Source organism: Ixodes scapularis, unplaced genomic scaffold (genome assembly GCF_016920785.2).
Source record: "Ixodes scapularis isolate PalLabHiFi unplaced genomic scaffold, ASM1692078v2 PGA_scaffold10__122_contigs__length_95168666, whole genome shotgun sequence".
NCBI lineage: Eukaryota > Metazoa > Arthropoda > Arachnida > Ixodida > Ixodidae > Ixodes > Ixodes scapularis.
This window is the reverse complement of record NW_024609836.1, coordinates 20478523-20622701: the sequence shown is the minus strand read 5'-3', so window position 1 is coordinate 20622701 and position 144179 is coordinate 20478523. Positions and strand designations below refer to the sequence as shown.

Here is a 144179-nt window from a genome sequence, read left to right as displayed (position 1 = left end):
TCATGGTCCCTCCCTTGACTTTTGGAAACGCAGTGCTATGCATGAAATCCGAAGTGCATGCAAGACTGGAAATAAAACAGCGCGGAGTAGGTAGGCTGGCTTTGGGGGCACATTGCAAAACGCCAAACCAGGGAGTACAAGGAGACATGGGATGGGCGTCTTTTGAGAGCAGGGAAGCGGTGAGCAAGATAGAACTTGAGGATCGGTTGAGGCAAATGAATGGGGACCAATGGGCACGAAAGGTCTTCAGCTATTTATACATGAGGAGTATAGACACAAAGTGGAGACAGCGCACTAGGAAATTAAGAGGAAAGTTTTTAGGCTATAGTGGAGATACGGAAGAGCAGGTCTCAGTTAAGAAGAAAGTTAAGGCCACAGAAAGAGATCGGTGGCTAGACGGATAGCAGACAAAGACGGCTCTGGAAAGCTATAGATTAAAAAAAACAGTTATTGCCAAAGAAAGCATTTATGACAATTCTAGGGAAAGCTCATTGTTGTTTGAGGCGAGGACGGGTGTTTTGCGAACCAGAACATACAGAGCGAGATACCAGGAAATGGATACAGTGTGCACTGCTTGTGGAGAGGAGGACGAGGCGTCTGAGCACTTGATACTCTACTGTAAAGGGCTTCCCCCTATGCCTACCGAAGACAACATGGATTTAATAAAATCATTGGGTTTTAGAGACAGCGAAGGGAGAGTGGATTTCAAGACTGTAGAGATCACCAAGCAAAGATTATAGCCCTACTTTCTTTGCAGTGCGGAGTGAATATAGATTTCACATTTAAATATTTTAAGCTTAAATGGTAAAACAAAATGGCTAGGTGGCATAAGCTACCGCCCGATCCAAAGGGGTCAGCCGCATTCATCCATCCATCCATCCATCCAGGTCCACTGGCTAGCTTAATTAATCACGTAGCGTCAAGATAATAAGCTACACCCTTTGTTTGTTACACCGTCAGCGACTGTGCTTGAACCTCCTAAACACCGACCAATACACAATTTGATCTTCTACAACAGCCTGTCAGAGCAAAATGCACAAAAAGCGCCCATGACTTCTTTGCGTCCACTCTACCGCCCAGCGTAGGTCACTTCATGAGAAATAACCGAATTGCTGGTAATCACCTATTGGTGTACAAGTCCTGTAATTGAGCCATTTCTCTTTTTAATATTGCACTTAAGGTAGGGGTGTGTTCAGAAAATTCGAAATTTTTCTTTAACATTGGCAACGATAATCTTAACCTTACTTTTTCAACCTTGTCCTGTCAACTTAGTTCCTAAAAGAGATCTCCGGCGAAATTATCATAGTCACCAATTTGCCGGAAAGTTGAGTCAACAAATTAATTAATAGACGCATCTAAACAAGTAACCGGAATTGAGAGTAACAATAAGGTTTTTGCAAAATAATTAAAGTTTGAAATTCAGTTTGTGAAATTTAGAAGCTCTCCTGGTAACACCGAAAACGGGATGACAAATGTTGTAACAGGGGGGCAGTACATCATGTTTCCTAAAGGCTACAAGAAGTTTGATAGCTTACAGTGAACGCTGGAAAGCTCACACAAGAAAATAAAAAAGAGACACGAAAAACACTGTTTTTTTAGATTGCCTGCTCAACTTGCAAGTTGCACAAATTGCGACGTCACCCCACTGGAGGGTGCGGGAAAATTTGAATGTTGATTTTGGTATAACTTTCATTTGCCCTTTCCTCAATAGCTATTTTGAATTCAGATATTACAAATAGCACGCCGGGAAGAGTAAAACCTGGGCATTCTGCACAGTGTTTAGTTTGCGTTGAAAACCTGCTCCCTCGCTTGCGACGGCGGAGATTTTCCCTTCAATGTAAAAACATGTAAAAGCGATGGCGGTATCACGTTCGTACAGCGCGGGCAATACGGTGTCGAGTACCGTCCTCAGGCACTTGACGACACCGTTTTGTCCGCAAGTGCACGAACGAGCTATTCAGCTATTGCTTTCACTTCTTCCCACATCGTGGACGAAAAAGGCAGTCTTTTTTTTTTTCACGCTAGGATTCTATACTGATTTCGACTCATGTGAAACTTTTTCGGTTACTCTCGCCCCCGATTGCCTAGTAGGCATATCTGGTATGAGCGACGAAAAAATATTAAAACGTTTCAACCTGCAAATAGTAAAAAAATAGAGGGGAGAGAAAATGAGAATGCGCGACGGTTACGCTTATCTCATAAATGCATTCTATTGGCGTTGCGACGGCAAAACAATGTTTTCGCCTATACTCGAAGTGACGATATTTCAAGATGGCGGCGCCCTTGTGAAAAAGGTCTCTAGAAGGGACATACGGAAGGGCATTGATGTCGGTTGATGATGATTGGAGTGAGTGATGAGAGAGAAGCTGTGAATATTTCGTTTCGCTTACCTTCCAGAGTACCCGCCATGGTCAGCAGCACATATGGACGGTTCGAAAGGAGCATGGCGATTATTCCGAGAAAATGTTCGTGTTTCACCTCCATGATCTTGCTTTGCAAATTCTTGTCAACTTCAATTTTTTTAATGGCCCGGACGCTGCGATAGCCTGTGAAGATTTGGTTAGTAGTAGGATTGTTTGTATATTCTCATATTATTATGGCCGAGGCTACATCCACGCGCGGGGACGTAGCCAAGTCGGGAGGAGATAAGGCTCCATCCACGCAAAAGGACACGTGAGTTATAATTTAAGGACATAATTTGTTTTTATTTACATATTATGCTTTCTTACAAGTAAATATAGGATCTAAAAATAAAGAGGTTACATTTTATTGTTGTTTTAAAGTTAATATATCACGTGACCTTACAAATTCTTAGACAATTTATCAATGTTTCACTGTTTTCTAACACTGATAGGAAATATCATGCGTCATAGAAATAGTAGCCGTAGATGTCTTTATATTTATGTTGTCCAGGAGTCACACACACGTGTGGGCAGCGTGCGTGCCATCCGTGCGTGTGGGCGTGCAGCCTGCAGCCATGTGGTGTGGGCTTGGTTGGCTTGGCGCGGCTGCGGCCTCTGGGGCCTTCGCCCATGTGCACATCGCTGCTGAGGCGAGGCGGCGAGGCTTCGCTGTGTATGTGATTGGCTTAATTCGTTTAAGGCGTTATAGTGTGAGCTTATGTGCATCGAAGGGGACAAGTGCGAGCACACGCTTCGTATGTTGTTGACTTGCGCGCACGCTCGCTATCTCCCAAAGATTGTGCGAGAAGGGAAAGCATGCATTAGACTCAGTAATAACAAACCTATTGAGAGCATTCAATCGAGAAAACTGGGTAAAAGATTCCAGAAACAGTTCATTTCATGACAAATAAAACAGTAGCCGATGCACAGATGCCACTCATCCACGAGACCACCGATGAACACGAAGCCCTTCTTGCGGCAGAACTCCTGCAGGAGCCAGTTCACTTCTTTGTGCCGATCATTCTACGCCTGGATCACTGCACTCTGCCTACGCTGACACTCCAACGAAAAGAACCTGTTCTCCCAACTCGGAAGAAAAAGCGATCTGCGTCGTCGGATTGCGTTCCAAGATCTGAGCGGCCAGCCGACGGTACTTGTCAACGTACGCGCAGGCACAAACGCTGGTGTTGTTTGTGCCAAAATCGAGCAGGGCGTGAGACACTTCGAGAAGCAAAGCCTTGATCCTAATGTTACTGAACACCCGCACTTCGACAGCCACCCGGTTATTCGATGTGAAATACTGGGACAAGTATTTCACCATCGAATCCCCGGCAACCAAAACTGGAGGCATATCAGAAGCGCGACTGTGCTAATACACAAAGTTTTCTTGACCAAAAAACAAAAAAAAAAAAAAAAAAAAACTTCAGGTAAACCCGCTTGGGGATTGGGGAAGACCAGGCAAGAACAGCAGTCCCTTTCACGGCAGGAACGCAAGGAGCAATGGCCACCAAGCACAAGGCAAAACAATGGGAGACAAGACGGTAGACCGTAGGTTGATTGCTGCGTGGACGGAGAGGAGACGGAAAAAGAACTGCTTCCGTCCACGCAAAAAAGTGACGCGGGCGCCGGAAGTGACGTAGTGCGTGGATGGAGCCTTATCTCCTCCCGACATGGCTACATCCCCGCGCGTGGATGTAGACACTCCCTATTATTATATACCGGGTATCTTCGAAACAAAGAACCATGTTTTTATTTACCCGCGTAAATAAACTACAAAACTCAGGAAGCTGAAACTCCGCGCGAACATGATGCTAGCAGATAGAACGCGAAGGATTGAGAACATGGCGTTAGCTAAAGAAATAGAGAAAAGAGAATTACATTTTTTTATCAGTTCGACATCAATCTTAGCTTAATATTGTCAAAGCAAAAACTGACGCTGTTGCCGTATGTGGCATTTATATCTGTAAAAAAAAACACGTGGCAGCAATATTGTTTTCCTTCTTGTTGACAAGTTTTTTTAACTGAAATAAGTCTTAAAAATGTGTACAGTGTAATTTATTGTTTGCTACGGCAATATATTTCAAGATTTTGAGCTCACCTAATTCAGCCTAAAGCAAAAGTAAAAAAAAAAAAAAAGTAAATATTTTTAAAAGCATGTCAACAGAGAGCACACAGCCCGCATTCTTATGTTATCTTCTAGTGTGATACCTGGAATCTATACTTTTAGTGTAGAAGTTCTATAGTGCCATATACATACTGTCATCTTAAATTAACGTGATATGAAATGTAATGGCCCACGGCCGGACTGGAAGCGCGCGCTCTCTTTCTTTTCTTACGGCCTTTGCAATTGGGACAATCGCCACCTCCCACCGCAATTCGCGGGGGGCGCTGTCACCTCACCCCTGGGCTACCCTTTGCCGTTTGCACAAAGCGCGTCTGACAGTGCATCTCAGCGCTGTCGCAACTTCCGGCCGAGATTTCTGTAGCATTTGACACCTGATCCTTACGTTTGGAACCTCAGCCACTATCTAATGCGCTTCTGATGAGCCCAAAACGGTGAATATTTGACGCACATCTCCGAAAGATTCGTGAGTAAAAAGTAGTAACTCGAGACAGCGAATGCAATTGCGGAAGAACTATACTCGTCTTTACCTCCAGGACTTCTGTAGCAACTTAAGAACAGGAGGAGACAGACCCCTTCTACGTGGAGGAACTTTAAATGATAAATAATTCGTACACTCTCGTGAAATGTAAGCAGGCCCAATCTATCTATTGCCGTGGTCTGCATCATCTTTTCATAGGCCGCGAATGAAGTCGGTCAGTTGCTCTAGACGAGGGTGTAGTAGTCCGTACAATTTTCGCACCGTGCATATTACAGCCTTAAGTGCTTCCTCGGGGGCTTGTGCACACATCCAGCTGATTTTTCGTTTATGTCCGTGACCGTCTTTGCATGGTTAATCAGAAGTATTCTGAGGAACCGTTGCCAAAACAACAACCTACGAAACTCGAACACCAGCGCAAGGCAGCTCGAAGGGACTCTCTGAGTGGGGTGAAGTGGGGTGAGGTGGTTGCGCCCCTGGCGGTAAACAAGTCAACTACGTACGTAGAAAAAATACCTTTGACTTCCGGGCGATTGCAAAGGCCGTAAGAAAAGAAAGTGAGCGCGCGCTTCCAGTCCGGCCGTGAATGGCGTTAGTTGGGGCGTGGTGGATCTTCGTGAAAATGGCGCATAAAGACATTCTAAAACACAAAGTATGTATTGCAGTGTTTTGTGAATAAACTGTAGAAGCTATCTTCGATAATTGACTACTAATAAATACTAGTGTTTTATGTTTTATAAAAAAAAAAAAAAAAAAAAAAACTTGGCGGAAAAGTTTTTTACTATTACGTTAAAAACAACGGTAATTTACAAGATCACGTAGACAAAATACTATACAGCTCACATGTCTGCGTAGGGGTTTAGGTGGAGTTGTCGGAAAGCACGGTCATTATTCTGAGAAGGCAGTGTAGTTTCCTTTAAAATCTCCATCGATTGGCAAATGGAGGGCTTAAAGCGAAACTTCGCCGCATTTTTTTATAGTCCAATTTCAGAAGATATTACCAGATCGAATCAAAGGGGCAGTGCAACGATATTAAGTTGAAATGTCTTTTTTCACTCTACACGAGCTTATTACGACTAGTGGGACACATGTATGCTCGCACGCAACGCCACTGTCCAAGAAACGTCTTCGTTGCGGTGCAATTTCAAGGATAAAAGCGAGCGTCTCTTCTCGGTTTCAAATTCGTTAAACTTAATGACGTAGCATGTGGATCGCAGTGTTGGTATAGTCCCCCATGAGAGGATATTTAATGCGCCTCATAAATTAGACTCGAGCATTGCTTTGGCACTCCCTTTGACCTCGTGACCATCGATGGCTCAAAAGCATTCGGGTAACAACTCGTCTCCGGTCGCGGCAAGGACGAAAATTGCTGAACCCTAACAATGTCCGTAATGTGGCGAGTGGTAGAAAGAGTCAACGAAGCCAAAGGAGCGTGCTGTCTCGAGCTACGCGCGCGCGTCCTGCTGGCGGAAAGAGGAAACACGCGAGCCGAGCGCCGTCCAGTTGCGAGATTATAGGCTAACATCCGGCTATCCAGGCATGCTTTTTATAGAGCTGACTTATTATTTAAAATAGATGAGCGCTAGGAAACATAGCAAGGCTGGACAATGATGATGATGATAGCCACTCGCGACCGGATGGCGCCCGACTCGCATGGTTCCTCTCCCCGCCAGCAAGACGTTCCTGTGCCTTCGCTGGCTCTTTCCACCTTGTGCTTTGCCAACCCCAGCGTGTTGCTATGATAAGCATTGGCGGCATACTCCAGATCACGGGGACCCCTTGTTCTGAGCGCGAGTTACGGAAGTGAACGCTGCTCGTTTTCTTTTTAAATTTGTTTCCTGCGACTATCAGTGCGTAGAGAGAAAAAGGCAAAAGTTTGGCGCCCTTTTACGTTACCCGAACATTCGGCGTCTCCAGCATTTGCAACAAAGCTGGTTCTGGCTTCCCCGAAGCTCTCAAAAGAACTCACTGCGGCCGCTAGAGAACATACTGGTTCTCCCTCACCAGGGAGCGTGGACGCCAAGTCTTGCCCGGTCACCACTTCAACCAAGGAGGTTAGAAGTACTAGGAGGGGGCACGTTGCGATATTGGTGAAGCCTAGTCATAAAAAGTTTAAACGATTTTGTGCCCAGCGTGACCGCAGATCTCTCTGGCGATTGGTGCGCGTGATATGTCACGTGTGAGATGGATGGTTGATTGTATAGAAGGACTCCTTGCAGGCTTGGGCGCGCTCCGTCCGGTAGGTTTTATCACGTTGAAGTCTAGACTGTGGTGTATTCTAGTACCCCACAGCAAGACGAAGTCTAGCTACGGTCACGTGATGTGATCACGTTGGAATGGTAAGTGAGGAGAGTAAGGAGGAAAATGAGAAAGAGGCGAGGCGTCAAGGGAGCATGGCTTGTGGAGGCTACGCGGCCGACGTCATGCTCTCTCCTACCCTTCTATTCTCCATGACTTCAACACTACCGTCGTTGCTCCCGGACACGGAACCACGCGGGTTACCACACGAGCGCTCAAAATCACTAACCTCATCGCCTGTGGCTTCCACACGGACAGGCTCAGAAATTTTCCAACAGTTGTAATAGTACCCCAAATATAAAACCAAAACTTAAAAAAAAAAAAAAAAATCGCGAAGTTAGCGAATTTACAATTTTGGTCCTCATCGTGTTTTTCAAACTGAAAGTAGCTACTGGCAACAATGAAAAAGTGACGCCAGCGGCAGGCGGTGGTTCACTCGTTGGACTATAGGGTTCGTTTCCAGCTGATTACAAGCGGTTTTATGGTGTCAAATTATTGCTCTGGAAGCTCGCTCCAGCACCCGCGCATAAGCACAAAACAAATGCTCGGCACACTCCATTCTTTAGACTGCCTGCTCGACTGGCAAGCCTTCGTGCCACTTGACGTGACGGCACTGAAAAGTGCGGGTATATTTGAATGTTGATTTTGGCCTCATTTTCTTTTGCCGATTTTATAAAGACTATCCTGAATTTCGCGATACTAAATAGCATACTCTAAATGATAAAGGCCGGGGATTAAAAATAATATAGTTACTTGGGGCAGCTAAAGAAATCACCGTAGTGTTTAAGGAAGCGCCATGACAAGAAGCCTAATTAATTTTAAATTTTGTACCCATGCAGAGCCTATTACTTCCGATTGCAAAAAACTCGAGGAATTGAATGGCTTATTCGTATTTGAATGTACCCGATCCAAAATGAAATAATAGGAAAAATTTACTCCAGCATGGCACTGCGTCCGCGCGGAAGTCTGCGTTCTCCATTGCATGTCGACATTAAAAAATCACCGATTGGCCAAGTTTTTTTTTTTTTTTTTTGTATACATAGCCCTATGGGTCCTTTTTGGTCCTAACAAATAAACACCAGTAAGTGTGCTCTGAGGAGACTCGTGGATTGTACAACGTACCAGGAAGCTCTTTTGGAAGTGCGAAAATTGGAATGGCGGCTAGGAATGCAAGGGCTGCGGCCACTAGAAACCCCATCCACCAGGCACCAACCCAGACTTTGCTAAATCGGTTCAACTTGACCCTGAAAACAGAAAAACAAAGATTTATCATAATGGTCCTACCCAAACACGCGCGTATCATCTGAGCTGTCTGAAGGCTTTCTAAATTTCAGCGCTTACTCCTTAGGGTCTTTGGCGATGTCGGTGTAAAGGGTTAAAAAATAGCCCCCGGAAAGGAAGCCCACAGCTGGCCCCAAGAGAGCCATGGCGAAATAAATGCCTGGAATAGAGGACAATGAAATTAATGGGCTGATCTTTAACAACTTTTCAGCGAACCTCGCAAGCTAAAGTGGTGCGGAACAAAGCAAAACTAAAGTCAAAGCAAAAGTGACTTGTACCCAGATAAACAGGCGACGTCTTGGTAGGCACGTTGTCATCCAGGTAAGCGATGCCCAGTGTGTAGAAAGGCGACGTACCACAGCCGTGCAAAAAATTGCCAAGCATGAAGAAGTAACGGTACTCTGGCAAGTTTGTGGGTGACGTGGCGCAGAATTCGTCTGACTTTAGTAAGTTAGGACAAATGTCCTTGATGTCAGAGCTCTGGTATGGCGGCACCAAGAAGTGGGGTATGGCGAAGATGAGAGAGCCAGTGGCCATGACGATGGTCCCGATGGCCATGTACCTGGGCTTGTGCTGCCTGTTTCCGAAGTAAGCCACAGGAGTGCTGCATAAGAGCGAGCCCACGTTGTACATGCTGACGATGCTGCCGGCCTGGATGCTGCGCATCTGAAAGCGCCTCTCGATGGTGGGCAGCACGACAGGAATGTAGCCGTTGATGGCCAGTCCCTGAAGGAAGCCGGCCGAGCAGAAGGCGGCCAGGGCCCAGGGTGGTGTGCGCAGGCTCTGTAGGCACTCCGGCTCGACGCGGCCCCAGCCGCAGCTCTTCGGGGTTGCCTCATTATCGGAGGCGAGCAGTGCACGCTGGTCAGAGAGAGCCATCGGCTGATGCTCGTCCCGGGTTCCCGATGCCCGTCCGGTGGGCTCTGCCGTTGCCGCCACTGTTTTCATCACTCGCAGGTCTGCGTCTCGCTCTTGAAATAACGCTGAATTCGATCCTGCGTGCGAGAAATTAAAATATTCTGAATGTCTTCTAAGAACTCACAATATTTGGGTGGTATACTAATTCCTAAATTAGTTTCGGCGTGATTTCACCCCTGGAATAAAGGTCTAATACATGGAGCGATCTACGCATATCTGTAGATTTTTAAGAATGTCTTTACCTTTCCACTCGGCAAGTAAACCTGTGGAGGCCACTGGTTGTGAGAAGCCGACTCTTCGCATGCCACTGATGCATGAAAAATCTAATTAGGAATTTTATAATTATGACAGCATCTGCCTCACCGTGATGCCTTCCTAACTGTTTTACCGGCGTTGGAGCTGCCTACTCAACCTTAGAAAACACCCTGTATCTTTTACAATCCGTAGCGTAAAAAAATGAAACACGTTTATAAATCTCTGTAGTGCGAAATTAGAGCACAGCTCTTGAGGTATTTTGATTTTGCGGTATAACGGGACGAGATGATGTCACAAGCCGTAGCGACACCAGGCGGCAGAAGACTGCACGAGCAGAGTAATAAAAGATATCGACAAGCGTGGCTTGAGCGCCTTTCCACTCCCGAACGTGTCTAACGTGTGTACCGTTTTTTCCGGGTCTTGAGCCCGACAGACGACGTTGTACGATCGTCACACTGGTGGTATCAACGACACCGCCATGCAAACGAGGTCTCTTGAACTGTCGGACCCTTTTTCTGACGACGCCGTAAAAGCAGCGTTGGCGTTGGAGGCGGCCATGGTTCCTGCCCTTGCTGCGGCGACGCGCACCAGCCGCACCTCTGCCCGTTCAAACTAGCGTCGTGCCACTTTTGTAGTAAGCAAGGGCACCTTGCCGGTGTATGTAGGGCGAAGAAGCGGCAGTCCAGCGGTCCGACGCACGTTGAAGGGGCGGCCCCAGCTCGCGGCCGAGGCAACCGCCGTCGGACCGGCGCACAGCCACAGCGGGGTCGACATACGGAAAAAAAAACGCCTGGCACCGATACAGCTCAACTTCACATCGTCACCGGAGACACCCAGATTTTTTGCATAAGGTGCCTGGCCCCACCAGCCAGTCGGTCTTGCCTTTCCTGGTCACCCTCGAAGTTTGTGGCCAGCCCCTGTACATGGAACAGGATACAGGGGCCAGCGTTTTGGTCATTCCAAGGAAGTTTTTCAAGAAAACCTCCCCGTCCGTGTCAGTCCAGTCCTCGGACGTCATGCTGCGCAGTTAATCAGGCCAGCTTTCCCCTGCTCAAGGCATGGCCGATGTCAGCGCCTGTTTTGGCAACAAGGATGCATGCCTGCCCCTTTTTGTAACAAGGGGGTCGTCACCCACGCTGCTTGGCCAAGCCTGGATCCAGGCTCTGAGAATTAAGCTGTCGCAGTCCACGGAGGCTGCTGTGTCTGCACTGACCATTGTGCCAAGGCTGATGCACGACTTCGAGACGCGTTTTAAGCCAGGTGTGGGCACCTTTCTGATGACGACAGCAAGACTGCACGTTCCGGTTGATGCCCGTCTCGCATTTTTCAAGCCGAGGCCCCTTCCCTTCACACTCAAAAATAAGGTGACACAAGAGCTGCAGCGCCTGCAGCGAGAGGGCATCCTAACACCGGTAAAGACCTCTGCACGGACTGCACCCATCGTACAGATGCTAAAAGAAGATGGAAGTGTCAGATCTGCGGAGATTTTGAAGTCACCATCAACCCAGTGGCAGAACCTGAGCAGTACCCCCTACCCCCCATTGAGGAATTGCGGACGTCACTCTCCGGTGAAGAAAAGTTTTCCGAAGTGGACCTCAGAGACGCATATCAGCAGGTGGTTCTGGACAATGACTCCCACAAATATGTTGTCATTTCCACGCCGATGGGACTTTTTCAGTACACGCGTCTGTCTTTTGGCGTAGCCTCAGCCCCAGCTCTCTTCCAGCGAGATATGGACAACCACTTCCGGGAATCAATGCACGTGGCAGTGTATTTGGATGATATCCTGGTACTGGGGTCAACGACCAGGACCTCATCCAGAATCTCCACCGGGCCCTGATCAAGCTTCAAGAAGAAGGCCTGAAGCTCAAGGTTGAAAAATGTGTTCTCATCGCTCCCAGGACGGAGCACCTAGGCCACGTCATCACGAAGGACGGCCTACGAGGGGTCGAAAAGTGGACCTGAGAAAAGCAACAAGACTATGCGTTTCGCCTGAGCAAGTCTCTGCTGACACAGGCTTTTGTGCTGGTCTATTTTGATCCGGCCAAACCTGTGGTCCTCGCGGTCGATGCCTCCCGATACGACATTAGGATCGTATTCTCGCATCGAGACAGCGATGAACTTGAACACCTTGTAGCGTGCGCTTCACGCCGGCTGCATTCCGCTGAGCAGAATTACAGCCAGCTAGACGAAGAAGCCCTGGCTTTGGTCTACGGCGTGCAGCTGTTTTATCAATACCTGTGGGGAAGAGAGTTTGAGCCAATCACTGACCACAAGCCATTGTTAGGACTTTCGGGTTCTAGCAAGGCGGTCCCTGTTCAAGCGTCACCACGGATCGTCCGCTGGTCTTTGAAACTGGCGGCATAAACTTACCAGCTGGTCCATCGGCCAGGGAAGACTCTCGGAAATGCGGATGCCCTCGGTAGGCTTCCGCTACTAGTGGTTTCAGCAAGTGAGCAGGTGCCAGCAGACATCTTCTTGCTTAGCAAACTCATCCAGGTGTACTCTCCAGAAACCACTGGCCCAAGCGACCAAAAGAGACAAGGTTCTGTCCGAAGTCGTTAGAGTCGTCGGAAAAGGTCAGGCCTTTTCCCAATTGCAGGAGTACAGCCCCTTTACCCACAAAAGGGCTGAACTGAGCCTGCAGGAAAGCTGTTTACTCTGGGGATCCAGGGTAGTGATACCTCAGGTCCTACGTCCACAGGTTCTTCAACGGCAACATTCAGGCCATCCAGGGGTGTAGAAAATGAAGATGGTGACCGGGTCTCATGTCTGGTGCTCCTGGTTTCATCTAAGACATTGCTCATCACGCGCAGCGACGCCACGTCTGTCAGGAACACCAGCGAGCACCCCGACGCACCGAGATCACCCAGTGGCCTTTTCCTGAGAGGCCATGGTCCTGCATGCCTGCATGTAGACTTCGATAGACCTTTCAAAGGACGATACTTTCTAGTAGTCACTGACGCCTACTCGAAGTGGGTGGAAGTACCCACCGGCACCACCGCATCCGCAGCGGCGACGATCTCTGCATTGCGACGGGTCTTCGCCACCCAGGGATTCCCAGGCTTGATAGTCTCGGGAAATGGCCCAGCTTTTGCCAGTGTCGAGTACCTGGAGTTTCTGACCAGGAACGGAATCAATGGGATGATGGTCCCTCCGTACCATCCCGCTTCCAATGGAGCCGCGGAAGGGGTGGCACGAACTGCCGACTAAGCTCAAGAAGTGACAAGACGGGGATTTCTGCATGCAAGTGGCCCGAGTTCTGTTTCACTACCAAACCACGCCACATGAATGCACTGGCCGTGCCCCATGTGAGCTGCTTATGGGCCGCATGATGAAGACACCGTTGCACGTTATGCGTCCCAACCTGCGGTCCACATCACTGCTGAAGCGGCTCAAGCAAAAGCTTTACGCCGACCGTGACTGTCGTCCCGGCCCTTTGTCGAAAGTTGGAGCACCGGTGTATGCCAGGAGCTTCCGACCGGGTGCTCCTTGGACTGCCGGACATGTAGCCTCTGCGGTAGGCGCCCCGTCCCTGAACGTGCGCCTGCCAAATGGGACCATGTGTCATCGGAATGGGGACCACCCTAGGCCTCGCAACGAGACCTCAGCGGCGCCCATGGACGGCACTTCAGTCCCGCGGCCTGTGATAGCCGAACCGCGACAGCAGGACACTGACGCCCGGATTTCCAAGTGGCAACCGTAGCGTGGACACCCCATCCTCGCCCAGTCTCTCAGCTTCCACTGCGCCTCCCAACGACCCATCGGTGTTAACGAGTTTTGCGGCCGGCGTTTCCCAGTCCATCCCAGGAACCCCGGCCGCCGTCACGATATTACGGAGGAGTTCCAGACCACGACGAGCCCGCCGTTGGTACTCCCCCAGTTGACGTGTGCGCACGTGGTCTGTTATAGTTTTTTTTTTCTTTTTTTACAAAAAAAAATGTAATCTTTTTTGCCGCCTGGTTAGCTGTAGCGATACCAGGCGGCAAAATACTGCAGGAGCAGAATTAAAGGTAAAGACGAGAGTGGCTCGAGCGCTTTTCGACTCCCGAACGTGTCTAACATGTGAACCGTTTCTTACGGGTCTTGAGCCCGACGCACGATGTAGTACGATCGTCACAGATGGTATGCAGGAGGAGGAGGGGAGAGTGCAGAGGACGGGGAGGGCATGGAGGCGGAAGAGGACGAGGAGGGGTGGAGTAGGGGACGGGAGAAAGGGAGGACGACGAGGGGAGGAGGAGGGGAGAGGAGGGTCCTCCGTACCCTCCCCTTCCCTCCTTGTCCTCCGCTTGATAACCTCTCCTCCTCTCACTGTTTTCCCGCGAAATTTAGCTGAAATATTAACGCCACGTGACCTCAACACCAATTCCGTTTCCCCGCTCAATTTAGCGGGGAATATTACGTAACATGATTTACGTGTCATGTCACCTACAAACAAATTCAGTTTTTTAAATATAGCGGAGTTTCTCCGCTATATTTAGCGGGAAAATTGACGTCACGTGACCTCAACACCGATTGAATTCCCCGCTAAATTCAGCGCGGTTACGTCGACGGCGACGCCGCGAAATACGGGAACGAGCGCCAAAGAGCTGCGCTCTACAACGGCCTTGCAGTTCTCGATTTCGCACTCGTGAAACGAAATGCAGGAGTGTCATCTTTCGGCTGCAGCTCGTGTCCCCATTGGAATGCTGACGCAGGCACTCGCATCCTAACTCATTGAGCATGATTCCCTGTCAGATAGATCTGCGTTGCGCTGGCCCGCTAGATGCACTAAAAAAATGCAGCCTTGTTACGAAGATGTCACAGTAATCTCGGATTCAGAATATTTACAAATCTAGATGGCGCCGCTGTTCTGGCATGGCAAAAGTCGCTCTGGAAGCCAAGCCAAGCTGACATGCCTGACTGATTTCACCAACTTGAATAAGGGCCATTTAACTTCCGCTTGCTGTTCTTCTTTTGTGATGCGTCAGTGCAGTATTCTCGGGGACAACGCTGAATGCCAGACTGCGGGCACCTCGGCCAGGATAGCCGGGATTCGAACCCGCCAACTGAGTATCCGTAGGCCGCAGCCGGTGCTTTGCCTCGAAGCCACTAAAGCGGCTTAGCATTTTTTATCTATGACAAAACACGACAACTAGGCTTTCGCGTTTTAGGAGTTGTTTTTCTTCGAATTCAGAGGTGTTCTTTTTTTTTCCACAGATATAGTTTTTTTGTTTTTTTTTTTGGTGGGGGGGGGGGGGGGGGGGGTTGTCGAAAGAAAGGTATTTTAAGGCTTGCGTTGAAGGATACTTGCAGGAATCACCTAGAAGAGAAAGCCTGCGCCCCAAAACGTTATCTCTGTTTTGGAGGCGAGGCTTCGTGGGAGATTTTCCTGCTTTTCGTAAACTGCAGTTTCCAGGCAGCGTCGTCTTCCTTGCGTCAGCGCCGTCTCAGAGCGTCTGACAACGAGCACGACGCTCCCTTTCGTCGAGTTTCTGCGTATTTGCCGCTTGGGGCGAGATCCGCTAACGATCACATCATGCCGACTATTGGTACCCGATTACCCGAGTACCGATAAGAGAAGCAATCGAGCAGTTCGAAACATAGTTCAGTGTGCCCTGGCTATATACACAAAATGAAGGTGTACATAAAGATTTTCAAGATATTTGTTATTTTGTTAATTGAAGGCTCAAATTGTAGGGTTTTCAGCAAGCCCTGATTTTGATAAACAAAAAGGGGAATAATTTTCTGAGAGCCTGAAGACTGGTGTATAGGTCGTGTGACGTCGATTTCCCCACTAAATTTAAAATCAACTGACGGACCGACACAATATTGGAGTACACTAAGAAAAAGGGTGTATTGTTACACCCTTTGTCCCACATAATACACCCCGATACTTCAATTCGACGTGCAACGCCCTATATTCGAACAGACGGCCCCAACTTTCACGAGCGGCTTGACAGCCGTGTGGTACAACTTATTCAAATAGCTAATGTACGTGTTACTGACTAGGAAAAAAAAAATAATCGGGGTTTTCTTGGTCCTACTGTAAAAACTCGGTGTTTTCTTTATGTGGTCTTTGATACGTACCTTAGCCATTTAAAACGTTATATCGCACCGTTACCAAGCCCCTCGTACAATTTGGGGCAGTCTGTTTGACTATACACCAACTCATGTTTACAAACAAACCGGAGCGCCCCTAGCGGACGCCTCCGGCGCCGCGCATGCGCGGTGGATGGTGGGCAAGAAGCCCGCCGTCGCCCATAAACAAACCATTGAATTGCGTTGTTGTCGGCGTCGATGGGTGTCCCCATGCTCTTCTTCGCGTTGGAATTGTTGATTCTACGTCCTCCTAACAATGTCTGACTACTTGAGCGGCTTCAGCAAAACTATCGAGGCAAAACTTTGCGTGAATAATGTGACGTGCGGCGATTCATTTCACGCGGACGCCGCAAAATGGGCGCTGAAGCCTGACTCCCACGATGAGGTTCTGCTCGCTATATTCAGTCGCGACGTCGCTCGGACTGCAAAAGCGTGGACCGTAGCTGAGATGGTGGACATCGATACTGAAAACCGCAAGTAGAATCGGGCATTACAAGTCGGTGATGGCCACTGGTAACAATGATCAACAACTTCTTGTATCTGTTTACACTTAGTCGACTTACCCCAACCAACCTTCAAAAGTGTCTCGAGGCCTGCACTTAGTTCTTATCGCAATTACCGGGTCAACGTTTAGTTTACGGGCCGCTGTCGTTTGAACGAGCTGACGACAAAAAGCAGCCAAGTTTGAAAGAGCAGACGACAGTTCGAACGCACGCGCATAGGAGTACGGGCAAGAAGCACCGCGTCCCGCCTCAACAAACCATTCGAATGTCACGTTGTCGGCGTCTGTGTGAGTCTGCATACTCTTTTTCGCGTTGGAGTTGTCGATTCTACGTCCTCATCGCAATGTCTTACCACTTGAATCGCCTGAGCGAAATAATCAAGGCTCGTTACGCCGCTAAACTTTCCGTAAATAATTTGACGTGCGGCGATTCATTCGCATTTAGGCTGCAGAATGGACGCCAAAACCATGATGAGATTCTAGTAGCTATTTTTGGTCGCGACGTCGCTCGTGCTGCAAAAGTGTAAATGGTAGCGGCGATGATCGACGTCGATACTGAAAATCGGAAGCGGGAACAGACCAAGCGTAACAAGTAGGTGATGGCCACCGGTACCAATAATTAATATCTTGTATCTACTGTTTACACCGAGCCTTTTGAGGCCTGCAATTACTTCTTATCGCAATCACCGGGTCAAAGTTTGGTCAACGGGCCGCTTTTGTTTGAAAGAGCAGACGAAAGTTCCAACGATCAGGCGGCCGTGTGAATTAGAAGACGCACTTAACCTGTGGGTGGTCCGGACGACTTGGGGGTTTTCTCTCCTTCATGTTGGAACAAAGCAAATACATCTGGCGACCACAAATTGTGGCCCGCACACGCAATCGTAGTTCGACAGCGTCTGGTTTGCCGTTTTCACGGCTACTATCCACGCTCTCGGACGAACGGAGGGTGCAAAAACACATGAAAACTGAACTTGAAACCTTTCCAGACTCTCTTGGTAAAGCCCCCGTCGCAGCATTTTGACGAGAAGGCACGTTTTTTGACTCGTTTCTTCCAAAGGAACACAGGAATGCATGTCTGACACGGCGACTCCTGCCCACCGCCCCATACCGGAAGTGCGTCCGGCGCGCCACCACCGCGGCGTGACGTAGGAGAGTTGAGTTGGTGTATAGGGCGCCGTACGTCGAACTGAAATTTGGGGGTGTATTATATGGGACAAAAGGGTGTAATATTACACCCGTTTTTTAGAGTGATATATGGGGGTTCCATAAAAATCATTTAAAATCTTGTCGACCGTGAAGGAACTTGGCCGGTAGTTTTGAGAATGTCGTGTTTTACAAAACCAAATAACGAAACGCAGTCTTTGTACGGGAGCGTCGTTTTTTCTGCCTTTTTTTACGCGAAATATTTTATTTTTTTACGGATTGGAGCTTTTGCCAGGAACAGCCCGAAAGAAATGAATACCTTTGAGTAGAAATATTTGTGTAAAGCTAAGATGGTGGGAGTTATGCCTGTACCCTTCAATAGTACGTTTCCTCGCGCCCCTTTATCTAAAAGAAGTGGAGGTGACCTAAAAAATTACAGACGTCTTTTGTCAACGCGGGTGATCGGAACTTCGAAAATTAGGAAGTTGCTAACCCACTGCAGAGCGCCTCCCAAATGTCCCAAGAAACTTGACGCCGAGATGGTGGCGCTCACAGTTCTACCAGGCCGCCAAGCCACCTATCCTCTTTGGGATAACGACATGTTAAAACAAAATGCGACTGCCTCATCAAGATGCGAATTCGTGCATTCCGCTCCAAAATGTAGCTGGTTTAGTTAACTAGATCTGAAAAATTTGGGCGTCGTTTCTTGGATAAGATTAAAAGAAAATAGCAAGGCGTGGTAAATAGCATGCAGAAAAATAGAACTCATTCTTGGGACGCCATATCTGAGTGCGCTGTTCAGTGGGCATGCTCAGACCAACCTCACATCTGTAGGTTCCCAAGACCGACAATCGCGATGGTGTAAAATGCACGTTGCAAAATATATATATATAAAGCTCGCCATCAGCATGCGCTAAGCAGCTATGACCGCCAGTGGCCGTTACATCTAGCCTCTTACCTTTTGAGAACGCCCTAAGTTCTATAAGCCGGTACTTGTTATAAAAGTACCTTCCATATTGTCTTGTTTTAATGTTCTAAGACATTTCCATGGGTTCGTAGAAAACGCATGGACGCGCTCCCTCGGTTCCATCTACCAATTGCGTTCAAGGCCTCTTCAAAATCAGCAGCTGATTAGAGCCAACTCTAAAGAGACAAGCTTACCTCCGTAGACTTTGACGCAATTATCTCCGAAATGTAGTTCCCCGATTTCGTCGCCGTCGCTTCTTAGCCCTGGGGTTCGCCAACCGCTTTCTTTCTCTTTTACGCTCAAATAGCCAGATTCACGTGTTACTTCAAGTGAGTCGTCCTCTTCTTCGGATGCGCGGCCTGCGATACCGGTGCACTGCCTCCGTTTCGACTGAAACCATTCTATGATTCATAAGGTTTCCAAATACTTTACTAGGGAGAATACATTCCACTCCTTTCAAATACAATAGCCTCGGCGCGGACAGTTTTTCTATCGTCGGGAAGGTCTCGACTACCGGGCGGTAAATGATGATGGTGATGATGATGGTGGTTTAGACAACACTTCTGATGGAGTTCTCACTACTCTACACAAAAAAAGTGAAATCAACTCTTCAGGAAGAGTATGTTTAACTCTTGAATACAGTTTTGGCTACACTTCTAATGGAGTTGTAGTTACTCTACACGATGGAGTGAAGGTAAATCTTCCTGATGAGTTCGCGTAACTCTTGAATACAGAGTTCAGGCAACACACTAATAGAGTTGAAGTTGCTCTACACGAAGGAGTGAAGGTAATTCTGCCTGGAGAGCATCCTTAACTTGTTAACAAGGAGTTTAGGCAATACTTCGATAGAGTTATAGTCACTCTGCAGAAAGGAGTGATATTAATCCTCATCAAAGAGTTTAGGCAACACTTCTTATGGATTATAATTATAATGCAATTAAATGCAAAGGTGGAAGCGAGCTGGACAAGAATGACGAAAATAATCCCTGGAGAAGGGAAACAAGAGGGACAAAGGACAAACATAAATCTCCAAAACACAGCTATGTGACTGGTGAGCGACCGAAAAAATTCGCCTGGTCCGGGTTTCGAACCCGGGACCTCTCCATTACAGGTGGAACGCTGATAAAACTGATATTACAGGTGGAGCGCTGATAAAACCCGTTTGCTCTACTGACGTCTAACCCCTGGTTAGCTCAGTTGGTAGAGCGCTCCACGTGTAATGGAGAGTTCCCGGGTTCGATACCCGGACCAGGCGGATTTTTTCGGTCGCTCACCAGTCACCTAGCTGTGTTTGGAGATTCACGTTTGTCCTTCGTCATTCTTGTTCCCCTTCTCCAGGGATTATTATCGTCGTCACTTCTTATGGAGTTATAGTTACTCTACACAAAGGAGTGCAATTAACTCTCACTTACTCATCAAAAGAGTAGTCCTAACTCTCGCAAAAGTATTGGCGTGCCTCTCTATTGAAGAGTTAAGTGAACACTCGCAAGGGAGAGTTAAACTTACACTCGTCGTTAAAGAGTAACCGTTACTCCCCATCGAGAGTGTTGTTTGCGTCAACCCGGGTACTCTCCAAAAAGAGTCGAGTCTACCCTTGTCGACTCCTTTTTTTTTTTTTTTTAGAGTACGTGCATCGAGTTTGTTTTGTAACGAAACTGGTTTATTGAGCTTTTTACTGCAGGCTGAAACTGAACATTAACACCAGATCTTATACAAAGGCAACCTCGGCACCTCTTTTTGATTTTTCAGTTGACATGCATTCTAATGAAAGACGTTGACCCTAACATCAGCGGTTCGAGACCGCAACTCTTGTAATCATCACACTGAAGAAATATATCCTATATACTTATTCTTCAGTTTTAAAAAGTCCCTGCAATCCTGTTTAGGCGTATACCTTTTTTTTTTGCGGTTTCGACGTCTCTTGTGGTTCGGGCAATCCAGCGGGCGCGGAGAGAGTAATTAAATATCAGTGCGTCATATTTTAACCGGACAACGCGGAAACCTCCTCCTCCTACGGGGGCGCCCCGTGGTGTCGAACGCGCGCGGCATGTGACGAACTCATGACGTTTTTGGTCCTGACGTCAGCCGAGGAGAGAAAGCTGCCCCGTTCCCCGGCAGCTTCTCTCCTCGGCCTCACCTCCTTCCCCCGTCTTCCCCTCCCTCCCCACATTGCTCAGTCACCGGGGTGAGGGGAATCCTCCGGCGCGGGAAAAGGGAGGACAGAGGACCAAGGACGTTATGAAGGAGGTTATTTTTTGCTTGTTTTTTTGTAATTTTAATATGCCTATAACATTTAAAATAAAGCGAATTTCGAGAAAAGAAAAAGTTCACTAAGCTACACTCTAAGAAAAAAAGGGTGCAGTCGTGTGCATCGGGTGCACATGCACCCTTTTCCTGAAAGATGCACCCTGCGTTGCCCAGTCAGTGTACTTGTACACCGACGATGAGCATCCTCCTCTTCCTTAAAAACCTCTAGGTGCATCAGTGCACCCCCACGCTAGCCACGCGCCCCGATCAGCTTATGCTTGGATTCCCCCTTGGGGGTCACTTGTTGGGTTGGGCAGTTTCTTAGGAAGTATGGAGCTATCCTGTTCACTCGGTATTGACAGTAGTGTGGACGTTATGCTTGTTTTAGGCCAATCGGGTCTCCGGGTAGGATCATGTGACCACAGTCTCCAAGCTAGAGATAAAGCAGAGCACGGCACCTGCCTGAAGGCCAAGGCCACGGATAGCATCCACTGCTCTATTAACTTTGGGTCGAACTTTCAAGAGGATATAAGGGACAAATCCTCTTGTTGTGTTCATTGTCGGGTTGCCCCTGAAGATAACCCTTTACGAGGGGGGCCCTTTTCAGCCTTGAAGGAGCCGCTATTCCCCTACTCCACTCTTTTTCTTTCTCTCCCTAAGCTGAAAGCATGAAAGAAGATAAAGGTTTCACGGATGACGTAGTAGCTTTTTTCGATCTCGGTGCTTCCCGGCCTAGTTTCTTGTGTGCTGTGCCGCGACCAGCGGGGCTGCCATAGATTTCGTCCGCGACGACGTATTCGAATGTACCAAGATTTCTTCAAGAAAGCCCAAGGAACTCATGTGATGCGTTTAGTGTTCGGTTCGGCAAACTACTGCTTCTGCTACATGGTGTTGAATCTTCACGGACCCCTTTCTTTTCGTTTCTGTGTTTGTGTTGATCTGCAGTGCCCGTGTGGACATATGTTTCGGATTACATATTTCGAGTCCGGTGTTTTCATCGTAAGTGCTCTGCAACCTACTCCTTTGCAACAATTGACCGTTCCGTTCCGGATTACCTCTAGAATTAGGCAGCGTCTATTTTCAAGCAGCCGGGAGAATAATATCCCACAAATTCTATCGGCAGTCGCCTGCCATTAGCTGACTACAATCATGTGACAACCGCAGGCAGAATACTGACTTTCTTATTCTCCTTTATGAAAACACGTTTTCGTTGATACACGTTTTGTAGACACGTTTCATCGTCAATCGTTACGCGAAATGCACGCTGCAGGGACATTTTGCCGCGCGTGTATCTCTGAGGGCGCGTGCTCACCGACCCAGCCCACCCGTTCACGCCGCTTCGTCGCGACAGTCTGCGGCGGCTCATTACAAAAATGTTAGCCCACCTGTCCTACCCATACATGTCACTTCGCGGATACATTCTGGGGCGGCTCATTACAAGAAAAGAAAAGAGAGAAGCTAAAATAGAAAAGCTAATCCGAGCTGTCGATGAAACGTCGTTCGATGAATGAAGGGCGACTGCCGGTGGAATTTAGTGGAAATAATTCTGCCGGCTGCTCTGAGAACAGACACTAAGACACACCCCCGGTTCTTGTTTGCTTAGTAATCTTCTCAGTTGTGTAACAGCTTCTTTGACCTCTTCACATATCTCGGATTGCTTGTAAGTTTGTACCTGTTTACGAAATAAGCTGTCTAATAAACTTCCATGAGATTTGTAAACAATCCCGTGTGTCCGTTTACCTGCCTTTTTGCAATCACCGGGGCGCATACATTTCTTAAGGGTTTCATTGATGTCTTAAATAGGTTTATGAAGTTAGTTATCAAGCTGGTGCATAAAGTGGTGTGACCATGCACCTTTGAATCGGGTGCATCTATGTTCTCTTCGAACTCAGTGGGTGTAGAAAGAGGTGTAATAATACACTATTGAACGGGGTCCTCCTGTGTTCCTATTGAGAGCAGTAGGTGTAGAAAGGGGAGTAATGGTACACTATTGAGCGGGGTGCATCTGTGTCCCCTTTGAGTGAGGCGGGTTTATAAAGCGGTGTAATGGTACACCTTCAAATGGGGTGCATCTGTGTTCCCTTTCATTTCATTGGGTGTAGAAAGAGGTGTAGCCGTACACCATTGAATGGGGTGCACCTGTGTTCCCTTCGAGTGAGATTTCTGTAGAAAAAGGTGTACATATCCCAGACAACACACAGACATCCGCTGGACATCCAAAGGATGTCCCGACTGGGACATTAGGGACGTCCTGCGGATGTCCGAATAATGTCCAGAAGACATCCGAAGTGAAACACCAAAGGACGTCCTCAGGATGTCCAGGAAAGGATGTTTCCTGGACTTTATTAGGACATATATAGGACATTGTATATTTTCATACTGGTGTACTAATTTACACTACAGTGGGATAAGACCACACAAGTCTCGAAACAAATAAAGCTTTATTATTTCAATGTAAAAAGCAAAGACAGAGAAATAACATATGAGGTGGCATCAATAAGTATCTGGACAGCCACCACTGAACAAAAAGAAAATGCAGCACCACAGTGCGACACACCTGACCCTTCCTAGCAGGCTTGCCAGTCACTGTGTGGTGACAAAATGAATTCCGAGCTATGCTTGTTTGTTTAAAAGGTATTTCACAACTTTCTGACCGCATAAGGCAAATAAAAAGCTCAAACAGCACGTTTACATCAAATTTCCTGTGAGAATTGGGAAGAACATGTCAAAATACCACACACTCCTCACCAAGCATTTGGTGACCATGATTTAGTAAAAACATGTATAAGTGAGTGGCATGGACATTTTAGGCAAGGCCAAGAATTCCTTGGAGACGATGAAGAGAATGCCCTCCGAGAAACATAACATTTCAGAATGCCGAAAAAAAATCTATGTTATTTCACGAAGACCGTCGGAAGCGCATTTCGGATATTGCTGAACCATAAATAATGTCGAGTTGTTCAGCAATGTCCGAAATCGTTCTCAGAAAGTGTTACTGAATTAACGAGGATTTTTTCTGCATTTTTAAATGTTAGGTTTGTTGGAGGGCATCCTCTTGATTCATTGTTTTCAAGCCATTCTCAGCCTCACTTAAAATGTCCATGCCACTCACAGATTTGTGTAACCTAGATCAGTCACCGAATGCTTGCTGACGGAGTTTCTGAGTTTCTAATGTGTTCTTCTCAATTTTCACAGAAAATGATGTATGGACGTGGTTTGAGTTTTTCATTTGTGTTTCACGGTGAGAAAGTTGTAAAATCCCTTCTGAACAAACAAGCACAGCTAGAGATCACTCTCGCCCTGCACAGTAAATTTCGGCACAGACTGCAAGCTTGTCAGGAAGTGTCACACTGCTGTACTTGTTTTGTTTTTGTTCAGGGATGCCAGTTCAGAAACGTTTTGATGCCCCCTCATATTATCACAGTATTTCACTAGAATGCTTACTTCTGCATATCACTCAAACATTTCCTTTGAAGTGCAGAAACATAGAATATGTTATCACAGTATTGCACTAGAGTTGTTAATTATAAAAAAAATAACACATTATCTAAAACTGAAATACAGTTATGGCAAGGCATAGAAGCAGTACATGCCAAGTACTAAAAATGCAAGTTGCAGGACAGTAATGCCAGTAAAAATGACTAACCCCCTTTCAGCTTAGGGGCCAACAGTGTATAATGATTGTATGCAAGTCGTGCAAAAGAATTACTTTGGCAAAATCTAGAAAAAATATTGCCATGTGACCAAGGTCAGCAAGACCAGACATCTACATTAAATAATGCACAAAGTCTACAATAGCAGTCGAGCACTGAATAGCTAAATTTATACTAAAAGCAAGTGACATCAGTGACTCTGAACTTGCTTAATACAGGAAAAAATGCATGAACTGCATAGAAAAGAGTAGTGTAAACAAGTGTGACAAATACATCTTGTATAAAGTATCACAAAACTGAAATGCCAGAATGGCTGTTAGAATATTGAATCGATAGTGAATTGCCAAAAAAATATTGGTGCACATCTTACATACAGGGCACTTCAAAGGAACTGTATAAATTGTTGTCTTAATGTACTGTGCTACAATTTACGACACTGGTATCCGTAGGTGGTGAAATTTTCCATCCAAATTTCAATGAATGGCTTTACCTGAGAAGAAAGTAAAAAATAGGAATGTCTTCTTATCTGCAGCATTCGCCTAACGTCACAAGTCTGACTGGTGAAACAGCCGACATACGGCCCCCTCGGTCAAAGCAGACGGTCTTTTCCAAACCAAAAATGCTATGCGAGTATTTTATTTGTGAACTGCTGCTGCAGTTTATCAGCTGTTGCAACAATCAGATGTGTGCCATAAGCAAGCAAACACCATATGTAGAGAAAAGCATTCAGACTTTTAAACTTTTACTCAATTAAGTTGTTTCTTTGAAAATGTAACTCTCCAGATACATTACCACACTCCCTGCGGGCACCGCCGTTGCAAATTGTAGTGCAAAACGTTAAGAAACAGACTTGCATAGTTCCTTTCAAAGGGCTGCCCTGTTGAAGTGATTTCTTAGTCTAGTGTAAATGGTGTGCCGTCCTTCCTTCCCATGGACTTTTTTTCTGCCGCTGCCCGCTCAGCAGCATGACGGAGCCACGACATGCCTGCTTTTTCTATGTCCTTCTTAGTTGCCTTGGCTTCTTCCAAGTTTTGACGGTAGGTGAGGGTGCCTGCATATAAAAAAGTTGTTGTCAAGTTCAGCAAGATATTTTAGACTGGCAGAAAAAATGTGAGCTGCATTATGCAGTCAAGCTAACTGCCATATCAACAACTTCAGGCGAAGTATGCATAAGCAGGAACCAATTTCATTATTCTTGCAAACAAACCAAATGAGAAACACAACCCTTGAAGCAAATTTGTTTTGATGTGCCTGCGTCACTCTACAGCAGTAGCAATCGGTTCATTGAATGCTATTTCATTGACAGATCCTTCGACAGCCTCTTCTTCGCGACATAGCCTTGCATGTACTTCTTTGGTGGCCTGGATGTTGTTGGCATGTAATAAAGCGGAGCCTCTTTGCCGACATTCTGTTTCCGCCATCCCCATTACTATCCTAGCCGGCTAAGCCTTTGGCGATTCCAAACAGGCTTACCAAAGGCGGGAGCCGGAGGGGATGTTAAACTCCCAAGCGGAGTGAAGCAAGGGATGACAGTGCGCAACGCGGTCTGTTAGAAAGCCTAGCTTGCCGGAATCAGCAAAATAAAGCCAAAAGTCCAATGCAATCCACCTAGCGAAATAGTAAGTGACTAGCTCAAGATGCTAGTAACTGGTACTACTCTCATGAACAGAAACTAGTTGCAAGCACTACTTCTAAATAAAAACTGGTGCTCAAAGTAGCCAGAACAGCTAGATGATGCAGCGGCATGTGCTTTGTGTAAGCAGTGCCAATGAAATGTGTGTCAATAAAAAGTTGTCAGTGAAACGTGCATCTATGAAATGATACAAAACCCTTCTACAGGTAGCCATCACATTCCCGGGCATTATGTGGAAAAGCCGATCCACAGTACCTGAAGGCTACGTCTCATGGATCTAGGACCGTTACTGTGTACCATTTTAAAGAAATAAGAACATGTCTTTTTTTCTTCGGTGGTTGGTGGCGGGACAAGTGCAGGTGCCTGTTATAAACTGCTCTGCTGTATAAGAACATCAATGTAACACTGGGAAAAAAAAGTGACTTACACACTGGAAAATATGCTCTAATTATTTCATTTGTTACACTCTTATATCAAGTTATATACCAAATTTTCCAAAAAGGTTTTGCACTATTCTTTTATATTAGACTTCAGTACATACTAAGAATTGCACTTGTGCAGGTTCAGATATCTAACTTACTGCACAGGAGCTTGCAGATGTTGAGATCAGAAAACTTGTGTTTTCCCTTGGCGCCACACCAGCTGTACTCGGCTGCGACACTTGAAGATAGTATACTTCTCAAAATTCGGGTGGTCCGTTCTTTAGGTGTATCACCTCCTTGAACTAACATGTGTTGTCTCTGGTAAAAAAGAATCAAAACAGCAATCAGATCAGAAATATGGGCTAACATTAAACTACTAACTCATTTAGAATTTTAAGCATATCACAATCTTAGTGTGGTTTCATAAGCATAGTGGTTCTCAAGCGTTTTATCACCACTGGCACATAAAGCATTCACATTGTTAAAACACTGAAAAATTTTCAAAATGTGCCGTAGTTCTAATAGCTATGTTGAGATATCGATTTTGATGGCATAGCAGGAACATCTTCCCTACGGATGCACATAAATCTTAGAAACAAAACCACATGCTTAGAAGTATGGGCACTATGAGATCATTTCCGCCCAATTTTGACTCGCCTTCTCGGTACTGTAAGAGTGACCGACATATACACATGATGCAAATTAAAGTTAGGTATATCTAAACTTAAAAAATAAGATTTTATTGACAACACTGAAGTACCTGTTCAGGAATTCAGTCATGAAATGTGATTACTAACACGAAATTGTGTTCATGCATCTAATGAGGTTCTATTATAAGCTATGCTTGTAACTGAACTCTGGCACCTGGTAAGGAAACCTTTATCACCTGAATATTTACAAGGTGGAGTTCCAAAAATACAGTTGCTCATAACAAAAAAAAAAGTTCAATCATGCATAGATGCAAAATACAGAGCTTAGTTTAGAATAACCATCATTTACCATACGAAGTCTTGCTCTCTTGTCGACCTCCAGCTCTTTGTCAAAGTGCACGAAGTCCTGTACTGTAGAAAAAGGCAAGTCCGGCAGGCCCTCTGGATCAAGTGGGGCATCTTCGGTGTTTCTGAGCAGCAAGCTAAAGTACTCGGAGTGGGTCTGCTGTGTCACCTTGATGGAATTCAGTGCCAACAGGATCCTTTCCATAAACACTGAAATGGACAGAACAGAGCTCCATCTTGCAGCCACAGTAGCATCCTCATTGCAGAACTGTTGACATAACATGAAATAGTAACTCTCCGTGATATAGCAAAGTTAAAGGAGTATGAAAGCAGTTTCTGAGAGTTCTTTAGTGACAATAACTCAATCTAAGTGCTCCAAGCGTTCTGAAAACCCGAAATTACACAATCAGGCGTGGCCCATTTTCCTACTAAAAACACGATTAAAGATTGTTACACGCCCCCTTCTCTGAGATGAATATTATTGAGGCAGCCAACAAGGGGCGCTTGTCAGCCAATTGCTAGCGATGGCTTTTCGTGCAGCCAACGAGTGGCGTGATTTCTGAACGTGTGGATCGGACTTCTTTTCAAAACAAACTATAATAGTACAAACAGTCAAAATCTCCACACATTCAAGTGTTTTCATTGCTCTAGTGTGTATAGTATGCATGTATTTCTGTTGCCTCGAGATACATAGGCAGTTTCGTAATTTGGCACTGGATATATTTATTAACTGGCACCTATAAAATAACATCAAGAACAATCTTATTCGGAAACCACCTTAGTGCCTCTTTAAATAAAAACACTAAGATAAATACTGCTCCTGATATATATTGTATGTTTTAGGAAAGCCATGCCCCTCACGACAACTCACACTCATTAGAAAAAAACGTTTCTAGACACAATACCTTTTCCGAATCGTCTTTGTCATGCACGTAGCATAAGAAGTAGAAGCCCAGAAACCACTATCGCAAAATTTGTTTCGGATTGAAGATCTAAATAGATATTACATACCAGGCACCTGTGCATCTGTGTTTACCCGTCCAGTGCCAGGGTGAGACATGTTCATAGGGGTTACAGGTGCATCTGAAATTTTATAAAATGCTGTTCTTGTTACATCGAGTCGGTTCACAGGAGACCACTGGTCAAATCGGTTTAATCAATTCGGAGCCCGGCGTTCGTCAGCCCGTGCACCCCTAGCCTCGAGCGCTCAGTGCCCACGCTCCTCGAGTGGCCACGAGCTGATAAGCGCCAGTCTGTCAGTCAGTACATAACAGTTCTCAGCTTTGATGTTATTTCGAAGGATATGAAAACTTTAGCATTCACAAAATAAAACTCACCAGGGTGTTGCTGCCACAGTGTTGCCGCCGCTAGAGGGACATCATTGGCACCTGAAATTGACAAGCAATTTTGCACAAAATGCTGAATGCTATAAAAATATTTAAAAAAGGTGAGAAAGAAATGAGTCAAATCTATCGAATGCCACTTAAGCTGCAAGATATACCTGCAGGCCGGATGCTTGAGTGAGGTGTCCTGCTCCTGTATAGAGTGTGCACTGGGGGGACGCTGTGGACACCTGAAACTAAAAAGAGTTTTTTACAAAATGCCGAATGTTAAAAAAAATCCGAGAACATGCGAGAAAAAAATGTGTCAAATCCATCAAATGCAACTTCCGCTGTAAGATCTACCTGTGGGCTGGATACTTGAATGGGGCAAAATGTTCGCATATGGTGTGTGCACTGGTGGACCCAAGTCATCACCTGAAATTGAAAACAGATTCTCTACAAAATGCTGAATGTTAACAGGAAATTCAAGAACATGTGAGAAAGAAAGGAGTCGAATCCATAAAACATAACTTTAGCTGCAAGATCTACCTGTAGGCTGGATGCTCGGGCTGGACATCATCCTGTTCGTGTGGGATGCGTGTACAAGCTGGACATTGTCGAGACCTGGAATCAAAATTAAATTATCTACAGAACACTCACCTTGTGCACAAGCAGTTACCTATGTACTGTGGCTGCATGCGTGAAGACTGGGCACGTGCTTGGGATGTGGCTTGGGACGTGACAGTTTCGTACAGGGCTGCAGAGGAAATAGTCACACTTACTCAATCCATGTACCTGAACATGCACTGAAGAGACATAAGGTATACACACCAGAGTGATGCAGAGGTGACTTAGAGAAGTTGGCACCTGGAAAAGGAGGAATAGTTGGTAGTAAGCCGTTTGAAGTTACACTAGATGTTTTCAAAGAATTATTTTTTTCAACCGTCCTAGAGCATCGCCAACAATGCACGATGCCATACCTGTTTTCTTCCGTGGCTGGGGTGGCGTGGGTGGTTTTGGTGGTTCATATTCATCGTCGGAACCTGTAGTGTCGGTGCTGTCATCATAGTCAAAAGGAAAGGTCGGACGGCGTTTTCGCTTGCCACGACCTAGCTCTTCTTCACTAGTGAAGTCTGACGTATACTCCAGAGCCTGAAGTTTCTCCAGCGCCTTCTCATATGTGTCTGAAAGAAATTTACGCATTGAGAACTGGAAAGAATTTAGAGCAAAAAAGCGCTTACCAGCCCAGTCCTTGATCAGGCATTTGACCTGCATCCAACTGTCTTGTGGTTTGACGCCTTCGATTGTCATTCGACGACGCTTGTTAGGATTTTTTTCCTTAGGCCAAAATGTCGTTTCAGTGCTTTCAACGAGCCATGTTTTGTGAATAATGGCCAAGCTGTGATCTTCTTCAGGAAATGCTACAATAGCAAACTTGTCACCTGAGCGAAGCAGGAAAGGCAAGCATTTGCATGTCCACCGAGTTATTTTTCCCTCTTTAATGCAGCATACTAAAACCGAACTAGCTTGTCCAGTTCATCTACAAACAATATCATAAACTAGATTATTAATAAACAAGCAGCCATAAAAAAATTTCACTGTAGGTGCACCATTGGAATAACGGCAAATTTGTTTGCCAATGGGAGTCTCACACATTTCACTGCAATTTCTGAAAGTGGCCAGAAGTGAATGTCAGACAGTTCAGATGCAAGGAAGATGTTCAGCAATGATGAACTGCAGGGATAGCTGTAAAGGTCTTCTAGACTCTGGTACCTCCTTCCAACCAACACTGGTTGATAGTTCACTGCAGTGCGTGCAATGTTTTCAACTTTGATGATACTCTTGTCTTTTAACATGCAAGTGCAGTCTTTTTTGTTTGTTTTGATGGTGATGCCAGCAGGAAACGTCACGGTCTTGTACTGAGGTCCAATGCATCCGAGCGGCAATGGTCGACCTTCATGCCTTGCTGTCAGCTTGAAACTTTCTCCTCCAAGGGAGACAGAGGAGACGGGTGGAGTCGATGCTGCCGACTCTCCAGTGTTGACAGCAGGAGATGCAACCAAAAATCGTTCTTCTACGATTCGATTGTAGACTTGCTGCAAGGGCCTTTCTGGTTTGCGTACATAGCTTTTGAGTTTACGCATGTAATTTTCGAATGGGAAAGCACTATAGTTGTGAAGAGGTCCATGAACTCTTACGTCGCTTGCCACATGAATCAAGCCATGAACATTGTGAGAGACTGCATGTCTACCATATAGTGTTATGTAGGTCTCAACAAAATGCCTTAAGAGCCTTTCTGCATACCCTAAGTGCTCTCTACAGAGTAATGGGCTGCAAAGTATGGTGACTGCACAGTGAAGTGTCATGAAGTTGTCCATCAGAGGCTTGGGGATCCTTGACCTCAGCACCGCTGGCCCCGTGTAAAGAACAAGCAAGCGAAATTCTGACGCTTTCCACCTATCAATGTCGGACAAGCTGCGTGGCTTCCGAGACATGTCTGATGGCACATAGTGCCTCATTTCAATGTTAGCTCCCGACACAGAATCTCTTGATGCACTTCCAATGCGGTAGGTTTTATCACCTTTCAGCCAAAGGAGTACAAGCTTGCGCACAACACCCAGACAGATGAGGTGCATATAGTCAAGTGGCACCTGGTCAACAATATCTATGGGAAGTTCTTTTAAGATAGTTTCCATGATGTGGTGGTCCTCTTGCTCTGCACGCCTAAAGCTAGCATTTGTTCGTAATGGAGCATCAAGATCAGGGAAGCACATTCGTCCCCGCACAAATTCTCCTTCAGTCGTGCACTTTGAGCAACTGAAGTAGCCGCTGTGCCCTTTGGTGCCAAGAATGTATGACTTGGCAGGCGCGTCGCAGATTATTGCTCCAACTTGCACTCGGAAGACCCTGTTGCCAATAGCAACACCTTCAGAGAGAACACCTTTCAGGTCAGACACAAACGGACTAAGGAAGACATTTGACTGAAGAGCCTTACACTGGCCATGATAGACACCAACTGGAAATGGGTCACTGCCTGCACAGTTAGCAGCTTGGCAGAGAATGGGCCAGAACTGATCCCGCGTGCTTTTCGTCAATGGTAGTCCATCTACATTCACATGAAGGATTATTGGATCTGGTATATTGCGCACAGGTTGCAGCGCTGCCCTGAGCCCCTCACTCAAGCCTAAATGGCAGTAATGGCCGGAATCCATGGGCCTCACATTATCAGTGACTCTTGGTGTAGACAAAAGTGCCCTGGCACATGTTGGGAGGTCTGAGAAACAAGAATGCGAGTGCAGTATCTTCAGGAGCTTTGTAACGGTATCATGAGGAACAGCCCCCTCTACGCTCCACCGCCGCAGCTTTTCCTTGAAACGTGAAACGTCGGATTCCTCTGATTCAGACAATTCATCCAACTCGACATTCCTTCGATTGTCTCTTTCTAAATGGTGTTCACGACTGTAAGGCAAGCCTTCCGAATCTACAGGGACGCCTCGTCTCGAGTGAATGGCGCTTGCACCGAAGACCGGTTCCGGAGTATCAGGCACAGTCTCAGAAAAACAGCACGTTGTCGGGACATCTTGCTGATACGAGAGACGTGATGGTTCTGCAATTAGTTCCGGCGATCCCGCGTGTTTTTGCGGCGCTCCTGCAACTAGTTCCGGCGACCCAGCGGGCCTTTCTACAGAAGCCTCATCCAAAGCTTCAGCTGAGCACATTGCATTTTCTCTACTAACTGACAGTATAAGTTTGAGATCGCTTTCCGCCGCACGACGAACGCGCCGATAAGCTGTTGTTCTGGGTAGAGCAGCCATATTGTCCATATTTACGATCTTCGAGTGGTTCGCCTTGTCTTGCAACAGCCAAGCTCTGCGAACGATGGAAATGTTGTAACACTTTCATTACTCGGCCTAAAGTCATGTCACATAATACGGAGTATTAGCAAAGCGTTACTGTTGGCTATTGCGAGCGCGGTAGCCCTCTGGCCGCGCGCTGCTTCAAAGGGGGAGCGCGAGCCTCAATACCGCTGTGGCGGATCAGGGGACCGGTTTGGTAAAAATCCCGACTGCCGCTTCAAACAAAACGTTAAATCATACTTACTTCCTCCAGCCATGGTGGCTAGTGAGTTGTCAGGTTAGCGCAGTAGCACGGCAGCACGGCAGCACTCCGGACTCCGGGCTGTAGTCGGCTGTAGGGCTGCCAGGGCTGCAGCTTTCCCGCGCGCACGCTATTAATGATGATGATGATTGCACAGCGGTGGCGATTGAAAGCTCTGCCTGAATTACTTAATTTCACTAATGTAATTATCTATGTTTTATTAAAAAAAATAATTTGTAAAAATATATAAATATATGGTATAAAAATGATTGTGAAATTAAAAATAGAAACTAACCGAGTTTTAGGACCGTTTCGGTTTCGCCATAGTTCCGCTTTCGAATGTATTTAAAGCGGTTCATTTTTTAACATAATTTTTGTTCTTGTGTGCCTGAGAATTTAAAAGAGCTGCCTTTAGGCTTTTTACTATCACTCTTGCTCTTGGTGTGTCTGCGAAGCAACGCGAGTGATTCTGTTGGCGACAAGACTCAAGAAATACGATAGGTCGCTTTTTCTGTTTTTGGCTCCCTCCGTTCGCCTAGAGCACTATATAGCTCCTACGGAGCAGAGTAGCGCAATCCTTTGAACCCCGTGTTTTGCCGACAACATGGCCGACAGAGCGGCTCGGCGCGAGTCACGTGGTACTCAGGGTTCCAGGAGGCGGCCCGCCCTATGGGAGAATACATGGAGATCGACATAACACGGCTGATTAAAAAACTAAAGGCGAGTTCACATTTTTCAAAACTAGCCTGTCGTGAAGTTAGTAAAGCGCTAAACACTTTATCAAAGTTTTAATAATATCGGATGCGTGTGCAAATTTTGAGAAGGCAATTTCCAAGGCAATGGCGTTTGAAGCAGACGATTTTTGCTCGCAGCGGAGATGGGCTTTTCGGGTTGGCCGGAGCGGGTCACGTGAATGGTGTGACTTCGCCGTGTCGTCTGCTGCATGATGCCGCTCAGGCAATTTTTTAAAAAAAGTCACGTCCTTGTATGGCACAAAACTTATCGCATATTATTCTAAAATGTTTCATTATTATGTCAAAAATGATTTCCATTCCGCACATCCCCACAAAACGGAAGAAACAACGATTTTCTCACGTTCTCCATGCATTTCTGACCGCAGTTGGAACCTCCGGGCGTTCGCCGCTAGTCGCCGAGAGACGGCGTTCTAGATTGCGCTACTCTGCTCCGAAGGAGCTATATAGTGCTCTACGTTCGCCGTGGTTGCACGCCGGCACATTTATTGCGGAGAAAGGGCGGTGCAATTTGTAGGGGCGCGTACGCCGACTGTACGGCAAGCGCGGATGATCAAAACCCAAAATAACTTGAAACTGATTTTTCTAACGGCTGAACCAAAAGCGACGATTGCAATACGAGCCACGATCTTGTGCGGTGACAGTGCGTGAAGCCGCTGCTGTAATCGTCAAAAAAAAAAAAAAAGAAAAAGCGTGTCCTGATTACAGTCGCGCTGGGACGTGTTCCGGATTATGCCGCCCCGGACATCCGTGGGACGTCCGCAGGACGTCAGCAATGGGACGTGGGACGTTCGCACGTTTTTAGGACGTCCGAGGGACGTTTGGTGTTGTCTGGGTATGCACCACACCGACAAGTGTACACATACTCCCATGTTTGGGGTGTACATGTGTTCCCCCAAAGGGTGTAGTATATGTGACAAGCACTTACACCTTCTATGGGTGTACCCCATGACACCCTTTTTCTGTGTTATGAAGTCTACAGGACGGCTACAAGACGTTTTAGGCTGTCACGTCTTGCCAAGACACATACAAGACCTCTCGCTCGTCTTGCCAAGACATCTTTCGACGTCTGTTAGACGACTTCGTGTTCAGTGGGTTCGCGCGCTCGCGCTCCTCGAGCGTCGATCAAAGCTGTGCACGGGCACTTTTCGCTTCCGAAATTCCCACAGAAAGTCGACTCCGAGAATAGAAGTTCCGTAGATCGTCACCAACCTCATTCGACGCGGTCGCGTACTCCCTCAGAAAGAACCACTGAATCCGCGGAGCCATTCTGTCGTCTGCTAGGCAAAACCGGCGGTGAAACTTTATTGCGGGCTTTTCATCGCTTTATGGCACTGAGACGATAGAAAACAGACTTCGTGATTAGATATTGACAATACACATTACTTACAAAAAAAAAATATATTCCCTTTTTTATCACACAATTTCTGACCTCACATCGAGCCCCTGCGCATATTTGTCCATGTCAATGCCCTAGCAACGATTCGTTTGGAGCGCAGCGCCATATTGTGCAAGCTCGTGGAGGAAAGAAGCATGGCGACGGTCAGTCGCCCTGCTTGCAATCGTCATAGCAGGCGTCTCCAAACCCCGGCCCGCGGTTCTTCCAATGAAGCCCGACTCGTGCCCCGCTTTCAGCAGACCCGCTGCTACCAGCTCAAAAAGAGGTAGCAGCAGACGCGCTGCTAGCGGCCTGCTCCAAATGCGCAAACAAAGATACAAGAAATAACTAAAGAGACTGTGTCGTAACGGGCGTCCTCTAACCATGGTATTGACTTCAGATTGTCATGACCAGCATCCCCGTTCTTAGTCCCCTACATAACGTCTCTGTATTTCGCGTTCTCATGTACATTGTGCTTAGTGCCCTGTCGCAACTATTGCATATTGTCGACATTCGTTTTATTGGTCTCATTAGCCGTTTGCACTGAGCGAGGGTCAAAGTTGATATGTGTTTTCAAATTCAGATTCAGATTTTTTTTTTTTTTCGAATTATTCATTTATTTACGCTACAATTGTTTGGACGCATAGCCACTATGGCTAGAGTCGGGTCCAAACACAAACTACGTATTGCCGTGCGGCACGAAGCAAACGTTACGCCAAATACAATCTTGCGTTCGGGATGGCATGGTTAGGTCATTAACCTTGAATGTTATAAAACAAGTTTTTTTTAAATAAAGGTAAAAGTTAGATTTCTGCTTAGTATCCGTGGGTATATCATTCCAAATTAATGCACCGTTGAATTCATCAAGTCTTCGACCATAAACATTTTTACATGGTGGTAAATTAAATTGATAACAAACAGCAGTCATCGTATTTCTTGGTGGGCATTTAAACACAGATAAAGGCAGTGGTTCATTAGTTCGTATAATGTTGCTATTTGAGCTATTTTTAATTTATATACTCAGCTTACGGGTTGCACTTGTAATGATTGAAATAAGTCGGCTAGCGTCAGTTCTACTAGAAAATGTGATTGTTCTTAGCGCACGTTTCTGTAGACAACTAATTGAATCTAGGTACGTAGGATATGTATTTCCCCATGACTCTAAGCAATATGTTAGCTGACTGTGTACGAATGCGACATAGAGATTGCGTAAAATACTTAATAAGTCGAAACATTCGCGCGCCTTTAGTAAAGTATAACACCCATAAGCAGCCTTCGAACAAATATTATTAATTTGACTTTTCCAATTCATGTCTGAATCCACAAGAACACGCAAATATTTGTAGCAAGAAACATGTTGTAATTTTGTATTGTCCAAGTATATGGCCAATCCATCGTAGTTTATTTTCTTTTTTCTAGAATGAAACACTTTTCATTTTTGTCTGGCGAGTTTTCTTTGTCTCAATTGCTGCGTAATATTATAATTAGCTACATATTACAATTCATTTTAAAGTTTATGTATTCATCAAACCAAGGATGGGCAGTATTTCAAATACAAGTATTTGAAATACGTATTTTAAATACTTTGTGCATTTTGCATTTGTATTTAATTACAAATTGGGTAATGTGTTTGACGTGTGTATTTAAATACTAAAATGCGGGTATTTCAAATACAATTGTAATTAAATACAATTTTGTGGGCGAAAATACATCCCTCAAATTTATTGTCACTCTCCAGAGCAGGAAGAAAACTACGTCCTGCACCGAATGCTGTGTCTCTCAATCAAGCACCAGGGTTTAGTGACTTTGTGATTACAGTGCTAGCCCAGGGCAAGAGTAGTGACGAAATCGACGTGCACAGGCAGACTGGCTAAATAAGTGCCTGCGACAACTTGTGATGCTTTCCAGCCTGATTTCCATCCATATTTTTGCCTGGAATATTCTAAATGCGCGGGTCGTCCAGATTTTCGTAACTGGTGCGAGTTGCAACAATAAAACATTCTCTAGCTAGTGCTGCGCGTCTTGGTCGTCTCGGTTCTTTGTTGGTCTATACCAAAATGTAATCGACAAAAAAAGCTGCTTGAAGCTCCGTACTTTTTCACCTATTACGTCCAAGCTGATTACATTTTTTGTGTGATTATATCTTTATAGCGTTAATAGAGCCTCGCTCACTAACTCCCGAGTGTGCGATGCAAAATTAAAATGAAATACCCAGAAACCCGTTGCAGGTGCCCTGAAGTCGCTGACGCAAATTTTAAGGAATGTATTTGGAAAAGTATTTGGAGGAGACCAAATACATTTGGTTGTATTTAAAATGCTTTTTTGGAAATGTAATTAGATTTGTAACTAAATACATTTTTGAGGAAGTATTTTGTATTTGTATTTTGATACATATTTGCATGTATTTTTCCCATCCCTGCACCAAACTTATGTGTTTTTTTTTTAATACTTGAAGTTTAATTTCTGAGTTTAAGTGCTATGTAGGTGTATTTTTCGTTTTCCTTTTCTTTTTTCCCCCGGCCCTCGACACTGCAACAGATCCCAAAGCTAGGCCCTTTAGCCAAAAGCTTTTGAGACTCCTGGTCCATAGGAAACGCGAAGGGTGAATTTTACCAAGGTGCTTTACTTCGAAGCGCTCGAAAGTATTCAAAGCTCGTTCAGGTTCCACAGGAAAACATCAACACTCTTTCCCATCTAACAGAACCAAGCTGACATTAATGGGCGTCACACGTCACACGGTCATTGCAAAAGCTGGAGGGTTTCACACGAGGTAACATAAAGGCGCCAGCATATCGCTTTTCGGCGGTGCTGTGCGAGGTTCGCCCACCCACAACAATTCTGTTTCCGAAGGCCGGCTTTGCCGCACGGCGCAACCTTCAAAACAAACTTTTTTTTACCTTCGCTCGCTCCAAGGTCGTTCGCATCAGTTCGCGTTTCGACTGCTCGGCGGCCATTATACGCCAGCAGTGCTCGCAGCTCGCTCCCCACACGCTGATCAACGGCGACGCAAAGTTTGAAACGGCATCTGTTCTCTGCCAGAAGTGATGTCACATGACGTCGGGTGAGTTTCTTTTTTAAGAAATCGGCGACATACGCAGTTTCTCTGCTCTGCCGCCAACTTTCAGCGGGATGACCCAAACCAAGCGTGCCGCAGAGAGGGAGAGAAAGAGAGTAGAAGAAAGCCCGAACTTTCGTGGCACCTGTTGTGGTTCGGCCGCTCCGATTTTATCGCGTCGTCTTTTGAGCTGGGACTCGTGCGATGCCTGCCAGATTCCCAGAGAGACGACGGCCCAGAACAAACGACCAGACGACTTCTTTTGAGACGTGGCCGTGCGAGACGGATCCGCCTTGGTGGACAAACCAACGCGTCGCTCGGTCACGACATCGGCTTCGTGACAGACGCATTTTACGCCTTGCTAACGGCGTCCGCAGTGCACCACACGAACGAGATGCCTCTGACTTTCACGTTCTGCTCTCGTAAGCGAACCAAACATCCGATTGCACACCGTTTTTTTGTCACATTTCAGAAACTTGGCGGATTTCGCTAATCGGTGCTGAGCAGTGACAGATTTAAGGGGCGACCTTAATGTTATCACAAAGTACGCTAACCTCTCTGCGCTTGATTATAAGAGCAAGTATTACGAAGAATTCTGACGTAATCAATAGTTTGAAGCACTTCTCAGTCGCGTAGATGAAAATACTTGTCAGTTAGAAAGTATATTTCATAGAACATAGCTTCATAGCACCGGCACTTTTCTACAGGGGATCTGATTAAACTTGTCTGAAGAAATAAACGTTTTTTTTTCTTTATTCTTCTTTTCGACAGCATTTGAAGAGGGTGTTTTTGAGTGTACGGGTGCCTCAGCCAAGCCGCTCAATTGTAAACATCGCCAAAAAAAATAAAATAAAAAATACACGGAAAGGGGGAAAGTCAGCGAAAACACGTGCTTTTCGTGGCCTGCAATGCGATTGTGAGTCACACGCTGGTCGTTACTAGCAGCCTAAAATGTTGCCTGCTCCTTTCTTGTTTTCCTTCGCGTTTTCCGTGCGCCTGCACTGCGACTATTTTTTCGTCAGCCTTTATCTTCGTAGGCTTCGTGCTACACCTGGGTGGAGGCGTGGCAGTTATCAAACAGACTGACCACGTGATTCGCTTCTTATCTCGAGCGCCGGTGACGTGCCGGAGAGCGCGGTCCTTTTGGAAACCGGCATTGTTCGTCCCGTGCAGGAGGTGCGAAGGCGACGCAAGGCCCTACTCATGAGCCAAGATTCCCCCGAATACGGCGAGTGGCTCTTCTGGCGGGTTCCCCCGCACGCCGCCACCGCCGCTCAGGGAATCGAAATCGAGCGTTTCGCGGCCGCAGCCCTCGAGCGACGTCGATTCAAGGCGGCTCCCGTGCATCGCTCCGTGTTCCTCGAGAGGCCTCCTAGCATCGACGATGCGACGTGCCAGCTGGGGATACCGATCGACGGCGACGTCTTCGACGACCGCTACCACGACGAAGACGCTTCGTCGGAACAGCGCCGTTCCGCGGGCGCTTGGAACGCCAGCGCCACCCAGAACTGGCGGGAGGCTGCTAGGCCCAATCGCGTAGGCCGTCTGCTTCGCGATGTTTCTCTGCCGTCGGTGGTCTCTTCTGCGACGTTCGATGGAACTGTCAGCGACGTCGAGCGTCCCGTAGGCGATGCCAGCATGGGAAACAGGGGCAGCAGTCAGCAGGGAGCCGACGGCAAGCGGGCCAAGGGCTCCTCGACAGACGCGCTCGCCTCGGAGACGCCCAGAGGCAGTCCGGGCCTCTTCCGACTCGTCGGCCGGGACGCCAAGGGAAAAGTCAAAAAGACTCCGCAGACCGCCCGTAAAAATGCCCCCGAGAGCGTGGCAGCTGCGCCAGCGGACGCCGGAGAAGCATCGCCGAAGAAGACGCCGGCGCCGGCCCAACCGTCGGCGGAGAAGCGCTCGGAGTCCAGTCCCGAAAGCTCGGGCTCGGTTTACGTGGACACGGTGTCCCACCTGCCCACGCCTGCCGAAGAAGACGCCGGTGCAGCGACAGCCGACCCCGACTCGGTGACCCTCCAGGATTCCCCGAGCAACGTGAGTGACTCGACCGTGTTCGGTGACGAGGACGGCCGTTTCGGAGCGTCGGGCGTTGACGCTCCGGTGGGCCCCTACTCGACGCTACCGTGCCGTGGAGGGTCCGCTCGAGTCCGGTCCTTCAGCGAGGCTGAGTCGACGGCCCAGCGCGCTCCTTCCTGCACGAGCCTGGGTCGCGGAGACGTCGGCTTGCACTCCGGGGCTGCGACGCCCACGTTCACGCTGACGCAGCATCGAAAGGTGGTGCTGCCCAAGTTCCCGGTGCCGTCGTCGGCGGTGCCGCCGGAGACGCCGGCCGCCGTGACGGCCAGCAGTGAGGACGGCGGCGACGCCAAGCCGCTGGGCGCCGGTGGCCGCCGGCACTCTGCGTACGACGACGTGCCGCCGCTGGACGGCAACGTGCTCCGAAAGGTGGCCTCGCTGACGCTGGACAGGGCCACCATCGAGGCCAGGGTGAACCGGCCCAAGGTGGTGCCGGAGAAGCTAGACTTCAGCCTCTACGAGAAGTTCGAAGGTGAGCCTCCTCGCGTCCCAAGCTGTCCCCCGCTTCTTTTATATATCTATTTATTAAATACTGCTGCCTCATTAAGGTTTTAGCAGGGTGGACACAGTGGTACAGCAAAATACACCGATTATCACGCCAAAAGTACATGACAATATAAAGGCATGCTGCAAGCTATGTCCCGATCACCAAGCCAGTTCGCACAAGTGATGGTGATACACGTATAGAAAAACATTTCAAAACACCGTTCAGTAATTAAAAAAAAAAAAAAAAAACTTTTATCACACAAACGAAGAAAAGGGGAAAAGGCTCAAGGTACACCTAAGCACTTCTTATGAGTTGTGAATTTGAAAGCCTGTACATCATTCTTCTGCTCCCTTATTTCGTCTGCAGCATATTTGTTGTCGGCAGAGCGGGGGGCGCTCTGCCGCCGAGGAGAGGGCTCCTCTCCTCACCATGGGGTGGCCGGTCGTTGAAACTGATGTGCAGCGTCTGTTTCAGCGACCGGCCACCCCATGGCGCTGCGTGTCCGGCCAACAGGAGCCTCGTCGACGCGCGCCAGCCAATGGGACCGAAACCGAAAGTCCATCATTCGCTCATTCGGGATCGGGGAATTTCGGTGCCGTTGGCTAGCATTGTGCGTGGTTTCGTAGCTGGGAGCTGGCTTCACTTGGAGAAAGGATTTAAGGTGCCATTTGGTGCAGTTTCAAAGTGTTGACGATTGGGCTAGTTGGTCATTCATATTAGCGGAAAACAAACAGCGCAAGGACAAGGACAGAGCAGAAGGCGGTACACACACAGCGCTGACTTACAACTAAGCTTTATTGGCACTGACAACCTGTATAAATACACAATTTGCTGGCCCAAAGGCCAAGAAACTGCGCTATTGAATGTGCATATACGAAGCGTATGCGTGCTTGACGTTCTGGAAATCGCTATGGGGCAGCACTCATCGGTGCTCCTAAGTGATAAAATCTGTGGGAGAAGTATCTTTTGCTCCTTTTATTATCGGATAGCTTTTCACTTGCTGGCGCAGATCGAGTAGACATACTGGGATTTAGTTGATCGCAGCCGTTTTCACCGGCGCATGGAGGGGATGGGCCCTGAATTTGTAGGACTTGCGTAAAAAAAGTTAGCGCCGACTGTGGCTCCAAACGTTTTGTATCGATCTGTGCTCAGGTATGCCGACATTGATTAGAAGTTAAAGCCAGCTGCTGCGCGCCATGTCTATGCTAAATACTTCTGCGAGGAGCCTCGCCATGACGCCACTGTCTCGTCGTACGCTTCCAAAAGAATTGTATGCGCTACAGTTGATATATGTTCGCTCGCATGCTTCATAGCTGCTAGGACCATTTAACTTCATTTCCGAAGAATTAATTTACTACGTTTGGGTAACATAAACACCTTGCCAAAAGATGCACTCGGCCGTAACGGACAGTGGGTGTTGCCAGCCTTGTCGGCTCTGTGGGAGCTGGTCTTTTTCGATCTTTAAACTTCGAATGCCTCGTTTCACCATTCAAGTTTGGAATTTGATGCTCCTCCTGCAGTCACATCGAATTGGAACCCTACGGTAAACCACTTGTAAGCAAGGTCAAGAGGCTTTGGGTCTCGAGTTTCAACATCATTGCTGCATGTCCTTGACGCTGACACAAACTGCAAGGCCTCTAGAGGTAAAGAATGAGGCGCTCTTTTGGGTTCAAATTATCACACAATAGCCTCTTTTTCTTGGGTAGCCTCCAAAATGACAATCGGACGTAATTTTCTCTCGAGCTACCACTTGAGAATTGCCCCGCTGTGAAATGTTGCAATAGGTTTTCTTCTGCTGTTTGAAGAATGTTTTTTTTTCTTTGTATAGATAAATTTATTGAGTAGGATGGGGGAAGATGTAAAACAAAGTTGAGTGTTTTTCATTGAGCAATTTCTATGCATACATTTTTGTGCTTAACCGCAGTAGTGTAATCCCTGAGCTCTCTGTGCCGTGAAACCTTTCCTACGAATACTCGGTACAAAAGGCTTGGTGCCTCGCTTAGGATTGCGGTGAGTTGCCTTGGCAGCGGCGCAGCCCAGGGGGGGGGTGTTCCCGGGGTGTCGGTCGAGGATTGTGGTGGGGCGTTCGTGCCATAACTGGCTGTTTGGGGAAGAGAGAACCAAATTTTTTTCACCGTAAAAATGAAATATGTTTTACCGAAAAATCGTTCTTCCACCCCAAATGTAGTACTGGCGGTTTTGACCAGATCTACAGATTTCAGAGCTAGCTTTTCAGTGTCGGACCTCTAATCTCCAAGTTTCAGACCTTTCAGCTTCAGACCTATCTAATTAAAAAGTCACGAACGATTTTGGGAAATTTTTAATGAAAAAATGGTGGCCAAGGTGATACATGAAGATGATTGGCATACGGTGCTGGGACTCGATTTTCTCATTATAAATGTTTGGAAATCACAACCTCTGAATGAGATAACCGTCAGTCCTGAAACTTTGAGGACCCTGTTAGAGCACTGCACGGCTGCTTTTATAAACCCGGGCCCGGCAAAGGTTGAGGGACCAAATGAACTAAACAGCCAATATCTTGCGCCATTAGGCACCAAATTGCGAAACGTGCGCCAAAAAAATTGGATTTGGTCTTGGTTTCGGTTTTTATCTACTCGATTGGCTACAATGAGTGCGTCTGGCTTGGTCGGCCTTGCAATCCTTTGTTCTGTTTATTCTCCCTGTGTATCCCGAGTTGGAAGCGCACGAAAAACTCGGGGGTCGGATTCCAAGCGCTACACCACCTGCGACTGGATTGTTATTCTTCAACCACAAGCGGTTAAGCGAGTCGGCCGAGGTGAGGTGGAGTCGTTAAGCGTCAGATTGCCCGAGGCTCTGCGGCCCAGGATTCGGACGTCAGCCAGTTGAAAACAAATGAGCAAAAATGCCTTTTCGTACCTCATCATTAGAGGTTGGAACCGCATTCCCGCAAGATAAATCGTGATTTGATAGAACTGAAACGCGGTCCAATCCAAAACCTTGCTGATCAGCACCTCTCACACAAGCGGTAGATCTGCTTATTGCTTCGAATCTGGTAACTCCATTAATCATAGTCTGCTGCTTCGATATTGAGTTGCACAACAGGATAAGCTGGAAATTTGTTGTCCTGTTCCTCTATGCAACTGCACGTCCGCTGCTTACGCGCGTCACGTGGTGCGCACATATAATTACTATGTCGAGCACGGGTGGGTTGTGCGACAAGCAGTGCTGGTTTGCATTATGAACAGCTGAAAGCTCTCAGAAAATATCAAGGACACTATCTCCAGGAACATATCGTACTTGCTTTTTGGTTCTCATTAAGGCTCACAAAGTTCCAAGTTTTCGCTTCTGTTACATTGTTATCCCATCTACCTAGATCCCTAACCACTCATGTTCACCTGTGCTGCTGAGCACAATTGAAATTGCTCCCGTGCTAGTCTAAGACACAAGCTGTAGTGCAATGAAAACTGGTCCGAGCTGCTCCTAGCCTGCTCCAGGATGTAAATTTAGCTGCTCCCAACCTGCTCCAAAACAGCTGTTTCAGCTGCTCCCGTGGCTGCTCCCAAAAACATTTTACGAGTTCCATCCCTGAATGTGTCATACCAACTAGCCCAAGCTTCAACTTTTTCTTTCTACCTTCCACTCTATATATCAGTTATGTAATCTCCTGTTGCGAGCGAATTGAAATGCAAAAGGAAAAGCAAATAAAGCATTTTCATTCATTTAAAAGATAGAGTGGCTTTTGTTTTAGTATGGCGGGGTTTTGCGTGAATTAAAAAGTTAATTTTAAGTGAGCTGTACCCTAAATTTACGACAATTCTTCCGCACTCATTTTAGTGATCTAATAAATTCATAGATCAATTGGCTATGTTTAAACATGCATCTAGAAATAATAAATTGCCTCTTTTAATTAAATCTAAATCAAATGAATTGATTTATTTTTAAAAGCCTGTAACACATTTTTTTGGAAACCCCCCTTCCCTCCCCCAATTCCAAAGTTTTGCCTTTCCGTTCGTCCATGCATTTCCCGTTAAATTTAGCGGCGAAATTAATGTCTCGTGACCCGACGTCACGTGACCTACACACCAATTCAGTCTCCACGGTAAATTTAGCGCAGATATTGACGTCGCACGACCCGACATCACGGAACATATAGATTAATTCAACTTCACAGCAAGATTTGGCGGGGAAATCTGTCACGTGACCTATGCGCCGAGTCGACGAAATTGTAGTTACCAATGGATCGAGTCAGTTTCCCCGTTTAGCAGGAAATGATAAAAGGTTCTTCACTCCCTGAAACGACCGTGCAATGTCTCATAAAAACATTTAATGGGTCGCTTCCTAAATACTGTGTTGTATAGAACTTGGAAAGTGGCTGCCCCTGCTCGTGGGTGCTTGAAAAGCGTCTTGGACCGGCGCGTTTAGCACATCCTCCGCGATGCATCCCAAACGGTCCCCAAGTGGCAGCAAACGACCCGAGAAAAGCCGCACGCCGTAGGAGGCCGCAACCCTGGCGGTCGGGCGTTGGGGCAAACGCACGAGCGAGTCTTGGCTGCCGAAGCTTTTATGGACTGTCGAGCACGCGGCAGAACAGGCCGCTGCTGCGACGCCGTGGAACGGAAATGGAGGGACTCGCTTTTGGGGCGCGGCAAACTCGCCCGTTGGAGATGCGTTCCAAGCGCTGTACCGACTCGAGGCTCTCGGAAAGAGGGCGCCGCTTGAGCTTTGGCCCTCCGCCTGTGCCCAGGGCAGATGCTGCTGAACTGGTTCTGCGTGAGCTTCCCGGACGACCACTACCTGCGTTTCCTGCTCACCCGGCAGGACATCAAGTTGCTGGCGGCCCAATTCTGCACCCACCTGCTGGCTGCGGGGGTCCTCTGCCAGATTGAGGACGGCAACGCGCCCCTCGAGTCTCTCTTCAGGGTGAGGCCGGCCGCCCGAGGGGCCTAACCGATACCACCTAAAAAGGCCCCCCCCCCCCACCCCCCCCCCCAAACATCTTTGCTAGAAGCCGCCTAGCTTGCCGGGGACGGCGAGACGTCCGTCGCTTTGCGGCAGCTCTTGTTGAGCGTGCTCGGGGCAGGATCCACTAATGATGACGTCATGCGCAGTCCTTGTCTTCTTCTGGGTGGTCCTTTGAGTGCCGGGTCTCTTCCCCGCATTTTAAGCGACAATTTTGGTTTTATGCAGAGTAGCGTTCTCTGTGAAGTATGTTTCTTCACACACTCCCCTTTGGGCTTGCAGTTAATTGATGTCTGTGAGCCTCCTACTTAAGCCATTTTTCTCAAAATACATGCAAATATGCATAGAAATACAAATACAAAATACTTTCTCTAAAATTTATTTAATTACAAATCTAATTACATTTCTAAAAAAGCATTTAAGTACAAGATACCAATACAACTAAATGTATTTGGTCTCCTCCAAATACTTTTCCAAGTACATTCCTCAAAATTTGCGTCGGCGACTTCAGGGCACCTGAAACGGGTTTCTGGGTATCTCATTTTAATTTTGCATCGCACACTCGAGAGTTAGTGTGCGAGGCTCTAGTAACGTAATAGGTATATAATCACAAAAAAAAATGTAACCAGCTTGGACGTAATAGGTGAAAAAAAGTACAAAGCTTCATGCAGCTTTTTTTGTCGATTACATTTTGGTATAGACCAACAAAGAACCGAGACGACCAAGACACGCAGTACTAGCTAGAGAATTTTTTATTGTTGCAACTCGCACCAGTTACAAAAATAGACGACCCGCGCATTTAGAATGTTCCAGGCAAAAATATGGATGGAAATCAGGCTGGAAAGCATCACAAGTTGTCACAGGCACTTATTTAGCCAGTCTGCCTGTGAATGTCGATTTCGTCACTATTCTTTCCCTGGACTAGCACCGTAATCACAAAGTCGCTAAATGCTTGTGCTTGATTGAGAGAGACTTCATTCGGTGCAGAACGTAGTTTTCTTCCTGCTCTGGACAGCGCCTTTAAAATAAAGCCGGTGGAGAAAAAGAAAAAAGCTCCATGGCCGAATAAAGGATGGAGACTATATCTTACAGCCACATGCATAAAAACAAGGTGTATTTTCGCCCACAAAATTGTATTTAATTACAATTGTATTTGAAATACCCATGTTTTAGTATTTAAATACACACGTCAAATGCATTACCCTATTTGTAATTAAATACAAATGCAAAATACACAAAGTACTTGAAATATGTATTTCAAATACTTATATTTGAAATACTGCCCATCCCTGATTTCTAGATTTCAGTGTTAGCCATAAAGTGTGAGGTATAACGACATAGATACCCGAGAGAAGAGTAAAAGTGCAGGCAAGCTGGTGAATTGCAGACAACAAAGCCTGAGACACCGGAAGAAGGAAAAGGACACGAAGGAGGACGACACACACGTTTCGAACACAGCTGAAGGTTTTTTTCTAAGGCCACACACTTTTATAGGTGTACACCGCTGTCAATGCCAAGAACCCTTACACCAAGTCATACCCTCAGATCGTCAGCAAGAGCGAACAAAAGAGCTGCACTTGACGCTTCCGCACGTGCCGAAATCAACCAACTAACGAGAAGAAAAAAATTTACATTTGTACAAAAGTTTGTACCCGCTTGTCAATCACCATCGCCTGGACACTTACTACACAATTTCCAGCAGAACCAGAACTGAGTTTTTTTTACTACGCATTTAAACTAATCACACTCTCAGCTTATCGCCGTGGTGGCCGTCCAATCTGGATGACAATTGTTGCGAAGTTGTAAATGTTTTACAATTTCTGAATTTGGGGACTGCAGAAGAACAAGCCTTTTGTGCTTCACAAGTCTGTCATTAACACAACGTCCAGTTTGACCTGTATATGAAAGCCTTCATGCCAAAGGAATATTATAAACACCTTCTTGACATTCAATGGCAGGATTCCTATGCTTTTTCCCGCAACCTTTTTTTACCTTTCGTGAAAGAAGTCGAGCTACATAATCTGAAGTCATTCTTGAGTACTACCCTAACGCCAAAACGGGCGGCTTGTGCTTTGAGGCTATGGGATATTGCGTGATAAAAAGGCACGCACACTCATTTGTCAGCTTTTTGCTTTTCACATCTTGTTCCAAAATCAACCGAGAGTTTTCTTGCAGCACTCAAAAGCACATCTAAAGGATACCCCGAGTTGACCAAGCGTGAGAAGTGGCGATGATCTCAAGGCGATGATCTCAAGACTTCTGTAATGCATTTCTAAAAAGAGAGGAAACTATTCCCCTCTTCAGTTTTCGGATGACAGCTCTGGTAATTAGAACCGGTCTAGGAGCCTCCTTCGTGTAGCTCCAGCATAAACCAGCTGAAGAAAAAACCTTCAGGTCGAGAAACGTGAGGCAGCCGCTGACAGAATCCTCAAGAGTAAAAGAAAGTTCCTTAGCCTGTTCTTTGGTTAATGCTACCCACCAATCAACAGAAGGCCCCCCCAGCACGCAGATAAAAAAGTCGACAATGCATTGCCTAATTATAGCACAACCTGCGGTAATGACTGCAACTTCGCGTGCGTGGCCTGATCGAGAGTACTAAGGTGGGTGCTAAGGAAGAACGTATGCAGACACCTTGCTTCTGCGCATAGGTGAACATCTCAACCTCAACCGCTGTCGACCTAAGATAAAGCACGAGGAAGGACACACAGCTGCCCACACGAATCCCCGACACAGATTGGAACCTTACCAAATTGCTTTCTAACGAATCACTAACCCTGCGGAGAAGGAGAGTCTTATCCAGCGAATAATATACTAGATCTTTGATATCAAGTGAAGCCCCCACACAGGGTTTTGAATGAAAAAGACCCAACGACGTGATCAATTCTTCCGAGTTCTGGAGCGACGAAGTGTTATCAATCTTCAGGACATTCAGTCACGATTGAGGAAAGTTTGACAAGGCACGCTGCCATGTGCCATTTTCATTGATGATAATCCTCGGAGCTAGCTGCGGTTTATGGTCTTTTAGAGGGAACTTTACTGTCAAGGCCATCCCTGTTGCTTAGGTCACTTTCCTAATGAGACGCAAGGTCCCGGAACAAAACTTGCCGCATGCCGTCAACAGGTATCAATACGAGACAAAACATTGCTCTACAAGTAAAAATGAAATGACAGCCCATTTAAGAGGGAGCAAACTAAAACCTGCATGGGAAAGCTGCCGAGTATACTTGGGCGAGGCATTCAAAAGGTTAAAGCCACCTTTGCCAGTTACTCTAAACAACCCAAAATATAAATTACGCATGGTGACGAACACATAGCGTGCCCCACTCAGTCGCAAAATTCTTTGTTCGCGGAATGTACTTGAAATGTGCACGTTGCAAATTTCGCAAAATATATAGCTTGTGAAAATAGTCATTTACAGTATCTGAAGTTTTGTCTGAAAGGGTGGGAAATGCTTTTCCGAGCTCCCTGAAACGGCATCTAACAATAAGAGCACCTCCACCAATCGGAAGCCAACACGTCACTTTGGAGCACCTTTGAACCCTAACTATCCTTAATTGCAGTCGCTCTGCTCTAGGCGGCATAATGGTGGCACACATGGTCTGGGAATCGAGGGCCAATACTTAAGCATAGCTTATTCGGTCGCTTTAGTACGCATCTTTCTCCAAACCCTAGCCCATAACAGCTTCGCTGTAAAAGCTCTAGCATGTTTTTATTGCTTCACGAAGATACAGCCCTAAAACATATAGGGCCTGCAGATGACTATGTTTTCTTAACACTGTGATTGCGAGTTGCCAGGACCAGTGCGAGCTTGAAATTTAATTTCTGTACTTTCTATGTGCGGGCTCGAAAGCTTGTGCACGTCCGTAAAATAGCCGCTGCTGACGAACTCATTAAAAAGCTTGTGCACGTTTTCATTGTTTCATGAAGATACACAGCCCCAAAACATATAGGGCCTGCAGATGACTGTTTTCTTAACATTACGTTGGACCGTGAGTTGCCAACACGTCCATGCTTGGTATGTCGCCTGCAAAGCTACTCCTTTAATTGGCTGCTCGAAGCACAGATGTCTTGCGATTGTAACTGACTGAATCCGTCTTAACCTTGAATGAAAATATTGATGCATTACTGGTAGGACCGTCGCTCTTGCCCAAATTAGTGATGCATAGTCAAATTAGAGCACTGCACGGGCTGGAATTTCTAGGCCCGGCCCGACCCGGCCCGGTAGAGACACGGCCCGGGCCCGGCCCGAGCCCGACAGAATTTTTAATTTCTAGGCCCGGCCCGGAGGAGACACGGCCCGGGCCCGGCCCGAGCCCGACAGAATTTTTAATTTCTAGGCCCCGCCCGACCCGGCCCGATGGCTGTAGCCCGAAACAACCCATTCCCGTTTGAACCCGTCCCGTTTCGACCCGTTCCCGAAACGAGCTCCCCATTTGAACCCGTCCTGTTTCCACCCATTCTTTAAACGCCCTTCCCATATGAACCCGTCCCGTTTCGACCAGTTCCCTAAACGCCCTTCTCGTTTGAATTTGTCCTGTTTCGACCCATTCCCTAAACGCCCTTCTTATTTGAACCAGTTTCCGAAACACCCTCTGCGTTTGAACCCGTCCCGTTTCAACCTACTTTTATAAGGCCCTGCACATCGCAACCTCTTCGCAAAAAGTCTCCATCGTTCTAAGCCTGGACGGCGCACCTTTTCTGTTTAAGAATATGTTCTGAAGTAGCTTTACATGTCAACGCGTTCTTAAAATATACAACCCTTTCAGGCAAGCTTAAGTTTAATATATTCCTACTTAACCCCTTAAAACGTTTTTTTCAAAATGGTTCCCAAAACGTGCAAGCGCGGAACGGACTATGTACACTGCGCGACACTGATACTGCGAACACGACGTTGGCTCTTTTTTCAAACTTCGAAATGGTGTTAGTAGGCACCAAGGTATACCACTTAGGTCTGTGGCCCAGATGAGTACTTCTAAAGACACTAATTATTTTGAAAACAGCGTTTTGATTCTATGAGATAAACATAAAAACACGACGATCGCTTGTTCGCGCTAATATAGTGTCGCGCTCTGTGCAATAAGGGAGTCTTAGAATAACGTACTCAAGCACTTTGGGCAGGTTAAATTAGCATCGCCATAGGTTTTACATCGCAACGCTATTTTTACGGTACCCAAAGCGCTTGCGTACGTTTTTCTAAAACTTCCTAATAGTGAACTAGATATTTTTGAGAGCGATGAATCAGACAGGTTGACAAGCATATGACTGGGACTTTATTTTGTTTACAATATATAACACTGAACCCTCGCTCACATGGAAAAAGCTTGAAGGCTTTTTCCATGTGAGCGTCAAGACATTTTGAGTTATTATTTTTAACGACGCTGTAGTGAATTTGCACTTCGCTTTTTTTTGTATTCAATGAACCTAAAAGATTAATGAGCAAACTTCTTGCTATCAACAACAATTTATGATTTACGGCACAAGATTGCCCAGCCACGGCCCGGGCCGGCGCGGCCCAAGAACGTTTTTGTTCAAGCCCGAGCCCGGCCCGGGCCCGAGAAAATACGTGCTACCCGGCCCGAGCCCGGCCCGCGGGCCGGGCTCGGGCTTTTGGGCTAGCCCGGGCCCGTGCAGTGCTCTAAGTCAAATAGTGCTGTGTGGATGGGCCTTGAGCGAAAATGTGAATTCATTTCTTTGGCATATTTGGCTCATATAGTGTCAAAGATGAAATATTACCGCATAAGCCAAGTTTTAAATGTCTCGCATCACAAGGTCCAGGTCCTTCCCAGGAAATTGACAAGACGGTGGCACAAGGTGCTGGCAGTGAGGCGCGACACTACTTGCCCAACAACCCGTCGTGCTGCGGGTTGAGACACGTTTATCTGCTCGCCGATTATCGTCCACCCGAATGTCCCAGCGCTGTAGCATTGCAGCGCAGCCAAGAGCTAGACCATTGCAGGGACCGGCGGACCACGACTGTTGTTCCACTCCTCCAGCGACGGAGAGCTCAGGAGGCTGGCCACCAACTCTTTCGTAAAGCAGTAGTGCGCAAGAAATTAGCAGCCGTTGAGCACCTACATTGCATCCAGTTGGTTCCTGAAATGATACCGTGGCTCTGGAAGATTCTCGTCTTCGTTGTGGTGCAAAAGTTTGTCGGTTCAGAGGACAAAATCCTCGAACTCGGCGAACGATGTGTTGGCTGCCACGACATCTAGAAACCAGCTTGAGTCTCGAGGTAGCTCCGACGCTACCTTGAGATTTCGGAGGAAATTGGTGAGTACTTCCGTCGAGTGGAGTTTCGAGTCAAGTTCAGGCTATGATGTGCAAAACCGTCCTGAAGTGGAGTTTAAGTGGAGTTTCAAGTCAAGAAGCGTTTAGGAGTTGTGCAGTCAGCGTTGCTTGCTTGGAGTTGAAGTAAGGAGCCACATCAGCTGACTATGTTGACGTCACCACTGACTAAAAGTGTGCAATGCTGAGCGTTTCATGGGACAAAGGCTGCTCCCTGTGTTCTCCGTGCATTTCAAGCATGGAATATATAAAGCTTGAAGTTTGAAATGAGCGACAATCTCTTCAAAATGCCCAACTTTTACCCCCAGATTTTGATTTTTTTACTCAAAAACATTTGGCAACCTTTTGCCAACACGTTAAAGGTACATGGAAAATAAAATGATTCTTGTATACACAATGATGTGGTAATAATCTCGCCTGTTGAGGAACAATGTTCGCTTGCTGGCCTCTCTTGCTGTTAGCTTTTTTTTTGGCCAGGGCCCCACTGCTCGTTTTGTGTCTGCCATTAATTGGTTTTCATTACAAATGTTGGCAGCGCTCGATGCGTCCACTCTAAGGCGAACAAATGGAAGAAAGACATTAGGTTTGCCTCAGATCTCTCCCAAAAGTATGCGTTTACGGCACATACTTGCACCTCAGTGTGACGCAAAAAAAGCGGTTACTCTTGCAGAACGTAATATCTGCCACTCCGCAGCTGCTGTCATTCTCTTCTCTCTCGAAGAAACAGGATGGAGGCTGGCGGCCCAGAGCGTGGGATCCTTAATGTCGGCGAAGACGCGTCTCTGGGACTCTGTACACTCCCGTCGTTTACACTTTCTGCGTTGGATTTATGTGCACTTGCTGCACACTGCCTTAGTTGATTTCCAAGTGCAGCATATCTAAAACACAATCAGTAGTTCATTGTTCCGCACTTCTCTGCACCGGCCCAGGCTGGTGGAGGTAAATGGAATGAGCCCACTGTAGTTTGTTGCGGGAGAGACCTCTCCATTAAGCCCTCTGCTCTTTCCACTCTCGTGGAGCCAGTCATGGTGAGCTTTGTGAGAGAGGCAGATTCTTTAACCTGTAACCGAGTATAGTATGCAGTTTGCTAACCCCTGGCACCATTTGGACGTGAGGTACACGCTGGAGGCAAGACAACCAAACTACTCCCCGTCGTTCTCACCTTTTCAGTGGCTGTAGTTGCTCTTTATTTTGCTCGAGAACACCGACGTTAAGCGCTGTATTGAAAGGAATAAAGGTGACGAGTGCTCAAACGAGCTCGACTTGTTGCAGCAAAATAAACACTCGGGCCCATCGTCGGCATAGAGTTAATATAATAATCTAGAGGGAAAGGTCCCATGCATTGCAACCTCTGTGGAATGACGGGACATAAGCATCGATGGTCCCATCGGTGGTCCATCGATGCCTATGTCCAGAACCAGACCGCTGGCAACCCAGATCGGGCCCAGATCACTGACGATGCCCAGATTGCTGGCGACGCTTTAATACGCGCAAAGAAGCAAAAAACATCACTCGCGAGGCCTATTATTTTTACAGCGGAGCTGTTAAGGGCAAGTTTCTCCAGGATTGTGTCCCCCGCAAAGGAATGTTGACACAAAACTCTGGACAGCTACCGCCATCTGTGTGCGATGGCGGCAACCAGACAATCGGCGTGCCATCCTTGCTCATAGATGGCGACAACCTTTCCAGCCTTACTGCGGGTAGAAGCCATAATCGTCGTCCTAGAAGTCATTCTTGAGGCCGTCCTAGACGTCGTCCTTGAGGTCGTCCTAGACATTGTTTTCGAAATCGTCCTAGAAGTCGTCCTTGAGGTCATCCTAGACATCGTCCCTGAGGTCGTCCTAGGCATCGTCCTCTGGGCGTCATTCTCGAGGTCGTCCTAGACATCGTCCTTGAGGTCGTCCTAGAAGTTGTCCTTAGACGTCGTCCTTGAGGTCGTCCAAGAAGTCGTCCTTGAGGTCGTCTGACCATAGTACAGCTTCGCTGGTCTTCCTTCTTCACCAAAGTAAAAAGGCTGAAGGTTTTCTAGCTTTATTTTGTACTTAATGGAAAGCGTCGAATAAAAAAAAAAAAGTTGACAAGCCCTGCAACAACTTGGAGTCTTTGCTGTAAAACACGCAGCTCGTCGACTGCTTTCTTTCTTTTTCTGGGGACGCGGTACGACACGACCCGTGCTCACCCCTTGCGGACCTTGCTTGCAGCCGGACCTGATGTACTACTGGACGCACTCGGAGGCGCCTGCGTGTGCGTCCAGCCTGCCGCTGCCAGGGAAGCTGACCACGGACTACTGGCCGCCCCCGGGGGAGGATCTTCGGCCAGGGCTCCGCTACACGGAGGCCGGTGAGGCTAGTTCCCAAGCTTCCACAATCTTTTTTCAAAGCGCTGTCTGACGCCTCAAATACCGATTTATCTTCTCCTTTTGTCATACTAATGGCGATCGAGAAACTGTGTGTCATCGGGAGCTTTCGCATGTCGGCAGAGTGCAAGAACGGGTTCTTTCTCCATTTTTTCAGTTTTGAAACAATTGTTACAGTTTCAGTTGCCCAGGGGCTTTAGTGCTGACTTTGTCCAGAGAGGTTGATTGGACTCTAGTGCCGAGTAAACGCCGACTGTCTTATTTAATCTGTGCGTCGCATCTCCTCCGCTCGAAAGAACCTCAAAGCTCTTTTTTGGTCGACCATTAAAAGGCTGCCCTTATTGCAGCAGCACACTCGGCCGCCTACCAAGGCGGGTGGAGTTTTTTGTGACTGTAAGAGTATACGCCTTGAACAAGCCCTGTAGCTGTTGCCATTTCGCCGTCAGCAAAGCCGCAGGTGCGACTCGAGCTAGCAGCTGGAAGTCTTCTGCCATTGCGGTAGACCGTGAAAACCTGCTGAGTGCGAATCTTTGACCCGTTTCGTGCATGAGGAGTTTTCCGGCCCTTCGGACCACTTTTTTCCTCACTTGTTCACATACCTTGGTTACGTTACCTTCCAATGTGAGATTTGGGTCTCGTAGCCTCGGCTCTTAATCAGTAGCGTATTTTCGCATGTTTCACCCGTCCATGCAAATAACCTGCACCCCAAACTAACTACAGTCAAACCCGTTTATAACGAACAGCAGGAAACGCTACGACCAGTTCGATATAGCAAGTAGTTTGATATGGCAACAACTATTTACAACAAACTTTCACAATGCCTTCGTTGTAAGGCGAGAGCTTCTCTTTCTTTCTCATCTCTTGTAACAATGCCTTGTAACAACGCGCTGTAATGTTTTTTTTTTTTTTTTGCTTGTGTGGAAAGTGCTTTTTTTCTTTAGCTTATCTCCTTTTCTGAATCGCTTTTCTTCGCGAGCAAACGCTTTGGGATGAAACGTTTTTTTTTTTTCTGTGCGTGCGTGCAGAGTGTATTTTTTAGCTTTTTCCCCTTCTGAATCTCTTCTCTTCGCTCAATTTTGTTCAGAACTTGAGCTTTTAGAATTTTCTTGTTCTTTTTTTGGGGAAAGGACAGGCTAAAAAATTATTGTTTTCGCGTTCGCGTTTTTGGAAGCCTTCCCAGGGGAAAAAGTTCGATATAGCTAATGGGCTGTTCGTTATAAAAAGTACTTCTTACGTGCATTTTTATTTAAATTTTTTGTGAGTTTAATATTGACGATAATTCGCTGTACGTGGGTTCCGTCTAAACGGGTTTCACTGTACTCTAAGAAAAAACCAAAAATTACCTCGCACATTGCCCGCACTGACCGCTCGAGACAATCTCCAGATCTCACCAGAAGCCATACCTTTATTCTAAATACACTCCTCAATGCAGCTATAGTCCAAGGTACCGTCTGTCGCAGATAGCATCGTCACCCACGCTGTCGAGGCGATTGCTGATGCGGCAATTTTTGAAACTTGTGCACCATCTCGTCCGTAAAAGTTGCTGTCGTGCCGCATCTGTCGATATGACGGGACTGCGACCTCTTCCTTTCTCAAGGAACTTTGCAAGCGTGTGGAATAATCTCGAGACGTGGCGGTTTGCAAGCTGTCCTCCTCCTTCCATTCTTGCACCCTCGTCGTAGCGGTCGTAGTTCTGGCCTACCGTTCGGTTTCCGATCTCTCGATCAACGAATCTGACGACAGTCTGGTCACGATGCAACATTTTATGTTCTACTTTTTGGTGGGTAGCACAGAGTAGTGGAGTTTGAAAAGCATCGCCATAGTGTTTTTTTGGAGGGACGAACTGGAAGCTCACGAACGTGTTCAAATGATCGGGGCTTTGAGCATTTACCGGCCATTATTCCCGTAAGGTTTCTTATTATATGGATTTTACCGAACAAGTCGGAATGGGCCGTTGTTCCCGCCTCTTTGAAATCGAATGTTTCTACAAAAGCACGGAGTAATAACTACTGAGAGTAAGCATCTTTACTCCTTGGTGTCAGCCAGTGGGGCTAACACCCTGCAGCCATTGTAGAAGCCCACATGAAAACGAGTTTTGTGCAACTGCGAGTGCTCGCGATAATGCAGTTACTACGAAGGTGCAAGCGAGTTGGCCAAGAATAACAATAATCCGCGGAGAAGGGGTACGAGGAGGACGAAGGGCAGCTCGTTTAGCCGCGAGTGCCGCTTACTAATGCCCCGTTCGGTGTTTTTCGCACAGAAGCCCAGCAGCTGGTCATGGGACTCAAGAAGCAACACAGAGATGACCTGGAGCGCACGCAGGTACGTGGGGGTTCTCCGGCCATTCCGCGACGAGGCTCAGCAGGCACGCACGGAACGCTCGGTTATTTTGAATGCCGCCCACCGAGGTGGATCGCTGGGTCTCTTTTGCAAACATACGTTGCGAGAAAGTGGCGTGCAGAATCTACGTAGGAAATGGAGGCCACTTGAATGTAGAAAGAAGGGACGCCCAACAAACGTCTGTTCGTAGTACTGCCTGCCTCGCTTTACAACGGTGTCTTTGACTTGAGTGTCCGCAATACATCTAAAGTGTTCTCAAAGCGGCAGCAAATGACGCCACAAAAGCCGGAGTGTCAGGCTGTCGGGTGTTCCCAGCAGTTGGTTGTACCGGAAGAATGCGCGAGAGAATGCGAGTGTCGCCGATGTTGCGGCATCCCAACTCCCTGACTGTCTAGCTGTAGAGTGACCTGCAGCAGAACTGCCACTACCGCTGTTGCGACATCACCGGAAACATTGACATTGTTAGGCGGAAATGGAGGGACCACTTTTGAGGAGGACGTGGCAAAAGTGTTAGAAGGAATTTCATTCCAGGCACGGACGGCAAACAGTAGTGATCTGTGGTAGTCTTTTGACGGCCGGGTGGAAGACACAGTTCTCTGGTTTCCCAGAAAGAGTATGAGGTGGCCCTGTTCTCGCTGCGGGGGGAGCAAGCGGCCCGGCTGACGGACTACGAGGGCCAAGTGGTGCGGCTGGAGCGGCAGGTGGACCGCTACCAGACGCTGGCCGGCATCGAGGAGCTCACCCGCAGGGCCAGGGACGTCTGCTCGGCACCCGCTGCGGACGGCCCCGCCCCGAGGACCTCCTGCAGCTCTCAGACTCTGGCCGCACCCACCCGAGAGTCTGGCTGCCAGGTCGGTGGTTATGTTTTATGACCTCGAGACAAGCATTCTGGGGGGAGATTTGCGAATACTTATCTAAATAATGATTAGTATGTGGGCTCAAACCGAGAATGTCATATTTACTCACATAATGAACACACTTTTTGCCCCAAAAGATTATGCGTATTTGGGAGTGCCTTTATTATGCGGGGTAAAATTTTGGGCACTTACAGATTTTGCGTAAATGTAATTTTGGGTGCCCATCTCACGGGGGCATTACTGTGGTGTGTCTCCACTGAAAGAGGTGCATCCACATCTGGTCGTGGACGCACCACTATAGCCGTGCTCTATGAATTGATAACCTTCCCTTAGGTAAGTGGTTCTCAACCTTGGATGTTTCGCGCACCCCTTGTGGATCGGCGGAGATGATGGAGGACCCCATTCATGGTGAAGGGAAGGAAAAGGTATAGGTTAATTACAATAAGGATCTAATAAATGTGTGTACCTAAGAGCTAGTGTGGAGTAGACTTCTCTCGTTGACATACACGCGAGAAAACTTGCCCGAAAATTGTGACTTTGCTTCTCAGTCTGAAAAACAAAACTTTTATTGCTAGGCTTGACTAATGAGGCGGGGCTTCGCGGACCCCTAGAATGCTTTTGCAGACCCCCTTTCGAGAACCACCACTTTAAAGGATCTTCGCTTTTTTTTTTTCGTCAAAAAGAAAAAGCGTTTACGAAGCTTTCTCAGCACAGAGAGCGTCGTGAGCGTTCCTAGGCCCACCCACTTTTACGACTTCACTGTTTGAAAGCGGACTGCAGACGATGGAGTGTCTGTTGGTACCAATGCAACCGATGGACGAAACATTTCCGAGGGCAGTTTCTCCTTGCTGGCTGTGCGCATTGCTCGGTTATGGTGTTAATCACTTGCAGTCATAACGCACGCATGTGCTCCCCTGCTTGGCTTGGCTTGGCCTGGTCTGGCCACTTGGCGGCTCACTCAACTTGGTGGCTGGCTGGGTTCGAACACTGTTCGAGACTCGCAAAATCCAAAAGTGGGCAGGGGGTGGGGGGGAGAAAAATTAAAGCCGCTTACAACTCCCTGTAACGCCGAATTAGAGCGCAGCTTTTGAGGAGGAGGAGGAGGGAAGGGCACTGGGGGGGGGGGGGGGTTAAACTAACCAGGGAGGGGGTCATGGACCTTGGGGGTCACGTGACCCCCAATGCAGATGAGGTCATCACTGACGTCACTGATGACGTCATCAGTGACGATGGCGATGCGGGTACCGATGACGTCATTAGTGACGTCACTGATGACTTCACCAGTGATGATGACGATGCGAATGTCGGTGACGTCATCAGTGACGTCGCTGATGACGTCATCAGTGATGATGACGATGCGGATGCCGGTCACGACATCAGTGACGTCACTGATGACGTCATCAGTGATGATGACGATGCGGATGTCGGTAACGTCATCAGTGATGATGACGATGACGATGCGGATGCCGGTGACGTCATCAGTGATGATGACGATGACGATGTGGATGCCGTTGACTTCATCAGTGATGATGACGATGACGATGTGGATGCCGGTGACGTCATCAGTGATGATGACGATGACGATGTGGAGGCCGGTGACGTCATCAGTGATGATGACGATGACGATGCGGATGCCGGCGACGTCATCAGTGATGATGACGATGACGATGTGGATGCCGGTGACGTCATCAGTGATGATGACGATGACGATGTGGATGCCGGTGACGTCATCAGTGATGATGACGATGACGATGTGGATGCCGGTGACGTCATCAGTGATGATGACGATGTGGATGCTGGTGACGTCATCAGTGATGATGACGATGACGATGCAGATGCCGGTGACGTCATCAGTGACGATGACGATGTCGATGCCGGTGACGTCATCAGTGACGATGACGATGTCGATGCCGGTGACGTCATCAGTGATGATGCCGATGACGATGTGGATGCCGGTGACGTCATCAGTGACGATGACGTCATCGGGGGGTCACGCGACATCGGCGGGGGTCACGTGACCTCGAGGAGGGGGTCACGTGACCTCGAGGAGGGGGTCACGTGACCTCAGGGGAGTCACGTGACTTCGGGGGGTCACGTGACCTCGGGGGGGGGGGGGGATCACGTGACCCCCCACAAGGTCACGTGACCCCGGTGGGGGACTCGCGCGGTGCATTATGGGACATTTCCCATGATGCACCGCGCGGTTACGCCGACGGCGACGGCGACGCCGCTCAAGCCGGAAACGGGCCCCTAAGAGCTGCGCTCTAAAAGAATTGTATGTCGACTTCTGTGGGGGGTTCGTTACTTATGCGAGTAAATATGGTAATAATTAGTTAGTGGAGTCTTAAACCTATTCAAATTTCTCTTGCTATAGGAGAGAGAAGGCGGTTCTACTCAGGAAAGGGTTTCGGGGATTAAATAACTGTAAAGAGAGGTAGCGTTACGTGTGGGTACGCCATATTGCAGTTGTGGTCGAGGCGTGAAGGTATGTAGATGAGATCATTAACCCCCTAGCCTTTTAGGACGAGCCTACCTCGTCAATTTGGAGTCGTCACCAAGCCGTTTGGTACGAGTATAGTTTGTGCGCTTTTTTCAATTTATGCATTTGGCCGTTTTGGACGACCCGGCTTCGCCCGAGGCTTAGTTTGTGGCTTGGCCTAAACAAGGCAGCTTTGAATGTTTTAAAAATTTTACCCCGATTCCATTTTGGGCCAGAAATTTGATTTTGAAGGCAGCAAATTTTATTTTGAACCTGACAAGTAAGTGGATGAGCGTAAAAAAAAACCACCAAAATTGAGAACGGTTAGGTCCGAGCGTGCTCAAGTGCGTCCCTCATAATCTTTAGAGTGCTTAGGTTTAGCCCTTTGATGCCCAGCACTACCCGGGAGCAACAACTCGGCAATTGGTTATTTTCTCCGTGCCATGCGTGCCTCAAAAAATTTAGCATCCTCCATCGCAAGGGAGAGGATACCTGCGCTTAGCAGTGGAGGATCGAAAAGCATCTTTAAAACGGATCACTCGTCCTTCAAAACCAAAGCCGACATAATAGAAGGCTCGCGATAATTCAAACTTGGATATTTCATACTTCCAGTTAATTCAAACAAATTTTATAAGATTATTTGTCCCACTGTGTTTTTAATGTATTCATAAGCAACTTAATTCTAACCACTTTTTTGTGTAATTCATACTTTTTGTTCTCGCGGCCCCATTGAGTGTGCTGTGTGCTTCTTTCCGAGCACCGGTGCACTGCAGAGAGGCGACACCCGCAGAGCTTGCTTCTGCGGGTGTTGCTTCTGGGCTGTGCACCGGTGCTCGGTGAGAACCGCGCTTAACGGGGCTTAAAGGGATACTTCAACGAAATTTGAAATATTCCCGTCGTGTTCAAAAATAGGTTGAATATAATCCACAATATCCGTAAATGACAATCGCACGTTTGTATTTTGAGCCTGGTGGCTGTATTTTTCGTTATAAACGGCCCACTCTGGCAAGCGCTCGGAGAAGGCCCAGCTTAGAGCATGTGACATCCAACGCAATCGTGACGTAGGTCGTCTCAAGACGAGCAAAGCTACGGCGAGGCTGACGTAGAGAGGATGGCCTAGTCCTTCCAGCCACCGAAGCGGCTGCTTTTGTACGAATTTTGAGTGACGGGTTAATCTTCTATAATCTTCTAGGGGGACAATAGCGACTTCTGCAACACACAAAAGGGATTCTCGGGAAGAGGGGAGTTCCTCCTTTCTCCCTTCTCTCGTCGTGGCCGAAGACGAGACAACCTCCGTCACTAGCTGTCAAGGTTCCTAGACGAGCATTACAAACGAGGTGTTAGCGATATCCACCAGGTGCTCTTTGCTAATCGTTTAATTTGTTTTAAAATTCCTTTTCGAGACTTTTTTAACAAGTTATTGGTATGTTCCTTGTGATACTGCTCTTTTGAACACATATAGACCAAAAAAATGAGCGCCGAAATTTCGTTGTAGTATCTCTTTAAGGGGTTTGGTGCCATATATGGAGAGTTTGGTCATTGGGAGGAGCGAGCAGAGCCAGGGCGTGCACTAGACGCAGATAGAAGGGCTTGACATGCTCTCTTGGCCAACCAGAAGCCCAAAATTGTCTCCTAGCGGTGGTAGCGAGAAACACTTTTAATGAGTGCTTAAGAGTAAAATAGGGTAACTCTTCGTGGTTGAAAATGTAGCGCGGGAGATGTTTCGATGATAGTCGTGCAAAAAGGTGTAAGATGTGGCTCGAACGGCAGATTGCCGGCCCTCAACGCCTGGCATACGGATCACGTCACTCGTTGTCCTAGATTTTGATTTTGCACGGCCGTGATCGAAAAATCCTGTGCACCATATTTTCAGTCACCGACAGCTACTCCGACGCACTTGTTTTGTTTCTTGCGACCACTGCCAGGGTATTTGCGGCTTCTGGCGGGCCACATTTGAATCTGTGAAGACTCCCAGGAACATGCCCAGCCCACTTTTGGGCAATGATGCCTCCTCGTTTGCCTCCTATACTTCCCAATGAATGGTCAAACTCTTTCTATATGCAGCTCTCAAGGGGCACAATTAAGCTATGAAAACGGGCACCACGCAGAAATTTCCATAGCAACATGCGCGGACGCTGCGACTTGGTGGCGTTGCAGAAGTCCATGTCACAGCGTCCGTGCAAGTTGCTATGAAAACTTCCACGCGGCGCCCATGTTCATAGCTCATGTGACCCTTGCTCAATAGTCCACATTGAAGGACTCCTTGGCCCGATGAACAAAGTTAATTTTGTTTTTTGAGTTGTCATATGCTGTCTAAACAGTCGACGATAGACAGCATCTTTAAGGGATAAATACAGGTATGTCATACATTTCGAAATCGTTTCATATGTGGCATACCTGATTAGGATTAGTAGGCCATAGGCCCATGCAGAGGAAATCATCAGATAGTATTTGCTTTGTATGTGTAGCCACTCATGTGGCAAATCATAATTTTACCTTGCGTCATATTTAGATGAATTTCTGATAATTCAAACAAAATTGCTTCCTGGAGTTTGAATCAGAGAGTCTACTGTAGATGTGAGGTATGATTGTGTGCACCCCTGGCCTCAAAACTGAGAATGACCGGCAGAAATATTACAAATTCGGTTATATCTGTCTCTATGCGTGAAATTCAAACTTTGGCTGGACCTTTTCCCATGTCGTAAATGCTTTCGTTCGTGCGACGTGAAGTAGTGTGGCAAATGCCCAATGTTGCTCATTAGCGACATTTCGAAAACATGCTTACGAAAAGAGGCAAGTTTTTTTTTTTCTGAGACCAAATTTCTGATATTCTGTGCGTTGTAAAACCAAGTCAAGGTTCGTAGGTCTCTAGTACTTCGAGTAAAGTTTTCGGCACAAAAGGGTTAAGGCAGGGAGCAACTCGAACCGCAGGAGTTAGCAATTGAATGGCGGGACGCTTCTCGTGGAGTTTCATTTCATTTCATTTCATTTATTATACCCTTAAAGCGCCCGTAGGGCTTTACATAAGGGGGGGCAAGTACAACATTATTCAAAACACAAACATAAAAGAAATAGAACAAGAAAACAGGTGCTACGGTTGCTATGCGTATAAGTAAGTATTAAGAGAATCTCTGAAAGCAGAGGATTCTTGGATGATTACAATATTATCAGGAAGAGAGTTCCATTCGTATGAAGCCAACTGTAATGGTGAAAATTTAAAGAGGTTTGTTCGTGGAGTGACCAAATGGAGTTTTTGCGAATTGTCAGTACGCGCGGAAATATGCGGTGCAGCCCGGCAATACAGTTCTCTCTTCGATGGGCAGTGGTAATACAAAGTATGTAATGATGCAAGTCTTGAGATTTTCCTTCTGTCTGCAAGAGGTGGTAGCCGAAGTTTTTCCTTTAGTCAGCTGATGCTTGTACGCGTGTAGTTTTTAAGGATGAAGCGTGTGGCTCTGTTTTGCACTAATTCGAGTTTTTGTGTAAAAAAAAGTTGATGTGGATTCCATATTATCGAAGCGTATTCGAGTTGAGGTCTAATCAGGGTAGTATATGCTACAAGCTTTGTTTCCCAGTTCGCCATGTGAAGATTTCGTCTTAGAAAACCAAGGCTTTGATTTGCTTTTGCACTTATATGATTGATGTGGGCTTCCCAAGATATGTTTGATGTGAAATAAACCCCGATATTTATATGTATGCACATGTTCAAGAACTCCATCGAAGAGAGTGTAGTTAAAGTCAGCTGGACTTCGCTTAGTACTAAAATTTAGAAATTTTGTTTTTGAAATATTTATGTTCATTTGCCACTTTAGACACCATGTTTCAATTTTAATTAAGTCGTTCTGAAGTTCAATACAATCGTGAACGCTAGATATTTTTCTATAAATCACACAATCATCGGCATACAAACGGATGGTAGACTGGATAGTTTTGGACAAGTCGTTTATGTATAAAAGGAAAAGTAATGGGCCCAGCACGGTTCCCTGTGGTACAGTCGAACCTCGATATAACGAACTTCAATGTAACGAAATCCTCGATTTAACGAAGTATTTTATTTTTCATAATTTCTTGCCCATAGACCCCATGTATTTTTAGTCTCTATATAACGAAGTCGATTTTGCTGCTATTTCAATATAACGAAGCGCCATTGCCATAGAAGGCAATAAATAAATCAACTCTAAAAAACAACTTCGCAAAAAAATTGTGGTTAAAAAAAAAAAAAATTATGCGCAAACGCGAGCGCTTGTTAGGTTACTTCACGGGGACAGGCCTTCCAACGCTCCTAGGCTGCCCGAGGATGCGGCGCCGGTAGCGCCGGCGAGGCATGCGGCAGAGCGGATTCCGCGGGGCTGGCCAGAAAATGCCGAGCAAAAAGTTAACACGGCATAACAGCATCATTACTGACATTCACTGATCATCATAGTCCACTGTACCGCGGGTAGCGCGGGGGCCAACCTCAGCGGGGAAGCGACGTGATGGCGCGACCGCGCGATACCGCGCGACCGCACGGGCAGTGCCATCTAGGAGAAGACCGAGAAGACCGATTATCGTTGTTATCGTCTTGCGAGCGTGATGTAAAGCAAAGGCGCTAGCACACTGTGGGCGCAAGGGGGCAAGTAAACTGTGCGGTCAAGAGTGCTGTGTAGGTTGGAAACATTGGCACCGCCTAAACTAAACAGCTTTGTTTTTTGACCGGGCGGTTCACTCACGTGCTTGCTGCCATAAGGAAACGTAAAGTTCTTTCTTTGGATGAGAAAGCAAACGTTTTGGACGCCATCCTGAAGAAACTGCCGAGATCACGAGCACTCGGGAAGTGCTCGACGCAATGGACGTACTGAGGAGGTACACGGCGTCACATGGGCAGCAAGATGCCGTACACGGCGTTCGAGCGCTCTGGGCGCTCGAACGCCGTATGACGCCGCTGCTACTGTCGGACAAGGCGCAAGCAAAACTCGCGGACTACTTTGCCCCTAAATAAATGTCATTTTCGGTGAGTTTTCATACCCGTAAAATGTTTCGGAATTTTTTTTTTTTCGCATGCCAAATTTCGATTTAGCGAAATTTCAATGTAACGAAGTAAATTGCGAATTTTACCGGCTTCGTTACATCGAGGTTTAACTGTACTCCTGATATTACTTTCCCTTGACATGAAGATTCGCATTCATAGCATACACTTTGCGAGCGGTCGACGAGAAAGTTCGATATCCACTGTATAACAGATGGTTCTATTTGCAAAGCGCGTAATTTAAGAAGTCGTTGATGTGGTACCTTGTCAAATGCTTTTTGAAAGTCGATAAAAATTGCATGGGTTTCAGTTTTAGAGTGAAGGTTTTGATGGAGGTCTGTGACAAATTCAAAAAGCTGGGTTTCACAAGAATGATACCGCCGGAAACCGTGCTGATTTACAAAGAGCAAGTTGTTGACCGACAAGTGATCAATAATATTTGAGAAAATTATATGCTCCCTCAGTTTACTAGGTACACTTGTCAGAGAGATTGGTCTATAATTCGTCAACTCATTCCTTTGACCGCTTTTAAAAATTGGGGTGACGTTTGCCTCTTTCCAAATGGCAGGAATTATACCAGTTTGTAAGGATTGTTGGAAGAGTAAACATAGGAGAGTGGAAGCTTTATATTTGCAGAGCTTAAGCAGTTTTGTTGAAATATTATCAGGGCCTGGAGCTGAATTGGTTGGAAGATTTTCTATTAGTTTCTGAATACCAGTCGCACACATGGTAATTGGAGCCATTTGAGTTAGTATACTATCTTCAGGTGAGAGTATTGGTAAGGGAAAGGTCTCATCAGAAAACATTCCACTGAAGAAATTGCCAAATCGTTCACACACGTCAGCAGCATCCAGCTCGTCTCCCGAAGAATCAGTAAAGTGGAATTGATTGGAAGTGTACTTAGGGTTAACTGCATTCCAAAATGTTTTCGGGTTAGTTTTTATAAGGCCGCGTAAATCTTCATTAAAGAACTTATTTTTCGCTTTCTTTATTTCATTTACACACATTTGGTGGATTTCGTCGTACTTTGCAAATGCAATCAAAGAACGCAATATTTTAGCCTGTCGAAAATATCTTTGCTTTTTGTTGAGGAGTTTTTTAATATGGTGTGAAAACCATGGTTTTTCAGCAGATGACCGAATATTTACTTTTGGAATGAATTGATTGCATAACTCTAGCATCTTATCTTTAAATAATTTCCAATTTTCTTCCACTGTTCTAGAGTCGAAGTCTACCCTGTATGCCCTTGAAAATCCTTCTAGGCTTTGACTCATGTCCTGTACATTCGCCCTAGAGTAATTGTAGATACATTTGACCAGTGGACTGTGTTTTTGGATTGGGATACCTACTTCAACGTTTACAGATACGTGATCACTAAGCGGTTCCATAATATTAATTGAAACTACAGAATCAGGTTTAGAAGTAAAGAAAAGATCCAAGCAAGCTGAGTTCCGGGTTGGCTGGTCTACCATTTGAGAAAGGGAAAATGCGCTTATCACGTCGACGAAGTCGCGGCTTTGTTTGGAAAGGTTATACCACGTGTCAAAGGGTATGAGATTCGGAAAAACAGGCCATGCTATCTGAGGATAGTTAAAGTCTCCCGTAATCACATAGATATCATTTGGATAAGAATGTGCAAGGTTTTCTAAACACTCATGAAGTAAAAGCGAAAAATCAGACAGGTCAGGGGGCTTATAACACGCAATGACGAGCATGTGAACAGTAGGCATTTTAATCCTGACCCAAACGCCTTCAAAACTTGATATTATATCATAATCCAGGACACGTAGACCATTTATGACACCGATCAACACTCCCCCTCCGCGACGTTCTATCCTATCATTCCGGGCAATAAAATATGAGCTGCTTAAGATTATTTCGGTATCTGGAATTTCTGGGGTTAGCCAGGTTTCTCTGATTACAACGATGTCTGCAGAGCATGAGTGGACAGCAGATAACAGCTCTTCCTGCTTTGAAAGAATGCTTCTTGCATTCGCTATGAAATAATTCAAAGTAGTCACGGGCGAAGATTGCTTTTGCGGGGAGGATGACTTGTCTTGCTTGAGCTACACAGGAACCTGCTTTACACATCCAGCCTCTGAGTCGAAGACATACCGTGAGGTTCCAATATTCAGTTTGTCGTGACGTAATTTAAACTCGCGGCCTTGTGCTTTCGCAAACGATAAAAGTTCCCTCCGTGCCTTCCGAGTTTCTTCGCAAACGTCCTCACTCAACCGAAAGTTGGTGCCTTTCAGTTTGAATGCTTGTGACAGCAATAGTTCCTCATCTTTAAACGAATTAAATTTTATGATAATGGGCCTGGGCGATGGACTAAGTTCTTTGAAAAGGCCGATTCGGTGCGCCCGTTCGATCGAAGGGGGGCGGATCTTTACACCAAGCCTATCTTCACAAAAGCTTATCACTTTTTCTTCGGACTGTTTCCACGTCTCATCCCGAATATCGGGCATGTTAAATAAAAGCAGGTTGTTTCGTCGGGATTGATTCTCAAGTGCGGTACATTTTCGGGCGATTTCTTCGATCATAGAAGAATTTGTGGCTGTAATTTTGGAGACTGCAGCAACATCTTCTTTTATTGTCCTCAGGCTTGCAATTTCGCGATCGATAGTGTTAATTTTGGTCTCAAGGGATGCCAAAATTGAATCTGTGTTTTTTTGTTTGTCTTGTATGGCTCTTATTTCGGTTATAATTTCCGTTTGGCCGACCGATAGCTGGCCAAACGGATAGTTTGATTGCAAGTGCGCATGCTCCGCGTCGTCGCATGGCGAGGAGCAAAGCGGGCAGAAAGGCGAAGGCATCTCGGACGCTTTAGCCACCTCTTGGCAGCTCGTGTTGCAAACACAAAACGTAAACCAAGCGACTCCAATCAATTCGTTCGCTGGAGGCACGCCAGAACTTACCCATTCGGTTTCGACAAAGCAAAAACGAAATGGCGAGCCTAATCCTAGGCTTCCAGGGAGGCTGCGCCATGTTGGGCAAAATGTAATATAGGCCTCAAGCCCGAGCTTCTAGCCTTAATCTAGATTATTGTCTGGATGCCGCCGGCTGGGGCGATGTGGACGAAAGACTTTTTTGGCAAAACGTAGCATTTGTTTCGTCAACACACCGTCAATGAAGCGAACGTGTGAAGCCTTTTGGAGGAAATTAACTGTTGACGAAACAATCTGTTCATTAGACGTCTTTAGTCGAACGGATTGCCACTGCCATATCCCCCGGAACTTGGGGCCACGCTTGGCTGAACGGCCGCCATACTGCGCGTTGTTCGCTGCATTCTTCACGTTTCATGCCGATATGCGAATCTCGATACCCATTTGTACAGAACAAGAACAACTGGTAAAACGAGCGCCCAAAATGGCACAATGCTGCAGTCGGTCGGCTGAACCCCGTAGCAAATTGGGGTGTTCTCGGAGGTGAGGTGCTTCAGTTTCGATTAGAAGTTGACCCACTAAATTCAGACTTCGGAAAATTGAAAGATGGGTCGACCTACAATCGCATCGAAACAATATCACTCCGAAGCAGTCTTCCTTTTAACTATGCTTGGTAGAAGAGCGTGTTGGTTTAAGCCATGGATGAAGAAAGATTAAAACAATTAAAACAGAGACAACACAACCACATCTTTCAACTAGCAACAGACGAGTAAACTTTCAACAGCGAGCAGCCGTTTTCGCATTTTCTTATCTTCCCTTCTTCCCCTTCTCCTCCTGGGTATAGTCGGATGCTCGCTGTTGAAAGTTTACTGGTCTGTTGCTAGTTGAAGGCTGTGGTTGTGTTGTCCCTGTTTTAATTGCTTTATTCTTTCTTCATGCATTTCTTTTAACGTTGTGGGGCCTTGGTCTTTGTGGTATGTCTGGTACTGTTGTAGATGCCAATGAGTATTTCTGCAGCTTCTGCGCTGCTCCACCAATGAGCGCGTGCGTGTCTCTTGGCCCTCTGCTCCTGCAGGTGCAGTGGTGTCTCTCCGTGGCCGGCGTTCAGACTGAGGAGGCCCAACGCGTAGCCAAGGAGTCGCAGACAGCGGCGCCGGTCGAGCGGATCGACACAGTTTCTCAGACCGAGGACGTCCTTCGACCGGTGGGTGGCACCTCATTTTTCTCGTCGACGATCGGTCATTTTATCGGCTCATTTATTTCCGGAATGATTGGTTCTTTTATAAGTGTTTGATCATTCATTTTTCATCGCTCGTGCATTAACTTATTGAATGATTTATTTACCGTAATATTCCGGGGGGGTCGCCCACCACTAAGGGTACCCCAACTGCGGATCCCGCAATCCGCGAATGCCCGTCGTCCCCAAGTGTCGCAACCGTGGACCGTAAGGTTATGGGGAGACGAAGAAAAAAAACAAAAAACTAAGGAGTCGAGGAAACTTTGTTTACGCATTTTTCTCGTTACACATGATCCCGAAGTCCGAGGACGTTAGTGGGAAAAGAACAAAAAAACGATTGAGATAACGTAATTAAGCCTCGTTTTGTTGACAAGCAAAAGCAATTTCGTGTTTACAAAAAAGAAAATGAGAAGGAAAATGGAAAGATTGTAAATAACCCATCCGTGGACAGTGAGGCAGGGCGACGTCTGTGAATATTACAATCATGTGTTCGTGGACGAATATTTGATGCAGTGATACGAACGACTGAACAATGTGTGCCTTTTACCTGGAGGTCCCGAAAGAACTTTGTCCTCCTTTTGACGAGCTTGCGGTAATGCTCGGGCATCTTGGGAGCCTCGTGCGTGTGGCCATAGTGGGGTGGGGGGCAAAGAGCTCCTGCTGGAGGCATCCAAAAGAGATGCCGTCCGGTCAGTGACGCGGGCTCTTTATGAGGGGCCGTAACTTTTACGGCGACGGCTCTCGGTGGGAGCCTCCCCGGGGGATTGCACGGTCTCTCTCCGCAGGAACTCCCGGCAATGTCGTCGGCTACGTCGTCGATAGCCACCGTTGCCGCCACAGAGTTTACGACTCAAAAGTTTCTGTTCGTCGAGCCGGATTCGAATTTCCAGCAGTATAGGGATGGTGGCAATTTGTTTCTGTACAGTCGATTGCTGTACTAACCGCGCTATCGAGGGAACAAATTTGAGTAAATGAGAGGTTACTACCTCGGAAACACCAGGGCGTTTCATGAGCCTCCGGAGCGGGCGAAAGGCTACAAGCGCCTGCAGGGATGGGGATGCTCTGCCATTGAACGTTGCTTCCCACCTTGACTACGAGGGTGTTGGCTGTAGTAAAAATCTGTTGCACACATACGGCACGCGGATGAATTTGCACGCTGTGCCTCGGAAAGTTCTAAAGTTTGAAAGCAAAAGAAAGTCTTGAGAATCATGCTCAAGAGGCAGTGCAGAAACGACGACACCACAATGATGGTGAATTACAGGAGCGTCGAGCTGTCGTCGCCGTGATGTGCATGTCACAGCAGGGGAACTTGCATTAGGGCGCTCTGGGTCTTCCAGTGGAACTCCATTTATACGTCTTTCGGGAACTGTGCAAAAGAATTGTATAATCTGCTAGCCATAGATAATCCGCCTAACTCGAAAAAACAGAGACAAGGATTGGTTTATTTGCATGCACGAAGGGGTCAACGACCTGAAGACCAGCAATTGCCACTTCAGCCCCGTGGAACAAAAATATGCGGAGCACCCTAAAAAAAGTTAATCTACCGGTCTAGAAAAAAAAGAAAAACCTCTTATAAATAAAAATGAAATCAAAATGGGGTCCAGTAATGGCACCAATAAGATTTTATTTTCACCTTGCCTCATTTTCAAAAAGGGATCAATAATTTCCTCGCGGGGGTTGCAACCTCTCGAAGCAGGTAAGCCACCATGACCTCCCCATTAACCAATCGGCATCGAGAACCTCACTCGTCTTCTAGCAATCAGTGCCGAGCCTCGCGGACACGCTTTTATCTAGGCTTCAGTTTTGGGCTTCACAAAATGCCGAACACCTAGCCAAAGAAAGTTTCACGTTAATATGACAATTCTGCATATGTTGACACAGGTATGCCTTGTCAGAAGTACCGCCATCGGGTTGTTCCCTTTTCATCAACTTGATGGAGTGGCACGACATAGTACTAGGAGGAGGACAAACATAGCTCGGCGGAGTGGCACTGCGTCACGGACAGCAACCTTGTTGCTTGCACAGAAGCAACAAATTTTGTGGTATTTTAAAGAAAATACATTCGAAATTACCCCTTTTTGCACATGTCGTTTTCTGGGAATGCTTGATTAAATTGGGACTGACAATTAAATTTATTTTGCTATTTCATTTTCATAAAAGCATTGAGCACTATGGGAACTTCTGGGGTAATTAAATTTGTTTGCAATTAAATCTGAAGATCGTTAAAATAGTGTTTAATAAAATTGAATTTGAACTGTATGCAGAATGTCTGGTTTTCCTCAGGTTTCCACAACGGCAACAACGAAGAACAAGGATGACATTGTTCCGGTGCATGCCCCTCCCCCTCCACCACCCCCTCCCCCTCCACCACCCCCCTCCTCCTCCTCCTCCTCCTCCTTTTCCTCCTCCCCCACCCCCGCCGTGCCCTTCCGTGGGCAGCGTCCCTCCTCCTCCACCGCCTCCACCTCCACCTCCAACAGGTGTCCCGTGTGTGGCCCCCCCAGCCCCACCCCCTCCGCCCGTGGCCCCTCCCACTGGGTCGCTCCAGGCTCCGCCCCCACCGCCACCTCCTCCAGGACAAGGCCCCGTTCCGATGCCCACTCCACCGGCGGGAGGCTGGTACAACGCATACCTGAGCGGTAAGGACAGGCCCCGCTTGGAAGGAGGCCAATTAACCGGTTAACGAAGACTACTAGACCGTTTTCAAAGGTGCACGTCTTTTAGTCATCAGTCTGCCATTGTTTGGGCACACACTCTGAGCGTGTGTCGAACGCAAGGGCTGCCTCGGCGTTGGGTGTCAACTCTGCTTGTGTCGGCACCAACTCGGATCCAGTCGGACGCTGCGAGCCTGAGAGGGCACCAACGTTGCTTGATGGAGTTTTGAAAAGGGTGTGTTGGCTAGGGGTGTCTGCCAGAAAAGCATAGTTGGGGTACTAGTTGGAATTTTTTTGGCCCGGGTAGGTCGGGGGAAACTTTTTGAATTGGGGGGAAAATATTGCAGTCTGGGACATAGTGCATACGTGTTACCGTATTTAATCGAGTAATAACCGCACTATTTATGAACAAGGCCCTTTTGCCTACTTTCCCGCAAAGCTCATATACAACCAATCATCACGTTGCGTGTAAATAAGATAGCGAATAATCAGATGAACACGAGTGTCCTTACAAATGCAACCTTCGCAGATGCTATCTTTGCGCGAAGACGTTATCTCTGTCCTGTAAACTGGTGGAATCATGCTGTCGATCATTGTGATTGGCAATCCGTGTGCTCCGCGGAAAAGCGAACCCTCAGGTTTTCTTTATAAACAGTGCGGTTATTACTCGAGTAAATACGGTACATGCATCACGCTTTCATTGGTTGGCACTTATAAAGTCGGAGCCCAATTGTATTGAACCCGGGTATTTCGAATTGTCGTCAGTGTTGAGCAGTAAAGACATCCCCTCAAGAATCCCAGGTAAAAGTATAGGAGCCTCGTGCATCTGTATTGAACTCTCCCGCCCGTTACATAGGATACACACAGGGTGATTCAAGGAGACGCCAGGCTCTTTAAATCGACCGCAAAATTCAGTTTCTTAACCTATCGTGCTACGACTTTGTGCAGCGTTGCCCACAGATGGTGCATTCTTTTTAAGAAATATGCAAAGAGCAAACTTGCCTGAGGAAAAAGTGAAGAAAGAAAAAGGCTTAGCTCCTATGGAAACGCAGCGACACCACTGGTCTGCAAACAACACGGCGTCGTTTCGCACGGGAGACAAGAGATGGTGCAACAAACGCCGCCAACGAACGAGCATACGACGCCGAGAGCCGACGTATTTAGCAGACAATCTTCTCAACTCAAGAGCGGCGCGCGTTCCGCAGGCGGTGACAGTCGCAGAAACAAAAACAGGCTCGGTAATAACAAGGAACTGCAGTTCCTTGTCTGCTAAAGACGCCGGCTCTCGGCGTCGTCTGCTCGTTTGTTGGCGGCAGTTGGCATCGCGACCGCTTGCACCATCTCTTGTCTCCCGTGCGAAACGGCGCCGTGTTTTTTGAAGACCCGTGGCGTCGCTGCGTTTCCATAGGAGCTAAGCTTTTTTCTTTCTTTACTTCTTCCTCGGGTAAGTTCGCTCTTTGCAAATTTTACAAAAAAAAAAAATGCACCATCTGTGGGCAACGCTGCACAAAGTCGTAGCGCGATAGGTAAGAAACTGAATTTTGCGGTCGATTTAAAGAGCCTGGCGTCTCCTTGAATCACCCTCTAGAATCGCGCTCCTGGTAGGTAGGCTTTCCCCGAATGCAGCCGTCGCTGCTCTTGCGATTGGTTTGCGCAGTTGGAGGCTGTGCAAGGCCAGTCAGTCTAGCTCCGGCTGCGGGCAGCGAAAGAGGGGAAAACGGCACTTCTCCCAAATAAAGAGAATGCAATCATGCTTCCAGCGCCTTGTTTATCTTTTCGTTTTGCTGTTTCTTTTTTTTTTTGCTTCTCATAATTGTTTTTTTGTTTTGCACCAGTTTTCGTCGCTCTTTTGGCTTTCATCTATGAATAAAGAGAAGTGCTTTTTTATCATTTGTTTCTTCAAACATCCATTTTTATAATTTATTATTTTCGCGTTCTCTGTCCCATGCCAATGAGGTAGCGGCCACACGCGCACGTAAGCGCGGCGAGGTGCGAGCGGCGGCGCTCGTGGTTTTCCCGAACTATGTTTTAATGAGGGACAAGCGAAGATTTCAATTTGAGTTGAACACATTTTTTTACATTGATGTATCAGACTATTTTGTGATCCCCTCTGAATTTGATATATCCGGGTTCGACTGTCGTATTTATATTTCGCAGATGTGCCTACGGTCTGTTTTATATACAGTGCAATCCACTTATAAGGATAATGAAAACCTGAAAATTCAATTGTTATAACCGATTATCGTTGTATCTGGACTAGAAATTGATTGTTTATAGTCTATAAAGTCTAGAAGCTGATTGTTAGAAGCTGTACATCGTTAGAAACGTCGCGGATGAAGACGAGACGACGAATAATGAACCGGAAATAAAGGTTTAAAGGCGAACTTGCACCAAAAACAACAGAAAAGACAAACGTCTAGAAAGCAGCACTGAGTGTCGGTGTGTTGGCAAGACAGCTGGCTAGCGTGAGAGCAAACGAGTTGGCAAAATCGCGCTCAGCTCCTTTTCTAGTACACTTGGCCTCTTGGATATTGGACTTAGAAAGTTGGGGAGTGAGCTAGGGCCAGACTGACTAGGCAAGGTCATTCCGGCCTCCTTATCTTTTACACTCAGGGTAAGAATAACCTTGTAGATGAACGGAGAAGCTTTCCTTCTCGGTCGTGCAATATGTGGTATTGTTATAAGTGGATTGCATTGTACTTGGCAGTGTGATTAAATTGAAGCTGACCTGGTGTTTCTTGCGTGTATGCTTGCTTGATCCCGATGAAGTCGTTTCAAGTGAATTGAGGAGAGAGGGAAGCTTCTCTCCCGCTGCATGTGCAGAGCCTCGCACCAAGCCTCGCCTCGGCCTCTAGCGCTTCCGGAGCTGGGTGGCAGTTATGCGTTTACAGCATTAACCGATCGGCCGTTTTGGATGAGCCCACCTCGTCAACACGAAACCCTTCCCAAAGCGGCACAAGTATATCTTGTCTGCTCTCTCCAGTTCAAGCACTCAACCTTTTTAGAAGACCCAACCGTTTTAGAAGACCCAGGCTTGCTCGTGACTTTGTTTGCAGTTCTGCCAACAGATGGCAGAATGCTCCCGTTCCATTTGTCGACAGAAATTTGATTTTGGAGGTAACGAAATTGGTTTTGAAGACAACAATTAGGCGGTTGAGGGTCAGAAATTCCCCAAGAAACAAAAACTGTTAAGGAGTTATAATTGGCAGGGGTGGGTGCATGCATAGCGGTCCGTCGCTCGTGCCTTTGCTGCGTTTGAGAATGGTTGGGGCAGAAGAAAGTGTGGACGTTGGGAATGCACGCAGCACGCAAGCAGCCGGTGAACCCCAAGTCTCCAATGAAGCCGCTCTACTGGACTCGGATCCAGGTGGTGTCCCCGGCTCCTGTTCCCGAGCGGCCGGCCTCCGACGACGGAGAGTGAGTTCCCCGCTTCTTCGCCGTCCCCTCCAAAGCGGTCTCCAAGTGGCAACGCGTCGCAGTAGCCGTGAGACGTCACCGTCCCGCGGCCGGGCGAGGGTCGCCATCGCACGTCCGTTTCGGCTTCCCAGTCTGGCTGCGGAACGATTGGGGAGAGTGTCTGCCCTGCCCGCTTCCGCCGCTGCGACACTTTTAGGATGGGCGTAGATCGAGAAACCACTTTCGAGGACTCCGTAAACGTGCTGGCTGGAAATCTGCTCCGCGCACCCTACCACTAATATCCTCGGTTGTTGTGGGCCGTAGTGGATGTGTGGTTAGTGCCCCTACAGTCTACGGAAACTGAGGATTCGCTCGAAAGTAGGTCACGCCAATACCTGTCGAACCGGATTATTCGGTTAAACCGGAGGGAAGTGAATCCGGCTTCAAAGATCGGTTATCCGGATTTTTTTTAATGCATATAATCGGTTTGGATAACTGGTTATTTGGTTTTATGTCCCATATAATAACGATAATAAGGCTTATTTTTATTTTATAGTTCTAGAATTGCAAAGAGTGCATCATTTTCTTTCGATTATTAGAAAGTAACAAATTCACCAATTTCTGACTCGTTCAGTCGGTGCATCACCGATTTAACGGTAGCCCGAGCGGCAAGGCATTCGGCTACCTGAGCCTAGCACCGTGTTCGACACGCAAACAGATAAGTCTCCATGGGTGCGGTTCTCGACGTGGGCGCGATGGTTAGATGGACGAATGACCTCCGAAGATCCCCCTTAATTTTCTAAACATACAGGCAACCAAGATAAAACCCCGAGTGAATGGCTGCAGGCACCAATGTTCATTTTGTAATAAAATTAATTGTTCGGCTAGTTGGCTACACGTAATAAAAATTGCGAAGCGCAAAGGAGAAAGAGAAGACGTAGAACATTAGTGCACTCTCTATAGGGTTGTTTGATAAAGAGACAAACTACCGTACTCGCTCGAACATAAGTCGACCACGAACGTAGGTAGAGGCCTTTATATTAAGCTCGCCGAGACTAAAAAGAAAGAATTAAAATATAGGTCGACCTTTCTTTTTTTTGTTTAAAGAGTGGCAGAGAGTTTGCTAAAAGAATGAAACAAACCTTTATTTACGGTGCTCTTAGCTAAGTTGCAGTGCGATGCCAAAAACTTAATCATGGTCGAAACTTTCGGACATGTCGTAGTCGTCGGAAGCTTCGTCAGCTTCACGGACATCCTCACAAAGTCGCAACAATACGTCGCCGACACCGTTGCAAAATGGTGACAACAAGAAACGAAAAAAGGTGGAGGCGGGCAAAGCGACGTAAGACCTAATAACCAAGCGAGCACCACTGCAACAGATCCCCAGGTGGCGGGTTCAAATCCCGACCGAGGTGCCCGCAATATGACGGAGGCTTATTGCGGAGAAGGCGCCGTGTAACCGAGCTTTCTGTTGCACATCAAAAGATCCCCAGGTGGTCGAAATGAATCCTCAGTCCTCCAATAAGGCATGTCAGATGCCCGTCGTATGTTTGGCACATAAAACGCCCAAATTTGACTTTGTTTGAGCACCACTGCAAGCCGCCGCTAGCTGCCATGAGCAACAAGAAGCAAACTGGTGAAACCTCTATTTACTTTTGCTGCGGGCCATGAGGGGGAGAGGGATGGAGGAAAGGGGGCAAGGTGCTGGGTGCGTTCTGTTCTTCTTCCCCCCCTTGCGTCGTGAGAGACCTGCGTGAGCGTTGGCAGCTGCGGAAGTGTGCGGAACCGGACGCATGAGGGATGTGCGCAAGTGGTGGCGTTTTCGCGCACCGAAAGCTTTCTGAAACGATTCGGTGACTCGTTAGCTCCACGCACCCGGTGGAGTCGCAAAATTTGGTCACAAATGTATGTCGGAATTCTCGTGTCACGATTGTAGGTCGATGCTTAATATTTTACAACATTTTTTAAAGAAAAGGTTGACTTATATTCAAATAAATACTGTACCTCAACTTTTTTTTCATGAAGAACTTCTCTTGAAAACTTCTTCATGAAAATTTTTAATGTTTTTTTGTGTTTTATTTAAATTCAGTTGAAAATTGCACCCTGTGCTGTGTGCCTCTCTTCTCTGTCCTAGTTTTTTTGGTGCATTTCCCATCATTTTCTCGGAAAAATATTTAAGAGTTCCACGGAACATTCATGTTCTATTTAATCGAAGCAATTTTCAAAAAGCTTCCTCTTTCAAGATTTCTTTTTAAATTATTATTACCTCTTCCTGTCCTTTTTATTAGCACATCCCTCACTTCTTTTGTTTTTCACTACTAATACAGGGTGTCCCCCAAAAACATTTACAGGGTTTTTTTAACTGCAAAAATAAACTAGGCTACGCTGAACGCTCATTCTCCCCCCAAAGGTAGCACTAGAGGTCACAACCAGATGCCAAAGTTTCAGCCCGATCTGATACCCTAATCAGAAGTTTTAAGTGATTTTCTCAAAATTTCAATGGGAAAATGGCGGCCCACGGATTTTTCCAACACATGGGGCTCTACAGCACCAGAAACCGAAAACGGGCAAAAATGGGCTCCATTTTCCCATTGAAATTTTCAGAAATTCACTTATAACTTTTAAATAAGGTATCAGATCGGGATGAAACTTTGGCATCTGGTTGTTACCTGTAGCGCTACCTTTGGGGGGAGAATGAGCGTTCAGCGTTGCCTAGTTTATTTTTGCGGTGAAAAAAACCCTCTAAATTTTTTTTTTGTGACACCCTTTATATATAAATGTCAGTTGACAGTATAAGCGCTAGTCCCGTATTGTTGTAAGCCTTGTTCTTGGTGTTTCCGCTTTATAATTTTTATCATTTATTTTAGTTAAACTATCTTGATTCTGGTACAGGATAGTGTATATGAATATTCAAACATATATATATAAGCAAGTAACATAACTTGTGATTTCTAATACTATCTGACATCCGATTTTCAAATTCAAATAATTTGCTAATTTGAATAAGTGGAAAACCAGTTGTCTAAAAAACTGGTCTATTGCTGCCACTACTAGAAAGCGCTGCCTCCAGCATGTGTCGACGGGAATGTTGCCGGTAACAGAAAGCCAGTGCTGGGGGAGGCGAGGGGAGGGGAGGGGAAAGGAAAGGGGAAAGTGGAGAGCTTCTATTGGGCAGACTTTGCAGCACACTGGGGGGGGGGGGAAGGCTGCTGGGATTGAATGCACTCATACTTGTTTGGTGACCCTTACAAAAATTGCCAGTGAGTTGCAATTGAGTTTCTAGTCTATTCTTATAGAATACATTAGAAACTCAAATGAAACTCATTCATGATATTTGTAAGGGGAGTGGCATCACCGCTCATTAAACTGGGTTAACCCACCCACGCCCGGCCTCGCATACAATAACCGTCGCACATTTTTGCGCGAATTACCCTGGGTTCTGTCATTTGGACACGTAGGACTTTGACCAGACTCCCGCATTGTTATAGTTATTGGGAAATTTTTGTACCTTAAACGACGTCGGTGTTATGGTGAAGCGGAACACGAGGTCAAGACGCCAGAGTCTGAGCTACGCGCGTGGCAGCTTTTAAAGCTATTAATGCGGAAGATTAAGCTGTATCTCGCGCAGTACTGTTGGTACGGTGCCCGCAACACATCTCAAACGGGCGCGTTCACCACGTCCCAAAAAGCGCTGCCTCGGCGACGTCGCAACCCCGCCAATGTCGGAGCAGCGGCTGCTGATGTGGCAGACGCTCGTTCTGCTGTTCGCCGCTCTTACTTTTTGCCGGGACTCCTAGCACCTACCATTGGGACTGGCTTTTGCCGAGTCATTTGTTGGCATTTGGGATCGCCTTGGAGGCGGAAGGAGGCTAAGCGCTCCTATCGGAGATGTTTCCGGCACCGTACCTCGGGGCTGCGGGCATGCGCCGGCCGGAGAGGCTGTTGACGCGGGGGTCCCGCCTGGCGCAGGCCCCGTACCCTGTGGGATTGCCTGGAGGAGGCCCAGCCGGCTGACTGGGACGAGTTCACCAACCTCTTTTCACGCCAGGTGCAGGAGAAGAAGGTTGCTGCCAAGGTCAAGGCTGCGCAGGCCAAGGAGGTGGGGGTCGCTGCCTTGTTCTCCGCCGCTTTGGGCACGGCCCGGGCTATGATGCAAGATATATGTAGGTGTAGACACACAGCACGACGAACGCTGCGACGCGATCGACCGGATAAACTTCCAATGGCTGTGTGCCTCGGTATCCTATTCCGACGGCGTCTCTGCCGTCCAGATGGTACAGCTAAGAAAGAAAAAAAAAAAAAAAAGAAAAACATTACCAAAAAATTAAGTTTGTTGCAATGGCATCTCTCTGCGTGCACTCTCCCTCCGGTGCACCTGCTCTTACGTCGATGAACGCTGGTGTCAACACCGTGCCAGAGATCTCTTAATTTCAATGTATTCGTAAAACTGTACTTGCCAAAGTTGAGGCACGAAAGTAGGCTTAATGACGAAGATAGGCCTCTGCAAGACCCGTAGTGCAAGTAGCAAGTTGTACATGGCTCTGCACACCTGGAAAATTACCTTAAAAGCATGCGTAGAAAACTAGACCTGCGACATGCAACCACTAACCAATCATTGAGGAACCAATCATTGAAGAGCCGGTGGCAATCAAGGCGAGTTGGGGATTATCTGGCAGCTGCTCCACACCTACATATATCTTGTGCTTTGGGGGAGGCACTTTTTGAAGACCTGGTGACCATCGTCGTCAGATTGTTTGTTTCCTTTTAGGGGTGAAGCTTCTTAGGGTTTAGCCTTGTCTGTCCGGCGTCCGTGCTCACATCGATCTTGCTGGTGCTCGTGCTCGTGTAAGGAAGAAAAACAAAACAAAAAAGAAAAGAAATGTTTGCGCAGTCGACAGGATTCGAACCTGTGCGGGGAGACCCCAAAGGATTTCTAGTCCATCGCCTTAACCATTCTGCCACGACTGCGGGATGAGTAGTGGGCTCTGAGATGTGGTAGTAACTCAAGAGCTGGGGATGTCATGGATGAAACGTTGCATGTAGCTGCTCAACGTCTATTCAGGAAAGGGCGCAGTGGTCAAATTCGTATATAATCGCGTTAAACTTTGCATGCATTGGCTCAACGTTTATAGACAAGAGGGTGCTGCGATCAAATGCTCGAATGCGTATATAACCACGTTCCATACCATACATTCTCTTTCTGACATGGATGAAAACGAACGAAAGGCTCGGCATGCTGCAGCTCAGCGTATCAGCACCACCAGAGCTTCGCCCCAACCAACATCATTCACCACGTGGAGATACAGTAATTTTTTTTGTAGAGTTCAGGGGTGTGGCTCGTGATTCTGACAAATATGTAGGTATGTGTCTACTATCTGCAGTTGCCAGAATGTTGCTATCTTCAAAAGGCTGCCAGACCTTTCCTAGCCTGAGAAGTCCTCTTTGCAGCTCTTCCAATTTGCAGCTTTCGGCGAACATTTTAGTGTTGGGGCTGTGGCTGCTATGCGAGTGACAAATGTATGCGTGTACTATTTATTTGGCACCTTAGCTGCCAGAATATTTGCCATCTTCAAAAAGCTGCCGAACTTTTCCTAGCATGGAAAGTTCCAATAGATTGGCTACATCTTCCAAGGATGTAATAGCAACTCGTGCCTTACTTCATCAAAATTTGAAACTGCTTTTGAAGAAATTATTGCCGCCTCGGTGGCTCCGAGGTGCAAAGCACCGGCCTAAGGGATCCCCAAGTGGCCGGCTCGAATCCCTGCCGAGGGGCTTGCAATATGACGGAGGAATATTGCGGAGAAGGCACCATGTAACCAACCTTTCGGTTGCCTGCGAAAGGTCCCCAGGTGGTCGAAATTAATCCTCATTCGTCCGCTGGAGTGTGCCAGATGCCCTTCGTTGGTTGGGCTCGTAAAACCCCCAAATTTGACTTTGAAGAAATCACTCTCGATATCATGGCAGGTACAGTGGGACAGGGAATGCGACAATAAACTTAGTATCATTAAGCCCATTTGGGCACTGTGAAAGAGCTTGTTTCACAGGAAATGCAGTGTTCTGCCCTACTGCCTGAGGATTGGCCACGCACACTTGCACCTTCTTCCTGGCGAAAATGTAAAGCTCTGTGCCAATTGTGGGGAAAGTGTTGCACATTTGATGGCATTGCCAATTTGACCATCGATTGCACCAGCGTAGCTTCCCTTAACTTCTTAGAGGTCATCTTCCCTTTCATTCAATGTTTTACAGTGGAGCTGTTAAGGGCTAGGTACCCAAGGATCGTGTCCAGTACAAAAAAAGTGTCGACAAAAACGTCCCTGGACAGCTACCGCCATCTATAAGCAACGGCGACAAGCACACAACCAGTATGGTTTTCGCCGTTGCTCGTAGATGGCGCCAACCTTTTCAGCTATCATAGAAGAATGGATAGTTGGGCGGTGTGGCGTGTTGGTGGGAATTCATCGTAGGAAAGGGCTCGAAAAACGGACGACGACAAAGAAGCACGCGTAACGAGCGCAGCGCTTGTCACGTGTGCTTCTTCGTCCTTGTCTGTTTAGTGCGCTGTTTCCTACGCTCTTATTAGTTTCGGTTTGGACTTAGGATGGATCGGCCGCGCGCCCTTTTGGGGAAAGAGGACTGGCTGCGGAAGGAGCGGTGACGTATGCAGCAGCGCGAATGGGTCCGTAACCGCCACAAAACCGCTGTCGCCACGGCTTCCAATGCGTCGAGCGCTTCAGATTCCCTTGCCAAAGAAGAGCACATCGCTTGCCTGGAAAGCCGCCACCGAGAACAGAACCAGCGATGTAAAGGGCACCGGCGGGCCAATGCCACGAACGACGATCGTGCCGTGGAGGCCAAGCGCAAGCGCGAGGCCCGGCGACGACTGCACTCCACGCCGGCTGAACAGTTCCCGGGCACGACGGCGATGTTCCAGAGGGAGTTTGTGGATTACCCGTTTGGCGCCGTGTGCGACCGACTCTGGGTCGCCGAAGACGTATCGACGATTGGTGGCGTGTCGGACGAGAAGAAGCGGGAAACGGGCGCGTGCGCATTGCGGCAGTGTATTGAGTATAGCTCTGCTGGGTCTTCCTTCATCTTGAGAGTGGAAAGGCTGAACATTCTTTTACTTAGGACTTCCCTTTATTGCCTTTTCACCATGTTTTCGACCACTTGAGGAAAACTAGCTACTTACATCAGTTGTAGTTTTTATTCTGCTATCTCGAACCGTTTTGTTTAATGCATTCTAAACAATATTGAATTGGCGCAATATGGTCTCCATTGTCATTGTGCCATGAAAACCGTAATCGTCATTTGTCGCACACTGCTGCCATAACGTTCCAAATTTTTTTTTTTTTTTTTTGTGGATAATTTTGTACGCAGGTTTGCTACAGATGTTTTCAAACCAGCGTGCACATTAATAACATTGACGGTTAGTTTATCGGAGTGAGCCCTCCGACGACTGGAACGTTAAAAAAAATGATACTCTCCACGCGGGCATTGAAAGTGAAATAACTGGAGGTACGACAGCCGAGGGTGATAATGACTGGCTCTGGCTCGGGCCTTGCGAGAAGTTATTTGATCACTCTAGTATTGTATGCTGAACGTTGTTTACAGCTTCGTGGACTGCAGTAGTGCCGGTTTGGAGATGCTGCGCTTGATTCTGCTCTTCGAGGATGACTTAGGGTGCCGCTAAATACAGAACGTGAGAGTCCCACGTCAATTATTATTCCTGCAATTGTGTTTCATTTCTAATGTAATGTTTTCTTCAAACTATGCGTCCAGGCTTAGCGTACAATTATTATACGCTTCGGGCACGATTTTTTTCGCTTTCTTGTAATTTCAATAATACAAAAATTAATTTTATTAGAATATTCTTCGTTGTCCGACTGTCTTCCGATTCACGATGTTCTACAATATCTCTTTCTAGCAAAATTCTTTTAACACTCGCACAAATTTTATGGTTTTCTAGTTCGAGCTCGAAATATGAGCATACTAGGTGGCTGTGACAGCCGTTCATTTCGCAGTATTTATTTACCTTCTTTCGAGCCAATTTATGAAAACATTTGACGCTCGACACGAGGAAATGTGAAAGAAGAGCGAGCTTGAGAACAAAGGAGGAGGAAGCGTCGGAGGAGGAAATGTGGATGAGGCATGCTGAGCAAGTTCCTGCATGCCTTTTGCACGCAGGTAGCGAAGCTGCTGGACCAGAAGCGCTCCCAGAACGTGGGCATCCTCATCTCGAGCCTCCGGCTGGAGATCTCTGATGTGGAGAACGGTAGGCCCCGTCCTCACAAAGCGGGACTCTGCTTGTAGGAAGCACTGTGTGTCTGAAGACGTCCAGTCCGATTTTGTGTTTGCAGCGTAGTTTCTTCAACTCTTCTAACGCAGTGTGTTTTCTAGGAGAAGATCATGACCAAGCGTCACGAACGAGCGTTACACCATCCAGTTTCCCCGCTTAATTTAGTGGGGAAATTGACATCATGTGTGCTCTACACCAGGGGTTCTCAAATGTTTTGGTCTCGCGGAACCCCAGGAAGCCTCAAAACCTGCCGCGGAACCCTCCTCTCTATTTGCCAACCGAGAAGTAACAGATGCACAATTGTAGGCAATTTCGCTTGTGTTGCTTCCCATATATCCCCACCATATCAATCGCGATGTCAGTACAAAGGGAGGTGAAGGCGCTTCGCATGGTCCTGCCGCGCAGCCTGCGGCGGGGGAGGGGAGGTTGCAATTTGGGTGTTTGCGGAACCCATGAGACCAGCTCGTGGAACCCCTGTGTTCCCCAAAAACCCAGTTTGAGAACCCCTGCTGGACACCAATGCGGCTTCCCCAATAAATTTAGTGGGTAAAGCACTGGTAGGCGAGGGGAGGAGGGAAGGGACGCATATGGAGGGGGGGGGAACAGGGTCACCGTAGGAAAACGAGGAAATCAATTGAAAGAGGGGGAGAAATTTTTTAAAAAAATTAGTCAAATGCTTTTATAACGAACACTTCTACGAAAACTCCCGTTTAGCGAAGTACGACAAAGCCCCGGCCAATCTCCTATGTTTTTGAATATGTTTCTTCAACTGCTACAACAAATTCTTTTTTAACAAATATTTCTGTTTAACGGAGCCATTGCAGTCAGGGTGTCTACCAACTGGGAAAACCGGGAATTCTCAGGGATCTTGAATAGTCTGGAAAATCTCATGGAAAACTCGGGGAATTCGTGCTTCAATCAGGGAAATTTTTTTTATTAATATTTTTAATTTTTAAAAGTGTTACAGATGGATTCTCACAGTCCAAAATTCTTCAGATATCAATGGAATGGGCCAAATGTACAGTCGAGCCCGGTTATATCACACCCGTGTTTTTCGAATTATCGTTTATATGAAACAGACCAAACGTCCCCTAGAAAATCGCATTGTTTTTCTGTATTGAACGCCCATAACTCCCATGGCGGGGACACTCGATGTAGCCAACGAAGACGAAGCACGGCAGTCCTTCGCTTTTCCCGGGGTCAAATTGCGCCGGCGGGGAGCACACAGCTCGGGTTGCGGGGCTGGCAGGCCGCCAAGCCAGCATACGCGCAAGCTGGGATACACAGCGAAAAAGCAACTGTATAAAAAATTTAAAAAAAGCAACCAATAAAAACAAAGTGTAGGATAGTAAAAGTAAGGAGAAGGACACCCGCGCGCGTAGGGAGGGCAGGGAGTGCCCGCTGTTGGAACGGTCGCGTGCGCTCTTTTCCCCAAACGCCGCTTTCACTGCGTGACTCCTTAACCCCAAAATTGAAGAAGAAAAAAAAATTTGTGAAGTAGAGTGTGTTGGCAGCAAGGGGTGAGCAATCGCACTTCAAACGCCTTATAGGCCCCCCCCCCCCCCCCCCCCCCCCTGAGGTCACATGACCTCACTGGGAGGGGGGGGGGGGGTCACGTAAACCTCAGTTTATCTTTTTTATATTTTATTCGCTATGAATTTTACTAACCACTGCGTTCTGTTTTCTTTTTGAATCTAATAAAAGTTATTCGTTACCATTAAAACTGTATTATGTCTTTTTTATTTTATAACATGCTTTTTAGAGAGTGACAGCATCTGGCGACACGGTGTCGGCCCATGTTGACCTAAAACAAAGTTCCGTGCCATTCAGAGAATTTCATAAAAGTACTCGGGGAAAACCTGGAAAACTCGGGGAATTTGAAAATGTCAACTTGGTAGACACCCTGTGCAGTGCAGACACCCTGTACAAATCAAAATGAACCGGTACTATTACGAATTTTCCAGGTCAAAATTATCGGATTTGACGTAAATTGTTGCTCTCAAGTGACACGCGTAGAGAAGAGAAATTCTGCGGCAGCGGCGACGGTTGAAGCCTCCTAGAACGATAGGGACAAAACACAGACAGGGAGAAATGGAGACATACACACCGCTGACTATTAACTAAAACTTTATACTTTTCTTCATCACTTTGACCCAAACATTCACACCTAAAGTAATTCAATAAATCACCTAAATCCTTACATTACACTACTAAATTAAAATACCAAATAAAAATAAATTAATGACATTAAATTATGAAGTTTGGTCACTAACACCTAGCCCATGCCAAGTCACAGAGACAAGAGCACCAACGCGCAAGCAGATAGATAATTCTTGACACACTTTTTTGGGTACTGCTAAAAGATTGACTAGCCACAATCCTTCCTTTTACATGTAACAACACGGCTGGAGCGTGGCAGGTACCGTATTTACTTGCAAAGTGAACACACTTTTTTTTTTTCCCGAAAAATTTACACATATTTGGGGGTGCATTCATTACGCGAGGTAAAATTTTTGCATTTACACACTTCGTGCGAATGTCATGTTAGGTGCCAATATGACACGACTGGGTACTGTGGCACGTCTCCACTGATGGAGGCACACCCACAGCTGGTCGGGGGTGCACCACAGTAACCATGCTTTATAAATTGCAAACCTTTTGGAGCACTTTCGGCATGCCTTTTGCCAAAAGAAAAGCACCCTACAAAGCTTACTCAGCACGGAGAGCGATGCAACCGTTCTTAGTCCTCGCCGCTTCCACAATTTCGCTGTCCGAAGGCGGACGACGGCTTGTTTGTTGACATCAATGCATCCGATAGGCGAAGAATGTCCGGGGCTGGGCTTATTCCTCAATCCAAGCTTCATCAAGTGTGCGCGCCGCTTTGTTTCACGGTTGGTCACTTCCGCAACTACTCACTTGCAGCCATTACGAGAGCAGATTGCTTACCTTGACTTGGCCTCATCTCACCGCTTGGCAGCAAAAAAAAATTGGCTCGGTGGCTAGCTAAATTGGATGCAATTCCAGATTCGCGGTGCCGAAAATTGGAAATGCGGTCATTACGCGAGGGGAAAAAAAAGTCCAAATACTGGTACCCATTGTGGGGCGTGCGTTCATTATGCAAGTAAATATGGTAATAACTGCTCGTCAAGCAAAAACTAAGATGCAAAACAATTTTCTGCAATGCGTGTATACAAGCCCTCTTAACTTTTAGTTTTACTGGACTGAGGTAAAAGAATACAGAACATGGCTCAGTTAGGCAACGTCGATCGCATGCTGTAAAAGTATTATTCTCACTTTCTTGCCTATCCACATTGAGCCGTTTCGGGGCAGGCACAAAATTTCTTGCTTCCTGAGTCAGTTATAAAAAGTGTACAAGAATGTGATGACAGCAGTGCCTCCTGGAAGAGGCAACACCACCTATGGCTACATAGTTATCGTGCTTTACAACAGATGGCGCACGGCACATAAAAATATTGCATCGCACCAAGAATTAATGAAAAAAAAAGCATATAAGTCGCATTGTTCTATGGAAAAGCTTGTCGGTCCTGCGGACTTTGTTATAAAGGCCTTTAACTACTAAAATATTTTTTTAAAACTAAAAAGTCGGTGGACAATTCATTTTTAAAAATGTGTGTGCTTCCTAGTGTATGTCAGCGTGATGGAGCTTGTGTATTTCTTCTTTTCCCAGCCATCTACAATTTCGACACGTCGGTGGTGAGCCTGGACACCCTGCAAGCTCTGTACGAAATTGTAAGCAGCATTCACACCTCGCTTTGATGGTCCTCGGATTCCTCCATCTGGCTTATTTCATAAATACTGCCACCTCAACGAGGTCATCTCAGGAGTGGAAAGAAAACATACATATACATCAAAAAATAAAAAAAACTGTTGGAAGATGTACAACCTCCATGGAACAAAACTAAGAAAGCCGTGAAGAAAGCAATATAGCTGAAAATCAGTACAAAAACAATCGCATACACTTAAATAGTAGACTCACAGGGACTATACTAAGGAACCTACTGCATTTCTAATAGAAAGCTATCAAATTCGAGATAACTTGCTGGTTCAATTATAATGTTCCAGTTTTCTAGCGTTCTAGGAAAAAAAACAATATTTAACACAGTTAAGGTGGGCACTGCGCGGTACAAGATTTAAAGGATGGAAGCTTCGAGTGCGTAATCGAGTCACCGAAGCAACATATTTTTCCCGATTAAGTACACAGTTATATCCCTATTTTGTGTAGAAGCTTAAGTCGTTCATTCTGCAGCCCGTCTGGAATCAAAAGGCGCGAGTCCTGTGTCAGCCATGGAAGATGTAGGAGAACAATTACGGTCGTATCTAATACAAATAAACCTAGTTGTCTCTGCGTGTATTGTGTCAATCTGCTTAAATCACCCTTTAGATACAGAGCCCATACCACAGAACCATACTCTAAGATAGGTCTAATCAATGTCTTATATGCAGGTATTTTAACTTCCTCAGTTGAAGATTTTAAGGTTCTTTTGACATATCCTAGCCTTTGCAGAGCACGGGAATTTGGGTATTTTATTCACACCTAGTCTCAAATGGGATGGGTCATTTGAGACTAGGTGCGAATAAAATACCCAAATACTCGTGTTTATGAACTTGGCGCAGAATTCTATTCCCAAAACTATACTTACAAACAGACAGTTGCTTCTTATTAGTAAATGTCATAACCACAAATATCTGAAAATTTCCGTCTGCCACTTCTGACTCCAATTAAGAAACTGTACAAAATAGTTGTTTAGCGAGGCATGGTCATCTAACGAGTTGATTTCGTTATACAGATCGCAATCATCTGCATAAAGATTTTTTAACTGGAAGACCATTTGCAACATCATTGATATAAAGTAAAAACAAGAGGTCCTAAAACCGATCCCTTTGGGACACCAGACCGGAACTCATCGGGACATTGCTAGAATGAACAATCCCTGTATGAGACAAACTGTGATTTACTTTTTAGATAATCTTCGATCCAATTATCTAATGACGTATTACAGTTTACTTATAACGATAATGAGAAAACCCAGAAATTCAATCGTTATAATCGATTATCATTGTATCTGGACTAAAAACTGAGTGTTTCTAGTCTAGAGACTAGAAACTGATCGTCATAAGCAGGACGTTGTTATATCTGGTATCATTTTAAGTGGATTGCACTTTATTGAATATCACTTTCTGAAGAAGCTTATGATGTAGCACTTTATCCAAAGCCTTAGAATAACCTACGTCAATGGTTCTCAACCATTGATGTTTCGTGGGACCCCTTGTGGATAGGCAGAGATGATAAAGGACCCCGTTTGTGGTGAGGGGAAGGGAAAAGTATAGGGTAAATATGATAATGATTTAATAAATTAATAAAACTTGGGGCTAGTGCAAAGTATACAATGAAACCCGTTTAGAACGAACTCACGTACAGTGAATTATTGTCAATATCAAACTCGCGGAAAATTTAAATAAAAGTGCATGTAAAAAGTACTTTTTATAACGAACAACATATTGGTTATATCAAACTTTTTCCCCCCCGAGAAGGCTTCCAAAGACGCGACCACAATCATCTTCTAGCCTGTCCCTTCTTCCCCAAAAAAGTAGGAAAGAAAGAAAATTCCAAAAGCTCAAGTTGCGAGCACAATTACCTAAGCGAAGAGAAGTGATTCAATGGAGAGAAAGCTAAAAAATACACTCTGCACGCACGCACATAAAAAAAGGATTTTTTCATCCCAAAACGGTTGCCCACGAAGAGAAGCAAGTCAGAAGGGGAGATAAGCTAGAAAAAAAACTCTGCACCCATGCAAAAAAAAAAAGAAGCTTTCCAGCGCATTGTTACAAGGCGGAAGCGAAGAGATGAGAAAGAGAAGGCCTCGCCTTACAACGAATGGATCGTGGAAGTGCGTTGTAAATGGTTTTTGCTATATCGAATTACTTGCTATATCGAACTGATCGTAGCGTTTCCTGCTGTTCGTTATAAACGGGTTTAACTGTATTTCTCTCATTGACATACATACGAGAAAACTCACTCGAAAATTAGAATGTTTCTTCTCTATCTAAAAAAAGACATTTTATTGACGAGTTTGACTAATGAGACGGGGCTTCGCGGACCTCTGGTCCGCGAAGCCCCGTCTTGACTTGACTTCGTGGACCTCTATTGGGGAAGCACTGATCTACAAAAGTAGTGTCAAGTTGTCCTCTTTTATTTAAAGCCAAAGCTATGTCGTGAGTGAATTCAAGACATTGGGTTGAGGTGGAGTGGCCATGACGAAAGCCAGGCTCTTGTGGGCAAAGAATAGAATTAGTCCGGAGGTACTCAAATAGTATTTGCTTCTAGACTATATGTTCCGAGGGTTTGCATGAAGACAATTTTTTAGACTGGCGGGATTGAAATGCGAGTCCAAAGCAGTACAGGAGCCTAGGAGCCTCGAAAACGATACACACACTGGGGAGTGTGGCACAGCATCAGTGAGTTGCTCAAATCTGCACAGTGTATCTCCCCTCCCCTCCGAAAAAATTCTCGGAGTATTTTTTACTGCAAACGTAAACCATGCATCGCCGAATGTCATTCTCTACCGAAATGTAACCCAGGTAGGGTTGTGCGAATATTAGAAATTTCGAATAGTAGTTCCGAATAATACACTATTCGATATTCGCTTCGAGAAGAACTTCACTATTCGCGTTTTTCAAAGTGTTGATTGCGGTGGGTTAGCCCTGTTGAGTGCGCTTCTTACCGAGCACCGGTGCACTGCGCAGTAGCAATACCCGCAAAAGCAAGCTCCGCAGCTGTTGCTTCTCCGCATTGCAGGGGTGCTTGGTAAGAAGCGCACTCAACAGAGTAACCCGCCATGATAAACATTTGGAAAAGTATGAATATCGCGGTTGCGTGCTTGGACGAAAACCATACATTCAAAGCGGGATGGTGCATGCGTGCCGGCTGTATATGAAAATAAATGGAAACTTTGTGAATATGTATACTGTAAAACTCTTTATTTTCGGGGCCCCTATTTTTCGCGAATCGGTCAGAGGACATATCGCGGCCACTAAAGTTCGCGAATTCCAGATACCTACATTGAAATTCTTGAAGACCGAAATTTTCGCGTGCCTTTAAGTTTCGCAAATTTTTCAATTCGCGATATTCGCGAAAATTAAGGGCTCGTAAACATTAAGGGTTTTACAGTATCGACATTGTAGTAAAAGTTTTAAAATTAAACTGACTGTTTTGCAAGAGTATATGTTGGGCAGAAATGCCCTTACAACCTGCGTTAATCGTGCGCGAGTCATTCTTTTTTAACTGGAAATTAAAGAAAGAATATTTAAGATTTGTAAATTCACTCAATTGCATATAGTTTATCCATTTCCATTGGATTCATTTTATGTCAAACTTGTTGTTTACTTACCATCCCAAGAGATCAGACATTCTGAGGTCACAGTTCATAAATATAGATAGATTAAACTAGGCTTATAAATGAACAGGTGGAACAACCTTCACAAGTTTCGCTGGGGTTTTGTCTAAGCATTATGTAATGGTAGTGAAAGGCGTGGAAAAACTATTCGATATTCGATTCGAAAATATTCGGCCAAAACCACTATTTGCTTCGAATTCGCTTCGAACTCAAAATCCACTATTCGCACAAGACTAAACCCAGGTGGTCCGAACCAGATGCCGAAAATTCCAAACTAACTGCATTATCTTCATACAAAGTTATAGGCGATTTTCTAAAGTTTTCTACGGGAAAATGGCGGCCGACAGAGCGCTTGAATACCTGGAGCTAGCTGAATGTTTTTTTTTTTTTTTTCTTTTTCTGAAAATTTTCTAAAAATTCTTTGTAACTCGCAAATAAGATACCAGTCAGTTCCTAAAAATTTAGCATCTGGGAGTTTGGGTATAGTTTGAGCTTGGGAGTCACCGAGGAAAATGTGCAAAGTACTCTTCGTATTAGCGGTTATTTGCACGTTCGAATCACCGAGCACTTTTACAACATCTGCCGTGCAGTGGCTCACTCCTCGGAGAAAAATGGAATTACAGTACTAGCAAAACTAAAGGTGCAGCTTTTCCAAGATTTGCGTGCACAAGCTCATCGATGGACATTCCCTTGCGCCGCTGTTCTGCGAGAAAATGGCGGCCACTGTTGGCTTTGTTTTTCCGGAATATACCCGCGCAACGAAGTAATGCGGCCTTTTCTGGAAATCCCAAATGAGTGATGGCAGCGATCAAGCACATTTTGTGTTTGCGCTTCTTTATATTCTCGCATTTTCCCTCATTTTTGCTCATTGCCGTTCACTTCTTTGCGTAGGTTTTTTCCACTTTCGATGAGCTGCAGGTGTTCTTGTGTAGAATGCATACACTGATAAGGGCAGATTTTATCCAATGAAAATATGTGCCTACTTATTGCATCAGATGTCCAGCTCCTAAAAAATAAATTTTTAAAATGCGTGAAATAAAGAATGGGAGCTAAAAATTGTTAGAACATATTCTCGACTTTCTGGTACTGCCGCTAAGGCCAGCTCTTGCATTCCGTGGTGCGCCGAATTGGTTCTAATTTATCGCTTCCCCAATTACGAACAAGCGCTGTGTCGATGCTTTCTCTTGCTTGCACCACTTCTCTACACCTGTTCCAAAAGTGCCGGAAAACTTGCGGAAGTGCACGAGCTGTTTGTGCAAGGTCCCATGCTGCATCAAGATGTGCTCCGATCTGGCTGATTCAGCGAGATTCAATCTGCTTTCCACAGTGGCGATTCCCCTTAGTTTTTGTGGATCCCCATAGAAAGTTCTAAAAGAAATGATGCCAAAGGAGTGTCTCTGTTTCAGCGTCCGACGGCCGAAGAGCTGAAGCTGATCCAGGACCACCTGGCTGCCAAGCCGGATGTTGCCCTGGACAAGCCGGAGAGGTTCCTCCTGGACCTGTCGAAGATCCCCGAGTATGCAGACCGGGTGGGCTGCATCATGTTTCAGTCAACCTACACGGAATCCATCAGCGCCGTCGAGAACAAGCTCAACAACCTCAAGATGACCTGCGACGTGAGTCTGGAGTGTGTCTCATCAGCATGTTCCTCGACGTCTGCTGCCTCTCCAGCTTGACAGTTGACGGAAGGCAGCGAGACGAAGGCAACACTCGCATTGTCTGGCGACTAGGCCCAGCCGCCGGGATTGCGACAGCCTGACCCGCGGCTTTTGCGGCGTCCTTTGCTCGGGGATTGGCTTTGATGGTGGGCAGACGCAGTCAGAGAAGCGTTCCAGTTGGTGCTGCGTTGCCAAGGCTGCTCTCGCAATGCTTGGGCACTGAGCCTGGGACTTGCTCTTTCATTCGCTCGCGCAGGCAGCTGCGATAGTGTCGGAGCCAAAATGTAAAGTGGGAAGAACTTGGCAAATCGTGAGCGCTTGCATTGGGGAAGGATGGGTTAGGCATGCATGCCTCGGTGCAATCAAGTTGTTTGAATGGTCGTCAGCTTTATTTATTTTTATACGAGACAGGAAAATAAGAGCTAGAAAAACGGCTCACGAGCAATGTTTTGCTGCTTCTGTGCACGTATCGAGGTGTCATCAGCAACACAGTCCCATTGGGACCATTCATATGCCCCACCGTGCTGAAGCAGCCGAAGGGACTTTTCTCTCTACCGTAATATCCCGAGTCATCGCCCATCCCCGAGCCATCGCCCACCCCATTTTTTGGGCCAATATCGATTTCCGAAAAAACACCGAGTCATCGCCCACCCCTTCAAATACCCCAGCGCGGACTCTGCGATCCGCGAACACTCATCCTACCCGAATGACGCGGTCGCGGACCTTACAGTTGGAGGACGTCCGTGACAAAGTAAAACGAAGGAGGGAATGACACTTCTTTTTGTTTACGCATTTCCTCCGTGAGCGACCCCAAAGTGGTCGTGTATCCGTGCGAAAAGAAAACGATGGAGATAACAAAATAAGAGTTTGTTAACGTAACCGCGGAGTGTTAGGTCAAAGTCTGTCTCCGCCGAAGTAAGGTCACCGCGAACCCGCTCCTTCTTCCCGCCCGTCGGGACCGCGGTTGTGCAATATTTTAGGCAAAGCCAAAGCGTAAATAAAGCTTTGCTGGAACGTCCTACACAGACGTTTGCAGAGCGTCCCAAACATGCATTGATAGCCCGCCGCGCACGGACGCACGTATGTATGCACCAAACAAGTTGCGCAAGGGCTTGCAATTGACAAGGCGCCCGACTTGGCCCGACGCCAAAGTATTTGCCAACGCGACCGCCGGCTTTCCCGCTTTCCCAGCATTGCTCTTGGTCGCTTCTTTGGTCCGCTCGCTCGTCGTTGCGCCTGGTCGGTTTTTCTATTTTCTTGTAGACTTTTCTTTCTTTCTTTTTTACTAACTAGGAGAACATAATGGTGACATTCTTTCACGGAACAAACGTTCGCGCTATATGCAGATCGGCGGTGTTTCTAGCGCGTATGCAAGCAACGAACTTCGCTATAGTAAAATATTCTTTCGTGAGCATTTTTTCTATAAAACAATGAAACTAAATCAAGTTTTGAGTTTGATGTATCTCTTGTGCATCAGCGCTAGATACGCAGAGAAAAAATAGGCGGTTTTTTCCGCTTTTTTTCAGGTGTTTGTGCTCACCCACCGAGACATGGCCCACCCCACTTTTTTAACGAATTTCAGGCGGTAGGGGGGTGGGCGATGACTCGGGATATTACGGTAGATTATTATTTTTTGCTCCGCGGTCGGAGCACTGCAGAAGGTACGCTAGCCTCGACAGTGCAGCTCAAAATAACTGAGTATAAGGTTCCCTGCTTCCGCCTAAAGAAGCGTCCCTTTGTCCCACCCCTACAAGGGGTTTCCCTTTGGATAAACATATTAAGACTTTAGTAAAACCCAATCATATGGGGCCACGTTTGTTTTGCGAACGAACGAAACGAGTGATGTTTATTTCAATCGGAGCTCTCTGTTACAAAGGGTTGCCAACTGGGGAAACTCGGTAAAGCCAGGCTGCCAGTCTTTTCGAAACAAAAAAAAAAAAAGTCTGGAAAGCCCTTGCCAGTAGTATCCGGTGGAGTCCGATTTCCGAAATCACAATGGCCAAAAAACATGCCGGGAAACTCGACATGTGTCTGGTTAAGGCGCAGGGTCGGCGCTCTTGGAGGGCGCGTTGTTGTTTCCTTTGCAGTCTATCGATTAGCAGAGGGGAGCTCATCTTGTTGATGTTTCTCGTATTTCTTGGCCACAAGCGTTTCTGCTGCATCTGCTTCCGACAGGGAGGAGGGCTAGTGTTTTTGCACCTTTTGCAGTAAGTCCCTGTGCATGAAGACAATCAAAGTAAAGTGAAGGCCGAGTAACTATAGTCAAATGAATAAGTACCGTTTTATTCTTTCTGCTCACGTGGATGTGCGAAGGTGCTTGTTCCACGTTCGAAACATCACCCTCACACTCAAAATCCCTGAAAATATGGAGGAGCCAGAAAACAGGTTCGCAATAAAAACTACTATGCATAGGAAATAATAAAGAAACACCTTTCATAGCTCACATACTTTATTCTTTACGTTTGATGTTTTTAACCGCTCATAAAGATGCACGACTGGGTTATGCGGGACTGGCATATTGGCAATATATTATAAGCGTCGTTGGAATGCTGGCAATCCTTAAGTACACCCTACATCTACATTCCTTTTGATCACAATTTTTCTTAGAATCGTCACATGTTTTTACACACCTGACGTGAAACGGAGGTTTGAGCATTAAATATGGCGAGGTTTAACATCTTTCAGTGATGAAAAAAATGTGATAACTAATGCAGTTACACTTTTGCAGCAATAATGAAGCTGCATACTATTCAGCATGACCCAAATGACAAATGTGATCCACAGTATTTCCTGGCGAAGAAAGAAAATGCGCTCACGTTTTCTTATACGAATGCGCAAGGATCATAGTAGGGAGGAGCACTGTCCCAATTCGTTCTACTCCACCCAAAAAAACTTGAATCGAACAGTCCTTTTTTTTTATTTTCAACTCTGAGACATCGATACATCGTAAGTTAAATGGCACGACAGTCAGGTTTGGAGTTTCTCTTGACGTGAAAGACTCATTCTACTCATTCCCACACAAAGAAATGTTTGTGGCGGTCAGTGAATGCGTCGAGACCGATGGAACTGTGTCCTTTCAAAACCAGTGTCGTATTTCCGTGGATTCATTCTTAGAGCTTCGAAAATCCTACCTCATTTTTACTGAAGCAACGTTCAACAGCTACGCCTTTATCCAAAGAATTATGTGCCGGCTCATGCGTAGCACCAGTTCTGTGTAACATCTTCTAAACTTAATGTGAGAGAAACATAGCTCTGAAGCTTCCAGCAAAAGTGGTATCACGTGTGTTCAGATACATTGATGAGTATCTGGTCCTGCTCCATGAATGACCTGAGCAAAACGACTCGTCGACAGTAAACAAAATCTGCACCACGTTCCTGACTCAATCTCTGGGACTAAAGTTTACCCACAAACTACCAACTAACAGCAAGCTTCAATTCCTAGATCTTCAGCTGTCCTTTGAGGACAACTATACATGTTGGACCTACAAACAACTGTTCAAAAGAACACTTCTTCCATTTGACTCGGCACTTTCTAAAATAATTGAGAAAGGAATTGTTAAAAGTTGCTTAATTGCAGCTTTGCAAAAATCATGCGAGCACATCGCCAAGCAGAGATTCGAGGCACAACTTCAAAATCTACTTGAATCTGAATATATCAGTTCGTTATCGTTTGATGTAGCAGAGAGCTTGACCACTCGTAATGGAAGAAGAAAAAGAAATGATAAAACGTGCCAACCGGCAGTGATACCCTATCAACACAAAATCTCTCAACTTGAAAATGGACAGCCTCTAAATACGACATTCAGGTGGTAACATCAGCAGCTGATAAACTTCTAAAACTCTGTACGAAGATGAACTCCCAAAAAGAATGACAAGAACAATGCTGAGTCCGGCATGCACATAGATATGTCGACTGCAACGTCAACATTGTGTACGAAATTCCGTGCACATGTGGGAGAGTGAATGTTGGTCAATCTGGGTGCTGCATTAATGTAAGACCGGTAGTCTTACATTAATGCAGCATTAAAGAGCATGACCATACATGTCAATGCACTCCTCTAATTTATCAAACAAAAGTCCTCAATCGCTTTCAAAGCGATGGAGCTAGAGAAATTTTTTAGACAAAAAACAATAGGAAAAGGAAACAGGTGTATTAGCCCACCATCAATTCACTGTCCGAAAAAGAATGGGGGTACCTCAACCTTTTTTTCTTAATTCGACTGCTTTTCTCTTTTTATCTCGTTTATTAATTTAATTTTGTTAATTTTCTAAATTCTTTAAAATTTGCAAGTAATTTTTTATTTGTTTGTTCGAAATAATTATGCAATTTCTTTTCGTCTTTTTCCTGTCATTTTCGTCCTCAACTTTTCATGCATTAACCACTCGGATGATAGTAAGCGCTCGTCCTGTCTGTAACTTTGTTCTGGCCTTGTCCTTTGTGCTTTTGTATTTAAGATGTTTACCCAGCTAGCCCAACAGTTAATTTTAATTAAGTAGGCTCGTTGCTGTCTGCTTCACTTTGCATCCTGGAAGTCGCATAGACACTAGCTCCAGTTGAACATCTAGCGTACACTCTGATAACTATGTGGTTGATTCCTCCAAGTGTAGGGAAAGCTGTGTTGGTCGGCACACGTCCGGCTGAACAGAGTGTGTTCTTGCAGACGCTGTTGAAGAATCCGGACGTGCACAACATCCTGGGTATTATATTGGCTCTGGGCAACTACATGAATGGAGGTATGCTCCCATTTGTTTTCCTCTCCCGCTTTCAAATTTATTAACATACAGTCGAGCCCTGTTATAACGCAGTCAGTGGGAATCGGGAATATGTTTGCAACATCCACAATTCGTTATATCTGGACCTTAAAAAAAGTTTGTGATTTCTTTATGCTTATGGAATGCCAGAGTCATGCAGGATATAGCATAAGCTGATAAAATAGCCCCTTTTGTGTTTCTTAAAAATTTTTAGTTCTAAGTAGCTCCAATAATTCCACATCAGTGTTTAATACTATACAAGACATTAGGTGTTTATGGTTCTAAAATACTCAACAAAACTTAAATCCAAGTTTTTTGTTCTTCTTTTCGAAAACCAGTTTTTTTGTAAAACCAGCGGTTTCTCGGAAGCTTTGCGCTGCGAGGAACTGCCAAGTGAGAAGCACTAAATACACGGGGTGCTTGTGACTGGCACGGGAGGAGAACTCGTCTTTGTAGATGCCGTAAAAGCAAATAAGATGCATTTGAGAGCACTTTAATTTCAAAGGAAACTGTGGACTAGGGTGCAATGAAATATGCACAAACAAGCACTCTTAATTTCTGGAGATTGCATGTTTGCTTTCCAAATCTGGAGTAGAAAATTCAGCGGAGCTAAATTCTGTGCTCCAGATTCTTTTGCTCAGAAAGGGGCGTGGTGCACATTTCAATCAGATTTTTAGTAAGGAAATAGATGCCTCTGTGCATCCCCTATCTAGGCTAGCGTGCTGTCGGCTCCGGACCCTGTCGTGATAAGCGTGGTCGGCCTCTGTTACACTTAGAATAATCCGGTTAAACATGTGTGCGTTTCGGTCGGGACCATGTTGAAGTTCGATAGAAGAGATAATTCGAAAAAAGTGATTTCTTTATAAACGAGATTTACTGTAATGGTACAACTTTTTTATATGAATGATGTAGGTGCAGGATATACAGCAGCAACAATGATCAGGTTACTGTACCATTGAACTTGACAAACCAGACTTTGGCGGTCTGAAATTTGATTGATCAGAGGGCAACACTCTCCACGAGACTTGACTAGAAGTGCCGCCACCACGCGACCCTCGGTTGGTGCGTTTCGTAACTCAGTGGGAAAATCTCATTATCATCAGTATCACTATGTAGCCAAGTCTCGGTGAGGAACCACATCTATGTGATAACAAAACATGTTCAAGTGTCTCAACCTTACGTAGTAAACTGCGAGCGTTCAAATTTATTAACAAAACGTCACGCTTGGCAGTTCTAGTAAACTGTGGCGTAGGTTGGTTTCGTGTCTGAAATTTGTGAGCGATAGTTGTTTGCAGAGTCCCAGCGGTACATCATCATTGAGTAGCCTAACTTTTTAACTGTTGTCTTTATCCACCTTTGCACTAGCCCATACAAGTTTTCGTATTCCTAGTATTTCTTTCGAATAGTTGTTTGAGACAGATATCTTTGACCCTTTTAGCTTGGAAGAGGTTCCGTAAGACCTTCATTTTTACGCTATTGGCCTTGAGATCGACCTAGAGGTGGCGCTACGGTCGCGCTATTATCATTATTAAAGCGGGGATAGGAGAACGGCCACTCCATAGGCTCTCCACGGTCGCGCGCGAGACGGCGTAGATTCTTGCGTTTATTTTGTCGCATACTCTCGGTGGAAAAATAATCCTAGCGGAAAAGGATGCAGTACTGTTCGGCAGTCTTGGGTAAGTTACTTTTAAAAAGTAATTCGTTACAGTTACAGTTACTTTCAGAAAAAAGTAGCGAAGTTACTGTTGCAGTTACTGCAACAAAAGAGTAACTCGTTACAGTTACAGTTACTTTTAAAAAGTAACGACGTTACTTTTCAGTTACTTTTCTATAACACAAAAAAATATTAGAAAAAACTAAAAAACGCCTCTCACAACATTTTATTGCATAATATTAAAAAGTATGCTTTTTACTTCATATTGTAACTTAGCAGCAGTTGCTTCTCGAAGTTAGTGTTTGAAAGTTTCCACGCCAGAGAAGTGGCGCAAATCAAAATACGAAACATGCGCAGTGCGGAGTAGTGGCGCTAATCAGAATACGAGACATGCGCAGTTCCCTCCACGTGTATTGTTGTTTCACGGTTGATTCACCCGATTAAAAAGCGTTTGCACAGAAAAAAGAAAAAAACACAACATAGATAGTGCTTCAAGACACTAAGATGTGAGTGTTCAGTCACAAAGTACAAGCGCGTGCTTAAAGATAACTAGATATTTTTTTCATAAAATATTCGGGTCGTGACTCGCGAGAAAGAACGTATTCACAACTTTATGCAAGGCCAACTTGACACTCGAAATGTCGGAATGGACGATTTGGAAAGTGCAAGGAATGGCTAAATTGCACTCATGCAGTGATATATTATTCGTAAAACACTGGGAAGTAACGACAAAAGTAACGTCGTTACTTTCATCGTTACTTCAGAAAAAAGTAATAGAACTACCGTTACAAGTTACATTTTTAAAAAGTAACTCGTTACAGTTACAAGTTACCGAAAAAGTAACGAAGTTACAGTAACGCGTTACTAGTAACGCGTTACTACCCAAGACTGCTGTTCGGTGCTTCAGTGAAGATTGAATCGTGTTGCCAGCGTGCGGCCCAAATTTATATAATCGCTTCTTTGGGTGCGTCGTCTGCTCCAGGCAGACTTTGGGAAGCATGGATCACCACGACTGATGCCTGTCTCCGGCTGAGCTGGAATATTTATGTTAAATATTTGTTTCTTTTAAAATTTTATATGTCAGTTCATCAACAAGGAAATTTAAAAAAATAATAAATTCCAACCCAGATAACATAATACTGGTACTGTGGTCTGTGAAATCGCAGTTTCTATGCTTTTTTAATGTCTAGCTTTTGCAGGAATATAAATATTTAGAAAGAAGATAAGTTAGCACTGTATTGGAAATTACCATGCTATTAAGTTCCTCTGCACTTTTATTGTGCCATAGTGTGGGTAACTTTTTTGGAGTCGGAACAAATCTACTGCGTTGCGATGAGGAGAGAGTGTCTTTTCCAGTTAAAATCTGCAAACTGCACGGTTGGCAGGACAACTAAAACAGGTGAAACGAACTGTTCTAATATATCTGCCGTGACTGTAATAAACGAGTGTAACCAAGCAACGCAGCAATGTTCCTATTATTAAATGCTTTTCTCGGTTGTGTGGGTTCACCCGCTTCAGTTTTCTTGGTGAGGACCACAGATGTCAAGAGGGCAATACTATAAATATCTGGCTAAATAATCTTGTATTCAAACACGGTAGACTTTGCAACCCAAACAAACGACGCGCACTACGACACAGACAGCATCGACCGCAGTGATACTCTTTTACTGATTAGGGCTAGCGACCTTCACGAGACTTTCCGATCACCCTCATCCCTCACCTAACGTATATCGGGACTGGGCAGTTCATCGATTAACTTTCAGATTATTCAAGTAATGCTTTAATTGCAATTTTTTTTTTGCCGGTTAATAGGAGTCTTGTGCTGGAGAAAGTCAACAAGGAGTAAAATATGCCCGCTTTAATATTTTTGGCGTCTTTACTTCTTTTGTGACACAGGCTTGCACGGTAAACCACTTCAGCGTGGTTTACCGTTTATCATTTCGCCGAGGGTGATTATAGTGTAGCTTAAAAAATACATAATTTTAAATGGCTTCCCGTGTTCATATTTATGTAGGACTCGCAACGTGAAGTTGATAATGGGAATGCAATATGCCTTTTATGACATAGTAAAACCAGTAAAAAATGTGTATTTTTAACGTCTTTCACGCAATATGACCGGGGAAAAATCAACATACGGATATATTGATTGATTAGTCTATTGAAGGATAGCGATCGGTCGGGTTAACATTCTAATCAAACCACAGACCCACTCAACATTCAATGCTTTATGAAAGCCGCGGTTTGTGCGAGATAACAAAAATACGTGGGGCCAGCGATTGTATAAAAAACAACACACTAAGATTATGGAAGCTTCCGACTTGATAATAATCGCTTTGCTGAATTTTTACGCGTGGCAAACGATACAACACAACCTTTAGTAAAAAGAAACGGCAACAAAAACATAAAACATTTAATAAGGAATGTCAAGCTCAGCCTGAAGCGGGCTTGCATCGTCGAGATCCATGCTTCTGAGCGTGCGCCCGTAGCAGACGACGCATGGCGGTATCCCCGCTTACGTGCGTTTCCAATTCCGGCCACACGGTGGCGGCACGGTTCGATCTTGAGGCGAATAATCATACAGTTTCATGATAACCAGTCTAGTCTTGTTTCCACGTTTAGCCCCCAACCTATGAATTTGTTCAACAGGCTCCACACATAACCCCCAATCGTTCAAAATACAGCTCCTTGATAACCTTATTTTTTTAACACCTTTTTCCGTTTCGTAGAGTCAAATCTCAATAATTCGTACTCGAGGGGGACCGAAAATTTGTTTGAATAAAGCAAAGTCTGGATTACCAGGAGTTTCCTCCCATAGAGACACATAGGATAGGACCTGTATGTTAGTTTGAATTATCCGCAAGTTTGAATTAAGAGAGTTTGAATTAACGAGATTTGACTGTATATCGTTTCAGGGATACCAAATACAATTAGGTTATTTTTGCGACTTCTAGCTTCCAGGTCAATCAATTTTCTTCACATTTCTTTCCCAGTGTTCTGTAAGCTACGGACAACTTGGTCGCAGACTTTCACGGATTGGAAGTCTTTTTCTACCCGTTGTATTTTTTAAGATAGTTTCTCAAATTGATCCTCAAATCGAGCCCGATTTTCTTTAACGTCCTTTCTAGTCATGACAGCTTGTCCGTGCAACAATTTTTCGAGTGATTCTTCAGTAGTGATTGGTCCGGGATTTTGCTCGACGTCGCCCGAGAGCAGCAATAAGGGCATTGCAGAACATTTTGACATCTCGCTGGAAATAACTTCAGGGCACCGCATGAAAACAATAAATCTTAGCAATACACGCCAGCCTGATTGAAGACAAACAGAAGCAGCATATCAGCTGTGCTCTGGATGACGTTGCCGTGCCCCCTGAAGATACCGGCCGTGGTTGTGTCCCTTGTGGAGGCATCGGAAAGGGGTGGCAATCGAGTCTGAGTGGTACGGTGGGTGATTTAAGAGGAGTCCATAGACGGCGGGAAGCAAAACAGGAATGCAGTTGTGGATACGCTGATACACGCCCACATTACGGGACTACATAATGTAGTGAAAGCGGCACAATTAAAGTATCGCAGCCCATTATCTTGCCTACTGTAGGCAAGATGGTGGGCCAGGACCCAGAGGACACGAAAACACGGAACGGAAACGCCGAAAACCCGAAATACCCCGCACGGCGTACGAAGCGGTGCTTCGTTGTGTATGCTGCCAGAAAGGCAAACTTGCCAAGCAGCGCACGTGCGTCGCTCGGACGGGGGGGGAGGGGGCACAATAGTTGCAATATCAGCAGATGGCCATTTGTTTTTGTGCTCAGTTTCTAGAAATATATCATACCGTAATATACCGGGCAAGTGCCCACTCAAACTTTGGAGATAATCACAAAAAAATGGAGGATGGGCGCTTGTCCGGTCAAATTTTACATATAAATGTACTGTGGATATTTTTTAGATCTCACGAATTTGGTAATGGGCGTTTAATGTGGAATGGGGGGGGCGGATGCACGGTATTCTACGGTAAATAGATTTCACCGCATTTAATCCGAATACCTTTTTGTCTTTTTTTTTTTTGTTATATCCGTAGCGGGCCTTTCGGGGTTTTTCGTTACAAGCGGGCTTGTGTCGTATTGCAGGTATACAAACAATAATGGTAAATTGAAATCCGGTTGTTATATCTGTTATTTCGCTATTTCTGGGTTCGTTATAAGCGGGCTGTACTATACCTTTTGTTTATAAATAGTTAAGGTGAAGCCGAATCAACTCGGCTAAAACCAAAAAAAAAAGCAATCTAAAATCGGTGTATTTTTAGCAATTTCAGCCAAAACAATACAATCCGTAACACTATAATTTGGCGCTCATTCTTCAATTGTTTTTCGCATTCGTCTGCCACGTTGACCATCTGTCGCCAAAGATTTGGGTTTTCAACTATGTCAAAACTGAGAGATATGCGAGCAACCATACTCTGTAAACAGCTGCTCTTTATAGATCTGAGCCGGAGCGACTCGGGTGCCTTAAAAGACTCGTTCTTAAGGCGCAGGTACTGTGCCACAACGAAATTCACTCAGAGCCACAGAGTAGCAATATGTTGCCATGCCAACGGTTACCACATCTCTTTAGGCTTAGGAACGGCCAGAATCGGGGACGATCTTTAATATGGGGTGAGCCCACCGCTCATTCTTTGCGACTTGAGTGAGATAAAGCAAAGAGAAAGCCGGCTGCACCATTCACTGGCAACGAACGTGGCTAACATGGCAGCTACTATCACGGCTCTGAGGCAAGAGGAAAGTGCGCGACATGTTTGCTGACGCAACCCAACCCCGAGCTATACTTCTCGAGTTCTGCGTTAAGGGCAAGCGCCAACCCAAAACACAGCGTGGGTTCGGCGCAGCGGTGTGACCCTGTTAGCTTTGGGGGCCCCCTATTCTAAAACTCTCTATGGTTACTTGGGCGGAGGGTGGCCGTGGACGATACTAAAAACCACAAAAAAGGCGGCTTTTCAAAGCCTTACTCCCATAATCTTATCTGTGCTTCAAAACACGGCAAAGGGTCCGAGCAGGGATGCATGATGGGGGGGGGGGGTAAATACGGCATAGAAGCGAAGCGTGCGCCACGCTGCGGAAGCGGTCGGAAAAAGAAGGGGCAGGGGATAAGTCTTTTTATATTTTTATGTAAATATGGGGCCCCTACACAAGTGCGGCCCATACACGCAATTATCGCAGATGTGAAAGTTAAATAAATGGCACAATAATTGCCTCAAATTCGCTGCTAATTGCTTTCGACATAGTGAGGTAAAAATGTAAAGCTTTAGGATACGGTTCACTTATTGCAAAAAAAAAACCAATTTATATCAATTTTTTTGTTAGATCCAGTCAGGAAACAAAACCATCAGTTTTTTTATGCCTTGACTGTACCTTCTTGAGAGTGTTTGATTGTTTGCTTTGCTCACTTGCCATTGGCGCTCTTGTTCTAAACCTTGGCCCTGTACCATAAAAAAACCAGCACATTCATTTTGAGGGCTTCTCGAGCATTTCTCGAGTACAGTCTTTCCAAGGTGGAGTCACTTTCGGGGATGAAAACTGCGAAGGGCCTCGGGGGTGTGTTGGCCTTCAATGGACAACAAACTTATTTGTGCGAAGCATCGTGATGCAATTTAGTGAGGATGCATTAATTAGATGCATTTTCTCAGCTGTCCCACACTCGTTGTGCTGCAACGGGCTATGCCGAGTACATTGCTCTACTAATCAGAGTAAAATGAAACTTAAGGCACATAATTTTTAAAGGGCCTACATTAAAACTTGTACAATTTTGTTTTGGAATTGAAGAGCCTCATCAGGTTCCGAAGCATGCTTGTTGGACCAATGTGCTGTCTTCCCTTGTCCTGCAGGCAATAGGAGTCGTGGGCAGGCTGACGGATTTGGCCTGGAGATCTTGGCCAGGCTCAGGGACGTCAAGAGCAAGGTGACCTCTTTATTTACAGTCTTTATGTCGCACGCTTGTAAAAGTTGCACCTTCCTGTTAAGAGCCACGTTTTTGTACAAATGAGACTTTTTTATGGTCACTGGGGGGAAACTGCCACTATAGGTTTGCCTGTGTGGATTGTTATCCTGATATATGTGCAAGTGAGAGCCAGACAAACATAATTTGTTGGCCGCTGCTCCTACTGGAGGCTGCCGTGTTACGAGGGAAAGTCAGTCCGTGGATCCGAAGGCTACTTCTGGCGGATCTAGACTCGTCTTGGAACCGCCTTAAAGGGGCCCTGCAATGACTTTTTGCCTGGTTTTAATTTGCACCGAACCTGAGCGCACTGAACGTAGTAACTTAATGAAACTTTTCTTTTCTCTAATTTCGCTTTATTTGAAAAGTTATAGGCGAATTAGAATTACAAAAACAAGCACAAAATAACCTCCTTCATGACGTCTTAGGTCCTGGCTTGAGTGGCCGTGAACGAGAGGAGGGGTAGTGAGCTCATCGAGCGTTCACGGTTGCCGCACTCCGGGTTGACGGCTCGAGAGGGCACCACTAAAGCATGTGTTGGATAGGCTCTATGAAGCGGGCGGCCGGGGCGGCTCGCATTGCATTTGCTGTGCGATTAAAGACTATTTCGGCATAGCACTTCACTGGCCACAAACGACGGCAAACACGGGGTAAAGATCAGTCCAGAACGGGAGCCACTTCGCGCTGCCATGCCGCCAAATGGCCAGATCGCCAGCAGGGCCCGCGCCGAAGGCCTTGGGAACACTCGGAACCGGTCGGATCGTCGAGCCGGTATACGACCGCAGCGCCGCCGCGTACATCCGGGACTTTTCTGCGCTGGCCCTTTGTCGTAGCCTCATCCCACTAGTTCTTTCTAGTGTGCGCCGTTTTTTCCGCCGCTTGGTGGCGGGTATGTCGACGGGTCTTTTCTTGTTTCCGTACTTTATAAACTGTATTTGTTTCTTTTCTGATCTAAAATACTGAACAAAAGCTTCTTTTATAAATAATTGAAATGGTTTGCGCCACTTATATTTTGTATTTTGACTACGAAAAAACTTTTAGCGGCTCTGACCAGTAGTAAGCCTAGGACCAAAGACATCACATTTTGCGCGCTTTCGGTACCGCGGGTCGCCCTCGTCGGTGGAGGAGGTTTCCGCGCAGTCCGGTTAAAATATGACGCACTGATATTTAGTTACTCTCTCCGTGCCCGCTGGCTTGCCCGAATCCCAAGAGACGTGGAAACCGCAAAAAAGGTTGACGCTTAAATATGATTGCAGGGCCCCTTTAAGTGAAGGGCATCACCTCTACCATTCTACATCTTGCACGGTTCATTAAAAGAACTCGCGGAACATATATTTTTTAAAGATAAAACACGCAAGCCACACAAAAGATTTTCGCCAAAGAAAAATGTTTTTGGCGCAATATTTATGGCATTAAACGCAATTTAGGCAGCATTACGCTTCATCCGCGCCCCACTGTGGGCCCTGCCCATTAGTACTGGATTGGCTTGGCTGCTTAGCCATTATGCGAGTCTAATATATCCCTGTCACGACATTCGGTTTGTCTAGCCTCGCATCTCGCATCGTCTGCTATACTCGTCGTCACCTAAAGAACAGAACGGGGCATATTGGAAGCGTGCGACGAGACATTGACGCCATGGCGCAGCTCCCAGCCGTTTCGTATTGAACACGGCTGGCATAAACAACCTGCGTAGCAGCCAACCTTCATTTCTGATAGATGTCAGTTTACCCGAGCATGGCGCTACAGAGTTAAGGGGCACAGTAAATGCATTTTTAACGCGAGATCCGGAAATTGAGAACCCAGACTCCTCCATGCACCAGTGAAAACCACCTTAATCATTTCAACCCCAGCTTTTTACTCGATCCGCCGGCGAGCGAAGAGCAGTCTCGTGTAAGAAAAGAAGCAAAAAATGCTCGTCGATTTTATCGATTACTCGTGCTCACTTTGTTATAACCGACTTCGGTTATAACAAAGTGCCAAAGGGAATGGGAAATCGGGATCGTTTCGCTGTAGTCGCTATTTCATTATACAGTCGCCGACCGATTATTCGGACTTCGCTGGGACCGAAAAAACGTCCAAATGATAGAGCAGTCCGAAAAATCAGCAGATTGAAAAACTTGCCTTTATTACTTCCAAGTGGGCTTAAAAAAGCCGTAAATAGTGCCTTGGTTCAGGTTACGCCTGCGTGCCTTGTTTTAGGTTATGCCTCCGTTTCCGTTCGACAGCTTTCTGTTAGCTTGAGAATTGCTGCCTTCTTTTCTAGCGTTATGGTCGAGTAGCAGAAGAACAGATGGGGCCGTGACGCCCAAGCCAGCGTTGTCCGAACGAGATCAGAGGCACAAATACATGAGCGCAAAATGGCCACTGGCGACGCGAAGGAACGAAAAACAAAGCAAAATGATAATAATGATGATGATGATGACGTGCAGCTAAATGGGAAAAAAAGGGCTAGCATAGCGTCACCTAGCGGTAGGACTCAGGAGTGCTCAAGTAGCGCTGCCAAACCAAGCCAATCCATTGGCAGCCAACGTAGAATTCAAAATGGCCGCTTCTCGATGGTGTTTTCCGCTGATCGCTCGCGACGATTTTGTCCGAATAATCGGAACTTTCGGACTTCAAGCTGTCCGAAACATTGGTCGTGAATATACACTATTTCTATGGGGTAAGTCACAATTCCACCTTTAGGTCCGAAATATAGAACAAGTCCGAATTATCGGAGTCTGAAAAAATGGTTGGCGACTGTAACCGACTTGGAAGCATGGAACACACAAACGCTTAGTAGCGGCATCTTGCGGCGCAGATAAATTAAAAACGCAACGGTACGCTTTGCCATTGTCGCTTACAACTGCGAGACACGATTCAATTCATGCTCGGAGCAACGTCTGCAGGTCGAGTGATGGAGAACACGTCCAGGGCAACGCTGGAAGCAGGTTTTGAATGTCAAGCTGCCTTTACTTCAGAGCTAGATGGAGAAACGTGGCTGCGGGAAGGGCAGACGGGGCGAAGACCCTGTGGGTGTGTTGGAATAGGTCATGGCGGCCAGCACTTCACTATGCGGTGTAGCGTGGAAGCTTTCACTGGTGTGGGTGTTAACCATCTGCCGAGGCAGAGTGGCGCCCCCTATGGGTGTTGCACACTCCCATTCCAACCTGCTGCGCACTGTCACGTGCCATCTTGCCGGTCATCCACTCTGCTAAATACCCCTTGCGAAAGTTTGCCGTCAAAAAGGTCACCGTTTTTGTAGTGCAGTAAGGCTCGTTATTTCTAACCGGAGTGTCAAACCGGAACGAAACCAAACTTAAAACCGGAACTGAACAGTCATTTTTAGGCGAACCGGAACTAAAGCAAACCAAAATCTTCGCCGCCATTTTGAAACTGAATGGGAACTGAACCGTAAAAAAATATAATGCTAACCAGTTCAAAACTGTTCACAGTAATTTTTTTTGTTCGTTAATATCGCAAATTGAATATTTGACATTAAAAAAAATTGGCAGCTGTATATCAATGTATTGATCAAATCGTCGTATACAGAATAGCTATGTATGAGAAATTGTGGGGTTTCGTGGCTCTTTTGTATTAGCTTAAAGACATATGAATGCCGCAGTTCACATCAAAGCGAATATCGAGTAGCATATTATTCGAAACTACCACTTGAAAATTCAAATATTTGTGCGACACTAGTTATTGGTTATTTCTTGACACATCTAACTTGGTTTGGGGTATTTTTACATTTTGTGGCAATAATTAGTCGTATAATTTATAGAATTTTTCTTATCTGAATCTTGAAATGCGTGAGACGAGAGAGGAGAAAACGGCTCACTATCGATACTTGAAACCATTTTTCCCCTCGGGATTTCTGATGTTAGTAGTTCCGACCAACTCACTATTTATTGCTCGCTCGCGATGCTTTACCTCGTAGCAGATTTCGCTTTTATTCGTTAATTTAATTTCCCTCGAGGTAATGACATTGAAGAAAGAAGTGAGCTTACAAAAGCAATTGCGAATTGCGCTCGTTAGCCCTCGAACAAAAACACTGTCGGTAATGTTGACCGAGGAATGTTCTTTGTGGTCTCTTTGCAGGACAACTCCCTGACCCTCCTTCATTACATTGTCAGAGTCTATGTAAGACAGTTCCAAAAGGTGGGTAGTGTCTGCTGTAGTGCACTCTGCCTTGTCGGGAAAGGGATGCATGTGGTGCGCTCAAAAGTGTATGAGAAACATAGTGCGTACGTTTCGTGGACACTTGGTACAACACACCACTTCCGCCGAGTTGTTTAAGTGGGTTCAAGTCCTTCCTCCATTGGCTGTGGCTCTGCAGCCTGGGATCCTTGAAAACAAATGAGCAAAGGCTCCTTTTAAGTACTCCATTGTTAGAAGTTGAAATCGTGTTCCCATAGATAAATCGTGATTTGATAGAACTGAAGCGCGGTGCCGGCAGAGTATTGACCAATTACCGTCGCATTAGCTCCGTTTGAAGTCTCTTTAAGGTCTGATCTGAAACCTTGCCGGCCAGCAGCTCTCACGCAAGCGGTAGACCTGCTCAATGCATTTTAAGCCTCACTTCTGCTTATTGCTGCGAAGTGGTAACTTCCATATTGGCTTGCGCAATAGAATAAACTCGAAATTTGTGATACTTTGCCCCGTTCCTCCGTGCAACTGCACATCCGTCGCTTGCACACGTCACGTGGTTCACACATGCAGTTATGTCGAACACGTGTGGGTTGCGCAATGAGCGTTGCTGGTTAGCATTTTGAGCAGCTGAAAACCACTGAGAAAATATCAGGGACTCTATCTTTGGGAACATGGATGTACTGAGTACTCAATAATGTAGACAAAAGTAAGTTATAATGCATTTTGGTTCTCATTAAAGGCTCACAATGTTTCAAGTTTTGGCATCTGTTACAATGTTATCCCATCAGGTCCCTCATGCTCATCAGTGTGCACAATTGAAATTGCTTCTGTGCTTATCTAAGACACAAGCTGAAGTGCCATGAAAACTGATTTGAGCTGCTCCTAACCTGCTCTAGAATGTAGCTTTAGCTGCTCCCAAGGCTGCTCCCAAATACATTTCATAAGTTCTACCCCAGGGAAGAGGGGGAGGGGGGGGGCTTTCAAAACTGAAAAATTGCTAACAAGTCGATTATTGGAAACCTAATTTTTTGGGTTGCATATTTTGTAAGCTACCTCCTCCGTAATTAACAGCACCTAATTCACGAAGAAAATATGTTCAAAAGAAAATATTCGAGGTCTCAGCGGCTTCCAAATCTTGCTAGAGCCGGAAAATAGAGCTGGGTTTTGAGCATTTGTCGCTCCCACCCAACTTGATAGACGGCCACCGTTTTAAGGGGACACACCCCCTAGGAGGGTCAACTTTTAAAACCTTGGCTTAACATTAATGAAATTTACAGGGTAGGCTGGTGGTCATGCTAGAGGGTACATAACAAAATTTCATGCCTCTCGGTTAAGTGGGAAGGAAATTAGGGCAGCTTTTATCAGCAACACGCCTACATAGTTCAGTTAATCTATCGTCGGAAAAATATCACGATATTCATGATTTTTATTCGCTAGATATGTAGCAGAATGCCTAGGAGGTGCGGCTATGGAAAGCTTTTTGTAAAAAGTCCTTTATTTCTATCAATTTTCTCTTCTGCAAAATTGGTCAACTTTTTGGTCTTCTGTGCCTTCGACGAAATGTCAACATTTTTTTATAGAAGACATCTGTAAAGTGACAAAAACATTCCATAGCTGCATTCCTTATTAAATTTCAGTCAGGAAAAGGGAAGAGTGAACCTTCCCTGAGTCTTGCCATTATCAAATGATAGAGCGACTAAAAGGGAATTTATACCAAAAAGTGGAACTGAGAAAAATGTGTTCAAAGTGCTCCAAACCCTACCTTTTCTTTAGCTGCGGTGGACAGAAAATACTTTATAAAAAATTAACTATGCAGTGTAAACTAGTGAAAATTTCTGGGAATACTCTCTAGAGTATTTTCAGAAATGGATGTAAATATGTAATTTTTCAAAATCAATGTTTTTTTGCAGAATATTTTTTTCTGGGCAGTGTCCTCCCTTAACCTTGTTTTGAAGCAGAGTTCTTTTTCTCTTCGTTTTGCCGCCCTTCAAAGTGGTATTCGTCGCATTGTTTCGACGCAATCTGCATTTTTCCGCCTCGCGGTTGTGAAGTTGCGATTGGTCAAAGCGTGCGCTCGAGAGAGCGCGTGACTACCATTGGCCAAGACGCACGTTCTCCCTCCATTGCCATGGCTACCGCTCCTCTGCGGGCTCGCGTCGTCTGCTACGGCTGCTTGCTCGCTCCTGCGCTTTGTCAACACCGCTTTGCTTCATCTTTACGATCGTTTGCAACACTTGGTAGTTTTGCATACTCTGCATGTTTCGTGACGGCACACAAAACGGGAAATGAAGTACAAGACGGCGCCGCGTTGGATGCACGGAAGCAGTTCATGCATGCTTCTTCTTGTGGTGATCATCGGACGCAGCATCGGCGGCATGCCTCATTGCGTCGCTGCTTCTGACGGTAATTCTTCTGTGCCATTAACCGTCAACACAGAGCAAAGACGGAAGTGCGGAGCAAGAAGAAAGTGCGCAAGGACACTTCCAGCTACTCCGCAGGGTAAAGCCGTTTCATGTAGTGCAGTCCGGCTCGCAATATTAGGGACTTTCCGTTTGCAACGTCACTCGATCGAGAGAAACCAAAAAACACAGGGTCTCTTATGTTATCCTTAAGACAACTTGAAAGCCCAAGCCCCGATGCATTAAAGACACACACGATTTACGGATGTGGCGGCAGAGGGGTACCGCGTCTGACTACTGTACGAGATGTTGCTGGTTTGATGCCAGCCAAGGGATAAGAGCAAAAAGTATTTTACGATGAATACAGTCGAAGCTCGTTAATTCGACTCCCGTTATTTCGATCATCGCGTTAATTCGATCCTTCCGTTTAGCACCGTCGGAATTTTACAGGCTTCAATAGGGAGAAAACCCCGGTATTTCGATCTGATAAATATCCCCAACCCGATAATTCGTCCCGGGAGCCAGCATCTTCGTAACCGGGAAATATTTTTTAAGCTAACACTATATGTTTAAAGGTTAAAACGGCGCCTCAGAACACAACACGCGTCCTACCCATATTGGCAAACAGCCGTTGCAGCGAGCCCGCGCCTGATTGCAACACCTCCACAGACGCGCGATGCCCGTCGGCGCCTCGAGCCGGGGCGCGCTCCGCGAAAGAGCGCCCGCGCAGACAGGCGTCCTTTCGCCGGCGCCTCGCACCGGAGAAAGGGCCGATTTGATTAGTCGAGAAAAGACCCAGTCAGAGCGCACCGGCCCGATCACGTGGGGAGGCGCGCGGAAGGAGACGGGAGCAACGAGAGGGAAATGAGTGAGCGATGAAGTGAGAAAGAACGTCGGGAGGATGGAGAAGGAGACTGGAGAAAAATGAGCGAGCGAGCGATGAAGATGGACCGTGCTGTCACGTGGTTTCTGGTTTCTGTTCTTTGGAGTGCGCGGCGTTTAACGCTCATACCGGAAAATGTCGAAAGAAAAGCGAGGAAAGTACTCTTCGAATGATTTAAAAACAAAAGTTCACATACTCAACGAAGTTAGGGAGGGAAAATTGTCCAGAAAAGAAATTGCCGAAAAGTATGACCTCAAGAAAAGCACGCTTGCTACCTACATTAGGAATAAAGCAGCAATCGTGAAAGCTTTTGAAGAAGAGCAATTTGTGAATTCAAGAAAACACCTTCGTAGTGCAGCCCATCCAGAACTCGGAGAAGCCGTTTACAAATGGGTGACAGAAGTAAGAACGCACAACCTTCCGATGGCTGGAGACATGATTCGCGCAAAGGCTCAACAGTTCAGCGAACGTTTGGGCATCGAGGGATTCCGTGTTTCTGAGGGATGGCTCGCAAGATTCAGGGAGAGGCACTCTCTTATTTTTAAGCACATGTGTGGTGAAAGAGCCGATGTGGATGAACATTTGTGTGAAAACTGGAAGACGTCAGAGCTCGCACGTATTCTTGCGGAGTATGCGCCCGAGGACATATTCAATTGCGATGAAACGGCGTTGTTTTTCAAAGCTCTCCCCGACAAAACGATAACGTTCAAAGGGGATCCTTGCACTGGGGGAAAACGCAGTAAAGAGCGGGTGACCATGCTCGTGGCAGCCAACATGACAGGCACGGAACGTCTGCCTCTTTTGGTGATCGGGAAATCCAAGACGCCACGATGCTTTCGGAACATCCCGCGGCTTCCAACGGACTACTGTTTCAACAAAAAAGCGTGGATGACACGTGAGATCTTTCAAGATTGGCTTCAAAAATTGAACCGCCAGTTCGCGTCCAAGGGGCGCAAGGTCGTGTTAGTAGCGGACAACTGCAGTGCGCACACAAAGATGCCGGAGCTGTCTATGATCCGCCTGATTTTCCTTCTACCTGCAACCACCTCACTCTTGCAACCAATGGATCAAGGAATAATCAAACACCTGAAAGGCTTGTACCGCAAGCATCTCATGGCAAGAATATTGCTTTGTCTGGACCAGGGTAAGCGCTATGAAGTCACTCTGTTGGCGGCGATTCATATGCTTGTTAAAGCTTGGACGGACATGCCAAGCGTGGAGGGTGTCTTGTGTGCACGCGTGATGCATTCACGGGCTTTTCGCCACGCGAGAATGAAAACCACAAGCAGAATCGTGCCATGTGAAATGGGCTCAACGCTGAAAGTGTGTGTGCAACTTTCATCTGCCATTTTTTCAAAATGATTTTCTCCGATGGCATTGGTCCCAGCACTATTCACGAGGCTAACTAGGCCCGGTTGGAAAGCAGCGAGGCAGTGAAGAGACTGATGACGATGCATGTGGGGTAAAAATCCTGACCTTGGAACATTTACAATGGGGTCCCGAACTTGGAGTGCCTATATCTTTATCTCTGGCCACTCGGGTCACTATCATCTGAAAGATTGCATATGTGCGATACTAATGGTGGCCCTCTCTTCACTGATGAAGGAAGTAGTTGAAGGTTCTTCTCAGCAGATGATTCGAGACTTCTACACTTGATACGTTAGTGCGATGCGAAGCAGGAATTGAATGCAAGAGCTGCGTAAGCGTTCAATTCTAACTCTGGCCCAATCAACCTGTTAATAGCACACAATCGGCTTGAAAGCCCCTTTATGTATAGACTTTTTCTAAGGCATCTATGTGGATTGACACTTCTTTCTGACTGGTTCCATCTTTTTCGCCATTGACACTGACAGAGATTGAGAAAGAACTGTACAGTGAAGCGCACATTCTCGTTTGTCAGACTTGTGACTGTGTTTGATAAAATATTGCACAGTATAGGTTAATTGCTCCCATAAGTATGGTAAAAGATGAAGCTGCCATTTGAGCATGCGGTGGCGCTGAATTCCGGAAAGTATATATTGCGACAACTTCTCTGGCATTTTGTTCAGGAAGGATGGAGCTGGGTGGTGATACCATTTTTTTTTTTACTGAATATAAGTACTTTAATTATCACTCAAATTAAATACCGGGCCTGTTTTGCAAGTTCTAAGCATATATAATTTTACGAATGAAATACAATTAAAGCTACTATAAGATAGCGTCGTCGCACAAAGTGCTTCTTGGTGAATGCAGTTCCACAATTATTTTTTATACTTCGGTTAATTTTGCACTAACGTTCTGTAAGAAATGTGCTACCTAGTTCAGAGAGATCGCCCATCTCGTTTTTCTGGCTAAATATCTAACATAAAAATTCCGAAACATCGCCCACTCCCGTTGGACGTCGCATGATGTCCGACGGGGATGGCATTTGGCGCGCGATCTGCTGTACCGGTATGTCTGATAAGCGAGTTCATAACTGGTTTCCGTGTTTTTGTCCGCGATCTGCGCACGCGATATCGGCTCCCGTAACATGCGAGTTGTTCCCACATGTATTGCATCGTGAAGTGCGGATCTGCTAAGTCCGCGATCTGCAGTATCCATTCTCGTGACACGAGAGTTTGTAGCGGATTCCCACGTTTCTGTCTGTGATCTGCGCACGCGATATCTGTTCCCGTGACAGGCAAATTTATAGCTGGTTCCCATGTGCTTATTGCACCATAAAACTTGAACCTGCTGCGTCTGCGATTTACGGTATTTGTTCTCATAAGATGCTAGTTCTTGGTGGATTTCTGCGCGTCCTTTACATGGTCAAACATGAATCTGCTGCATCCGCGACGTGCGGTATCCTTTCCTGTGACATAGGAGTTCGTACCAAATTCCCCTGTTGTTATCGCATCGTGAAACGCGAATTTGCATGTCCGCGATCTGGAGTATCACTTTTTGCATCGCATGGTTTGTAGCAGGTGCCGCCATGTTTTTCGCCATTCATCTCTTTATTTTGGGTGGACGTTCTTTCGGAACTTTACGGTAATTATAATAAACTTTTTTATGAGTTTAATTCTAGTAGAGCTATTTGGAGTCTAATTGTATATTTGAAAGCTGCATGGAAAATCAAACAGTCAGATATCATTTGTGGAATAAATAAAAAAGTCTCAAATCCCCACTTTTTCCTTTAAAGGACACTAACACACCCCAAAACTTTTTTTAAATTTTTTGCCAGGCGATTTATTATGGTGTCCCAAAACTACCCAATCAATATTTTGCTACAGTGTCGCATAGATTTTTAATAAAGTTAAAATATGCAACTGCTTGAAACCGAAACTGGGCAGGGAAGGAAGAAGAAATATAGAGGAGAAAGTTGCCAAAACTCACGTGGCTGTGCAACTTTTTTCTTTTTTTTTTTTTCAATTGGTGTATATTTAGTTTTTTAGAAGCCACAAAAAATGGGTGTCATAGCTTTGTCTATTTGCAGTATTGAGTGTATGCCTTTGATAACCCACGAAATTTATTATCTTTGGTGGTTGTGTCTAAACCATACAAAACGGCACGTGACCGCAGAAAAGAGAGAGTTACTCAAACCGGCCAGTTCTTGATTGGCGGTTTTTGGGGTAGAAAGAAAATGAATTTCGAGCTGCAAATTATGTCCTGGGTAGTTGGGCTCTCATATGTCATGTACAAATAAAAACCTTGTCACCATAAATACCCTGTTAGTGTCCCTTTAAAGGGACATTTCAACGAAATTTGAAATATACCTGTCGTTTTCAGAAATAGGCTGAATATGATCTACAATATCCGTAAATGGCAGTCCCAGGCCTCTATTTTGAACCTGATGGCTGTATTTTTGGTCATGAACGGCCCACTCTGGCAAGCGCTTGGAGAGCAGCCAGCGGAGAGCACGTCACATCCGGTGCAATCGCAACATAGACTGTGTTGGGACGAGCAAAGATGCGACGAGGCCGACGTCGAGAGGATGTCGTAGTCGTTCCAGCCACCGAAGCAACTGCTTTTGTGCAAATTTTGAGTGACGGGTTAATCTTCTATAATCTTGTAGAGGGACAATATCAACGTCTGGGACACACAAAGGAGAGTCTCGGGGAGAGGGGAGTTCCTCCTTTAGCTTTTCTCTTGTCGTGGCCGGAGGTGAGACGGGTATCACTACCTGTCAAGGTAGTGATATTTGTGGGATAGAAGAGTATGCTTGTGCTGCAAAGGCGCTGCTCCAAAAGGTGCTTCACAATGAGCCAATTGCTGGAGCTTCTGGAGTGGCTCTGGCTCACAAGGTTTGGGAAGCTGGGCTAGGTCTTAACTTCCGCTTCAGCACGCTTCTTGGCACCCAGGTCTACTTCTGGCAAAAGGAATGCAGTGCACCTACAACTACGACAGGACCGCGTGAAAAATAGGCACTTGAGTCGTAAACTCCAGAAAATGCTGACTTTGGTACGTTGTCTCGCTCGACAAGAATGTGGGCAACTTTTATCATTTATTTTAAACTAATAATCCGCCGCTGTGTAAGGAGGATGAAGCCCTCTACCAACTAAAAACAAGTTTTTTTTTGTTTTTTTTTTTACACGTCTCGTCCTCTTTGTTGCACCTAGGCGCAAAAAAACCACCCCCGAGTTTTTCATCACAAAAGGTACCGTCCCTCTAGGAAGTCTCTCGTAACCACGCAGAAGCGAGCAATCTGAGCAGGCGACCGAAGGAGACCCTTACGGCACCTCTGTCTCTTGCCCCAAGTTTTCCCCTAGCGGCACGGATGCGCAGAGGGACTACGTCGTCCAAGGGGAAAACGGCGCAAGTTTCTAGTGCATCGTTACAGTACTCCGACCCATAAACATGCCCCTTCCTACAATAGTCGCTGCTATGATTGGATGCCTCCCTCCGCATCCTGAAACAAGCGCGATGCTAACGCTGTCTGTTGCTGGTTTTCCAGTTGGTTGTAGAGGTCTAAAAGTCTTTCAAAATGGTACCTCTCACATTTGTTTTACATCGTTTTAACTGGAAAATTGGTTTTAAAGTGGGCATCATTATGTAGAAAATATTCTTTTGCTGGAGTTGTTTCAAGCTGCTTCACTGGAAACAGTTTACTTCTTACCTTGTCAACTTAAATTTTTCCTAATCTTCCAGTATAAATTTTTCTGCCAGCTCTTTCAGGACAAGATGTCACCATGTTCATCAGTAAGCAAACCACTTTTACTCTACCATAATGCAATAGTAGCTGGTGCTAATTTCAATTTAAAAAGAAATCTGAGAGAGTAAATATACACAAAGAGTGTAATGAGTTTGGCAGCTGAGAATTTATTATTTTATTTCTATTTTTTCTACGAACATCAATGTTTACTTCCTACGTCCGGTGCATTTGCTTTGTGTGGGTAAGAGCAAATGACGAAACGAGAATGAAATATTACTTATGACTATAGACCTATCCTGATTACAACATTTTTTTCTAAAGGTGCAAAGCTGCCACTGTGGTCCTGTCTTCCTGGTAGTCTAGAAAAGCTTATGGAGGAAGACTTGCTAGCCAACATACTCAAGTTTCGTGTTGTCACGGATGACGAGGGAAGAGATGGTGAATAACTTGAAAACTGAATAATTAATTAGGCGAATGTGTGCCTCTAAACAAAAAAAAAAAGAAGGGAGGGCAATGGCAAGATTGCATGCTAAAGCTGTGTTAATTAAACAGCCTCTCTCGAGTGGAAGAGAGGACCGGCAAAAAAGATCTCGTGTCATCCAAGGCACGTGGCACATTCAGAGGTTGTCAGAGGGAGTTTCTACTGGCTGCTTTTATACATGCCAAATGTTCAGGAAGCTTCCATACTAGAAGACACAATAACTGCCTAGAATGAACCGGGAATTTCCTGGAGGGCAACGAATGGTAAAAGGAAAAACTAGGTGGGTGGGGTCTAAATCCCATAATGTGTAACAGGTGGTTTTTGAAAAAATTGTTTTTTGCCTACTTATTGCATGCAATAAAAATCACGCAGACTTTTCTCTTATGTTCCATATTTTTTTCTGGACCAGTGGAGATTATGATTGTTATCATTACAAGTACCTCGTTTTGAGCATGTTGTGCATTGCATTTCGACAAAGACGCATAATGTTAGTAGTGCAAAAGGAGTAATGCTTACATTTCGCTTCGAAACCTGCCAAACCCATAACCATATTTATGGTTATGGGTTTGGCCCATAACCATAAAATATGGCCCATAACCATAAAAATATGGTCGAAACCATATTTTTTCTTGTTTTTCGCCAAACCCAGAGTGATTTGTCCGCCTGACTCTGTCAGATGGATGGATTGATCGATGAATATCGATAGTACAGTCGAACCTCGATATAACGAACTTCAATGTAACGAAATCCTCGATTTAACGAAGTATTTTATTTTTCATAATTTCTTGCCCATAGACCCCATGTATTTTTAGTCCCTATATAACGAAGTCTATTTTGCTGCTATTTCAATATAACGAAGCACCATTGCCATAGAAGGCAATAAATAAATAAACTCTAAAAAACAACTTCGCAAAAAAATTGTGGTTAAAAAAAAAATTATGCGCAAACGCGAGCGCTTGATAGGTTACTTCACGGGGACAGGCCTTCCAACGTTCCTAGGCTGCCCGAGGATGCGGCGCCGGTAGCGCCGGCGAGGCATGCGGCAAAGCGGATTCCGCGAGGCTGGCCAGAAAATGCCGAGCAAAAAGTTAACACGGCATAACAGCATCACCACTGACATTCACTGATCATCATAGTCCACTGTACCGCGGGTAGCGCGGGAGCCAACTTCAGCGGGGGAGCGACGTGATGGCGCGACCGCGCGACCTAGAGTTCCTGTATATGCTACCTACGGTAGCAGAGTTGCGCATTCAGCCTCGGCGCGTGGCCGTAGCGCCGGCTTTGACGCACGAGGTGGATGCTTTGCTCCTCACGTGACTAAATTTGGCGAATAGCGGCGCCGCGCGCGCCGCCGCGCATGGAAAACAGGAGAGGAGGAAAAGGAGGCGGAAAGCAGGGAAACATACGCCGGGGCAAGAGAAACGTCGGCGGAGCGACCGTAAAGGTGGCTTTCTTGCACGCCACCGGATGCTTTGCTCCTCACGTGATGGATCTCGGCGAATAGCGGCGTGGCGGCGCGGGGAAAACAAATGCGCAACTCTGGCTCCCGTAGGGAGCCTATACAGGAACTCTAGCGCGACCGCACGGGCAGTGCCATCTAGGAGAAGACCGAAAAGACCGATTATCGTCTTGCGAGTGTGATGTAAAGCAAAGGCGCAAGCACACTGTGGGCGCAAGGGGGCAAGTGAACTGTGCGGGCAAGAGTGCTGTGTAGGTTGGAAACATTGGCACCGCCTAAACTAAACAGCTTTATTTTTTAACCGGGCGGTTCACCCACGTGCTTGCTGCCATATGGAAACGTAAAGTTCTTCCTTTGGATGAGAAAGCAAACGTTTTGGACGCCATCCTGAAGAAACCGCCAAGATCACGAGCACTCGGGAAGTGCTCGACGCAGTGGACGTACTGAGGAGGTACACGGCATCGCATGGGCAGCAAGATGCCGTGCAAGCGCTCTGGGCGCTCGAACGCCGTATGACGCCGCCGACGCCGCTGCTACTGTCGGACAAGGCGCAAGCAAAACTCGCGGACTACTTTGCCCCTAAATAAATGTCATTTTCGGTGAGTTTTCATACCCGTAAAATGTTTCGGAATTTTTTTTTTCGCATGCTAAAGCCAAATTTCGATTTAGCGAAATTTCAATGTAACGAAGTAAATTGCGAATTTTACCGACTTCGTTACATCGAGGTTCAACTGTATTCTTTATAACGGGCGGCAGCTTACGCCACCTAGCCGCGACGGCCCGCGTTGATGAAAGCATTGCTATCATCAATGTATTCTGGCAGATTCACCGGAGTTGATTTGACGATTCCAGCGAGCCTGCCAAGCGGCTAGCTCCCGCGGACACGATATTGCGATTTTTTGTTTTCCTGTCAACATTTGATTGACATTTTGGAGAAAATAAATGCGGGTGTGCACTGATTATCCCCATTGTTTTCTCGTTTTCAAACTGCTAATCACTGCCCCGAATCGCCGCTTCGAAGCATAACCATGCGACACGGACGAACCACACACACCGATCGCATGATTTGTACGAACCAGAAAATGGAAATGCTGTGCGCTAGACCACGCAGTTGCCACGTCGTTCTGCGCTGGCTCCCGTTGCGTTCGTCGACGTTGGAGTATAAACAGCCTTGTCCGCCGAAGGATTTCTAATTATAACGGCCTCGGATTGTGAATGTCCATCACGTGCACATGCAAACAGCTGCTGAAGCATACTTTGTCCGAGGCAACGACAGCTGGGGACTACTTGAGATCCGGAACCGCTCCGCTGATCCGTCCGCATGCGTGCACCATCGTCGACCGCTTCACACAGGGAATTTGCCGTGAGAAAAGAAGTGCCCGCAACCTTTGAACTTCTTAATTTTTTAACGGGGGGGTAGGCCACGCACAACTGTAATTTTCAGATTTTTTGGACTATTTCAGCACGTAGATTGCTTTACCACCATAAATAGACAATCCCAGAAACCATTTCAGTGCTCCTCGTTTTTCTCTACAGTTATTGAAGACTGGTTGCATTTTGTTGATTAAGATGAGTTGTTCCTTTGTGTAGCATTGTATAACAATCGTATATTCTTTTTCTGTAGTTCCCGAAGTGTGTCCTATTTCATGCACAAACTTTATTTCATGTGCACGTATATTGGTTTTGATTATGTCCCCCCCCCCCTCTGTAATGCCTTTGGGTGCTGAAGGGTACCTCGAATAGATGAATAAATAAACCTGCGGAGTGTGGCATCATCTGGCCAGTGTGGCTCAGCGGTACCCCTCCTGACCTGACTGGCTCTGAAAGAAAGTGTGTGTTCCTCTCTCCATGCCAGGATGCCACGCTGGAGAAGGCAAAGTTCCCGCTGCCGGAGCCCAGCGACATGGAGCGCGCGGGACTGGTCAACTTCAACGACATTGCCGCCGACCTCGTCAAGCTACACACGCAGCTCAAGAGTGAGTGCAACCACGCCCCAGTAATAAATATACAGGGGTGTGACATCTGCGCCCATTGCACCATTTTGATACAAACCCAATTTTCCGCCCCTAGTTGCGCCAAAAACGCGAAATCGGTCGAAATTGTGCCACACTGCGCCAAGGTAACTCAACAACTAAAAAAGAAGAAAAAAAAGTTTGCAGCTATGCTAGATTTAGCGGGAAACGAGAGCTTGGTTGGCAACATTTAATCTCGTCGTAGTAAAGTACACGGCACGGGTACAGGATGGCGCAAGCAACCGCCGAATTCAAAGATTTCAGCTGTAGTACCCTTCTCTGCCCATGATACGTGGTCTTTTCACGATTTTCCTACTATACTTTCCGCTGTGATATTTGATTGCATGTTAACGATGTGCTGTCATGCAGTCTCGCTGTCTGGCCGCGGGAGGTACAACGCACAGGTTATCGAGATGAGGAAACCTGAATATTTCTTTCGTTTTGGGAGTAAACCTTTCCTTAAAAGTGAAGGTTACGCAGGAAAGCCAAGATAATATACGTCGGAGAAAGAATGGAGAAATGTTCAAGTTGGTTCATTTGCATGCTAGGATCGTTGCAAATGAAGTTGAAGATATTGAACAAATACTGTTGGTACATTCTTCTCACGTAATGATGGTTACTGAAACTTGTTTCAACCCGAATGTACTGGATTCCTGATTACTGTGTGTTAAGAAAAGACAGACATTCAAGAGGAATGGCAGCCTTTTTTCGAGGGGAAAGGTCCTTGTAAGCCGCTACAACTTGGGAGTCTCTGCTGAGCAAAGTGTTTGTATGTGGTGTATCATATGTTATTTGCACCATCTGGTGAATTCTTCAGGGAACGTCAGGTTCTTGGGCCGAGTCTGGCAAAGTATATAATTTACAACGGTATATTGCTGCGCGCTTTGCTGAGCAAGCAATGCTCGGTCACGGGCTTCTAGAGGATTCGTGTTTGTTCTTACTGGGACGTAACTCTAATCATTTCATCATACTTTCTTGTTCTCAAAATTGCCTGTTCATTCTCACCCGAACACTGGACGCAACCCCCTGGGCGGAATTTTCCAGATGCCTACTTACACTAGATAAGGAGCTGCACGTTTGTTGGGGTCTCATTCTTCACAGGAATGGAGCTACACTTTGAAATTTCACAAGGTGAAATCCACTTCAAAAATACACCTTTGATGAAAACTTGACGTTGGTACGGGCAGGTACCGAGTTTTTCGGACAAATTTAGTGTGAGCTTTCCCATTTCTGAGAATACATCTTGTCAATTGAAAGTTTCGAGCAGGTTAAGCAAATAACTTGCAATTAAATTTTTAAAAAAAATTGTCCTGACTAACTTGGTCTTGAGTACTCTCTGAATCTACTGCAAGTGCTGCATATAGCATGAATCCTAGTTTAATGTAACACTTTGCACTTTCTAATTGGTCGAAGAGAGCTTCAACCGTGCAGTCAGTCACAATGGGTGCCACGGCGAAGTCCATTGTCCATTTATTAAAACAAATGTACAAACGGACGAAGTTGTTCATAAACATATTCCTTGAAAACAAATGTACTCGTCGATCCCGTTGAATAGAGTAAAAACAAAAGCTGAGCGCATTTACCAACCGCATTTAGACAGCCAGCATAGTGAACAAAAGGTTAGGGTACAAACGAGCTGGTGGTGTTTAAACATGTGAGTGAAAACCCCGACACTGGGATGTCGAGAGACGGACAAACACAGTCTGAAACACTGCTGCAATTATTTCGACAACGGAAGGGCTTATATAGGCTTCAAATCCTACACAAAACGCTAGAAATGAGAGAGAGAGAAAGAGAGAAATGGCAAATCCCATGCCACAAGCAGTACAACACCCGTGTAACAAACTATCCCGTCAACAAATTTGGGTGGGATACTGTCGCACACCCGCCCCGCAGCCCAGACATAGCCCCCAGTGACTACCATCTCTTCCCTGAATTGAAAAAACACCTGGGTAGAACGCATTTCAGAACCAAAGAGGAGATGAAAAAAGAGGTTTTAAGCTACCTTCACAACGCGGCAGGATAGTTCTACGAATCAGTCATAGAGAAGATGGTACACCGCATGCAAAAATGCATTGATCTCTTCGGCGATTATGTAAAAAAAATAGGGGAAAGTCTAAGCTTTCCAAAAATGTATTCAATGCCAGTAAGCATGTTTTTCATTTTGAAAGATCAATGGGAACCTTATTTTATGGACAACCCTCGTAAATCTGAAGTAACTGTAACGACGTTACCTTTTACGGTTTCTTTGGAAAAATGGTGACTGTTACAGTTACAAGTGAGTTACAGTTACAAGTTATTGAAGAAAGTAACTAGTTATTGGTAACATGTTGCTAGTAGCGAGTTACTGCCCAAGACAGGCGCCTGAATTGGCGCAATAGGCTCGAAAAATATGCTTAGTTCTATCGCAAGTTAACCTTATTTGGGTTCGACCGTAGGTCGACCTCGAATTTTAAGCAGCTGTATGGAGAAAGTAAAAAAAAAAAAGAAAAGGAATTGTGGGTCTATATTTGAATAAGCATGACAGTCAGTGCCGTTCCCGGCGCAGCGAGCTTTGACTCAACTCTGATTTCAATGCCACTGAACGCTGTGCCACTTTCGGAGCACAACTGCAGCTTTGTGCAATATTTGTGGGTGGTTGTTTTTGCACCTTATATTAGTATATTGAGCGGCAAGTTAAGAAAACTTGGGGGGACATATTTTTGATGATAAATTTTGTAGCAGGTACGCTAGTTTTGGAGGAATGGCACTTAGGCTAAACAAGCTATCTATCGAGTGTAGAAAGGGAAGTGAGAGAAAGTATTTATCTCAACTGAAGTGTTGCACGATGCCTGATATATATTTGTCTTAAAAATTTATTGTAGATGGAACCTACTCTGGCCCTGAGCCTTGTCTCTAATAAGAAGGCTGTGCATTTCATTGCTGGAAAAGCGTCGGGGCTGCTTGAAACCAATATTTTGCCTGCTACAAAACCAAAACTTCCATCTCTGGGCGTGTTTTTCGTAGCTCAGCAACTGAAGAACTGAATTTTTTATTTTTTTTTAATTAACGGGCATATTGTAAAGTTGGAAGCCTGCCTGATTCCTTTGCACATAGAAACGTGCAGAATATGTCCACGAGCAAAGTATAACTCTGCTGTTTTAAATTTCGCTCGTATCTTTTGCCACCTTCGGAAGATTTTGTTTCATTGCGCGCATGTTCTTGCACTGAGATTAAGTAAAATTTGCGCGCACGTAGCAGCACAACACATTTCTGATTTTTTGTTTTGCTTAGTCAGAGCCTGTATGGTCTAATGCAGGCTCAGTTATTGTTTCTCGAGAAGTTTTACATATTTGTTGCTCCGCCACGATTCACCTTAAAACATGGGTGGGAACGGAGATTGCGGGCACGCGTTTGCAGCTCGACGAGCTGCCACTGCACCAAGACACGCTGCAACATAAGGTGCTCACAGCTCGCATTGCCTTTGCTTGGCCGCTCAAACACTCGAGTCAAAAACAAATAAAATGTTTTGTTAAGTTCTTGGATAGGATGCGTCATAATGTTAACTCCTCCCCCCAAAAATGAGCATAGTATTTATGTCAAGGGGCACATGCCGGTCAGAAGCAATTATGTCACGAGGCACATATCAGTTGGGAGCGATTCCCGAACATGCATCCGTTTGGGAATGTTTTCTCCGATATGGAAGCATGTTTGAGAATTGCTCCCGACTCAAAAGGAGCCTCGCGTCGTAAACAATGCGCTAAAATGTTTTTTTTGCCAGGCCAAGTTTTTTTGCGACGTCCTATCCAGGCGCAGTTAACCCCTTAATTGAGGAGCGTGTTTTTAGACGCACGTCAATTTTGACCGTAAATTGGGGGGTGCGTCTGTAGATGCGCTGCACTTTCTTTGCTACTATTGGGAAACAAAACTTGAAAGTATAAAACAGAGAGGACGAGGACGGGAACAGGACATCTTTTTTGTTCCCGTCCTCGTCCTCTCTGTTTTATACTTTCAAGTTTTGTATCTATTAACCAACACGCTCGTTTTCAATTGTAACTATTGGGAAGCGCGTCTTTAAACGCTCGCTCAATATAGCGTGTGGGTAGGATGTGCCATCTATCCTCGTGTATCGGAAGCATTTTTAGTTTTAAAAGCTATGCATACAAGGCACCACAAAAAAAAAAGTCGAAGACTCCTGTATGACATCTTTGACTGTTTGTTTGGAAAATGACGCCTAGCAAATGCCAGCGCGTCCCTTGAACGACGACACAGAAATTGAAGATGACACAGCGGAACAATTGTTTATAGAAACACCATCAACTTCGGGATCTGCTGCAACCTGGCAAGACGGCAGCACAGTGAAAGATCCATTTCGGATTGTAGGAAGTGCCAGGGTGCACATCCAGCTTGATATAAATAAATTTGTTTTAGGTTTCGACATTATTGTTATACCTTCAAAAACTAGAAACTCTTGAAAAAAAAAAAAAAAAAACATTTTACAGATATTTTTGCTCAAAAAAGTCCCCAGTTAAGGGGTTAAGCGTCCCTTTAAGGTGAGGCAGAGTACAGAACCAGTGTCTCTCTGCACCCCCAGGCTGCGAGGCGAAGGTGCAGCGAGTCCTGGAGAAGTCCGACGAGGAGCACCAGGAGCCGTTCCGGCAGCGGATGACGGGATTCCTGGAGAAGGCCTACCAGGAGCACAGGGAGCAGGAGGAGAACCTCGAAGAGTGCAGGCAGAAGTGAGCCCCCGGCAGCGCTGTTGCCACCTCGGCATCCGCTCCTTACTTGGCTGCATTCGCCTCGTCATCCAAAACGGAGACTCGTTCGACGAGAAAAAAATAAAACAGTTGCAGCTGTATTTCAATTTATTGATTGAACCATCTCATGCAGGAATTGCCATGCCTCCTCGTCATCCTTTCGTTCTTTTTTATTGCGATGAGATGCAGGGTGCTCAGACGCAGTCTAAGGTGGAGGAGCTTAGTGTGGCGTGACTTGTAATGCGTGACGCGTGCAGAGATGTGCTTTTAGTTGGAGACGCAGGCGTTTGGTAGCGGCCAACTCTGCTGCCTCTCACGTCGGACACCTGCAGACGACGGAATATCTGGGTTTGCTTCCATTAATACAGTATGCCATTCTGCAGCAAAAGGAAGCATATGAGACCAGATTAAGGGAGGTTTAGATAAAGTCGGTAAAGTGATTGGAAAAGTGACAAAAGATGATAACGACTTAAAAAATCTAGTAAATTATCTAACAGCCTCGCACTACGACTGCACAGCAAAGCGCAGGTCAGAGTCAGCGGTTATGCAATTGTTTGCGCTGGCCATTAAATGAAATGGCACTGCGACCAGTTACAAAATGGTCAGCTAATTAGTTCGTCAGTGATGCAAAGTTATAAAGGATAGATTAGAGATCATGTAAAATTGGCAGGGAGGCGGGGTGGCTATCGGTGTTATAGATATTGAAAAAGAAGAAACCAAATCTTCCTTTTTTTTATTTTGCTTCTAGACAAAGGAGGTTTATAATTATTACTGTGTTTTTTTAACCGCTTTCAGTTTCTGGGAATTTCTGACCTTCAACTGCTTAATTGTCTTCAAAATCAAACTTGTTGCTTTTAAAATCAAATTCCTAGCCACAAACTGAATGGAAGCAAAATTTAAAATATGTCATTGCTGCAGTCTGTTGGCAGAGCTGCGAACTAAGCCATGAGCGAGCCTGGGTCTTCCAAAACAATAATGTGTGAACCGGGGAAAGCAGACGTAGTATACTAACCCTGAGCGGATCAGAGACTGCTCTAGATTGAGAAGCTAGGCTCGTCCAAGACGATTTGGCGTTAAGCGAAAGATAATTGTCACATGTTAACATTTTGCTACGCATGCACGCCAAGATTTAAAAGACCAATTGTCCAAGTATTATTACTTTCCAATAATGCTCGGTGTACTGGTCTTCGAAATCCGAACACAGACATACACTTCATGTGTCTGTTTTCGGTATGATAAGGTTTGACTGTAAAGTGCTCTAATGTAGAAATAAGATGTGTTGATAGCTCGAGTGGCACCTGGTCAGTCGATGTGACACTTGAGGCAGTGACTGGTGATAGTGCGTGTTTCTTCCCTGGCAGGTTCCTGGAAACGAAGGACTACTTCAGCCTGCAGCCCAAGTCCAAGAATGAGTCGGAGTGGCCCAAGGAGTTGTTTGGGCCCTGGGTGCCCTTCTGCAACGACTTCAAGAACATCTGGAAGAAGGAGATCCAGCGCAAGATTAAGCTGGAGTGAGTGGAATGGCTCTCTTCTCGCTTGCATTTTTTGCAAGATCTTTTTGCTTTTGGGAAAGCTTGTACTGAGACGCTCGGTTGGTGGGAAGTGTTCTGGTGGTAAACCCTTTTTCTTGGATGAATGGTAGGTATCGGAGCAGTACGTGAGGAGGGTTTTTTATTTTTAACCAGCATTGTTACTTAAGTACTTGTGGAGAATTAAAAAAATATCCAAATATAGATTGACCCCACTGAAAGAGAAGGATATTCAAACAAGCATTTATTTTGAAATGCTCTTAGTGACCTGATCTAAAACTTGCTCAGGAACTGTGCTGATTGTGAACTTCCAGAAGGGGTCGACTAAGTGCCCCTATGCCGCGACACTAGGCAGTTTTAGAATAACGTACGCAATTTTAGCGCACGCTAGCGCTAAATTCAGCGCTTGTATTAGCGCACGCGACGCAAGAGAGTTTTAGAATAGCGTTTCTCCGCCGCGGCGCAAAAGCCCAAGCATCTCGCGCTTGCGACACCACCAAGATACAGTAAAAATTTTTATTTTACACACGAAATGCTGTAACTTTAGAAAAAAAACGAGTTTTTTGGTCCAGAGTAGCATTTTAATTTGTTTAAACATGAGAACGCGACGTGAGCGGTTGAGCGGTCGTGTCCGTTTGCGTCGCCTCGGCAAGAGAGGTTTCGTGTACTGACCTTCGCGCATCATACCTTCGCCGTGAAATGTTCGCGCGTCGCAAGCATCAAGTTGTCGGTAATCGCTGCCAAACCGAGTACAATGTCGTCCCGTATTGAAAATTGCAGTCGCGAGAATACCGCCGACGTCGCACTCACGACGCCGCCAAAGCAGCCGCCGACATAATCCTGGAAGCCGCCATGTTTTTTTAACTGTGCTCGTCTTGGATTTAGCCAACTTCTCATCACGAATCCTCCTAGGAGAAGCGCAAAGACTCTTTGCGTACGCACGCTATTTCCGAGAAATAGCGCACGCTAAAATTGCGCACGCAAAGCGCAAAACCTGGTTTGCGTTCGGAGCATGCGCAGTGGCGACGACGCTATTCTTTGCGTACGCAAAGCTTTAGCGTGCGCTATTCTAAAACTCCCTACTTGGTCTGCGCCACACGGCCTAAGCTTCACTGCCTTGCGGCAGCGTGTCTGGAGAAGCGGCTGATGCAGTGCAACATCATTGCTCACTTGATGGGCTCGTAAATTTTGCCCACTTTTACGGGTTTGGTTGGTTGAAAGCATAGGTGGACCCCTCATTTTACATAGGAGTGCTAGAAAAGAAATGTTAACCTACGTTCAAATAGGTATGCCGCAAGACTCACATTTGTTACATTGTAACTGTATATTGGAGGATTGATAAACATTTGAACAGCCCTAAGAGACTGTGATGGGCTCTGCTGGAGACAGCAAACATGTCGGAATGCCTTTCCCTTGTCGCAGCTTGGAGGCTACACGCAAGAAAGTGAAGGAGCTTCAGGAGGCCAAGAAGAGCAGCGTCATGCGGGAGGTGGTCAAGGTGCAGGACAGCAGGCCCTCCAGACTCGTGAGTGCCCGCTCTGCGGGAGAGGGAAGCCCCACAGACACTGGTGGGACGTTGCTATGTCTCCTGGACAGCTGTGTCGTCTGGGCAAATCCTCATGGATTCAGCCTGACGAAATGTGGATCTACGGGAGTATCTACCCTGTTCGGTTTACGTAGGGGGATTCTCGCATGGATTTACCCAGACAAAATGGTGGATCTACAAACAGGGATGGAACTGCTGCACCAATTGCGCATTGTGCGCCTATTGACTTTTCATGCGCCACACTGATACAAAAGTATAAATAAGAACGAAATTGCGCCAAGGTGCACCAAAACTGAAATTATAAGCGATCCTCGTCGAAATTAGCCGTTTCGCAGTTTCTGTTGATGACACTGACATCGGAACTTCCGGCCCAAAGGCAACGCAAGTGAATCCGAATCCCAAGCTCTGTATCTAGAAGTCGCTGCCACAGTGGTCGCTGCCATGGTTAGACTTCGTTTCAGCTTAAAACAGTTGTCACAGCATACCTCATTGCGATGCTTCTGCTACCAGGGGCGCTAAACTCGTCAAACACAAAGCTGGAGCCGAAAGTTTGCGAAGCGTGCTGATTGGACGTCAACGACAAAAACGCGAAGTCATCGTCGTGACTATCCAATCGGTGCGCTCCGTCAACTTCAGCCCCCACTTTGTGTTTGATGAGTTTTGGGCCCCAGACCCCTTTGAAGCCATTCGCTGTTGCTCTGTTTCGTGTAAGTCCACACGCAGATGATGCTACAAGCGCGAGCTCCAGGCCTTCAGCATCCCTGGCAGGAACGCGGTTTTGTGCATTGCGCGCACTGTTCAAGGCCCCATGCTGGCGCTTGTAGCATCGGCTGCATCTGGACATAAGCTGAAACGAAGTATAGCTGCTGTTTGCTGTGTGCTTTTCCGGAGTCCTAGAGTCATTTCATCTGAATAGTGGAGCAAACAGCGCCACCATATTGCGATAAACTCAAATGTATTTAAGCTGGTGCACCTCCCTCTTGGCTGTACTTCCACTGTTTACAAAAATCACAGTCCACACGCTGTGTCCACACGCACAAAATCAGTCAAACCAGCACTCGCTCGGAATTGCGGCCGGCCAGAAACTGCGCGTGCATAACACACAAACACGGCAATGAATGCGCCCTAATACGCTTTTATGGAAAGGTGTATTGCAAGCCTGCAGCTCGCGTTTGCCCGCCCTGATGCCCCTCGCAGAAAGCTTGGGAACATAGGAAAGGCGAGTGAGCAGTGAGGCAAATGGACGGAGCTAGGTACGAGCTAAAAGCTATTTCTGCCTCTTTGTTTATATTTACCTCTTTGCAAGTCAGTTCCATCACGTGTCACACTGTCGTGCAGTTTTGCTTTATATATTTTGTGTAATTTTAATGTAATTTGTTCAGAAATGTTTCAATTGAAATGTTAATTGAAACTACCTTTCACATGCACGCCATATTTCCTTGAGTTTTGATAACCTGGTGACATTTGGCCTCTATTTTAGCATTCTTACAACTCTTCTGCTAGTCCCAACTTGCTCCAAGACCTCGTTTTTGCTGCTCCCAGCCTGCTCCAAACTGCAGGTTTTTCTGCTCCCAAAATTGCTCCAAAGATGCTTTGCCCAGTTCCATCCCTGCACAAAGGACCTTTGCTGTTTAGTCTGGGTGGATCCAAGAGAGAATTCCACGCACGTCTGTGTGGATCTGCTTGTGAATTGTTCCAGACGAAACGTGGATCCACGAGAGGATCTATCCTGTTATGTTTAGGTGTATCCTCAGATTCACCCAGATGAAATAGTGAATTCATGGGACGATTCATTGTTCTGTCTGGGTGGATTCTCTTGTACATTTTCCCAGACAAAACGGTGGATCCATGAAAGGATCTACACTGTTTCATCTGGGTGAATTCTCATAGATATATCCAGATGAAATGATAGATCCACTCTGTTCTGTCTTGGTGACTGTTCTCATGGATTTAACCAGATGAAACGGTAGATTCACATGAGGATTAATATTGCACCCTATTCTGTTTAGGTAAACCCTCTTGTGGATTTGCCCAAATTAAACAAACTGTGAATCCATTGAAGGATCCATCCTGTTACGTTTAGGTACAACCTCGATATCATGGTGATGTGAACAAAGATTGATAACCTTCCGTTCAGGCTGTGCCCAGGTTTTCCTGTTGGTGTTGGACAGTCCATAAAAACGGGTGCAAGCGCTGCGCCAATTGCACCATTGTGTGCCAATCCACTTTTACTCTGCCGTCCTGCTCCCCAGCACAAATGTTGTGCCAAAACTAGCCAAAAAGTTTTTTTTTAAAGCTACATTTGATGCGGTTGTGTCAACGTCAAATCACATTATTCTCATTTAATGAAAACAGGCGCCAAGTGCCTATTTTCATCTGATTTTCTGAATTTTTATGTAACAGATATTTAGCAAGAAAAGGGGATGGGGATCTCTCGGGGGACGGCGTCCTAACAGTGTTTTATGGTAGTAGCAATCCGATCGAACATTGCCTAAATGCAACCCCCAAACTTTACACATCGACATCTTGTGTTGTTTCTATTTGTTGCCTCGAACCTATGGGGGTGAAGTTGGTTTGAACCTCGTCAAACTTTTGTTCAGAATTTTGAAAGTTCTAAAATAGTTGAATTTCTTAGCGTATAAGTTTGAAAGTTAGAAAATTGTTTAATTCCATAGTGTGGAAAATTTGAAAAGTTTTTCAACAATTGAATTTCTTAGCGTCGAAAATCAAGAGTTCGAAAATCGTCGAACTTTTTATGTGATAAACATTTCGAAACGTTTTCGAACCTTTCAATCTCCTTGGTTCGATCTTCAAACCCCAGGTTCGAAAAAGGTTTGCGGCATCTCTACTTGTTTTCTTTCCTTATTTCTCCGCAGAAAGCCAAGCTGGCCAAGAGAATGCAGCAGCTCGGTCAAAGCTTCCCAGTTCAGGGACCGCCCTAGCCCCGTTTGACGGCATCTTTAGCATCGATTGTGATGGAGTGACACCGTGCTAAGATAGCAGCGGGATGTTGGGAGTGTACAAAGGTTCAAACCCACACTGTACAAATGTTAGAAAAAAACTGTAAAAAGAAAAACTTATAGGCACACTTTTTTTTTTTCTTTGTGCAGGCAGCAATTATGCAGGGTATGCTGGGCAGCCAACAGTGCTTGAGTCACAGTTCTTTTACATATTGACCAGCAAACCAAAGAATGGTTTCCAGCTTTTTTAAATGCTCGCGTACTTAAATGTACTCCACTATGGATTGGCTCCGGCAGACCACAGCCAATGCTACGGGCCTCCACGTCCATTGATGGATTGGTTGGAAAGCATGCAGTATGTTGCCTAGACTTGGCATGTTGATTTGGGAGCACTGGCAAGCGTGGCAGAGCTGTATGCCACCATGAGTTCTTCTCGGCTTACAATTGGAACTGGCGGCCCGTAGCTTCGGCAATGGTCCATCGTGGGACGAGACAAAGTATAGGCAGTCGGGGCAGCTTTCTCTTAGCGTTTCTTCGGACATTCCACCCTACTAAATGCAGGATTAATTTATTTAATATTTATTTTACTATTTCATCTTTATAAGGTGTGTTGTAAAAAAACACACTGTCTCTTGTTCCACATAGTGGCAGTCTCGCTCTGCAGTCACGAAAGAAGGCTCGCGTGCCACAGATCTTGGCTTCGCCCCTTTTTTTTAGACATTTCTTCCGTCTAAATGCGAACTTAATTTATTGGATATTTATTTTACTATTTTGTTCCAATGAGCTGAATAAAAGCTATTCCTACAAAGCGCTCAGTCTTTTGTCATTTATGAGGGCATTATCCGTTTGCAGTTGCGTAAAGTCTCGGGAAGCATGCCTGCATTCCTGTCGCTGCTATGCTGCCTAGCTGCCTAATTCCCCTTTCTGAAAGTACAGACGGCCATTGTCGTGCAAGACACATGCCACAAGCGAGTGCTGCGGCACAGTTTGCTTTGAAGGGCCGCACAGGTTTGGTGCGTTGGCGCCTTCGATGCTACTTGTAAAAGGAGCACTCATCAAGGGGTGCATAGCCACTCACAAGTTCTTGCAACAACACTCCAATGCCTTGTGGAGTCTGCATAAAACAATTTCACTTTTTTCTTTTTATTCTAGGGATAATCTTTGCACTTGAGTAGAGGTGTTCGTGACAGCAGAAAGACCTAAAGTCCATGCCAGGTGCCTACAGCACCAAAACAATTGTCGTTGATATCAAGAGGGGTGATGCAACCTGCGAAAAATTGCATTGCATGAAACTGCTGGGTTTAGCGTAATATTTGTGCAGGTCACATTCCGTTTAAATTTTATTTACACTCGAGACAGTTCTATGGAAAGGGAAATGAGTTTAAGCCACATAGCCCAAGCAGACAGTGGCCAATGTCTAATGGTAGGCCAGTGCTTGGAAGTCCCCAGGACGTCCAAGGAATAGAACTAATGAACTCCCAACCGCTCGCCAATGCTTAGAACTTTGCTGGACGTTCAAGGATCGGAAGTCCTGTGAACTTCAACCATTCGCCGTGACTCAAAAGTCTAATGTTTCTTCATGTTATTGACCATCATTTTAAAATGAAGCTGATAGAGCTCTGTGTAAACAAAATTTTATAAAATGTGTAATATGTTTATGAAGTTCGATAAAGCATAGAAGACGGTGCCTGCAAAGGTTTAAAGGGACACTGACAGGGTATTTATGCTCGCCGAGGTTTTTAGTTGTACGTGACATGAGAGCCCAACTACCCAGAAAAGAATTTGCGGCTCGAAATTCGGTTTTTTTTCGCCCGAAAACCGCCGATCGAGAACTGGCCAGTTTGAGTCGCGCTCACTCTCTTTTCCGTGGTCACGGACCGTTTTCTAAGGTTTTGACGTGACCTCCAAATTTAATCAAAGTCGTGGGTCATTGAAGGCACACAGACAATACTAAAAATAGAAAAAAAAAAAATTAAACCCATTTTTTGTGGCTTCCAAAAAGCAGCAAATACGTTGATTGAAAAAGATCTTTCAACCTTTCCACTCTGGTGAAGGAAGAGCAGCGGGGCTGTAGCTTCTGTTCCCAGCGGTGGCTTTCCAGGCGAGCGATCTGCTCTTCTTTCGCAGTGGAACTTTTAGGCGATAGCGTCCTCGCGCGGGTTGCGGAACCATTCGCGCTGCAGCGCACATCGCCGCTCGTTCCGTTCCCGCTCTTCCTCCAAAAGAATGTTGCCGCCATCTATGAGCGACGGCGGCAAGCAGACAACCGGCAAACACAACACTCTGGACAGCGACTGCCATCTGTGAGCGACGGCGGCAACTAGTCTTGTGTCGACCACGGGTGTCGACATTTGTTTGGTACCGGACACGATCCTGGGGAAACTAACCCTTAACAGCTCCGCTGTAAAAAAAGGTTGCACAGTCAACCGGAAGCAATCTTTGCATTCACAGCATAATTCTCAACATAACGTCGTTTCGCGTTTTGAAACGACGTAGAAAATGCTCAGATTAATAAAATATGTAATATTGCTTAATTCGTGTTAATTCGATGGGATGGCGGAACTTGATCTCAGATATATAGAGAACGGATATTTCAAAATATTTTTGGGGTGAAGGATGGCAATTAATTTCAACGCAAAATATGACAAACTATCCTCACTGAAATACAGAGCTCAATCAAACCACTGGGAATATAATAAAACGAACACACGATGATGATATAAAACAATGTCAGTAATGTAAGGAATAATAAATGAATTGTAAAAAAAACAATCTCACTGTAAGCAACGGGTGGCGCTGCGCTCACGCACAGCTTTTGTGATCAGAATTGCGTGCTTTCGACTAGAAATTACCACGAATAAATAGTTAACTGCGACTATACTCCGTTTCAAACATCGCGTGCAACGCTGGGAAAGCTACTGAAGTAGTGCGCATGAAAAAACACACAAAATTGTGTTACTCCGCGAGATTTCGTGGACGAGCGGTACAAGGCGCTGCTCTGGCGATGCCGACATCTCGGTGGCGGTGGTTCGAATCCACTTAGGGCGCAAAGTTTTTTTTTTTGTTTTTTTTTCCTCGACCGATTTTTTGTGTAAGATTGTGCGTATTGCGGAAGTGCATATTTCAATTCCTCTTTTCTTGTTGATTTTTATTTATAAGAAGGTAGACTAGGGGCTGGTGTTCCGCTCGAACTTGCGCCGGCCTCGTCAAAACGGAAGAACGGTCGAGATCCAGGGCGTCTCTATTTAAAGCCGTTTATTTACATGGTAGCGTGAAAATCAGAAAGTACCTTGAGAGTGTGGTGGACGGTCCTTTATATAACGAATATTGTGATTAGGGGACCGCACTGCCATTGTTCAGACGGCTTGGCATTCCCTCACGTGATGTGACTTCATGGAAGTTTCCTTCAGAGTCAGAATACTCGCCGGTGTATGGAAGAAGTCATCCAGACGGCAGTATCTCGGTGTTCTGGTGCCGGCGCCCCCATGAACCGGGGGTGATTCACAATAGACGCGTACACAACACACGGCACTCGAGATCAGGATCGAAAGTTGTTTCCTTTTCGAGGAAAGCAGGGGCCTCGGAATACAGGCATGGGCATGTGCGTCGTTTACTTAGCCGACCAAGGTTAAGGTGCCTCAGGCAGACGGAGCCGACCATGGTTACGGTCCCGCAGGCGGAAGAACCCAGACGCTTCGGAATGCAATCACGGGCACCGCCTGCTGTAAGGTCCCGCAAGCAGACGGAGCCGTAGGCACGATTCATCACCGACACAGTTCCTTCTTGAGGCTTGTTTCACTTTGAAGCCATAAGGCCGATTTCAACACCAGAAATAACAGGTGGCAGTTCACAACACTGTCCGCGTGCTCGGAACTTTCACGTTGCGAGGTCTTCGCTTCGGGGACGCTACCTTGCCAGACACTCCGGTGTCGTTACTGACCGTCTCCAGGACCTCACGGACCGACGTCTCCGGGAAACACAATCTTGAACTCGCGTACACGTTGGCGATCACCTGCTTGCACTTTTGCGAGATCTTCACACAACGAATCTTCGAAAATATCCGAGCAGGAAAAGAAAGCTTCCCGCGTACGACGCCATCTTCACGAATCCGGCGAGGCAGGGGCAGCCGCACAACCCGAAAACCCGAAGCGAGTGCGAGTGCCCCACGAACCAAAACGGAAAATAATTTGGAGTAGTTACATTATCTTTTCCTTTTTATTGAAAAAGAATCGGTGTTCCCTCGAAATCATAACGCCACTATTAGTTACCAGCTACAAAAATGTACACTTTTTGACTTCTTTTTTTTTTTTTTTTCTTTCAGGGGCCGCACTATTTTGTGGAGCGAACGTAGTCGCGGTCGGCTGTGCAAACCGGCGCGCTAGCTTTGACTACGTTGCACGCTATGTTTGAAACGGAGTAATAGTGGTACTAGAATGCAATTTACAGGTTCTCTTTATCATCTCATTTATGCCAAGCACCTACACATTAAAATGAAGCCGCCTGCGTTCACGAAAGAAAAAAAATATCCCGGACGTCCTTCGCTTGAACTTTAATGTCGCGGTGAACGTTCGAAACCCCTGTACTTCGTTTCAGCTTAAATCCAGGTGGAGCCAATGCTACAAGCACGAGTTCAGGTACACCATAGTTCAGGGTTTTCAGCGTCCCTGCCAAGCAGGCGCGCTCGTGCAGTGCAAGCACTGTTCAGGCCACATGGTCGCGCCTGTAGCCTCAGCTGCGTCTGGAACAACGGTCTGGAATTAAGCTGGAACGAAGCATAGACCGAGCAGACGCTCACTCGAAGTGGCCGCTCTCAGGTATGTTTTCAACCGTCGTAGTGAAGAGAACGAGCGCTCAGCTTCCGCCGCAACTATACTTCGTCTCACCTTAGCATGGACGACAATCATACTAAATCGCCTGGCAAAAAAGAAAAAAAATTGGGGGTGTTACCGCCGAATTCAGAAACCTCACTCAAACTACACTCAAACTGAAGGGCCCCTTCACTTCCTCGAGGAAGTGGAGGGGCCCTTCAGTTTGAATGTAGTTTGACCCCCCATTCACACTGGAGGCGGATCCGCGTTCGCGAAGCGGTTGCGAACGCGGTTGTATGATGATCCAGTGCAATTGCACGCGCATTTGATGTCATCAAATGCCCGTGCAATTGTACTGAATCCTTCTACAACCGCCTTCGCAACCGCTTTGCGAACGCGGATCCGCTTCCAGTGTGAATGAGCCCTGAGTGAGGTTTCTGAATTCCGCGGTTAGTGTCCCTTTAATAAGGCAACGAGCTTGCTAAGGCTGCGGTCCCACGGCGGCCATGACATATGACGCTTTCCGCACGTTTTCGAAATGCGATCGTCGCGTGTTCAAGCTTGCTAAAATTATGTGTTATATATCTTCTTGTAGTGTACAACATTATCTTTTATCTGATGTAGGATTTGTTTTCCTAGTGCAAAAAGCTAATTCAGAGGGCACCCGCGAACATTGACCTTTTCGGCAAAACATGGTTTCGTAGTACAGTGGTACAGGGTGCACTATTGGAGCAATTTCTTTCAAATTTTCGAATGTTATAGAAGAAGAGTGCGTTCATTGTCAACGGAGGCCCTTTTTTCGTTTTTTATTTTATTTTGACAGATATTTACTTTAGAAAAATTGACTTCGCGGAAGCACTTCAGTCGCGAAGTTTTGGGCGCCTACTTGGTCATTTTATTTGAAACTTTTTACATCAGTTTGTAATTATGGTCGAAAGAGTTACGCTAAATTTCATTGTATAATGGCTTAAACTTTTTTCAAAATGCTCACGTGAAAAGTGACAAAAACAGTTAATTTTGGCAAACTTCATTTGGTAGTACAGTGGTACAGCGCTTAGGGATTGGCACACATGAATAAAATTGTAGGCCCGCAAAGAAAAACATATTCTGCTTTGCAAAGCGAGGCCCTTTTTCTAAATTTCCCTTATGATTTTCCATAAAAAAAGTTTGAATATAGGTGAAATCACGTGTTTGTTGATAGTCAAAAACGAGTATTTTGACCCCTTTTGGCAGACATTTAGGCAGATATTTTTAGTACAAAATAGAGTTTACTGTCCCAGGTCCTCACTATTAACCCACATTGTCACTAATCGAGCCTATTTAGTAAAAAAATCATAAAACATACAGAAAATACAAATTGGATGTCTGGTTGCGCCCTCTGTGTGGCGGTGGCTGAAATGTGACTACGCGAGGTTCAGGAAACTGCCGAGGATGGCGCTGATTCCAGCTGTGGTTGCCAGCTTCGGAAACTGGTTGTACACTTGGCTTCTTCCGTTTCTTGCAAAATAACGTGCTGGAAAACTTGGTCGAAACTCGTGAGGTCCTTTACAACACGGTACTTTCTGCTAATATAGCTTTTAGGAAGAATTTCAGTCGTTTTCATATTGTTAAACGATTTTTTTTTATGCGAGGCTCCACCGGTTTAGTTTGCTGAATAAATCGTTCACGCAATCGATATCGAAGTTTCAAATTACCGAAATGCCAGAATCGCCAGTTCCGCGTAGATATGCAGCGTGACGCACGTGCTTCTGGTGCATGTGCACGTACGTGTTTGCTGTGTGGTTCTTCGGTTGCTGCGAGTTTTCGCGTATTTATTGTGCACTGCTTACCTCCGTCTGCGCACGCCTCTCATCCTTGTAACTACCCCTGCTATGTTTGCCTAGCGTGAAGTTTGTGTCTGTCTTTTCGTTCGCTGACTAAGCTCGTGTCGGTGTCCTTCCTACTCGCTGCTGTTCGTGTTTGCGTACCGTGTGTGTCACTTTGATTACTAGGTCCCCTGCTTATGGGGCGGAGCAAGCGGTGGGCGTCGCGCCAGGGGTGGGTCGTGATTGGGGAAACAGCTTAGCAGCCGACGCCGACTTCGGCGCGTTTCTTCTGCGCACGCGCGTACTGTCATTGATATCGCTACTTCGCGCTGTGACGATGCGCTGATCTACAGGCCGGTCGGCGCTCGCGTGATATTGTTGAAACTTCTCGAGCGTGTATTTACGTTTCGAAAGCCATAATAGAATTAAAGTGGACATTTGGCCGGCAGCCGGCATACCGTGGCTCTGAAAACAGATTGCTAGGAGTGTCCTCTCATTCGCTGGTTACCACGCTGGGTGCGCGCAGTCCGTGCTTCTGGCCGCCCCGGCCGCCCAAATGCGTTTTTCTGATGATTGTTTTGTTTTCAGTAAACAGACAATAGATTCCTGCTGATATTCTCCTTTATAATCTTCACTCTTGACAACTCTTTAGTGTTCGAAGGAACTCCGTCAAATTTGACGATAATGCATGTGTAAGTACAACTGGAACCTCATAGTTGCAAGAATACTTTTCCTGGATTGTCTGCATTAGAGTGCCTCCATGTGCGCTTCGCGCACATGAAGGCTCCCTAGTCTGCACCTTTCTGATAATATGATCGGTCTCCATAAATTGCACTTCCCCGCTTCGGGAGCACGGCCAGCGGTGGTTCTCTGTCGGTCATCGAACCTCACACACGTGAAGCGTTGTCAAAGCTGTGATATACCGGGCGTTTTATTATTATGTTTTTTTTTTGTTGTTTTTGTTTTGTTTTTTTGCTGAAAGAAATTATACTTTTGGTATTCCCGGGGATAACATTATCGGCTGCGGCGGACGTAAAGGAACGAGCGTAAATTGACAGTTAGTGGCCTAATAAACTAAAATTTGCCATTTGCGAACGCTGGAGAGGGGGCGACCTCCTCTCCCCCGTTCGCTCCGCTGAAGTGGAACAGGGTGGGAGGAGCTCCCACTTCGTTCTTGACCTGTCACCGACTACAGTTGCGAATTCCACTTGTAATTTTGGAGCGACGACGAGATAGAGCTGAGTCATGTATTGCGTTCTCTGAGATGAAGAACGCAATGCGCGCGGAGTTGCTCCACGTATGCACCAGTCACCAGTAAAAACGACCTGTCCTCCGAGGAGGTCGAGCGAGACGCCGGCGGACATGGGGGTCGGTCACCTCACCGTCACCGAATCCCGGAGAAAAGCTCACCGGAGAAAAGCTCACCGGAGATAAGCTCACCGGAGAAAAGCTCACCGGAGAAAAGCTCACCGCAAAACCGGCGGATGCGGAGAAAAGCTCACCGATTTTTTTTTCTTCTTTTTATATGGAGGCTATTGGATCATGAGTAACATATATCAATTTATTATCATTAAAATTTGTTAGTTTTGTAAAAAAAACAATGTCCTTTTTTGTATTATTTGTTAAGCTTATTGGGGTATATTATTCCCTAATTAATAATTGCGGGCGAGTGTTTTCAGCGGCTTACTCTGTAGGCAACGAAAGCCCAACTCAAATTTGTATGAACTTGAAAAACAGAAAAAAGGTCGAAAACTTAATAATGACTGCCTAAAACCTAAAAATCAAAACTGTAAATGCCGAAAATCCGAAAGTGCATGCGCGCAACAACGCAGTGCCTGAAATTCCCTTTGAAGCTTTTGTTAATTTTTGAAAATAGGACAAAACAGTCAGTAGGATATCAAAACTTTTTTTCTTTCAGGGAGAAGCACGTTTTCTAGCCGTTCGTGCTGGTGTTTCCACATGTTGTGTTTGTGTGATAGTGCCTTTCTACGGCGGGCCACCCATGACCTTCAGAGCTGCACACTGGCACCGTTGTTACTCGTGACCTATATAAGAAGTAGTCCTCTGTAAGGTGGCGAATAGGGCGAGTTGGTAAACGTTATACATGATAAAAACCGCTCAAACGACAACGACGGAGCGAAGACAACAAACACGACAGGACGAATCTTTTTTGTTAGTAAAATTAACAGAAAAAAAGAACAGTGTAACCGACACTGATTACATAAAAAAACACCTACTTATTTATTAGGCATTACACAAAATTTGAAACTGAAACGGTTCACACACAGCTATTCGTATTAGCTCGCAAAGAACAAACATATTTATTTGACAGAGCTACCGACGGCACCTTGCCAGTTGTCAATAAATTGTCTTTTTCACCGGGGTACGATGTTCTGATTTTATACTTGCGGCTTCAATAATATACAGAATGGGTGATTACTAATTTCTGATGAATTAGTAAATATGCCAAATGAACTTCAAGAATATTGCAAAAAAGTGGACATATTTTTAATGAAGTCACGAATGCGAATTATGTTAAATTACAACGTTTAATGCAGAACCTGCTAAGCTAAAAAAAATCGGTGAGCTTTTCTTTGCATTTGCTCAAAAGCCGCGGTGAGCTTTTCTCCGCATCTGCCGCTTTTGCGGTGAGCTTTTCTCCGGTGAGCTTATCTCCGGTGAGCTTTTCTCCGGTGAGCTTTTCTCCGGTGAGCTTTTCTCCGCCGCCCACCGTCACCACCGTCTACCGTGCCTTCAAAAACACGGGGCGCAATGTGTTTCTGCAGTATAACAAAAAATTGAACAAACAAGGTGCAAACTTTCATTTTTTTCCTAAGTCTGGTTTGCAGGGCTGAACAGAATACAAAAACGATACGCCGTGCTGGGATGACGTCGACTACAATGGTGCACGATCATAACAAGAGCACAAATTTTGCCACATCATTTTGCTACAGTGATAAGAGCATATATATCTTTGTCCGCGATGCAGCAACAGAGACATTATTTCCAAATTAGAGTTCGAAGTTAGCCTTCGATGCTAGCACTGACCAACTCACTTCACTCACAGGGTGAAAACGTGAAACTTCGTATCATTCGGACAGAGATCGAAAAATAACACGCACCGCTTCAACTTGGACACCCCAAAATAATTAACTTTAGTGGATCGCACGCAAAAGCTTCGCGTACGCAATAAAATTGCCCGTCAGAAGTACGGTTCCGCAACCAAAATCAGCATATGAGTCATCAAATTATGAAGAAAAAGCAGGTGCGAGCGTGCCAAAAATATTCGACATTTATTGTTGTCAATATTTGTTTTTCTATCCACGTGCTTATGTCGCCGTGGAAAGCCGTGAAACTCCCTTTAAAATTATTTTGGGCAGTGTTTCCGACGGTGCTCGCTCGATCGTAAAATGCCGCTTTGTTCCTACTTTGGCGAATCAAACAAGGAAGCCACGTTCACCTACAATGCCCTGTCCACAAGAAGGGAAATCGAAATTTTCGCTTCGTTTTCTTTTTTTTTTTATATTCTTCTCTTCTGCACGATATAGGGTATGAATTATTATCCTTCCCTGTACTCTCGCTGCGACGAACAGTCCGATAAACGAGTCACCCTATGACAAAGATGGGGGTCCCGAAAATCTCCTAAAATCGTGTTTGTTCTCAGAGACACATCCGTGTGTAGGAAAAACCGCGGCCCTCTCCACGAAGCTTACACGGACATTCTTGATAAATAGCGTTGACTTGAGGTTGAACTTTGCATTTGCTTTGTAAACACAAGCGTGACGTCACGTGCGCATCCCACGCGACGCGACTGAAGTCTGAACTGGTGCACTATGTGTGGACAATGGGGCATTATTTGGACTTCCCGGCCGCGACGACCTTGGCGAGGGAGGACAGATGGGGGTCCCGAAAACTCCTGGAATCGTTGTTTGTTCGCAGGGACACACACATCCGTGTGTAACAAAAAACGCGGCCCTCTCCACGAAGCTTACACAGGCATTGATGTGTAACTACTGAAGATGCCTCCCGCAAGGGAGGCGAAACGTCTAATGAAATTGTTTTTTCCTGTTCTGTGAAGTCGGTGCTTTTATTTTAATTATGTTACCAGTCGGCCTGTCTGACCAGTGCTCATTTGAAGAATCGCCTTTGTCTTTCCTGAACCCTAACAAAAACACCCTCATAACATTTTTTTTTACTGTTCGGCTACGTTGGCATAGCCTATAATCGACATAATTTTTGCGAAAGCCTACTTTTATTTTATAATTATCTCTAACCATTTCTAATTGAAGAAGTGACAAGTATAATAATTATATTATGATTTCATATCAAAATTCGACGAACCGGGAGATGCGAAATTCGGTGAAACAGCTTTTCACAAAAATATCCGGTGCCCGAAACTTGCTTATATTAAAATGTCTAACATGTGTATGTGTTCTAACACAGAAGATGAGTGCAATGTGGAAACTGAATGGCCTCACAGACAATTGTCAACGAGTTGGAATTTTTGATGAATTACCCTTTGTCGAGTCATCCTACTACCAATTGGCCTCTTCAATCAATTGCCCGTCAACAAATATTGTTGTTGTTTTATTTGCCATCTGCCATAAGGGGAGAGTGTGGGGCTCGTCAAGCCGACATCTGCCAGCATTTTCATCACGCCTCCAGCGCCTGTACCGACTGACGCCGACGAGTTGGCCTAGAAATAAATACCCACGGACTATTCATGATTTGTTTTCAAAGGGGCACCCGCCTGTCGGTGCTTCTTTGAATGATACATACGTCACGGTCAAAACGTTCCGCAGCTAATGAGTGAAGGCCGACCAACCTATTTTGTCCAATTGTCCGTGTATGGGAGATGAGAATGCCACTGCGTCAAAGACAAGACGTGTGCGAGCGTTGCTAAAAATAGAGACCACTATCGATGTTTTAGTATACATGCTTTCATTCTTAGTCAGAGCGCAAACAGAGGTTAGATGTCACGAAAATACATACACAAAGACAAAAAGCACTTTATCACGGCGCATTGTGTGAGTTGTTATATTAGTGGGTGGAATCACCCAAACAAAAATAGTGAACGCCGTGGCGTTTAGGTGTTGAGCTGTTGGTGATGCTTGATCGGCGCAATGTGTCGGTCGAGCTCCAACTGCAGGGTGATATGAGGTGGGGCAGCTCTGTGGTTTTACTTGTTGTTTATTCTTTTGTCTTTCTTTTTTGCGTGAAATATTGCGGATCACAACAGCTAGGCATCTTCGTCCGATGAAGCTCTGTTTTATTGATGGGCGTTTCATCGAATAGTGGACATTTCATTGAACACCGCTTCATTGAACGCCAACTCATCAAGTTGCTTGATCGAATTACGTTTCTGCTATCAAATTATTGCAGATATAATAACTACGCTCGTCATATTTTGTAAATAACGGTAGCCTTTGGCGAAAATTGTGTTGCATAGTTAGTTTCGGCCGTCAGCAAATAGTGAAAAATATCTATCTACCTATCTCTCTCTCCCTCTCTCTCTCTCTATATATATATATACAAAGGCAAAAATGCGTACTGTCGGAGTTACT

The 144179-nt window shown here is 45.9% G+C and overlaps 3 protein-coding genes across 5 annotated transcripts in view; 1 reads left to right on the top strand and 2 right to left on the bottom strand.

Moving 5' to 3' along the window:
- LOC8042393 (solute carrier organic anion transporter family member 4A1-like) overlaps positions 1-9529 on the bottom strand; it is a 12656-nt gene extending 3127 nt beyond the window's left edge. Inside the window, exons 1-4 of the mRNA XM_040218109.1 lie at positions 8860-9529; positions 8642-8741; positions 8423-8544; positions 2391-2546 (exon numbers count right to left, since the gene is read on the bottom strand). Of these exons, the coding sequence (XP_040074043.1) occupies positions 2391-2546; positions 8423-8544; positions 8642-8741; positions 8860-9529 (1048 nt within the window). The remainder of the gene's footprint in view (positions 1-2390; positions 2547-8422; positions 8545-8641; positions 8742-8859) is intronic.
- A 13587-nt stretch (positions 9530-23116) lies between these two features.
- On the bottom strand, positions 23117-33012 carry LOC115317656. 3 transcript variants are annotated; one of them, XM_040218119.3, is made up of 14 exons: positions 32821-32877; positions 32550-32589; positions 29961-30161; positions 29700-29903; positions 29551-29586; positions 29399-29476; positions 29269-29343; positions 29083-29154; positions 28899-28970; positions 28735-28785; positions 28409-28480; positions 27402-27607; positions 26561-26720; positions 23117-25398 (listed from the first exon to the last, which is right to left on the bottom strand). In XM_040218119.3, exons 3-14 carry the CDS (start codon positions 30028-30030, stop codon positions 25241-25243), a joined length of 1254 nt encoding a protein of 417 aa, XP_040074053.1. In that variant the 5' UTR covers positions 30031-30161; positions 32550-32589; positions 32821-32877; the 3' UTR covers positions 23117-25240. The 3 variants fall into 3 exon arrangements, with proteins under 3 accessions (XP_040074053.1, XP_040074052.1, XP_040074051.1); XM_040218118.3 differs by lacking the exon at positions 32550-32589 and having other exon boundaries at positions 32821-33012; XM_040218117.3 differs by lacking the exon at positions 32821-32877 and having other exon boundaries at positions 32550-32797.
- Positions 33013-38934: 5922 nt separating this feature from the next.
- Positions 38935-132813, top strand: LOC120846389 (formin-2-like). The gene is given in 21 exon segments (XM_040218120.3): positions 38935-40553; positions 45295-45470; positions 53996-54134; positions 56411-56472; positions 57099-57341; positions 68792-68920; positions 71237-71323; positions 71325-71592; positions 74913-75024; positions 78973-79102; positions 83188-83275; positions 86988-87049; positions 92121-92330; positions 97034-97106; positions 104650-104723; positions 108840-108899; positions 121075-121195; positions 125805-125949; positions 127329-127478; positions 128919-129021; positions 131919-132813. Coding segments are annotated over 21 exon segments (3846 nt in total). The 5' UTR covers positions 38935-39205; the 3' UTR covers positions 131985-132813.
- The last annotated feature ends 11366 nt before the right edge of the window (positions 132814-144179 follow it).

Coding starts and splice junctions, on each gene's coding strand:
- LOC115317656 (XM_040218117.3), bottom strand. CDS start 32,640: ATGACTTTAGGCCGAGTAATGAAAGTGTTACAACATTTCCATCGTTCG. Junction 28,481..28,734: donor ACTGTGGCAGCAACACCCTG/GTGAGTTTTATT, acceptor ATAAAATTTCAG/ATGCACCTGTAACCCCTATG. Junction 27,608..28,408: donor CACAGATGCACAGGTGCCTG/GTATGTAATATC, acceptor TGTCCATTTCAG/TGTTTATGGAAAGGATCCTG.